Source organism: Myxocyprinus asiaticus, chromosome 13 (assembly GCF_019703515.2).
Source record: "Myxocyprinus asiaticus isolate MX2 ecotype Aquarium Trade chromosome 13, UBuf_Myxa_2, whole genome shotgun sequence".
NCBI lineage: Eukaryota > Metazoa > Chordata > Actinopteri > Cypriniformes > Catostomidae > Myxocyprinus > Myxocyprinus asiaticus.
Window position 1 is genome coordinate 34,094,875 of NC_059356.1, and position 132,039 is coordinate 34,226,913.

The following is a 132,039-nucleotide window of genomic DNA, read 5'->3' on the forward strand; positions in this document are numbered from 1 at the left end:
GATTGGATAGCTATCAGATCATGAGAAGGCTAATTTGAAATGCCCTCCAAGTTGCATTTAATATAGATTGATTGCTATTCGAAATATTAAATCAAAATTTAAGCAGTTTTAACCTTTTTTTTATAATGAGCCACATCAGGTAGTATCATCATCGTGGAAGTGAACACTGTTATATTTGCAAATACTATAGTGTGGGAATAATAGATTGGATTTTTATCCATTTTGCCGAGACACATTTAAGTGACCAAGTATAAATGGAATGTGCATACCCAATCAAATAGCAATCCGGTTGATCAAATGCAAGTGACTAAGTGCAAAAAGGCCTTTAGTCGGCTAGCAAAATCACACAGCCTACGTTGTGCCTTTTCCCATGAGACTCTTAATTTCCCCCTCACATCTGTGCCTTTGAATCGCTGTCCAATCCAGTAATTTACCTCTGTGCCAGTCCGAGTAAACAGTGTGCCTGGGAACACTTGAGTGTGATTTACTTGCATGTTTCATGGTTGACTGTGCTGAGTGTGTCACTGTTTCTATCCCCTGGGTCTGTGCGTTCTTAAGGTCAGAGGTTCAACTTGATGATGCGTCATTCGCCTTGACTCGGCTTGATGTGGCTCAGTGGTGGATCTGATGCATGGAATGACAACTGTGCATGAGTCAGCTGAGGGTAAGCCATCATGGGAGGAATTGGGGATTCATGAACTCATATAGTACTTTATCTGAGGTAGAGATTCCCATGAAAATATCACACATGATGTTAGGCAGACTGTTAGCCTCAGTCACCATTCAAATTTGTATGGAAAAAAGATGCAATGGAAGTGAATGGTGACTGAGCCGAACAAGCTGCCTGGCATCTCCTTTTGTGTTCCACGGAAGACAGAAAGTCATATGGGTTTGGAACAACAGGAGTATGACAGAAATTTTGTTTTTAGGTAAACTATACCTTTAATTCTTTTGTTTTGTGAGATAATTTCTTCTGTCTGGGTTATAAAATACTCGGTACAGCACACCTCTCTTTTGATTCTAAACATGAATATTGAAATAGGCTTGTTTTTCACGTATTGAGCAAAAACTTTTATTGTGGCATTTAATCTATAAAGATTTCCACCTGTATACAGAATGTCAATGGTGGTACTAGTTTTTAACAGTAGATAAACACTAAACCCTTCACTTTTATTTAAAAAAAAAAATCTAAGAATTGGAAAACTTGAAATAAATACAGAATCATGTTTATATTCTAAATTATTTTTGTTACAGAATATACAGTAAATGTCATCCCGGCAGATGAAATATGAGCAGAAATCCCATAGACTTTCATTGGGTCCCCACACATTTCTAGGGTTCAGGATATCATAGAGACTTGGGAATGGTGACTTTTGATTTGGGCCAGTGAGCAACCATCTAGCAACCATTTACTAATGCCCTAGGAACCAGCTTGCAAATTCCTGTCCACCCAAAACACTGAAATTGCATAAAAATACAGTTTAATTTTGCATTTAATTAAGTTCTAAACGTAAGTTCAGGAGGAGATTGTTCATCTCCTTTACGCTGTATTTCATAATGCCTATTCCAATTATTTCAAAAATGTCTTTCTATTTCTTGCTTTAGTCAGATAGTCCAGGGAACTCTCAGAGTTCAAGCCCAGCTCTGTTCTCGAGCCCTTTCGTTATTGACAGCACACCAAATGCGTTTACCTTAATACACTCCAAAACTACATTAACCGATGAACTCATGAAATACAATATATGCATTACATTGCATATAATATAAGTGTCATAAAAATGCAATACTATTTACAATTTTTAATTTGTCAATTTACAATACATATTCATTTATTCATTGTTGTGGAGAATTCTAAGGCATTTTTACCAAATACAATATTAAGATTCGTTTTTCATGTTTTTAACTCTTAAAAAAGGTCAAAAAGTACCTGAATATAACAGGAGGGTTAAGTCGCCTGAGCTATGAAATAACAACCTCTGAGCAAAAACATTTCCTCTGGGTAGAAAAAGAAAAGGGAATAGTTAAAAAGAATGACTGACCCAAAAAAAAAAAAAAAAAAAAAAAAAAAACAGACGAGAAACAATACGTAGTGCTCCCTCTCAGATTTTCGTTATCTAGCCACACTCAATCACACTGCTCGAGTGTCACTGAGCGATTTAATCTTATTCTCTTTGTGCTCACTTTCTGATGATAGCAGCAAAAATAAAATGCAATTATTGATTTTGCATACATAACTATTGATGTCCTTTTCAGTAAAGAGATTCACTGATCCACAGATTTATTTACAGAGGCTCTCTGGTGAAGTGTGACCAATATGAATGCTCTCCACAGACTTAAGAGAGTGAATAGAGAGGAGGGCTGTGAAGGTGGGCGAGCTGTGCACACACTGCAGCACCTCAGAGTCCACACACTCCATGGCACTGTATAAGTGAATGATGCAGATGCTTAAATAACCGCTGGTGAAACTGAAACTGTTGTGCTTTGCAACCCAGCAAAAAAAAAAAAAAAAAAAAAAAAAAAAAGGACTTGTTGTCACCATCACCAGAAGAGAGAAAATGAGGCAGAAACAAAGAGAAGTGGTTTTCCTATGTTGGCTTGAAGCATTTCCCATGAAAACAATAGCCTACACTTTGTTTTCCGTTAGAGGCACAAATTCCACGTTATTTTAAAACCATGTCATTTTTATTACTAGAAAATTACAAAATCTTACAAATCAGGGTTTTAAACTGCAGACATTCTCGAATTTTGTTAACAGGGTTGCAAAAATTGCAGGCCTAATATAAAATGAACATAAAATAAAACAGTTTGTTTCACATATAGCTTGACCTACTGATGTTGATGATCAACATTTTCTGAAGGTTAAAGGAATAGTTCACCCAAAAATGAAAAATGTCTCATCGATTCTCACCCTCAGGCAATCCCAGATGACTTTTTTCTTCTTCTGTTGAACACAAACAAAGATTTTTTTGAAAAATATTTCAGCTCTGTTGGTCCATTTAATGCAAGTGAATGGTGGCCAGAACTTTGAAAGTCCAAAAAGCACATAAAGGCTCTATAAAAGTAATCCATTAGACTCCAGTGGTTAAATCCATGTCTTCAGAAGCGATATGATAGGTGTGGGTGAGTCCTTTTTTTACTATAAAGCTCCACTTTCACATTCTTCCTTTGTATTTGATTTGCATTTATCGTGCACATCGCTACCTACTGGGCAGGGAGGAAATGTTATACTCAAAAAGGACTTAAATATTAATCTGTTTCTCACCCACACCTATCGCTTCTGAATATATAGATTTAACTACCTGGAGTCTTATGGATTACTTTTATGCTGCCTTCATTTGCTTTTTAGAGCTTCAAATTTTGGTATCCATTGACTTGCACTGTATGGACCAACAGAGCTGAAATATTCTTTTAAAAATCTTCATTTGTGTTCAGCAGAAGAAAAAAGTCATACACATCTGGGATGGCCTGAGGGTGAGATAATGATGAGAGAATTTTCATTTTTGGATGAACTATTCCTTTAAGCACCTCCTTTCCCTAACAATTTTTTGAAAAACCTTTCATTTTTTTAAAAAGAGTTTCAGGCTCTATTTTGTACCCTACACGTGCAAGTGCCGTGAACCCTGGAGCAGAGGAGGCTGGAGAGGGAAAGACTGTGAGAAGTTTTCCCAATAAGCGGCATATGCATAGAACATTTGCCCAAGGGCACACGTCCCCTGGCTTCATACTCCCTTCCCCTCCTGTTAGATCTAATGACCCCACACATGCACATAGTGACAGTGAATGTCGACATGCGAATTCCCCTGTAACTGCACATCTCAGCGTATGTTGCTTGAGGGAGTTTCTGCCAGATTCTACAGCCATTCTGTGAGGGGAATGGAGAGTGACTGTGCCCTGTGCTTCTTTTTTTGCTCTCAAATTCATCAAAGCCTTGTGATCTCCATTTCGATGAGAGGGTTGTGAATTATAGAGCAGTAGCATTCCAGTAGCTGATTCAACTTTAATGATATCAAGAATGCATATGAACAAACAACAGTGCTCATGTAGCTCTGATATGTGTAAGCAAAATCACAATCTGACATCTCTTTCTCTTTTTCCTCTGTCTCCTGACTACTGGAGGAAAGAAAAGGACACAGGGGGTATTCCCATGGAAACCGAGTCTACTTGTCACACAAGTCTGTGCCGTGCTATGCAGGATGAGAGATGGTCTCAGTCTTGATTAAAAACACTGTAGGCTATGCTTCACCTCGGCCCATTGTAGAGGGAATCTTGACAGCTCCCTGGGGTTATCTCTCTTTTTCTAAATCTGACAGTTTAACACTATCAATTAGCTGCCATTGATCAGATGAACAATAATAAAGGATGGTTGAAAAATTAGGTAGGCTATTCACCTTCACCCCCGAGGCTATACTCTCTTTATGGCATTCATACTGTTGCACATAGCACATCTAAAATAAACTGTCTTAAAGAATAGTTTACCCTAAAATGAACATTTTGGTCTGTTTCTTAAACAAAGCTATTGTGTGGCTTCAGAAAACTTAGAATATAGACATATGGAGTCATTTTATGGTGACTTTATGGTATTTTTGGAGCTTGACAGAAAAGGTCATTGTTTGACAGAAATGGTTGTTTCTGTGAAGATTAAAATTTTTATTTTATTTTTTAAATCATGGGGGGAAAAAAGAAGAAGAAAACAATAAACCAGCATGCAAGTTTGGAAACCGTGAAGGTGACCAAATTTTCATTTTTGGGTGAACTATTCCGGTTACACTTTACAATAAGTTTCCATTTGTGCACATTAGTTTACAACATTTGTTTACATGAACTAGCAATGAACAATACTTTTACAGCATTTATTCATCTTGGCTAATGTTAATATCAACATATACTAATACATTTTTAAAATCAAGAGTTGTATTTGTTAACATTAGTTAATGCACTATGAACATGAACTAACAATGAACAGTTGCATTTTTATTAACTAACATTAACAAAGATTAATAAATGCTGTAAAATATATTGTACATTGTTTGTTCTTGATACCGAATGCATAACCATGCATAACCAAGTGTTACCACTATTCCTTCAATGGGGAAAAAAATGTGGTCCTACAAACCAAAAGGGGAACTTTGTTGGGGTTTATTTTTTTATTTTTTTTAAACCTGCTGATTTTTCACATGTAAATATACAGTTTTTGTGACTGGTATTTTTGTTCGATTTGAGTCATTTTATGGGGATTTACACTTTTTAAATTCTCAGAAAATACATAAATTATTTATTAATTTATTCTTGAGCAATTGAGGTCTGCACCCTTCCAAAAAAAAAAAAAAAAAAAAAAATTACAATGAAATTAAATAAAAATAATAATAATAATAATAATATGCAGTTCACAGATGTCACCACACGAGGGCGCATGGCTGTATTTTATCAGCTCCCTCTCTCTCCTCCAGCGGAGCCTTTGCCAACCGCCCCCTCTCTCCCTCTCCATGCTCCTCTCGCGTCGCTGAGCCACAAAGCGGACTGTTGGCGCACGGCAGTGGCACATCGCCGCTTCAGGGTGAAGATGTTCGGCAGTCTGTGCGCCCGTAAGTTGGCTCGCCGTTCGCGGTCCGCGTTAATAGCCGCGCTGACAGTGCTGCTGGTCCAAACGCTCATCGTGTGGAACTTCAGCAGTCTGGACACGGGGGAAGAGCGCAAAGACAACGGCAGAGAGAAGAGGAACCGAATCGGCATCAACAAAGCCTACAGCGAGTACCCAAAGAGCGGCTTCCAGAGACATCACCAGCCGCCTCTGGGCAAAGCATCTAGTCGACACAAACAACAACCGGTAAGGCGTAACTTCCCCTCGCCATCTCCCTTTCATAGCGCTCCATTCATTCCGCACGGTACGTCTCTGTATGAGTCCGTCATAAAGGGCCCGTTCTCATTAGGGAAGGATGCCTGATCCCCAAACCCAGTGTTCCGGAGTGTTTATCTTCCCCGGAGGTTGTGCGATTACAAACGGACTGTGTGTTTAATTTGAATGTAGTTCTCTATTGCTCTCAGTACACCTCTCGGGTGAGAGGTAACGATCTCACGGTGCATAAGATGCAGTTGTGTTGGATACTTTGTACATCTCATCAGACTTGACTTGGTCAACCCATGCACTAAAACTCTCCCGGTAAATACGAAACGTTCCCGTAACGTTAGTGTATGTTTTTATTTTTTTATTTTTATTTTTTATTTTTCCAAACAACTCCTAACGTTTTTGGAACGTTCTTTTTAGGTATTAATAATAATAAAATAAAAAAGTAGCCTTCTAGAACGTTACAGGGAGTTTTTTGTGTGACAACCTAATAGGTCCTTATAAAGAACGTTATTTAAAGGTTAATTTTAGGTTTTATTTTGCAACATCTCGTCTGACTGGTCGCTGTGCCCACTAAAACTCTCCCATTAAGTTGTTCCCAACTAAAGCAGAACGTTCCGGTAACGTTACTGCTTGGTTCCCATCAGTTAATGTTTTTGGGAATCTACTCGTAACGTACTAGGAACGTTATTTTTAGGTTTTATTAAAAAACATTTTAAATTACGTATTTGTTTTGTGTGACAACCTAATAAGTTCTTATAAAGAATGTTATTTAAAGGTTAATTTTAGGTTTTATTTTGCAACATCTCGTCTGACTGGTCGCTGTGTCCACTAAAACTCTCCCATTAAGTTGTTCCCAGCTAAAACAGAACGTTCCCGTAACATTAGTATTTGGTTGCCATTGGTTAATGTTTTTGGGACTCTACTCCTAACGTTCTAGGAACGTTTTTTTTTTTTTAAACCATAAACTAACCTTCCCAGAACGTTGCAGGGAGGGATTTGTATGTGATAGCCTATTAAGACTTTATAAAGAACATTATCTAAAAGTAATTTTTAGGTCTTATTTTGGAACATCTCATCCGACTTGTCGCTGTGCCCACTAAAACTCTCTTATTAAGCTTGTTAAGAAACAGAATGTTCCCCTTACGTTAGTAGATGGTTTCCATCAGTTAATGTTTTTGGGAAACAACTCCTAACGTTCTAGGAACATTCCTTTTAGGTTTTAATAATAAAATTTTTTTTTATAAGAATTTAGCCTATTTAGAATGTTGCAAGGAGTTTGTGTGTGTGTGTGTGTGTGTGTGAAAACCTAATAAGACTTTATACAAAATGTTATCTAAAGGTTATCTTTAGGTTGTATTTTGCAACATTTTGTCTGACTGGTCGCTTTGCCCACTAAAACTCTTCCATGAAGGTGTTCCCAGCAAATACACAATGTTCCTTAATGTTAGTATATGGTTCCTGTTGGTTAATGTTTTTGTGAAGCTACTCCTAACGTTCTAGGAACGTTCTTTTAGGTTTTTATATTTTTAAACCATAAAATAACATTCCCAGAATGTTGTAGGGAGGTTTTTGTTTGAAAGCCTGATAAAATCTTATAAAGAACGTTATTTATTTGTAGGTTTTATTTTGCTGAATCATATTATTCCACTATTTTTCATGATCACCTTTATTATTTTCATTTGTTTATGGTCATATTTTTCATAAACGTTGGGAGACGTGTTTAATAGATAACAACAACTGACATTAGTGTACTACAGCATTCTATTAAATGTACTAGAAATTAAGATCACCGTGCCATTGTACTGGTGTGCATGCCATCAGTTTTCATGCATTGCATTTCAGATCGTGTTTATATCATGCTGCTTGTGATATGTGCTGCCAGGAGCGATATTGTCATGACCTTTATGAAGACTGAAAGGATAATGATATATAATAGGGTCCCTGTGATCCATAATTACAGTTTTTGTGAAATACGTATTCCTTTATTATTCTTTTATCGATAAGTTTTATACACTGTACAAAAGAATTGTCAGGTAAATTTACTTCATATGGTAACATCTAAATTAAATGTTTTTTTCAAGTTGAAAATATTAATATGACAGAATCAAACTGGCTACATGAGGTAGCACCAGCAAGATTTATATATAAGGGTCAGATAAGGTAGAAATAGCTCCTTAATGTATTAATGCACAGTTGAACTCTTCCTTCGTATCCAGATCTTCTTGTAAAACCTCCCAAAAGTCACTTCAAACCAGACATACTGTATTATTGTATTTAAGTTTGTCGTTTTACATCCCACTGAGATTGTCTTTACATATCAAGTGTCAAACATGACTATTTGTTTCCATCACTATGGCTAAATGTGGTGAGCCAAATAGACAGTGCTTTCGGGCATTTATGCATTTATGTTCATGTTGAGCTGTCTTGGTAGGCAGCTGGTTAGGTTTTGAGACCCAGCCAAAGTGTATGAAATATTTAACTGTTTCTAATTAATTCACATTGAATACCTTAAATGCGCCACATCAGTGATGTATGTAAAGCATTACACCCCCTTATCAGTTCTCCACGTTTTTACAAATTAATTGATGGTAATTATCATGTCGTATCACATTAACATAATGCTCTCTGGTATAGGTTTCCTAATCCTTCTGTCATCAATAGCTGTGTTTAAAAATCCCCCCCCCCCCCCCCATTTAAGACATGATGTCATCCTGATTGTGTTCATGTTGAGAATGTAAATCCTGATAATGTAAAATATGAGGGCTGGAACATATTTTCACTGCAGGCTAATACTAACATCACCATTTGGGTACCATGTGGTACGGTTTCTTTTAATTGCAGAGGTGTTAATTTAGCTTTCTAATCCAGGTGTAATGTAAACTACAGCGAGCCTGGAGCGATGTTCCATCTCATTTAGTCTCTTGCTAATATCCCCACAGACTTGTTGCTCTATCTGTGTCTAATGTGATAATTCTATTCTTCTGTGGTCAAATTTAAGCCTGAAGTCTAAAGTGCATGGCATAATCCCTCCAGCACTAATCGTCAGTGCCTTTGGTCTCTGAATTCTCAGCAGCACTTGGTTTTCAGACAGTTTTGCCTTCAAGTTGTCGCAGTTTGGCAGGAGTGTTAATGTCCAGTGAATGTGTGCATGTCAGCAGAATGGCTCGGTGCCTTGGTGGGGTGAAGTGTGTCCCTCTTCGGTGTTGTCTGCTCTGAAATACTCCCTGTAGAGCAGTCATCCTGTTTAGATTCAGTCAGGGTTATTATAGCTTTGAATTTAAATTGAGTTTTAATTTATACTGTATTTTCAATGTTGTTTCAATTTAGTTTAATTCTGATTAGTTTTCACTCTGACTCTCAGTTTTAGTTCTTTTCAGAGTTTTCTAGTTACAGTATCATTTTAGTTTTTCAGTATCTTTAGGTTTATTTTAGGCCACGCCCACACTAATACGTTTTCTTTTGAAAATGCATTCATTTTGCTATACGTTAACCCCTCTCATCTATACTAGAACGGTGTTTTCATCCTCCGAAAATGATGCATTTGGAAAGGTTCTTCATTACTGGATACTTTGGAAAACTACGTTAGAAATTTTCAAACAAAAACTGATTAGAGTGGATGTGGCCATAGGTTTAATATTTTAGGCCTGCCAAAGTTAATGCATTAAATTATTTAAATATGTTTAACAGTGTTAATTTCTGAGGGCCGTCTAGTGTTATCACTGTGTAGTGGCATTTTTATGTTTAATGAAGTGGGTTGTAAAGGTTTACAATGATATAATATACTGTGTATTAAAAGCTAATAACTTGTTTTGTGGACATTTGTATTTCATTTTAAGTCATTTTTATTTGTATAGCGCTTTTCACAACACACATCGCTTAAAAGCAGCTTTACAGAAAATCATGCATTAACAAAAAAAAAAAATGAAACTGTAATATCTATAAAGTCTTAGAGTAATCATTGTGTAGTTTGATTAAATATGATTGTAAATTGTGTATAAAAATTAAATAATTAAATAATAATTGTATTTAGAACCCCTGTGAGCAAGTTGAAGGTAACTGTGGCAAGGATCACAAAACTCCATAAGATGTTGGTTAATGGAGAAACATAACCTTGGGAGGCTAAATTAATATAATGCCAATATTAGTTATTTGTGTGCAATGCAAGTCATGGTTTAAAATTGGTAAAAAGATTTTTGTATGAACTGTAAGATTAATGACTAATGTCTTTGAAGTTCATCCTGGATTAACTGCCGAAGTTCACATAGATGCATTGTCCTTTGTTAGGCTGATGAAGGCTTTTGTTGGCAATTAAATAATAGTATATGCATTCCATTTCAGGAGTGTAGTCCATCATTAGACAAAGGTGATTCAGACAGAGATCAGTGAGGTGCATCACATTTAAACCGGCAGGTCATTTCGGTGAGGTCAATCATAAGTCCAAGGTTCAGGCAGTGGCATATGAAGTAATTTTTAATGAAGTATTCCATGTCTTATGTTGGTTGGAGTTGGCATCAGTTCATCTCCTGAAGTTCATTGTAATGGACTGAAGTGATGTCTGGCTAACACCGGCTGCATTTAGTCATCATCACTCAGAGACACGTAGCAGTGGAGTCCGACACCAAGCAGGAACGGAGCTGGATCTGGCCGGATCTGGTAACCTCAGGATATGAATCCCGAGGCTGAGACAGGGAAACAAATAGAATAATATTAGCATAGATGCCATTCAATTTTTTGCAGAGATATAGATTATGATAAATGTTTCTGGTTCCTGCAGACCTAATTAAAGCAGCCTAATTGTGAGGTGATGGATAAATTAGGTGTATGGCTGGCTAAATAAATGAGTCTTTAGTCTAGACTTAAACTTAGGGAGACTATTCCATAGTTTAGGAGTCAAATAGAAAAAGGATCTACCTCCTTTTGTGGATTTTGATATTCTAGGAACTATTAACAAGACAGAATTTTGTGTTGATAATGAACGTGATGGAATATAGCATGGTAGAAGGTCACTTAAGTACTGCGGAGCTAGACCATTCAAAGCTTTGTATGTACACTACTGGTCAAAAGTTTTGAAACACTTGACTGAAATGTTTCTCATGATCTTAAAAATCTTTTGATCTGAAGGCGTATGCTTAAATGTTTCAATCAGTTTTGTAGACAAAAATATAATTGTGCCACCATATTAATTTATTTAATTATAAAACTAAAATTTAATAAAAATAAAAAAAGTTTTTGAAATTGATGACTTGGACCAAATAATAAAGAAAAGCAGCCAATTAGTGCCCAAGATAGACGTGAACTCCTTCAATACTGTTTAAAAAGCATCCCAGGGTGATACCTCAAGACGTTGGTTGAGAAAATGTCAAGAGTACATGTCTGCAAATTCTAGGCAAAGGGTGACTACTTTGAAGATGCTAAAATATAACACAGTTTTGATTTATTTTGGATTTTGTGTAGTCACAACATAATTCCCATATTTCCATTTATGTTATTCCATAGTTTTGATGACTTTACTATTATTCTAAATGTGAAAAAAAAAAAAATAAATAAAGAATGAGTGTTTCAAAACTTTTGACCAGAAGTGTAGTTAACAGAATTTTAATACGAAATTTTAACAGGTAGCCAATGTAATGATGATAAAATGGGGCTAATATGATCATATTTCTTGGTTCTAGTCAGCACTCTGGCAGCTGCATTTTGAACCAATTTTATTTTAGTTAGTTATAATGCTCTATATTTAAGTGTTTATCAAATGAAGCTTTTTATAGCCTATATTTTCACCAGATTAAGGATTTATTATATTTCACCAGATGAGTTTTTTTTATTTTTATTATCATTTACAAGATATGAAGTTGGAAACACAATGTGCTGACGGGGCACGTTTCCATATAGTCACATGTTTCTTTCATGCCCTCATTTCAATTTAGAACCCTTGATTTATTTAATCCAAATAATTTGCATTGAAGTGAAGATAGAAATATGGATGAATATTGTCAGTGAGTGATTGTTTTCATTTCATTTATACTGTAGAACCACGTTTAAAAAAAAAACCACTATCAGCACAGATTAATTGGTAAAACCTATATATACCTAATAGTAGAGATGCACCGATCCTCTCCGATACTGACGTTTTAAACGGATCGGGTATCGGTACGACGAGCCCAATCCAAATCCGATACTGTGCGTTAGTCATGTTCGTTACTGTCAAGCTCCAAAAATGACAAAAAGAACCATTAAAACACCATTAAAGTAGTTCTTATGACTCGTGCATTTTATTCAAAGCCACTTGAAGACGTGCAACAGCTCTGTGAATCACAAAAGGCTGTGTTTTATAAGTAAATATATAAAATAAACGCGCAGCCCCAGCGCGTTATTGAATGGCACTGCTCTGTTTACACACGCGCGCCTATTTTTAGCCTTCACGCAGTGAGCAATATTTGAGCACTACTCACAAACTACTCACGAACAACATCTCAGATGTAGATGCTCAAATGTTCGGTTCACTTATAATATGCATTTAGAATGGCACTGGAGGTGCTTTACCAGAATTTGAATAAGAAGCGAATTAAACTACTGTGACCTTTTCTACAAACAGACACATACAGGACTTCCTGGAGAGTTCAGAATGTCAAAATAAAAGCGTGAGGGTTAAAAAGTTAAAGGTGTCACGGAGGCAGAGATATGAACTCAGTAGCAGGGTTTATTGAACAGATGATTGAAACAGTGATGTAAACATTGTGAGTAAATCCAGTTGAGCAGAGTAGCAAACAGCAGGTGAGTAATATCCAGACAGGGTATAGACACGATGAACAGATATCTCACAACAGTCTTATGATACTTGCAGGCAATAATGAAGACACAGGTATGTTTGACATAGTAGAAATGTCTGGAGTCTCAGAGATACTATCGATGAGAAACAGACAAAGAGTGTGTGTGAAAGCGAGGTATATACGCAGTCCTTGATTAGCCACTAATGATATGCAGGTGCGTGTAATCAGAACTCAGGGGAGAGTGAGCACTGTGACTGCAGTGAGAAAGAAAGAGAGAGAGACCGGTGGATCCATGACAAAAGGTGCGATTGAGATATATTACTATATATTACTATTATAATATATTATTATCATTTGTTTACAAATGATAATAATATTTAAGTTGAATGGGTTCCAAAAAATAACTGTGAATGAAAAGTGAGCTGATTTCTTACAACTAAATTGAACAAAAAAGAGATCTGAATCCTTTAAAGTCCAGATACAAGTTGAAAAACAAATTGCAACAAAACAAAAACGGCTTCTTTTCAACTGATGACATACTGGAATTACTGTTACTTTTGCTGCTATATTATCCAGTATACTAGTTAACAATACATTTTTTCTTAATAAGCTATACATTTTTATTGAAATAATGTGTAGTTAGAGGTTTGTGTTTCTTTACATATTAAAGAGTACACCCAATTAGTTCCACACAATAATGTAAAGACATTCTAAACTGATTATGCAAAAAAACAACACTGGTATCGGATGGGGATCGGTATCGTCCGATACTGAGATTTCCAATATCGGAATCGGATCGGAAGAGAAAAAGTGGTATCGGTGCATCCCTACCTAATAGGAATAGTTCATCCCAAAAAGAAATTCTTTCAGCATTTACTCACCCTAATGCCATCCCAGATATGTATAACTTCTTTCTTCTGCTGAACACTAACAAAGATTTAAAAATATCTCAGCTCTGTTGTTCCTTACAATGCAAGTGAATGATGGCCAGAACTTTGAAGCAACTGGAGTCTTTATATGCATTTTGGAGCTTCAAAGTTCTGGTCACCATTCACTTGAATTGTATGGACCAACAGAGCTGAAATATTCTTCTAAAAATCTTTGTTTGTGTTCAGCAGATGAAAGAAAGTCATACACAGCTGGGATGGCATGAGGGCCAGTAAATGATGGGAGAATTTTCAATTTTGGGTGAACTAATCCTTTAACATGGTACAATGTGATAAATGGAACTGAGAGTACATTCTTATTGGTAGCTCAATGTCTAATCATATTAGTCAATATATTAAATAAATGAACACTTAAGGGGTCAGAGAATGTGTCAAACTTTCTGAGTTATGGGCGTTCTAGTTGAGCAGAAGTATGAGGAGTTGTCAGGGCAAAGATTCCGTGTGGACATCTGAGAGTGTGGTGTGTTTGAATGAGTGTTCACTTTCTGTCCAAGAGCAGTTTGAGCCTTTGTTGTATTGATGTTTCATTGTTATAGTGGTAACTATACTCTACCTGGCCACTGTTGACTCAAAGAGAGCCAAATAGATAGGGGTGGGACTCTTCCCTTTTTGTTCTGCACTTTGTGTAACTGGTGACTGCTCTTTAATATCACAGTCAGCTCTTTCAGAACAAATTGTCTCTACTTCTGCCATTTTCTTTATTAAAGAGATGTGAGACATAGATGGCCTCTCACCTTTTATGGGCCTCTTAGACACCTACCTAAACATAGCTCTAGCCTCAGTGTTTGCATGACATTTGGATATTCAGTGATGGATTTTTTTGTTTGTGCACTTTCTACCTGAAACTAAAACTGGAATTTGCATTGCTTGAGGAAATGGAGATGTTGGTGCAGTGTGTAATTTCTTTGCCATAAATGTAATGACTGTTTTTCCAAACACTCTCCTTTGTCCACCAATGTTTGGACAAACAGGTAGTCCCACTCCCAAAATGTTGCCATTGGTTAATGTTGTGCCATTCATAAATTCAGTTTGTTGCTGCTAGTGGCACAGAAATTACACAGTGCACCTTTAAACAATAATTGATTTGCAAAATGCACAGATTTAAAGAAAGCCAAAGGCTGCAACTGAATGTTATTCTCATCACTGACTGTCGATTGAAACAAATGTCCTTTTTTTAAAATATATATTTTTTATCTAGATGTTGTTGTTTTGTGCATAGTGCAAATTTTTCGTAAGAGAAACTGGTTCAAAGGTTGAACTTAAATTCTGATTTTCAAGTAATCGATTACTCATTTTTATGTGTTAGAGTACTCGACCACAGAATTACTCTAAATGCGCATCCCTAGTCTAAATGTGCTTGCGGTCAAAGGAGCATACTTTGAAAGGCTAAGTGCTCGACAGTGTGTCAGAATGACCATGAGTCAGAACGGCATGCAGAAAAACAAAGAAAGCACACAATCAAAGTGAATGGCGACTGAGGTTCAGACATTTGCTTAATATCTCCTTTTGTGTTTGATGACAGAACAACATCAGGGTGAGTAAATGATGACAGAATTTTCATATTAGGGTGAACCATCTCTTTAAGGCAATTCCACATGTGGTTTACATGTTTTGGAGCTCGCAATAATGCACCAATAAACGTCACTTCCTTCATTGGCTTTAACATGCTCTCATTAGCCAGATGACGCTGCACAGCAGGTGATCGGAACATCACATTTGTCTGGTTACTGCATGTTCTGATTGTCCTCAGGTCAGCCTGTCCCACGTGCTCAAACATTGCTCAGGTCTTGTCGCTGCAGGATGTTCCTGATGCGAGGGGAGTCTGGTTTGATGGTGATCAATCTCATATGTCGTGCTCAGCGTGCGTGTGCGCTGAATGTGAATGTGCTTGTTATCTGCTGACCGGTCGACATCTGAATTAGCGGTGGGCTCCCAGAGGGAGGGGCTCTAGGGGAGTAAGTTTGACATAATTGGTCACATAAACGCAAGCTGCGTTCCAATTCACAGGGTCCCTATGTTGCCTACACACTGAGAAGGGTATATGCTTAGTAAAAAAATTTTTTTAATTGGAATGCCCTGCAACCTTATCAAAAACGAAGTTTATTAGGGGTCCAAGCAGCGAACCCTAATGTGTTTGAACTGATTTTCAAATTCTTCTTCTTATATTTTTCTTCCCTAAAAGTATCTGGGCGTCAAGAACCGTAAGGCTCAAAGGTCTCAAACTTGGTGGGATGGTCCCAAATCCCACCCATTACTCAGGCAAGCAAAATTACACATACCAGACACTATTTGGCGCTATTATAAGCACATTTACGTTTTCACTCAAAACAATGGCAAGAACCTAAACAATGGCAAGAACCTAAGTCCTCCTACACCATTTGTCTGATTTGCAAGAAATTGTCCTTTCTGACCTAAATATATATTTTTTTATATTTTTATATTTTGATTTGATTTGTTTAGCAAATATAAGCTGATTAAAATTGTCGGCTGTGACCCTTAATGACTGATTTCCAATATCTTGTGAGCTTAATGTCCAAACTTCACAAAACTACTCATTGTCACCAGGACAGTCCAAGGACTTATGCCAAATTTAATCAGTTTATTATAATAGGGGGTACTATTTAAATAAAATTAAATCAGGGTTGAGTTTAAGTTTAATGCTAGGACAAATTGGCCTGTATCTTCACAGTGCAATATCCAAACTTCACAAGACTTGGTACTCATAGACACCAGGACAATCTGATAACACATGGCAAATTTCCATCAATTTACAATGCTGGGGGATGCTATAACTTAAGACAATCCTCCAAACTGTTCCAACAAATCTTTTCAAATATATCCAAAATATTTAAAGGATCTGTTCTTTCAAACTTGGCAATTTAGGCCAAATTTAGGCCATTTTTCCAATCCTTGATAATTGCCACTTGTGACTCTACAGTTAAATTATCTTTATTTATATAGCGCTTTTCACAGTACACATTCTTTCAAAGCAGCTTTACATAAAGAAAGTTCTTCACAGAAGGTCAAGATTAATTGGTTTCTAGTATAATTACATTATATACTTGTGTACAGGGTTTGAAATTAACTTTTTGCTTCACCGGGCACTGTGGCTAGTAGTTTCCAAGGTCACTAGCCACTCAACATTTTCAATAGCCAAAATCCCCCGCCTTGCAAAAAGTGATAAAGGTAACTGGAGACCGTAACTGCATGCATTTGTTTGGACATTATTTGAACAAGAATGATATGAGTTTAGCAGGACACAAGCCTAATGATTTAAGTCACCTTTAGAATATCTGAAGGCAAGCATGAACATTTCAATAATTTGTCCATAGTTCATGGAAGTTTTAATTCCTTCATTAAATTTACCATTGTTCTACCACTGTTTAACCATGGCATGTGTAATGATAAGGTCATTAACACAGGTAAGACCATGGGTGGCTCCACAATACTGTGGTTAGGTTTATGTTGATAGTCTTTATATATATATATATATATATAAACTATAGTATTTGTTATTAAAAAACTAATAGCCTAACCACATTTAAAAACCCATAACTACAACTTTCACAGTTATAATAAAAATGAAGTCTAATAGATTTGCTCTAATAGATTTAATATGAATCTATACAAGTTACCAGTTAGTGCTTCTGCAGGAATATAAATAAATAATAATAATTGAAAAAATATATATTTTTGGTAAGGATGATGATGATGTGCATTTTAAAAACTGATCATGTGTATTATTTGTTTCCTCTTTACCTCATCAGTGCAGTTTTTGACTTTGACTTCCTCCATATAGCGCTTTATACTAAAAGGTTCTCTGTAGAATTCAAATGGGCCACATAGGTTTTGTGTTTTCCGCCGACTGCCGCAATATCGAGTGAAGCCCGACTGAATCACGCAAGTATCGTTCTGTGCTGTCCCAGAGCCCTGGCGATCTTATCTCTAGAGCACGCTGATGTGCGCAGTGGCGGTCACGTGAAAGCATGCTTCATTCGCCCCGTACAGATGCAAATTTGCTTTGCCAGCGGCTCCGAGTCGCCTGACATTCATAGAATTTTCTGTGCAGAAAAACCCTGAAAACGTCACCCACCAAAATGACAAGTAAGAGTGATGGAGTTACCGCTACTGCTGATTTTTTTTTTTTTACCTGCATTTGGCGGGTTGGTGGGTGTTAATTTCAAACCTTCTTGTGTAAATACCATATTTCACCATAATTTCATATATATTAATGTAAATAACCTAATACGTCCATGTGCATTTAAATTAAAAATATAGTAGCCTATATTTAAATTAATATAATTTGACAGACTAGAAACCCCCGGATTTCGTTTTTATATGTTTATTTTAAAAATAAATGTGATTTGACTAATTTGTAGTATATATGTATCTTAACTGTTATTTGTCCCATGATCATTATAAATAATGGCATTGTAATGATACATCTCATGCACTTTATACCCACAAACAAAGCAGAATCAAAATTGCAGACCAACTTTTTTATTAATTTTTTGGTCATGAAGTACTTAATGGTGTGTAATGACATGTGGGTATGTTCACCATGTACATGGCTACATTCTGAGATAGTTCACCCTAAAATGCACATTCTGTCATTATTTATTCACTTCGCAGGGCACTATTGGGCAATTTGAACGTACCCACAAACACCAGTGTGGCTCTTGCTCATTAATGGAAGCAGTGTAGAACTGAAACAATGTTCCACAGGAATGGTCTGTATTCTTGAGGTGGATGTACAGTATTGTCTTTCTCTCTGTCTTTTCCTGTCATTGAGTCTCCTCGCGGTGCAGTGCTGACTCACACTTCGTCAGAATGCCTGAGTGTTTACAGACCATCTCTCTGTCTCTACTGCTCTCTCACCCTCTCTCTCACTATGTCTCTTTGTTTCTCCCCACCAGCACTTGATCCAGGCTGGTCTTTGTTTTGCTTGATCATCAGAAGCTGCCCAAGGGCGCTCGTTTGCTCCAGCTTCAGTTGGACAGCTGCCCTGTTAGTATTTCCTCCTCTCCATTAGCTCTTAAACAGGGAGGGAAGTAGATCTCAGGCCTTGTAAAGATTGATGACAGCGAGTCATGAAAGTTGAACTGGATTGTTTTTGCATGGGTTTTGCAAGGCCCTGTGGCCCAAGGCGAAGTCTAGTTTTTATAAGGGAAAATGTTTTTCTGTTCCAGAAGACCAGAGAAGACAGAAGGGAGCACTTTCATCTCTTTCTGACTGTTGCATAATGAACAAACCCAACACCTATTGATTTTGTTTCGCTATGTTAAGCTGATGGTTATCAGAAACAATACCATGATGTACTCTCCTGATGAGTGGGGCTCGGTCCTATTGCCTCGGCAATGACTTCATCTAGTAAACAGAATAAAATGTTTTTCCAAAAATATGTTCTAGTGAGCTGCCTATGTAGGCAGCTTTTTAAAGCATAATATGTGCCACAAAGAGTTTTTAAATACGTTCCAAATAAGTAACTTATGGGGTTCCATCTCTGTTCGGATACTGCCTTAGAAGGCAGTTGCCTATGTAGGCAGAGGGCAACAAGGCAGCTCACTGAGTTTTTGGGCCAGTTTTGTAGTTTATACCATCAGGCACTGTGATAAAGACTTTCTTTTCCTGGCGCAGTCACCATCGTAAAAATGCTTTCAAGCGACTGCAAGTCTATTGTGTTAGGGTAGAATATTTTGCTAGCACTGCTATATGTCCTTTGTAAACATGTCCATAAAAAGTTAGCTAATTGTTATGTAAGCCTGACAACACAATAGTGGCCTGTCACAGATATTGGAAAAACAGCAAACTGGTGCACTGTAATGCTACCATTAGCATAACTGTGGTCGGTTTCTATTCATAAGTGACTAAGTAGGCTGTTACTAGCCCTTAATTCCGTCTCACTCCTGTCATTGTTGGCGCCCATTTGCTATCACTCATTGTGTGGAGATGGGGAGGGGGCAGGGCCAAAGGATGCTTAGAGAGTAGGGGGCAGGTTGATGGGGTGTCATATTGACTGTCTTGTTTGATTCATGTGGGTTTGTGACCTGTATGGGGATAACAGCGGTTGGCATTTTGGCACACCGCCTTTTTAAAAAAAAGCATCAGTGTTACAACATTGCACACACATTTAATTGGCTAAATGGAGACATACCATAGACTTCTTATGTATAATATACAGGCTAATTAAGGCTTTGTATAATTCTAACTCTAACTCTTTTTTGCATTTTTAGTATTAAAAAAAAGGAGTTCTTTAATTACGAATATTTTTTTTCCAAATGAGGACGTCCCAAAATGACTCCAAAGAGAGATTTTGTCAGATTTACCATATTTAATGAGACAGTTTTGTCCCCAAACAGCTATTGAAATGGGGGCATAGACTTCTATTGTTTATAAAGCTAATTACGCTGTAGACTAACCGTAACCAAAACTCTAACCCTAAAAGAACATTTAGACTTTTTTTCTTTTTACTTTTGAGGATGTCCCTGGACAGATTTAGCTCACTCCTGGGTGCAGTTCTGGGGCCAATTTTGTCCCCAAAGTATATAGCTGAGTAAACCCACACACATACAGCTTAAATATTCTGTTACACATTGATAAACAGATGCTTTGTGAATATGAATGTTGTATGTTACAGTTGAACGTGAACTATTTGTGATAAATTGTTGATTGGAAAAAATTACACAAGTAGGTGGTTGAGCAGGAGTCGTGGAGGCGAGGTTGATGCCGCTGATGAAGAGAAGGATTGTGGATTCATGTGAATACACTCAGTGTGAGAGATGGAAAGAGGTGGTCAGGGTGTGTGACCGTGAGTGTTGAGGTGTGTTAGTATGACTGTGCAGCAGTGTGTTGGTCACATGTGGCAGCATGAGACCATGAATGTGGCTTGTGTTACAGCTCAGTCAGTGATGGCCAAAGTAAAATAAACTTTGGCATTCACTGGCTGCTTTTTACAACCACCAACCCGACAGGTAGTGCCCCCTCCACCCCTACCCCTTCCTCTTTCTGTCTTTCTTTCTCTCACAATATCTTTTTCTGTCAGTCTGTCTGTCTCTCTCTTTCTGTCTCACTCAGTACATTTGCATGCACTTTAAAAGTTTGATTTCAGTCGGACTAAAACACTAAAGTATCATGTAAACGCTTTAGTCTGAATTAAATCGTACCAGTCAATTCAGACTAACAGACCAAGACAATGTGATTATAGCTTGGCATCGTCCAGCATGTATACACATTAATCAGACCACAATTGGCCTCTGCATTTCGCACATGCTCTAAAAGACAGAGATAGCACACAAAGTGTATTTAATACTTCCTCAGTTGTTGCCCTCCCTTCAAATATTTAATTACGCAATGTGTCATGTATGCTTCGACAGACGGATGAAGACTGTCATTTGGCTATGCAAAAAACACGCTTTAGCTCGATTATAACTGCACATGTAAACACACTTACTGTCTCTTTCTATCTGTCTGTCTTTCTCTCACTATCTCTTTTTCTTTCTGTATTTTTGTCTGTCTTTCTCTTGCTGTCTGTCTCAGTAGCTGGGATGTGTTTCCACTTGGGATGTGCACGGATAGTCGACATTCCGTTAACCATTCAACACGCCATTATACAAATACCAAAATCACTATTCGGTTATTCTGCAATAGATGTCTTCAACACGACCCATGCTACGTTCTAAAGAAGTTTATGTTGCAAAGATGACTTCATTTGACTTATACTATTAAACATGATTCCAGGTTGTTTTTCACCGAGCAAAGTTTCAGCGCTTGATAAACGGTAAGACAGTGTTTTTCCCTTTTGCTCTGCTGTGTATATTTGCATACAATAATTAGACAAGTTCAGTGGCATTAGATTTTAAACCATTTAAAAATCAAAGCACCCTGAAGAGGTTATATAACCACAGCAGTGTAACTCCACTCACATGATAATACTTACGTTAGCTGCCTCACTGAAATGTGAACCTGCCCGTGCAGAGCGCATATACTGTATATATACAGGCAGTGACAGTTTGATTATATTTGTTTGATTTTAATGTGAGATTTTATCATTTAAATATGTATGTATTGTGCTATGTAGGCTCATAGCTCACTGTGCACTTTATTTGCTGCTATTTTGAGTAGTGTTTGAGAAAATTCTATTGCAATAAATCGCATCCTGACTCCCATCAAAAAAACGATTAATCATTCGTGAAACCTCGCGGTTACCCTAATGTTAAAAACGGTAACCGTGCACATCTCTAGTTTCCACCCATGTATTTTTATGCAAATTTTGGGATATTGCATAAAAAATGCTGTGATAGAAACACCTAGATGTGAATGAAAACTCCAAAATGTGCACAAAAAACGTACACTCACTTGAGATGGATAAACATTTTATTCGAAATGAGAATAAAAAGAAATAATATAAAAAGAAATGCACATAAACTACAATGGAAACACATTTACTAAATATATTCCTATAGAATTTATATAGGAATATACAGTAGATGCACATCAAAAAACAAGCCATGTAAATACATAAATAGCTAATATCATCAATATCATCACATAGTATCTCTAATGCATTTGCAGCTGAAGGCTAGCAAACATGAAGTTTGTCAAAGCTTTTTGTCTGCACGCATCAAACCACAACTAGGAATTAATTACATTTAATAAAAGAGCTTCAGTGGCTTCCATTTTCATTTCTGTTCAACGCCAGTTTGCCCAGAAGTGACGATTTTGTTTTGTTAAATACATGAAATGGATGTGCTTCTTTATTCACAAATTGTTTGTAATTTTTGTATAAATTTAAATGTGTAACTTGCTTGGAAACATGACTACTATCTCTTTTTCTGTCACACTGGCTCTCTTTTTGTCTTTCTTGCTGTCTCTGTCTGTCTGTCTTTCATTGTCTCACATTCTGTGTTCTCTCTCTCTCTCTCTCTCTCTCTCTTTTCCTGTCTCCCTCACACCCTTTAATCACAGTCTTACACATTTAACATATGCACATATGCTGCATTGAAACATATGCTGTAGCCTACACACACACACACACACACACACACACACACTGTTATGTCTGTCCGTGTGTCTGTCTCTCTCTTCCTGTCTCCTCTCTTGAGTGGGTCTCACAGTCTGGTTTCTCCACAGTGTATATTATGTCCTCCGCATTCCTGTGCTGAACATTGGCCAAACCATCTCGTCCATGTATTTCACGGCAACGAGCAGCCACCATAATCCACCCAGCATTAGATAATCATGCTACTCTACAACAGCCTCATTACACACTGCCTAATATCAGCCGCAGATGCAATAACAAATACTTTAAATCCATGATCCCAAGAGTAGACAGAAAGCCCTTTGGTAAGCATCTTAAACTAGTTTTCTGTTTGTTTGTTTTGTCTTATTCAGATAGAAAGACGTCCTGAGAATAAAGTCTGGTGTTTTATGTTTGCATGGGAAATTCCGAGAATTTAAACTACAGTATTCTGTGATTTTCAAGGCCTTGTTTGCAACCGTCTTCTGTTCTCCAATACTTCTCATATCTAATTTTTGCTTTGTATATAGATGCCCCAAATCTAACAATCCTCTTGTCATTTCTGTTACGAAGGAGTATCGAGTGTGGATGTCTGCAAATGTAGACAATGCATTTTATCTGGTAAAAGAGGAGGACAGAATCTAAAGATATTATAATTACACATAGCTTTGTCTACAAGTGAATGAGTGCTCTCATATCACCACCTTTTTCAAGCCACAAATGCCATTTCTCCCATTTCATTATACATTGTGCGTCCCGCGATGGAGACCTAATTAAAGTGTGCTGGAAGGGCATAATTCTAGGCAATGCCTGCTGGGGCTTGTGAATCAAGTCGGCTACATGTGACCAAGACGCAAGCTCTTTCACAGCCCCGGTCACGTGACACTTTTCTTTTTTCTTTTTTTGCAGTGAGTGAGAGAATGTGAGTAAATCACATGCTGGTGTGAATTCCCACCGAGTCTCTGAATGTTCTTTAGTCTGTAGGCTAGGTTATGCTAATAAACTCCCTCTGCCACCCACTGTTATATTCCCCCCTACCCCAGCACGGCAGAGGAGATGGCCCCCTCCCCCACTGTGAATCCCTCCGAACATCAGGTCTGAGCGATATATTGAATATTTACACTATATTCACATTTTCGATTTATAAAATTAAGAAATAACAAAAGCATACACATCCAATTGCAAAAAAGCTCAGTGAGGTGCTCAACCAAAATTGTGAAGAAAAAAATTCAGCACACCACAGCTTCAAGAAATACATAATTTCATATAATCCAACCTTGGTAATTTTTCAAGCTACATGGCTCTTCATGAGACCAGAATAGATGAAGAAAAAAATCAAACTTAAATACCAGGGAATAATCCCTCAATTAGATGAATGGTAAAAGCATCACAATTAAACAAGATGTAAAATTAAGAATCATTGTGAATATTACAAAGATTTTAATGCACATATAACATGTTCAAGTTGGGAAATTAGATTTTCTTTTTCAGTAAATCAGTGTAAAACACATAAAATTAATAACCCTTGTACATATAACATAGATTTTAGTTCGTGAATAACAGATTCAAATTGGTCATTTATATTTTTCTCTGTGAATCAGTTCAAATTAACTGTTTTAGTGAATTCAAAACTCTGATTTAACTATTTGTTTGCATCATCATTCCATAAAGTTAGTGGAAGTCTACACATTGAATTTTTAATTTATTAAAATGTTTTGGTAAATACTGGTTTTTATTACTATTGTGATATTGGTGTATATGAATTAAAATTATTAAGTATAATTCTTCCTTCATCAGTTAAAAAGTAAATTTTAGTGTTTTAGTTCTTATATTATGCATTTTGAATTTGCAATAATGGCTAATTGGCTGAAAGTATGGTTCCTCTGATTAAAAAATAATTATTATAAAACTTCTAAGCCATTTCAGAGCAAATACATAAATATCAAGATATATACGGCATGTTATCAAAAGTTTGAAAAAGTCAAGATAATTTTAGCTATATTGCCAAGCCCTGCTAAACAGCTGGCCCGTGCCTCTCTGATAATCACTCTGGTTGAGCACACAGTGGATGAAAATAAAAAAGGCTGTGATAGATTTCTGCACAGGTATTCGACAAGCTCCGACTGCCCTTGTTGGAAAGAGATCTTGAGACCTCCAAGACTACTGGCTGAAGAGAAAGTTGAAGCTCCCACACAGATGTAGTCAGGGGCCAATCAGAGAAGCATCTGAGCATCTAGGCTGAGACACGGTCTCTTGGAGTGATTAAGTGCAGGCTGTTGTTCAAGGAGAAAGTGTACAATTTACGTGTATTTTCTTCTTTTTTTAAATCCCTTAATCCGACGTCTACTTAAATCCCTGGCGTAATCTTTAGCAATCCCAGAGGGTTAGAGAATACTCTGTGTTGCTAGTGTGTCTTTATTAACTATATGTCTGCCCAGAGCACTAATAGTAGAGCTGTGAAGCTTTGAACACCAATTGAAATTCAGTAACAATATACAAACATTGGGGACATAAAAAGGGGCCTCTTTTTTCATTGTTTGATTGATCATGGCATAATTTTCAGTGGTACCTTGCAGTCCAATTCATCAGAAAGCAGTTTGAGGCAACACTGCACATGGTGACTTTCAGTCCTGGGCAGCACTCAATAGCTGAGAATTATGAATTAGGAGAGAATTAGGGTTTACACAGGACACGTTCTTCCTTTCAAATAGCTAGACAGAGTGCATTTTGTTGCTTTATCTGTTGAGGACTTGAGCAGACAATATGACCAAAATGTCCATCTCTAGTTGGCAGCTTGGTATGCCCACCTCTCGAGAGACAGTCCTTTGATATGAACTGGATTCGGTGGACAGGTTGAATCATCTGCTTATGAATCAGCCCAAAACACGGACTGCGCTTCTTTGTTTTAGGCTGTGGAGAAAGAATTGCAAGTGCCTGGTGTACAGGGACAGATCAGTGCTGGGCGGCAGTCACTGATGCACACCTCTCAGTTCGACTTTTTCACTTTGGGGTGCCCTTTTAGAAACTCCAGAATGGAGGCCAAATTCACAACCTGAAAAGGTTGAAAAGTGAATGAAAAGAATACTAATGAACAGAGGGAATTGGCTTATTCTTACTTTCCTTGTGCCTTCTCTTTCCCTGTAGTTCAGAGCAGATGGATAGTGACTCTGAATTGTACCTTAAACTGGGAGGTGTCAGTGTTTTAGTCAAATGACAAATTAAAACTAAATTTTTATTTTTGTGATAATGTGGGTGGAGCTTGCACGTGCAAAATTTACCACGATGATGCTAAGGTGTTCTGGGTAGTTCCTAGGGTGTTTGGGTGGTTTCTTACTGTCCCAAGTCAAAGAGTCCATCCAACAGGTGAAAATCAAGTCCGATGCCTTATTAAAGTAATAGCATACCTCTCCTCAACAAGCTGCACATTTTGAGGTATCAGTGTTGTCCATAGTACCAATGTTGCAGGATGAGATACGCACCAAATTGTAATACTTACCATGATGCGTCGCATCCAAGGTAGGACAAGGCACAGGTTTCACAAATAGAATGCTTTGGTGTGATGCATAGAGTTGACAGTCCAAAACAGTTAATCAAATCACTTTACAGACAAAAGTTACATCCAGAGGTTTTTGGACTTCATCAAGAATGAATAAAGTGACGTTGATGATGGCAGGGTAATGTATGAAAGGGACTGAAAGATTAAAAGGAGACTTTTATTGGGGCCTGGGTAGCTCAGCGAGTATTGATGCTGACTGCCACCCCTGGAGTCGCAAGTTCGAATCCAGGGCATGCTGAGTGACTCCAGCCAGGTCTCCTAAGCAACCAAATTGGCCCGGTTGCTAGGGAGGGTAGAGTCACATGAGGTAACCTCCTCGTGGCCATGATTAGGGGTTCTCGCTCTCAATGGGTCGCGTGGTAAGTTGTGCGTGGATTGCGGAGGGTAACATGAGCCTCCACATGCTGGGAGTCTCCACGGTGTCATGCACAGCGAGCCACGTGATAAGATGCGCGGATTGACTCTCTCAGAAGCGGAGGCAACTGGGACTTGTCCTCCGCCACCCGGATTGAGGTGAGTAACCGCGCCACCACGAGGATCTACTAAGTAGTGGGAATTAGGCATTCCAAATTGGGAGAAAAAGGGATAAAAAAAGAAAAAAAGAAAAGAAAAAAGAATGTGACATTTGTTATGCAATTTTTTTGTAATCTAGGCTTTATTCAAGCTGTCAAATCATAAACACAATGTATCTTTATTATTGGCTAAAGTCTACAATGTATGTCTGTTGAAAATTATTTGGGTAGAATTTAATGTAATTAAATAGAAAACCATGGTTTCGCATTTTAGGACGCTGTGTGTCATCCACCAGATATGTCAGGTGTGTGACCCCCTTTAAGGTTAGGGGTTTATTCAAATCCCTAACCCTGAATAAGAGCAACAGCATTAGTGATGCTCGCCTTAACAAACAAGCACCACTTCATGACATCATGCACATAAGGATACACATGTACACACACTCACTGATGCTTTTGAGTGACTACAAGGGTCTCCCAGATGATCTCGAGTTCACTGAAAAGATCCAATTGAGACACACCACTGAGTAATGGTGACTGAAATGCTGCCAAAGCAATGGCTCTTAGAGTTGAGCTCTGCTTCTGTAATCCACCCTTGAGCCAATAGGAGGGGGCAAATAAATGACCATAATTATCCTGAGAGCTGTTATTTACATATCTTTGCCTCCTTTCTCTCTGACATTAGTTTTCAGTCGCTTTGCCATTTAAGTTTCTATTTAGGTTGATTTAGTATAAGTGTTAGTTACAGCCTCTATGACATTAAGAGAGTGCTGCTCATAAAAGACACTGCCAAGTGTGTACTGTAAGTCGTGCTGCTAATCTACCTCAGCTTGCTGTTATTGCTCTTCAACACCGAAGCGACGTGGAAGAATTGTGCCTGCCTGTCACTGTGCGTCATAGTCTGCAACACATTTAGGGCAGTTTATGAAGGTATTAAAACACTTCCCCTCCAAACCAGCATAGTTAGTGTAATTAAAGTATATGGCTGCTTCAAAGTTCCCTAATCATTCTTTCCCCCTGGTGTGCTTTTTATCTTTCTTTCACTCCAGTTCTGTGTCTCTCATCCTTTCTCTCTCTTTATTGGGAAGGATTTAGTTGTCTGATGAATAGCACTGCACTGGCTAACTAATCCCATAGGGTTTGAAGTGATGCTGATTCTGGCCAAGAGAAAAGGCCACAGCCCCAGAGATGTGATGATGATGCCGGTCACACACACTCCTCCAACTGCACCACTTCAGGGCTCTACCGCCCATCCCAGACCAGCACTGCCCGAGAGAGGGAGGCTTTTATCATTTTATCATCTTAGGCTTCTATCATTCAAAATGCTTTCACGGTCAGAAATTAAAATAGGGTTGAGGTAAAAATGTCATTGAAAGTGAGACAGAATGTTCAGGGTATTTAAATTATGGATGCAAAAAATATCATCTCTCACATAGGGACTTGCCAATTATTTGCAGTATATTCTCAGTGCATTTATGGTGTTATATCTTTTTTATAACTTGTTATAGCTTTTTTATTTGAAGTTGATTTGATTTTATAGATAACATTTATAATTGTTCAAAATTAGATTTTATTTCAGTTAATTGATTCAGTTGAAGTTTTTGATATAAATGTATGACACTGTATGTATGACGATGTATGATGGATGGATGGATGGATAGAACAGAGTTTATGTTTATCCATTTGGCAGACAGACAGACAGATAGATAGGTAGGTAGGTAGGTATACGTCACATGGTAATATTGTGTTACTTTTTTATACTTTTTTATTAGTGACAGATCCCTCACACTAGCAGGAAAATGCATTGTGGGATTACATCTGTACTCACAGTGAACCTCAGTGTTGTTGTTTTTTTCTTTCACTCACAAGCAAAGTGATGTACAATGGAGCCACATCCTGCACATAGCCCCGACCGCAGCACATACTGTAAAGGAAATCAATACTTCATAACAGCTCATAGGAAGGCAGGGAATCCTGCATCAGTGTGTACAAGGCGTAGAGAGAACCAGAGAGACCAGGGGCCGGTTGCATAAAAAACTGTTTTAGACTAGTCTTGTTAGTTAATCGTCTAAAATGTTGGTCTTAATTTTTTCAGTCAGTTGCATAAACTTAGATCAGTCTAATTTAAGACCAAAATATAAGACAGTAGACCCCTACACTAACTTTTTTTTTCATTCTATATTGCCATGGAAAATAACCGTCAGCGGAGCCAGTGGGGGCTTCAGTTGAGGGATAGAAGGGGCTTGAGTTGAGACTTTGTAGAAGTCTTTGACTTCAACGATGGTAACAAAATGTCATGTGTTTTTTATTATTTGGGTTAAAATCACTACATTTGTTCATTAGAATCAATTTTGAAGCACTGTGTTCCTCTAATAAGTAAATATTTTCAGCGAATGAAAAATATATTGAGCGTTCACTGTTGGCCATTTTTTTAAAGCTGTCTTACATTAAGTGTCTTACTTTTCCCGCAATGCAAATTAGTCTTAAGACAACTGTGAGCTTGTTTTATGCAACAGGCTTTCTGTGGTGTCTTTAGCTAGTCAAACTAACTGTTAGACGCAGTCTTAATTTAATGGACGTTTATGCAACCGGCCCCTGAACTTCAGGTAGCAAGATCAAGGACAGGAACCATAACACACACACTCACACAGATGGCTGTCCTGATATGATGCTGACGTGATGCTGGCTTGTGTTAGGGTGGAAGTGAAATGACAGCATGTGGAAGATCTGTCAGAAGAGCTCAGGAAAATCCTGATATGAGGGCCAAGGGGGTTAGGCTTAGCCCCAATCTGATGATAAATCTTCTGCTCATTCTTCAGTAATTTGTCACCTCTGTATTTACAGCTGTCTCTCTCCCTTGTTTACTGTGAGAAGTACATGCACAGAGGACATTTTAATTGCTCAGCCGTTGCTCTTTCAAAGCTCAGGATACATAATTGAGTTATCTGTCATGTGACTTTTAAGGTGTGTTCACACTTGTAGTTCGGTTCTCTTAGTTCTCTTGGTCCAGACCAAAAAATAAAATGATACATTTAGTCTTGGTTCGCTTAGCGTTCACACTGGCTTTTTTAACACTGAACCTAAAGATACAAAAAACAAAAGGCATAAGGATAAAGTCACAACCTGATTTGGACAGCTTTAATGATGAATATTTTGCGACGGAACTTGCCGAACATCAAAAACAATGCTGGTTGCTGGGCTAAATGTGCTCGTTAGATTTATATATGTATATATGATGGTATTTTTACCAGCTGATAACAAACGAAGAGCTAATAAAATGTGTAAAGGAGTCAAAACAGCACCAGGAATTCCTCCGGTGCACACACAAACGAAGATATGCTGCAAGGACGGCTGACGGCGGTTCCAAAGCCTGTACTGAACTGTAATGGGCAACATAGCTCCTATGATGAGAAGGACCAGGTATGCTTGAGGTCAGTATTAAAGGCAAATGGCTTCCTGTTATTGGTCTGTTTAGATGTCTTTGGTCCATGCTGCGTTCATATATCAGTCGAACCGCTCCAGAGTTCGTTTGGAAGCGGACCGAGTCCCACTATTCAGGGGGTCTCGGTCCGCTTGTTTGGTGCGCACCAAGGTTCGGATGGCAGCATTCACACTTGTTCAAATGAATCGCACCAGAGTTTGTTTTAATCGAACCAAACCTGCCAAGTGTAAACATGCCCTTAGATATCAACTCTGTCTCAGATGTTTCTCCTAAAAATCCTTAAGAGAAATAAAAATAGATGCAAATGAGACTAATGTTGATCTACAGTAAGAGTGTAGAGCTGTAAAAATTAAAGTGGATTGCACTGTTCACACTGATATCTCTGACTTTACTCACATTAGCAAGATACCAAAGTCGGCCATCCACAGTTTGAGATATTTTTGAGATCTCTTCTGAAACTCTAGAGGAGACACACGAAAGTGCTGTGGTCTGAAATCACAAAGAAACTTTAGCAGAAATCTATTAAGATTTGAATGATGAATTCTTGCCTCAATTGGACATATTAAATAATGTTGTGCCAGTTGTGCTAATACTTTCTAATGTTATGGTAGTCAATATCTTTGCTATCATCTCTGTAACTGGGGTTACAGGCATTATACATGGCTATCATGAAAATAGGAAATGGGCTTGACTTTTTGGCTATAGAGTATTGAAACTACTTGTATGAATAGGACAACTCAAGAGTCACAACAGTTATAAAATATAGTTGCCAGTCCCAAACACTGACTGTGTGAACGTAGCCAATGTGGCTTTTTGTCTTGTGGCCTGGCAGTCCCTCCCACTGTGTTATGTGAAGAGTTATAATCTCTTCTTCCAAGTTTTGTGAGGCCCCTCACTGCTTTTATGAGATTCTTTTCCAGTTTTAATAGGCACGTGGGCACATTGAATCTTTGAAGTGGGGTTCTCAACTTCATGTCTCATCATTGTTTCAGATTAAGGGCTTAAAGATAGTGTCGTTCTCTTCTACTCATCTTTTTCGCTCAACTCTTAAAGGGATCTGTGCAAACAGTTGAGTAGGCACACTTAAATTTTAGTTACTGAAGAGTGTAGTGGTGGAACTAGGTGATATGGACTGTGCCTGGTGAAGCCGGTCTCAGGTTGAGAGTGCTATACACCGGGTTAGCTGTACTCGGTGCCCAGAAAGTCAGAAAGTTGGATACCAGTGGTGGACATGTTCATATAGGAAGTACAGATATGAAGAGTAGGGATGTTACAACCTAAGGTACTTTGGTATTAAGTTGATACCAAAACTGAAAAATGTATGAGGGAAACACTGAAAGAGTTATGTGTCCTGTATGCAAGAATGTAACCAAGGTTATTATCATAAATGAAAACGATTACTAAGATGAAAACTAACAATGAAAAGTTAGTTTTTTTAGTTTTATAAACAAAACAAAAAATTGCCATTTAAAAAAAAAAACTAAACTAAACTGAAACTATAAATGTCCACTACAATACGAATGAAAACTAAATGTCACAGAGAGACTTTAGTTTTCATATTTTCAATCAGTGATGGATGATCTGATTTTAATAATCTCTCAAGCTTGATTTGTTTTTTTTTCTTTGTTTTTTTTTTTTCAAAAAGAACTGGCGAGCATCGTTTGATTGACATGCAAAAACAACCAACCACAGTTCACCTGCATATGCGATGTTTAGAGGCACGTAAATATGGTGGCAGGGCTCTAGACGACACCAAAATAAACAAGATGGGTATAGCTGCAGACAGACTTAAACCTAACCTTGTGTGGAGCTGTCGCCCCCTTTTTGGAGTTGGCGCAACCACCTTTTGGAGTAACCCCAACCTCTTCTGGAGTAACCCCACACTCTTTTGGAGATTCCGCCTCCATTTGGAGATCTGTGCTGACAGCAAATAATGGAGCCCTTTGAAACATCGCAAATACAGCACAAAATAAATTGGAAGCTCATTTAGTTGACCTCAATCAAACTTCTGAATATATTCCATTCCATGAACTTTGGAAACTTTGTCAAATAAGCGACAACTTGTTCTCTGGTCTGACACAAGACTCGTGTGATTCTAGTCCATGCTGCTGATAAATGCTTTAGAGATGTTGGAGTAGTTACTGTTAAATATAACCTTTATGCATTGGCAATGTAACTTTAATTGCACATTGCCTTCATGTCAAAAGTGCTGTGTTGTGAATTTGACAAATACAATTTTTTACTTTGATGGAATTATTTTGAGCATTGATTAGCTTCTGATCAAGTGTTGTCACACTTTATAATAAGGTTGTACTTGTTAACATTAGTAAAAGCATCATGAAAAACAAAAAACAATATTTTACAATAAAATGAATTCTTTAACATTGGTTAATGCATTAGGTATCATAAACTATCATATCATATGTTGTGTCGATGTAGTGACACAAGGGGTTGCTCTTGGGAGCCCCAAACACCTCTAATCTTTGAGAAAAGGCCAATGAGATTTGGCGAGTGGAATTTGCATGCCCCCAGACATACGGGAATAAAAGGAGCTGGCTTGAAACCACTCATTCAGGTTTTGTGCTGAGGAGCCGAGACAAGGTCCCGGCCATTTCAGCAGATAGTACAGTGGCAAGAGGGACACAACGTCTCGTTCCCTCCATCAGGGAACGGAGGTTACAACAGTAACCGAGACATTCCCCTTCTGTCACTCACTCGACGTTGTGTCGATGTAGTGACACTAGGGGTCCCTATAGAAAAACGCCACGACAGCTGGACTGTGTTACGTGAACTGCCGATGCAGGTGCAAGCAAGCTGCTTCTTGCGTAATTGCAGGTGCATCAGTCTCCACGTAGCCTCCCCTAATGCCCCAAAAGACGTCATGTAGTTCCCCACACCCCTGAGGGGGGGGAAGCGACGTAACTAGCATGGGAGCACCAGCCGCCGTCTTTTCTCTCTCTCCACAGAGTATTAGATTCGGCTGGGGCCATCTAACACTACTATACACATCGGAGAAGGTGTTCTATCCTTTCCTAGTCTTTCAGGGGGAAAAGACCCCGCAGAGACCACATCCTGCCCGAAGGGGAGGTAACATGTGGCAATACGCCACGTGGGCTCACCAGCCACACATGGAAGAGGTGTGGTGGTTGGTCCTGCCTTGAAGGAGAGGAGCTCTACAACACAGCGACCGGGAGCAGAGAGGGCTCTGCTCAAGGGAGACGTGGGTCTGCCGACAGGGAGACCATACCGCGGAAAATACATCACAGGGGGTTACCAGAGTAACTGGGACCTGTGGAGCACCTACCCCAGTACAGGGCATATTAGCACACGTACTGGTTTCAGCTGCAAATTCCTCCGTCGAATTCATGAGCCACAGGGCTTGGAAGGAAGGACATCCAGGGTTCACAGGTTTGTGAACTCGCATGGGAGAAGAAGCGCACATCTTTGCCTCATGGAGGGGAAAGGCACTATACGCAAGCGATACACACGGCCCGCTGTTCCATATTACCAAACTTACCTGTTAGTACCTGACAAAACACGGGACGAAACCGGCTCAACCCGGAGATTGTAAAATCAAAAGTATTGGGTGTTGCCCAGCCCAATGCTCTGCAGATGTCTGCTAGAGAGGTGCCATTGTCCAGTGCCGACGAGGATGCCAGACTCCTTGTAGAGTGTGCTCGTATTCCCAAAGGGGCGGGTACGGCCTGGGCTTGGTATGCCAGAGCGATGGCATCCATGATCCAGTGGGCAAGCCTCTATTTGGAGACAGCGTTCCCTTTCAGCTGTCCGCCGAAGCAGACAAAGAGCTGCTCAGAGCATCTAAAGCTCTGCATGTGATCCAAATAGATGCGCAAAGCACGCACCGGACACAGCAATGACAGGGCTGGGTCTGCCTCCTCCCGGGGCAGCGCTTGCAGGCTCACTACCTGATCCCTGAAGGGGGCGTGGGAACCTTGGGCATGTAGCCCGGCCAGGGTCTCAGGACCACGTGAGAGTGAACTCCAGGCAGGTATCTCTGACAGAGAACGCCTGCAGGTCCCCAACCCTCTTGATGGAGGTGAGCGCAATCGGGAGGGCCGTCTTCAAAGAGAGGGCTTTCTGCTTGACTGACTCTAGCAGCTCAAACGGGGCTCTCCGAAGGCCCAGGAGGACCATGGAGAGATCCCAAGAGGGAAGGAGGCGTGGCCTAGGAGGATTCAGCCTCCGGGCGCCTCTCAGGAACCTGATGATCAGGTCGTGCTTCCCTAAGGACTTACCATCCACTGCGTCGTGGTGTGCCGCTATGGCGGCCACATACACCTTCAGGGTGGAGGGGGACAGCCGCCCCTCCAGCCTCACCTGCAGGAAGGAAAGCACTGACCCGACTGCGCATCTCTGGGGGTCTTCGCCTCGGGAAGAACACCAACTCGTGAACAAATGCCACTTCAGGGCATAAAGCTGCCTCGTAGAGGGAGCCCTGTCCTGAGTGATCGTGTCTACCACTGCTGGTGGTAGGCCACTTAAATCTTCCGCGGCCCGTCCAGAGACCAGACATGGAGATTCCAGAGGTCTTGGCGTGGGTGCCAGATGGTGCCCTGTCCCTGAGAGAGGAGGTTTTGCCACAGGGGAACTTGCTAGGGAGCCTCCGCAGGGCGAGCAGTACTTGAGGCTGTTGATATGCCAACACAGTCACGGTCCTGTCCAGGAGCCAGCAGCTGCTTGCCCGTTGCACACGGCGCCCCAGCCAGACTTGAAGGCATCTGTCGTAACCACGACGTGCCTGGACGCTTGCTGTAAGGGAACCCCTGCCCGTGAAAATGCAAGGTCTGTCCAAGGGCTGAAGAAGTGGCGGCAGATCGGCGTGATGGCCATGCGATGTGTGACACGGTGCCATGCCCATCTCATGACTCGAGTCTGAAGCCAGTGCTGGTGCGGTCTCATATGCATCAACCCGAGTGGCACGGCCGTCGCCGAGAACGTCATATGCCCCAGGAGCCTCGCTTTCTTGAAATTGTGGCTGCGCTGAGGGGGCCCTCGAAGCACTTACCTTGCTCCATGTACCTGGCATTGGGGGGGTCGTCGACGGGGGAGGAGGGACTTTTTGACCGTCCTCGTAGCTCATCACAACTGCCTGGCTGTGGGTGTGAGTGTGGTGCAGTCGGGCGCGTGAAGGCGGGGGACCGGTTGCCGTGATAACGTCGGTCGTAAACACTGACTGTGTGACCCAAGGAGTGAGGAAACCGCTCTTTTTTTTGAAAATGTGGCGAACACAAAACAAAGGGGGAACATAAGATTTACCTCCCGGCCATCCACCGGGGGACGGAGTGGTCTGGATACCAGCTCCATGTTAGCAGCGGACATCTCCCTCCCTAGGTCGTCTGTCTCAGGGGTGCTTAGGAGCCTTCCGTGTCCTTGCACCCGGTCGTGAGGCGGGGGGCGTCAGCTTCCTGCGGGGGGGCTCTACGCTGGTGCCGAGGACTGGGCTTTCGCCGCTGCAGGGGGACGCCTTCGGCGAGCAGATGGGGTACGGGATCTTGAGCCACGCCGGGGCAAGATGTGCTGTATCGCCTCTGTCTGCTTCTTCACCACCAAGAACTGCTGGGCAAAGTCCTCGACTGTGTCACTGAATAGGCCGATCTGTGAGATGGGAGCATTGAGAAAGCGAGCCTTGTCGGCATCCCTCATCTCGACCAGATTCAGCCACAGGTGGTGCTCCTGGACCACCAAGGTGGACATCGCCTGCCCAAGTGCTCGTGCCGTGACCTTCGTCGCCCGGAGGGCGAGGTCGGTCGCCGAGCGCAGCTCCTGCATCACATCGGGATCAGGACTACCCACGTGCAGCTCTTTCAGTGCCTTGGCCTGGTGTACTTGCAGGAGGGCCATGGCATGCAGGGCGGAGGCGGCCTGTCCAGTGGCACTGTAGGCTTTATTTGCCAGAGACGACGTAGTCCTACAGGCCCTGGAGGGGAGCGCCGGACGATCCCACCAGGTGGCGGCGTTTTGCGGACAAACATGCACCGCAACCGCCTTATCCATCTGAGGGATCTCTGCGTACCCGTGGGCCGCCCCAGCGTTGAGAGTAGTGAGAGCGGACGAGCTGGGAAGTCGAGTTCGGGCAGAAAAAGGTGCCCTCCAGGATCTCGTCAGCTCGTCGTGCACCTCCGGGAAGAAGGGGACTGGGGGGGGGATGGCATGGCTGTTAGCGACACCCTGAGCCCAGGAACCAGTCATCTAGCCGCGAGGGCTCAGTGGAGGGTTCCAGTCCAACCCTACACTCGCGGCGGCCCGGGCAAGCATGGCAATCAGCTCTGCGTCGGCCTCAGACTGGGCGGGCAGACCCGAAGGTGGCAGCCCAGTCGAGTCCTCAGCATCCGACATTGCCAGTGCGCTCTCCGACGCAGTGATCGATGACTCATCCTTCTCACAAGCCCCGAGAGAGATGTTAGGCTGGCCGTGAGGCGAGCTGGCCTCATCTCTGAACTCGATGGGGGCAGACGAGCGTGCTGGGGAACGGGAGGTCCGCGGGGAATTACCCAAATCGCCTCCAGCACCAGCCGGGCTGGCCTCATACCCAAAGGTAGAAGGCACAGCGCAGGGGGTGGCTGGAGTGGCTTTCCCTCGGAGGAAGGAAAGCTGCGACTGCAACGTTGCCATGGTCATGTTCTCGCAATGAGAACACGAACCATCCATGAACGCTGCCTCAGTGTGAGCGTGGTGCAGACACGTGAGGCAGTGCCCGTGGCCATCGGAAGCGGAGAGATAATGACCGCATCCAGGAATCACACAAAGATGGAAAGGCATCTTTAAAAAGATGCGTCTTTAAAAAGATGTTCACGTCAATGTGTTGCTCTGATAGAGGAAAATATACTCTTTGCAGAAATATTTACTTTCTCAGTAGCGCTGTCGAAGCGCCCAGGGGCGTAGTCTGCACTAAGCGTGCAGAAGGAGAGAAAGCTGCTGAAATGCACTGTATATCCAACAGCATACACTTTTTTCTGAGGTGAATGGACCGGCAGTGGAATTCAGCTCACCGACACACAACCGCTCGGCTCCGAAGAAAAAATCTGAATGAGTGGTTGCGAGCCAGCTCCTTTTATACCCGTATGTCCAGGGGAGTGCAAATTCCACTCGCCAATTCTCATTGGCCTTTTCTCAAAGATTAGAGGTGTTTGGGGCTCCCAAGTGTGACCCCTAGTGTCACTACATCGACACAACTTCGAGTGAGTGACAGAAGGGGAACGAACAATAATGTATATTTTTACAGCATTGATTAATCTTAGGTAATGTTAATTTATAAAAATACAATTGTTCTTTGTTCATTCTAGTTCATTTTTGTTCATAATGCATTAACTAATGTTGACATATACCATTTATTAACATATATTGGAATTAACATTAAGATAAATATGTGCTGTAAGTGTTGTTCACTGTTAGTTCATGTAACTAATGTAGTTAACTAATTTTAACAAATGCAACCTTATTTTAAAGTGTTACGGATAATTTGTGGTTGTGTTGTAATGGATGAAAACTAAAACTAAATTAAACGAAAAAGAGCCATTTTCAAAAAATAAAAACAAAATAAAAACTAATTATGCACCATTAAAACTAACTAAAACGAAACTGAAATTGAAACTCAAAGCAAAATAAAAATAAAAACTAATGAAATTTTCAAAACTATAATAACCCTGGATGTAACTACATACGTAGGATTGGGAGGGACCATTTGGGTTACAAACCTGGCTGTCTGTGTGGTTTGGTTTTCACAGAGTGTGTGAATGACTGGGTAAAAATTGGTTGTGTTCGTGATTGGGTTAATGACACCCATTTGCAAAAAATGCACACTTGAATCCAAAAGAATAGGTGCAGGAGACATACAGATAGATGGTCTACTACACATGGCTCACTCCCAACATTTACAATAAAAAATATTTCACCTTTATTTAACCAGGTAGGTCACTTAAGAACATATTCTTACTTACAAGGACGGCCTGCCAAGAGGTTGTTGGCTTCTGAAGGGAATACTGGGAATTAAATTGCTAAGACCTGAAAGAGATGAATTAGGCAAATACCAGGCTGAGCTAGTATTAAATGCAGAACTGGGGCATTAGATGTGCATAATATTATTATTTGGGATCTAACCAGTGATTTTGTTTTGTTTAGCATTTGCATCAGAGCAGAGAGACAAGCAAATGTACTGAATCATAAATGGAAGGGAAGCTTTTTGAGTAGTGTTTGGTACAGAGTGCACTTGCAGTGGTCTGCTGCCTGTTAAGGGGTATCCCAGTGCTGTCACAGCCTTATATTAAACTGAACATGACTGTTGCATCACTATTCACAACAATAATTTATCATATCGGCATCCGCTCTGCGTCACACTTTGTAGAAAAATGATGTAGCGTGCTTGCTGCCAACGCTGGTCTAAACTGGTTCCCACCTCACACATCTAGTCTATAATTGTCATTAAATATTTTTATATAGGCATACAGAGACTTGTAGCAGAGGAGCTGAGAAAAATTATACTAATTTGGGGCTTCATTTTTTTTTTTTTTTATCACTGATTTTACTTGGATGTACCTACTGTTCTTTTCTGCATGACTGTAAAAGCTTTTAAATATAATATAGCTTTCAGTTAGGTTATTTTTTGTTGTTTGTTTGCTTCCTTCCTTTGTGTCAGCCCCCTGTTTTTTATATGAACTATTAACTGGATAATTGGGAAATTGTTTGTTTGTGCGAATTGTATAGAAACATACATTTTATGCAATCAGCTGACTATTGTTGTGTAATTAGATTTTGCAAGGTAGTTTCCCCATGCTGTTTTCTGAAAACAGAACAATAACTTATAAATTAAATTATTCATTTGCTAACTATGTAAATTAATGCAGTTTGAATGTTGTCTTCAGACAAAGTGCCCTTTCATTGTGGGTCCTTGTGCTAATGCATTACCAAACATTTTATTGAGACCTGCTGTGTTGTGCCTTTGGCCAGCACTTTTGAAATCGAGATGGCAAGGTTAGAACAGTATGCCAACTAATGGTCTAGTGCTTTTTGGGTTTTCTATTACAGGCAGTGTATTGATACTGTGTGTTTGTGTATATGTGACTATCCTGGCAGAGAAGCCATCCATCAAGTCTCATGTTTGTATAACCTGACTGAGCCAAGCTCCACATCTGCAGAGTTTAGGGGCATTAGCATGGCACCAGGATGTGCTGTAAAAGCATGACCCCAGGACACTGACCCAAGACGGGCTCTGCCAGTCCACTTGGCTTGACTCAGTCCGCTTCTGAGAGTCCAACTGATGCTCTCATTCTTCCACATGGGCCACAGAAAGCAACCCTGGAAGTTTTAGCTGTTGTTCTGCATTAGTTGATGTCTCTTCAGCTACTCACAAATAACAGGCCTGGAAAACCGCTTGCCTTGACCTTGCTGCTGTCATTATTTCCAAAACTAGCTTGTTCCATGCATATACTTTACCATTATCAATCAGGGAAGAGATTAGCCCAAAATACACCCAATCCCCAGTGCCAGTGTGCCATTGGTGGTGTATGTGGCTTAGAGAACTGAAGGAACCGAGCCAGGGTGGGGTTCCTCATCGCCGTAACTTCAAGTCCTGCTTCGTGGAAAGGTATTTCTAAGCATCCACCAACCATGGTTGGTTTTTGCATGCTTGCATAAGCAGAATGAAAATGCAAGTTTTCCCACACAGACCTGCTTTTTACACATACACCCAGCGGTCCTGTCGCCCACACAAAGCTGTAGTTCTCCTACACTTCCCGACTGAAAGGGGTGGTTATGTAAAGTTGGTGGGGCCCATGTCCCAAGCCACTTTGTCTGCGACGAGACCGGTGAAGCCAAAACATGTCAAACAATCTGTTTCACAAGCAGCACCTTGAGCATTCATTAAGAAACCTTTAGTCGTGTGTGGCCACATCCACTGTGGTTTTGCCGCACAGCCTCATTTGTATGCCTCCTTAATCGTAAGAAATGTAACAATTCTGATTCTGATTCCTCTTAAAGATTCCGGTTCCAGTAACAATTCCAGTAATTCTTTTAGAACCTTTTTTTTTAAATAATTATTTGGAAATGAGAAATGGAATTCTTTTTGTATTTACTACCCTCTGCTGTCTGTTACCAAATGATGAGATCATTTCAGATTTGTACAGAGCAGATATAACAAATCAGAAATTGAATTCTTGTAAAAGGTGTGTATGCAGACTTTTTAGAGACATAAATACAATCCAATAATAGATCCTTACTCTATTTTAAATAAACAAAATCTAAACCAATAAGAAATGTGATGGCATATTTCATTAATTCATTTATTTTTTTATTAAATTCCACTTATTACAACAACTCTCATGTATCTTTAATTATACATTGTCAAATGAACAACCAGTCAGTAACTGCACTGCTTGATTTAAGTCTCACAGCTCAAAACAGTAACAGTTCCAGAGACAGTTTAGTTGTTATGTAGAATGATGTTGTACTTCAGGCTTTTGAGATTTCAACTGTTCTTATTTATATTTGAGTTGGACATTCATAACTTGCACATCAGTATATGATTACTTGTATGCTGGATGTGATGAGGAGGAGGGCGTGGCCGGGCCGTGATGGAGCACGGCCGGCGCTGAATCAGCTGATCAGCGGGAGAGTGAGATAAGGGGCAGCTCTCTCTCGCCGGTTCGAGAGGGAGAGAGAGAGAGATGCATGTGGCCGTGTTGCATGTGTGTCTGTTTATGTTTGTTTAAGTCATTTGATATAATTATGGGACACAGTTGTCCAGCATCTGCGAAGAGCATCAAAAACTACCAAGTTTGATTGCATAAGTTAAATTTAAATGTATAGCCTTTATATATATTTACGTTATATTTAAATTTACAGCACAAATTATGGTTACTTCAGGGATGCTTGTGCATCAGCATTAGACGCTGGAAATGTCCCGCCCATTACTGAAACGGAAAATATGATTGGTTAGCAAATATCCAGTCACATCTGAAATTAATGTTATGATTGGTGGATCAGCTTAGTCGGACTGTCTGTCTTGCCTGTGCCATCAGTTGCACTCCCGCAGCTCTGTGCGCATTTAGAGAGAATCTCTGTACACTTAAAAAAAACACACACACAGTTCACTCAACGGTGCTGCGGCATCGCATTAGTAGATTGAAAAAGTTCCGGGTCAAAAGCCTACTTGTTGTTCTGGTGGCCATATATATCACTTATTTTAGGTGGGCATATGCAAAATCCTAAAAAAGATAGGTGGGCGTATCCCATATGCCTGCTTATGCCCTGGACTACACTACTGGTGCAATGTTAATTAATAGCGCACATTGCACAGTTTTGTGAATGAAGCGCAATCTATAATGAGCCTAATTAGCATAGAAAGAAAGCATGAAAGTTATGAGAATTACTTTATTTAAATACTCAAGACGCAGCGCTATTTCAGCGCTGTTTGCGCCTGCTTAAACTAGCCTTTTTTAGCTGAAATGCCATGTGCAGAAGTAATGAAACTGTTAAGTGAATTCGCCCCACAGAGTTTCTTGCTATGTAGAGCATTCCAAATCAGTCACTTGTGATGTTCCAATTCAATTAGGATACTGCCTTAGAGGGCAGTTGCCAGTGTATGCAGCAAGGCAGCTCAGTGGGTTTTGGAACAGAGCTCCTACCTCTCAGAATTAGAAAAGCATTTGAGAAAGAGTGCCAGAAATCCTTACCCTAATGGATTACTGTTGACCACTTGATACAAAAGCTGAGGCCTTAAACCTTAAAGCAGCAGGCTAAGCCAGGCTTAATGTTTGCTCATTTGCACTGGCAAGAGCTGTGGGCCCAGTGCATCTGAGAGGGAAGAGGATGATGCCAGTCAGACCTCATGCCAACAGGTACTCAGAGAGCTCAGGCCTGCGTTCAATAGGAAAAGCGCCTCTAGCAGAGGCTTATGGGGAATCTCGGCACTCTTCACAAAGAATTCCAAACTGATGAGTTTGGGCTTAGACCACCAGTTGTGAAAATGGCAGCTTAGTGCACAAATCACAAACCAGATAACAGTTGAAATGTAAATCTTTATGCTTGAGGCACTGTTGTTAATGTCCAAACAATTAAAGCTCTTGCCCTTGTATTAGTTGCAATAATCTGTTGATGGAGAAGTTTGTAAGAGTGAATTGCAGCTAAAAGTGCAAAATGCTTTCAAATACAATTTAAGTAAACTGATTTTTTTTTTTTCTGCAGCATAACATAAACTGTACCAACACAGTTTGATTGCTAAACAAAACACAAAAGCTTATTGTCAGTAATAAACAAGCCCAGACTCTTTCCGCAGACTTTTTCAGCATTTTCTGCAGCTGTTTTAGGGGGAAAGTCTGCAGAATTCTTCTTAATGGATTTAAACATGGGAAACTGTGTTAAACGGACCTGAGAGTAATACACTTTCTTATTGGTAGCTGAAAGCATAATCAAAGTAGGCATAACATCAAATAAACCAATACAAAGTGGATTTATAGAACTTTGTGAACATCTGGCTTTCCAGTTGTGCAGAAATCTGCAGAATTTTCATATACTGAGTTCTGCACAGATTATATGTGGGTCTGGTAATAAAACTGTAAAACATCTAAAAATGGGCATTTTAGGTTATACTGCTAAGTTATGTATCATAATAAACCTTAAATATGCAAGCATAATAGGAAGTAGGTCAGGGTGTTTCTCTGGGACATTTTTCTGAATATTGTGAGGTAAATTTGTGTTCATCTTTGTACAAATGATCGATCATTTTGTGGCGGGTAGTGATCAAGGATTGATGATCGCTTCAGTTCTTTTAGGTATTTAAAAAAACACTCAAGTGGGGAAGTTTAAAAAGTGGAAAAGGGGGGATGTTTAAGAAACATTGAAGTTGTCACCCCAAAAAAGTCATTATTTGAAGTTCCAAGATCATATTTTACAGCTAGTTAGATATTTAAGAACATAAACATATCATAATTGAGCAAGAAAATAACACGTTCACTTTGCATTCAAATGGACACACACAAATATGACACAGAAAGTTAAACACGGCAGCATGACCTTTCTTAATTTGAAATGCACCCTTTTTTCTTGTAATCTGAGCTTTTTTTTAACACATTAGGTATTATTATAGTAATGATAATTGATTATTAAATTCTGTAATTAATGCATTAAATACACTTAACTTTGCTTACACACTTTTTTGTACTTTTTTTTCCCCCTCTACTTTTCTCCCCAATTTGGAATGCCTAATTCCCAATACGCTCAAGTCCTCGTGGTGGCGTATTGACTCGCCTCAATCCGGGTGGCGAAGGACGAATCTCAGCTGCCTCCGCGTCTTAGACTGTCAATTCACACATCTTATCACGTGGCTTGTTGAGCGCTTTACCGTGGAGACGTAGCGCGTGTGGAGGCTTCACGCTATTCTCTGCGGCATCCACGCACAACTCAACACACACCCCACCGAGAGCGAGAACCACATTAAAGCGACCACGAGGAGGATACCCCATGTGATTCTACCCTCCCTAGCAACTGGGCCAATTTGGTTGCTTAGGAGACCTGGCTGGATTCACTCAGCACACTCTGGATTAGAATTCGTGACTTCAGGGGTGGTAGTCAGTGTCAATACTCGCTGAGCTACCCAGGCCCCTGCTTTCACACTTTTACATTTTTTGGCACAGCAGTACTTTTTTGCACAACCCTAGTGGAAAGTAATAGACTTTTTTATTAAGTGACCGTTCATGAATGGTAGAAACTCTCATTGGTCCATCACGGAGACAGTTAACTTTGTTTCACCTATTGAAGATGTAGTGCTTTGATTAGCCTTCACACACTGCTATAACCTTTAATTGACCAGGAACCACAAAAGAAACTCTTTCTCAGCTTCGTATTGCACACATGTTCTTTCTCCTGTCTTTTTATTTTTTTCTCTCTGTCTCACTTTTTGCCTCGTCTCCTTTCTCTCTTGGACACTGTCTTCTTTAATGTAATATCCTTGTTCTGGTTTTGCGGCAGCTTCTTTGACTCATGTTGGCCATGTATAAGAAGGTGTCTTAGCTCTGACAGTCTGCCGAGTGTCTCATGCAGACCTGCTCCTCTCCGCCGGGAGGGCAGATCCAGGCTTATGTGTCATCTCCAGTGGAAGCGCTTTTCACTATTTTTCCCAGCAGCCCACTCAGAGCTGTGAGTAGAATGGCTACAGGTCCGGCCCCTTCATTATGCTGAATCACACAGAACAGAACACTGCTTGAAGAGAAACAGGAAAAAAGACAGAGCATATATGTAGTTCCTCTGAGATGACTCTAGGTATGTGGATACAGAACTGCAAGGTTATGTTTTGTATGTGGTTGCATGCATGCTTGTAGGACTGCATGCAGTCTATTGCTATCTACTGTCACCAGCCGCAGGCCGTGCATTTTAAGTCAAGGCCTTCAGTGTGATTCATGCCATTAAGAAAACACAAGTTTCACAATGAATAAGACATTACGTGGCAGTCAACTAGTAATACCAACTGACATTTTAAAAACACGTCCACGCACAAAAGCCAGAACTTGAAACTAAACTTAATGCTCAAGCAAGCCTAATTTAACTGCAGCATGACTGTTTTTTGAAATGAACATCAAAAATCATAATTTTTCATATGAATCTACCAAGGAGTTCTATAATATCTGGAAAAATCTATCTAATAATATTTGCGATTTAAATGTTGCTTGCAATAAATTACGTTTCGTCAGGGTACATGGTTATGCTGCGTTCCATTCAAGTTGGATGTGGGATATTCCTACGTGTTATCTACGACCATAAATGCATTCCAATCCCCGATATTCAGAACTGCAATGCTCCCGTTAGCTTAGCAGTGGTTTGACTCTCAATAGAGATGTCTCCTAGCAACCCAACTGATATACAATGCTGCAGCGCTAGCATTTGTGCTACAGGTGTACGATTATCAAAAGAGATTATAATGTTTTATACACCTGTTTCTGCAGGCATTTGTTAAACAAGCTTTAACATCATGTAATGTGGAAACAAACTCATTTATCAATATTACTTAATAAAGTGAATGTTTATCACTTACTTTGTATATCTCCCTGAGTGTGGACATGTTTGTGTGACATCATGCCCCTGCATCCTTGAAATCGGAGTTGAGAAATTCTGCACAAGCTTACAAGTTGTAATTCTGACTTAAAGATGCATTCCATTGCACTTTTCCTAGTAGGAAGTTGTAAAATTCCAACTTTCCGAATTGAATGGAACACAGCACTTCTTTTCAAAACTTGATCTGACACTGAATGCTCAAGCAACCTAATTTACACTTAGAAAACTCCTGATGTTGCTATAACAATGCAAAAAGCACTTACCAATTTACTTGAAGTGAAAATAAGTCCTCCTTTCATGATTAATAAATTAAGCAATCACACGGTCATGCAGAACATCTCAGGTTTTTAAATCCATAAGGATCTCTTTCTCAATGGCGATAGCGGCAGTGATGACGATCTCGCACTCTTCGCTTTCAAATTACATCACTTAACATGTGATTGCGTCACTCAAGGCCAGCTAGAAGGCCTGGACTGGGACATATCCTAAAGGCCACACCCACCAAGAACAAATAAATCAATCTGATTGGCTGATGAATCTGACAATCTGACTTTGGATGCCTATTCACTTATACTGTTGAGGGATTCTGTGGAAATTCTGAAGGCCTGAGGGGGTGGAGCTCAGACTCATGCGCTGCTTCGGGCTTCGGGCATGCGGTTTGTGAAACAGCTGTCACACTTTGCTTGTAAGCATCAATGAATAAATTCTGACTGGATAAACTTTTTGTTTTTCTCTATTTGTTTGTAGATTAATTAAGAGTGGAAAGCGATTAAAAATACATAGGCAAAAAGTGATTGAGAATGAAAGGATGAAAAATATTTATTTATTTGGCATGTTAGGCCAGCAGAGAAGGCTCTGCTGGCCCTGAGAATTCGCCACTGATTGCAGCTAACTTTAGCTTGTTAGCCAACCTCAGTTCAACAGTTATATCTCAAACAACGTACATTTTCACACAGCATTGGGTGATGGTAAGGCATTCTTATTACATTTGTAAGGTGCTGTCTTCTCTGAGGTTTTGCTAATTTGCCACATTCTCCAATAATTAATAAATTTTTTTTTTTTTTTTTTTGTCAGACCAGCAACGCGGCCTGGTAACTCCACCCCTTCCACTATGTATGGCAAGCTATGAGCGCTTGAAGTCTCATTCCTCAATCCTTTTTGATGGTTGAAGTTTATCATCTTGGTACTAATAGTACACTACAAAATAACGTAGAATAGTACAGAAGTGTGCGGTTTGGGACGCACCTACTTTTTCAAACTGTCTGAACACTTCCCCCTTCCTCCATTTGTCGGGGGGAAAAAATTATAGCCCACACCACAACACCATTGGTTTAGCCAATGTGGATATGTTGGGATGCTCAAACAAACAAAGCAATGTTTTGATAGTGCCATAGAGTCAGAGTGTTTTAGTTTTTCTAGGAAATCAACCTATGAATGCCGTACCTACAGTTGTTTTTGCATAGTATGCTGGTATAGCAGAAAGTATTTTAACATAGAAAAAATTACACACTTCTCCTTTACAAAAAAAGGCCAGGTTATGCAACAAAGGAAAAGACAAGTTCTTACTTTTATTTCTGTCTGTCTGCCTGTCCTTAGTTTCCAGTGTCAAGAACTACTGTTCACTTTGCAAAGGTGATCAAAGCCCAGAGGCAATTTTCACTCAGTCTGCTTAATATCCAAATCAATTTTAATTTTAATTTAAATAGCTTGGCTTCCACCTCAAGCAAGACCGCACAAGGTGACAGTAGCAAGATAAAAACACCCTGAGAGTAAGGTAGAAATCTTGGGAGATTCCATGGCTGAAAGAGACTTTCTTTTAAGACCATAGAGATGTTGGGCCGTGTGCTGATTAACCCTGTTTAACTCTGTTTATACAATCTATGCAGTTGAAAAAAGTCTTGTATTAGACTCTTCCCTATTGATGATTTGATCGCCATATCACAAACCTTGTTCTGTCACACATTGACCAGCATGGCTCGTTATTATATAGCAGTGGTCGGCAACCTTTTTGAAATGGAGTGCCATTTCCATATGTCCACTTGTGAAAATTGTTCTATTTTGAATTTTTTGCTTATTTGATTACTGATCACGAAATTGTGTGGAATCTTAAATATTTCTTATATTATGTCATTGTAATCATGTAATCACTAGCACGCAAGCATCAGCGAGAGAGGAGCAGGCTATTTTATTTATATGAAGTTTTTCGCACCTGCATTCCAATCTACATCTTGATGTAATCCGTCCTCATGATCACGCAGCATGTTTTCATCAGCTGAATGGGAGACTAAACACTATTAAAGTATGACGAGACTCGCGCTGTGCGTGCAAGCCATTCACGCATCACAAGCCGATCAACTATTTAGCCCTTTTCTGTGAAACGCACTTGCAAAATCCTAAAACTTTATTTCCAGGTTTAATTTATATTTTGAATAGACTCCGATTTTTGAACCCCACAATGTGGGTTTATGTTTTCTCTTTTAATCGTTTAATCGTGTGACCATGGTTTAAAGAGGGTGTACCTGGATGCTGGGTTGGAAATCTCAAGGATTAATAGTGGTAGTTTCGTTATTACATGACATGTTCTGAAAACAAAAAGAAACAAATGAAACATGGAATGTAGGCTATCATCCGGTTAGCCTGACCAAAGCAAAGCAGGCACGTTTATTCGTGCGATTAAGTGAAGCGCTGCCATCTTGTGATGCGTGAATGGCTTGCATGCGCTGCACGAGTCTGTTTGGTATACTGCAGTCGCCATTGCTGGCGTGCCAGTGATTACCCCTCCGGGTGCCAATGTTGGCACACGTGCCATAGATTGCCGACCCCTGTTATATAGGCTACCATATTACTCTTACTATTTTGCATTATATAATGTGGATACTTTACAAGGTATACACATTTTCTGTGATTAGCACGAAATACATACTGCATTTGCTTAAATGTGTAGTATTCAGTAGTGCACACTGCGCTTAGTACTGTTTCCCAATGCAGTGCAATGCACTCAACTTGACTCCATTTTCAGTGTGACTAATGGACTGGAGATAGCCTAATATCTTCTTTGGCTCATTATTTTGTCTGACTGGCAAAAGTTAACTCATTATTTAGTCTGACATTTTTACACAAAATTGGATTAAAAATAGCATAATATGCCATCAACCATATACAGTATTCAAAATGATAACGGGCTGTCACTCCCTGAATGAAACGTGCAACATAATGAGGTCATGTGATAACAATAAAGCTTACTACTCTTTGGAACTTTATCATTGCATAGTGTTCCATCTCTCAAAAACATATTTTACATATAAAAAAAAGACATATTTACCCCCAAGTTAAAAAGAAATTATATTTTGCAAAGAAAAGGAATCCTGTTTTTAGGACCCTTAAGATTTTCCCCATTAGTAACATTATTTTCATGACAATTAGGCTAATCACATTTCCCCCCCTTTATTTTTCAAAGCAGTATGCTACTGTTCATTCTGAACAGAACCATTGTGTTTTGACATACTTGGCCACAGTAACATGTTAACTTACTGGTCAGACATGCATACACACACTCTCTGTAAATGAGGATTCGATATGGATCACTGGCATTGGTTCAGTTTGATTGAGTAGCCTGCAGACAGTCACGGTGATTGATGGAGCTGCTCTCAGTGGTGTAGGGAAGGTCAGAGTTGGGTTTCAGTGTCCATGCTGCATACCATAACCAGCTCGTGAGCTCATCTTCAGTGTCTATTCTGCACATGTGACCATCCCTCCTCCACCCCTGTCCTGTTGGAGCTCTGTGTAGTCATCCCACATTGACTCTGCTCAGCCACCCAGGGAGAGAGGTCAGGGAAAGGTCAGCCTCTAGGAAGGTGACCCCTGCAACCCTGGAGCAAAGGGTGATGTAAACTTTGTTGACCTTCTGCTGGGACGAGCGAACTGTAAGGTGTTACATTTGGTTAGAAATAGAATGAACATTCATTGAAAGTGATGTCTGGGTTTGAGGCCTGTTCCAGTGTATGAACACAGGACAACAAGAAATAGACTCGCACCTCATAATTAAAGTTTTATTGCATTATCGAGTTTATTAAAGAATGATCAATTATGAATTTTATTGAAGCAAACTGGGTGGTTGGTTATGGGTGTGCTAAACTTCATTTAGACTTATTTTGTGGGTGGCCTCAACTAGGGCTGGGAGTATAGCTAAAACCATTATATATCAATATTGTTCAGCCTTTGACAGTTATTTAGTATATATCTCTATTTACTTGCTATAAATGGTGTGGTGGTGGCATAGTGGAAGATTTTTGAGTGATGGCCCAAATGAACAAATCCTAAATATTCCTTAATATTTGTTGTTGCAGCTTAGTGGCCATGACACACCAAGTGCTTAAATACAGTATTTATGACTCTCCTAGTTGACTAACAGTATTTCTATGTAGTCCCAGTGCTATTTGTTTCTCTAGCATCTGTTGTGATGTTCAAACTACTTATTCTACTACTACTACATGACAGCTAGAAACAACACATTGAATTTGCTTGATGAATTCAAATGAATCTCTAATTCATAAACTTAAATGGCAAATCCAACGTTGATTTGACTGTGGAACTGTGGCCTATTGTGTGGCGCACATTGTCTGGACATGTTGAGCTTTGGTGCTCATGCGAGAAAGGCTGGTTTGAATTTGGTTCTTGTCCTGTCTCTCGCCCCAATAATTTCCTGTCTCCTCTCTACTGTCTTTATCATATTTACAGTGGGGTTTGAACGTTTGAGTCCATATTGAAAATCTGAGATTTAAAATCTAATTCTAAAAATCTAAATTTAGAAATAAAGTTTTAGGATTTTGAAAAAGTAAAACAAAGAAACTATGATGCAAAATGAATTTAAGATTTTGCACTATTTCTTGGTAACTAATCAAGTGACTAAGCTAATGTGTGACCTTGAGCTCGTTTACATGGACACCAGAAAGCCATTTATTACGAGAAAGCTGTTTAAGACTCGAAATTGGTGTATGCATTTACATGCACTGTGTTATCTGTTTCTCTTTACTCCCATATACATGCTGCTCGGACAGTAAGCAGCTAGCTCCACAGCAACGACGCTTGTGTAAATAACAAATATTTGATCTGAGGAAGACAGGTCTGTTCACGCACATGCGCACTCTTGCAAAAACCTGTATGAATGCCGCTCATGAGCTTACATGGCCACATAAGCAGCATACACCGGGAGAAACCTATATGTGTTTAATCCCCATTTAATCCCTTAAATGGCATAAGGAAGATGTTTCAGAATGATAATTCAAATAATACTGTTTAAAAAAAAATACACCAAAATTGGACTTTTGAACCCCACTGTTCAAGGGCAGGATCACAGATACAGACTGCCAGAATAAAAACATTTCTTAAACATACAGTAACATTTTATTATTACCATGTGGTGCTCACTTAGCCTATTAGCTTCTGGACTATGAAGTCAGTGGACAATCAGGTCACATTAGGGTGTGTTATGTGGTTTAAAGTTTCATGTGTATCCTCCCCACACCAAACCCTTATTCATTCATTTTAACCATTAAGGTGTACAGTTACATATAACTATAGTAGTCAAACAGTCTCTGACATGAGGCTTGGAGAGAACAGGACAAGCTGCATTCCAGTCTCGGACTGTTCCTCACTGCTGTGCCAACGAGTACACTGGCCATTGGACTGAGGACTAGTGAAAGGAAGTGAGCTTGTTCGGGTGAGAATGGGAGAAAGAACATGATATGGGGGAATACACTAAGAATGAATTGCACCCGCTGATAGTACAGTTTTTTTTGTTGCACGTGCCGTCTCCGTTGTTTTAGTGCCCGATTCACTGAAGGAATCATGCAAGTCAAGTAACCCACAAACATGCCCTCAAAACGTGCTGAATGCACATGTTAATTGCACCAAGTTTTGTTAATAAGGCACAATTAGTAAAGAGCCTAATTAACATACAAAGGAGGTGTGTTTGCTCTAAAAAGTATGACAATGACTTAAAGGAATAGTTCACCCAAAAATTTTAATTATGTTATCATTTACTCACCCACATGTTGTTCCAAACCTGTATGACTTTCTTTCTTTGGAAAAATGAAACAAAAAACAAGCACAAAAATACATTTTGAAGAATGTACCATGCAATTATAAAAAATATGCAATGGCACTTTCAAGGTTAAAAAATTACACAAAAGCACCTTAAAAGTATCTTAGAAATATAATGAAGTAGTTATTGTCTATTATATATTTAAATCTTCTGATGCTATACGATAGCCTTGTTTTAGGCATAAACTGTAATTGAAGTCGTCATTCACCAAAAATCCTTTTAAATTTAAATTATCTGTGCACAACGTTATTTCAGTGCATTTATTGCTTGGTTAAACTGGATTGTAGACCATTAATGATTAATACGCAGGTTTTCGCACTGAAATACCGTGCGTAAAAGTAGCGCAACCGTTTAGTGAATTCGCCCCTTTGTGTTTCAGTGTCTGTGTGGCCCTGGAAGTTCCCTCCCATCAGAGAGGTGAAAAAAGAGCAGATAAATGTGTACTTGATAAATGAGTGTAGCTCCCACCCTTCTGTGATGGATGATGCAAGAGAAAGGGGAGTCTTCTCTGGAGAGAGACGAGAGAAGGCCTGCGACTGCCAGGGTGCTCAGCAGTGCAGAGCAGGGTTCCCAGAGTACCTTGGGGAAATGACAGATTTTTGCAAGCGATCGATAGTCTTCTCTCCAGCAGCCTAACTTACCTCCTGTGGTTGCTCAGGCTGTTAATCCCAGGCACTGTCATTTCCTCCTGAAAGCCCCTGAAGGAGGTGGAGCAGACTCGAGTGGAGTCAGCGCTAAACGGGGCCTTTAGAGGGCCAAAGTGCGGATGGCGAGAGAAGGATTTGTCTTCTAACATTTTTTTCACAAATAATACTCTCGCAAGCTCGCAAACAAGCTTTAATCAATGTTCTGTAGATAAATTGAACCATAACCGTGAGGAAATGAGAATTGCACCAAAGCCTCTTGCATCCTGTCCTCATCTCCTTCCCTCTGATTTTCTCTGTTTTGTCTCCATTTCCTTCTGTTAATGTCTCTCCTGCCGTCTAATGTTACGCATTCTTTCCAAGGTTCAACAACTAGGATTTTTTTGCTGGACCACTCAGTTAAAATTTTGCCCTGCCAAAAAAATGGTAAATGTTAATTTTAGCAACATAAGAATTTTTTTATATTTTTTTCATTTAAAAGAATATTCTGCATTCAATAGTTGTAATTTTTATTTGTATAGCGCTTTTCACAACACACATCGTTTCAAAGCAGCTTTACAGAAAATGACGCTGTAACAAAAAACAAACAAAAAAAATCATGCCCATTAAAGTCCTCATTGTGCGATTATAAAGAGTAACGATACTAAAAAAGCATGCAAGTGATAGTCTTTAGGCCCCCAGTGAGCAGGCCAAAGGCAGCTGTGGCAAGGAACACAAAACTCCATAAGATGTAGATCATGGAGAAAAATAACCTTGGGAGAAACCAGGCTCACTGTTGGGGATCTGTAAATTAAATGGCAAAAGAATCGGATATGGCCATACATGTGCACCATGAATTACTGCAAGGATACAGTCTGTAAAAGTTACATACTCTAATATTTTTATACTGTTGCTGAATAAGATTACTGTGCACTAGGGCTGGGTATCGTCGGCAACTACCTCATGATACCATGCACATCACAATACAAAGTCAGGATTCAATTAATTGTGATCCATCACGATATTACTACAGATTACTTTATGTAAAAAAGTAATCACATTACTAATTACTTTTAATTTACTTTCTAAAACCCTGCTTAACCCACATTTTTCACAGAAGTTTTTTTTTCTACTCAGTGAAATAATAATAATCTAAATAATACATTGTCAATTATCTCTTCATCCATTAATGCATGCAAGTCTTTCAGTTCTCACAGAGCTGCACAAAGCTGTAATCTGAATGCAAGCATTGAAAATGTAACCTATTACAATATTTGTTGATTAAAAGTTATTAGATTACAGTAAATAATTACTTTGTAATCACATTACACCCAGTACTGATCAGTACAGCTCAGCTCTGCATCTGCGTACACCTGTGTGAATACAGAAGACTAAAGAATTTTTTATCTTACCGCACATAATACGGCAGACAACAAAATACATTTTACTGTTTACACACTGTGTCATGTATTATCTGAACAGGTTTGGCATTGACGTTGTCATGGTAGCAGCCACTGATGTTTTGTCTTTATTTTCCAGGATGGCTACCACTCGCACCGGCCCAAGGAGAAAGTCCGTGTGGACAGCAACAATGAGAATTCTGTTCCTAAAGACTTTGAGAATATAGACAACAGTAATTTTGGAGCACGATCCCAGACACAGAGACACATGCCTGGCAAGCACAAACAAGGCCTGCTTCAGAAGGCCCACACACAGCAAAGCCTGAGCAAGAACTCCAATGAGGTTATTCAGTATGCTCAGAAAAAAGGTGACTACAATCAAACACGGACAGAGCTTCACCGGGGGGCCAATCCGACACTCCGCCCACAGCAGACCCAGCAGCACAGGCACCCCCTCCAGCAGGCCAAGAGATTGGCCACGCCCACTGCGGACATCAAGTACGACCAGCCACCCAAATGTGAGATCAGCGGTAAAGAGGCCATCTCTGCCCTCTCTCGTGCCAAGACCAAGGAGTGCCGGCAGCAGATAGCTGAAGTTTATTGCCGCCACAAAGAACGGCAGCTCATGCCTGAGAAGGTCACCCGTTACTGCCCATTAGAGGGTGAGTAGACACTCCCTTTACACAACATACTTAGTGTAAACTCAATGTCATTTGATGTTGGAGCAGAGAAGTTTTCATGGTGATAAGGACTGATTATTTTCATCAACCTGCACTGGTATTAGGGCTGGGCGATTATAGCTCAATATTGGTCAATTTTCTTTTTTCTTTTTTCTTTTTGTTTACAATATTTTATGTATATCTTTGAAATTACTTAAAAATGTGGGGGGGTTTTCAGTCAGAGGAACTATCATTTCAACCAAACAGCCATTGTAGCTGAAATAATAGTATCAGTAAAAATGTAATTAAAAATATTCAAAGCATGTTTTTCATACTGTTTTATGCTTAATAGACACAAAAATGAATATTTAATTATTTTGATTTATATGCACCAATATAACAATAAATAGTAAAAAAACAGCAATATTTACCTACATATATTTTCATTAAACACATGAAAAATGCCACTAACGCAAAAAACACAACTCTGATTCACAAATCGTTGATTCAGAGTTATTAATCAATTCATTAAAATGGACAGTTTGTGCTGATTCACAGAAATTAATCAGACTTGCTACTTAGCGCTCGAGTGTTCGCGAGTCACGATATAAGATTGCAAAACTACTCAAATACATCTGCCAAATAAAAAGCACATGAAAAATTATAGCGATATTCACAGTGTTGCTTAATCAATATCGTTAGCAAAATCATCACGAATATATGATGAATATTTGAGATATCGCACAGCCTTAACTGGCATGGAGGGCAACATTAGCTGGGACTTATTGGAATTTAAGATAAATAATGCTCAAAGTAATGATGGTTTTCCTAAATTAATTGCCATCCTGTCTTTGGAGATTTATGGAAGTAGCGCATTAAGAGTCACAGGGCTGGCAACAGACATTCACAGCGCTTGTAATTACAATCAGAGACAGGCTGGAAATGAGATTCTGGATTTCCGCACAAGGTTAGACGCTTGTAATTGCTATACGGTGTTTTTTTCTCTCTCTCCATCTCCCATAGCTGACTACAGAAAACATATTTGTGCAATTATGCAGTGCTCAGTCATCTGCACACAAATCAGGGCTATGCATGCGTTCAAATAGAACAGTGACAGATCTGCTCAAGGCTCTGAGCTGCCGCCCCGAGAAGCTTCCGGAAACCAGAATGGATTTTGACAGATATGACAGGGACATCACCACAAAGATATGAGTCTGGGAATGTGCGGAGGATGTGGGGGGTAGGGTGGGGCAGAACGCTTCTATTTGCAGTAAATACAGTAGACCGACCAAGCCACATGGACTGTGTTTTTATGTATTTATAAACTGTAATTGCATTATGCAGTAACAGACAAAGTCTTTGATAACAAACACGTGAGCGGTTAGCCACAATGATGCCAATTAGCAGAGCAGCAACATACGTTTGAAGTAAACAGCAGGTTTTTAATGAACATTGTTGAATGGGAAAAGGAAATTCTGCCATCATTTACTCACCCTCTAAACCCACTCATTGCAAACCCAAATTCTGTTATTTTTTTAGACATTTCTGAAGAATCTTAATGCAGCTCTTTCCATACAAGGACAGTTCATAGTGACCACAGCTGTCAAGCTCCAAAATGGACCAGAAAACACCATAAAATTTGCCCGAATTACTTGATTATGACTTATTGCCCAAATGACGAATGCCCTATATATTTTAAATCTTCTCAAGCCATACGATAGCTTTGTGTGAAGAACATACTGAAATGTACGTTTTTATTCACTGTTAATCTTCCCATCTGCTGAAGCTCACGTCTAGCCCGTGTTAATGTCCAGATTCATAATTCACAAATCTTGATGTGAACATCGACTTTAGCGGTAATTACATCTTCATCTAGCGCTTCTTCGTGACAGCAGAGGCTCAGTTGTGAGTGCCTTGTGGACCCATTAATTAGTGCAAATCATTCCAGACGCATGTGCATTCTGCGCGTTCAGAGTACACACGGTTAGAAAGATCAGGTCACAGACGTTCAGTGCTCAAGCACTCTGCTGATGATTACATTTGCGTCACACGTCCTGTTAGACCAAAGTATACTTTGGGCTTTAGTCCACCCCATAAACACAGAGAACACTGCGAGGTTAGGATGCTGTAATTGCACTTATTAAAGGACCCTCATGCTATTCCCAGCCCATGCCCAACCAGAATCTTCCAGGTCCTCCCTATGGACCCAAAGTGATGCCTTCTCCTGCACCCGTCCAGTCTCCATCACATGGCCTGGGACAGTAACGACAGGCTCGGTTCTCAGATTATAGTCATTACCCCCTCCGTGGCCCATGTCTTCAGTCAGCATGGCCTTGCGCCAAAACATAGTGCCTTCAGTGTAATTTCATACGAGCTCTTAAAATTAATCTCGTGGCCTGTAATGAGTAATTCAGCTTGCCCTTCTTTAGAAGTGGCAGGCTATACCATGACATAGAGAGAGAAGCACGTATTTATTCAATGGGCATTTTTAGAAAGCCACAAATGACCGAGGCTCAGCCCTTGTGGTCGGCTCCGAGCTATTTGCGAGCACTGAATATATGTCTGAAAGAAGGCTGGAATGGTGTCTTATATCAGCCATTGTGGAGATGGTATCAGTGAAACACTTATAGGCCAATAGGTGATCATGTGGTGGATCGCTGCGGTTCTGGGTGCCGGCAGTGTAGCGGCATTTCAGATGGATCAAGATGCCCTTAGCTCAGTTTAAGTGTTGTGAAGGCTCATCAGTTTCATTTGAGACCACTGAGAATACACTTGGTCTCAATCTGTCCCGATAGTGTTTATTGTTTTGGCCTTAATGCACCCTTCTGAGGTTTGTGGTGGGGGGGGGGGTGGTAGGGTGGTCAGCACAGAGAAGAGTTTAGAGAATCCAACTGACACTGTATCCTAAATAAGTTTTATGTCTAGACATAGCTAATTTAGGCTCAAGTCAGTTTTAACTTGTGCGTCTAGTGTGTGTGTGCACGGGGGTGTAATGTACCTGAGTAATTGTACTTAATTTCTAAAGTATTATTTTTGGAAATTTGTACTTTACTCAAGTGCTATTTAAACTGAATACTTTTACATTCCTATGGAAAAAAATCTAATGTTTTTAACTCCTTACATTTTTATTTTGACCTTCAAATTGCAAAGTATTTTAATTGTCATCATGATATCAGTCTATCTTTTTACAAAAAAATAATTGTTTGGTCTGTCTTACTGAGTTTACAAGTTAAATCACGTTCTTGGGACTTTTATATAACTTTTATTTAAAACGGCCAATGAAAACCATTTCTATGTAAAATGCTATTGGCAACCGCTATGATAATTTGTTGTAAAACATCGTACATTATAATTTCAGGATACCTAATGCGTAAACTATTGTTAGCATAAACAACCTTGTGGTAAGGTGTTACCAGGAGACTTTCGGTATGTGATTGGGGTAAGACGTGTCTGGGAGCTCCTCCGTAAATTTTCCTTTTTTTTTTTTTTTTTTTTTTTTATACTAAAAGGGAACAATTCATCTGTTTAACATTTTCTAATACTACCTAATCCGGCAAGTTTCTTCGGAGTGGTTGTTAGAGTTGCAGCTGTTTTGTCTCGCTATTATGCCTAAATCAAAGCGTAATTCTCCTGCACTCAAAGAGGAGGAGGCTGATAATATAACCATGGTTGTTGCAGGGTTAACTCCAACTCTCCTAAAAGAGATGCACATCACAACAATCCAGAAGAAAATTGCTTCATTCAGGTCTGAGTTTCTCGCCGAATCTACAGCTGCGCTTGAAGCTACTACAGTTGAAGTCAGAAGTTTACATACACTTAGGTTGAAGTCAGTAAAACTAATTTTTAACCACTCTACAGATTTCATATTAGCAAACTATAGTTTTGGCAAGTTGTTTAGGACATCTACTTTGTGCATGACACAAGTAATTTCTCCAACAATTGTTTACAGACAGATTGTTCCACTTTTAATTGACTATATCACAATTCCAGTGGGTCAGAAGTTTACATACACTAAAATAACTGTGCCTTTAAGCAGTTTGGAAAATTCCAGAAAATGATGTCAAGCCTTTAGGCAATTAACCAATTAGCTTCTGATAGGCTAATTGGTTAATTGGAGTCAATTGGGACAAAGATCTTACTTTTTGGAGAAATGTCCACTGATCTGATGAAACAAAAATTGAACTGTTTGGCCATAATAACCATTGTTATGTTTGGAGGAAAAAGGGTGAAGCTTGCAAGCCGAAGAACACCATCCCAACCGTGAAGCATGGGGGTGGCAGCATCATGTTGCGGGGGTGCTTTGCTGCAAGAGGGACTGGTGAAATTCACAAAATAGATGTCATAATGAGGAAGTAAAATTATGTGGATATATTGAAGCAACATCTCAAGACATCAGCCAGGAAGTTAATGCTCAGTCACAAATGGGTCTTCCAAATAAACATTGACCCCAAGCATACCTCCAAAGTTGTGGCAAAATGGTTTAAGGACAACAAAGTTAAGGTATTGGAGTGGCCATCACAAAGCCCTGACCTCAATCCGATAGAAAATTTGTGGGCAGAACTGAAATAGCTACAAACCTCAGTTACACCAGTTCTGTCTGGAGAAATGGGCCAAAATTCCAGCAACTTATTGTGAGAAGCTTGTGGAAGGTTACCCAAAACATCTGACCCAAGTTAAACAATTTAAAGGCAATGCTACCAAATACTAACAAAGTGTATGTAAACTTCTGACCCACTGGGAATGTGATGAAAGAAATAAAAGCTGAAATAAATCATTCTCTCTACTATTATTCTGACATTTCACATTCTTAAAATAAAGTAGTGATCCTAACTGACCTAAGACAGGGAATGTTTTCTACGATTAAATGTCAGGAATTGTGAAAAACTGAGTTTAAATGTATTTGGCTAAGCTGTATGTAAACTCCGGAATTCAACTGTATCTCCAGTCACCGTACTTAAATTCAAAGACATCGAGACCATGGTGAACAGCATTGATGAAAGGACATTCTAGTGCGCAAATGTAAAGTGTTGTCAAAATACTTAAGTACAATTGTAAACTAGTGGAAACTATTTTACTTCCACTCAAAAATATTTTTGGCAACTTTGACTTTTCATTGAGTACAATTTGACACAGTACACACACTTCAACTTGTGTAAGTGTACTGTCTCAATACTTGTGTATGTGTTTGTGCAGGCAAAGTTAATATGAATGTCCAATGGGAGGAGGACTCAATGGAGACTGTGCCTGCAGTACCGGTACGGATTGCCTTCATGTTGGTGGTCCACGGACGGGCCTCTCGCCAGGTGCAGCGGCTCTTCAAGGCCATATACCACACCTCTCATTTCTACTACATCCATGTGGATAAGGTACATCATCAACACACACAAATATAAAAACACATCAAGAAATTCATTATGCTGGGGGCCTGGGTAGCTCAGCGAGTATTGACGCTGACTACCACCCCTGGAGTCGCAAGCTCGAATCCAGGGCGTGTTGATTGACTCCAGCCAGGTCTCCTAAGCAACCAAATTGGCCTGGTTGCTAGGGAGGGTAGAGTCACATGGGGTAACCTCGTGGTCGCTCTAATGTGTGGTTCTCGGTGAGGCGCGTGGTGAGTTGTGCGTGGATGCCGCAGAGAATAGCGTGAAGCCTGCACACAAGCTACATCTCTGTGGTAACGCGCTCAACAAGCCTTGTGATAAGATGCGCAGATTGGCGGTCTCAGACGTGGAGGCAGCTAAGATTCTTCCTCCGCCATCCGGATTGAGGCGAGTCACTACGCCACCAGGAGGACTTAGAGCGCATTGGGAATTGGACGTTTCAAATTGGGGAGAAAAAAAGAAATTCATTATGCTCCCTTAAATATGGGTCAATGATATGACGCTCATTTTACTTTGTCTAGATCTATAAAATTGTATTAAAATATATTTAAAAAAATGCAGCAATTTTTCTAGGGCTTGAATTAAAAAATGTCATGTGGTGTAACGTCCAGAGAAGTAAAAAGAAAATCTTATTAAAAGCAGAAATTATTTTATATATATATATATATATATATATATATATATATATATATATATATATATATATCAGATACTTTGACATTTTTATGAAAAGGTGCATTTAGTTCAGGTCATGTGGTGTAAACCTTAAAAAAAACTTCTTGATATTCTCAAATAAAAAATACCTAGAAAAATGTGTTTGAAAATGTTTTTTAGATATTTATTAAGTTTTGTACAGTCTCATGTATTCAGTTTGCAAGGAAAGTGTCTTACATTTTGCTTGATTGTTACACCACATGACATTTTTAAAGTCATTAAATCATTTTTTCCCATTAATATGCTATAAATGTGTTTAAAAATATATGAAACCAAATTAGACACAAAGATTACATTTCTAAGATTTCTTAAACCTTATATCACCTTGAAAACCTTTTTTTAATGACTCAAATGCCACTGAACATCTTCTGAAAAGAGTGGACAGCAGAAGAGAAATAGTGGTATGGGATAAGAGGAAAAGTGGGGGAATGTGAAGAGAGGAGGCAAGCCAGGAGGATGCTGGGTAATCAGTGGACTCCAAACCCCTCCACTCATTTAGTAAGCTGTTTCAAAAGCCCGATGGAGGATTATTACAGAGCCATACTTCAGTGCCTTTCACACCATTTTCTCGTACAGCCTGGCAAGTGATAGAGTGTGAACATGAAAGGCTGTTTGTTCACACACACATATACACACACACAACATTGCAACCCCCCCTCCCTTAATTACACACATTCAAAAATACACTTAATGAACCACTTGAATATATGTCAGGAATGAGTTGGGTGAGTATGCTGTCTTGTAATTTCAAAAGAATAGGATAAAGAGCTGCTTTTCAATCAGTCCATCATCGTGGAGACAACCTTTATGACTCCATAAAAATGGCAGAAGAAAAGAGAGGAGTTAAAGGTGCGGTAATGTAATGGCGCCTACACTCTAGAGATAGCTCAGACTGCTCAGGAATGTGTAAATGCCATTTTAAGGGTGTGGAAAGAGCTGGATTAGTTTGAAATGAAGCGCGAATACGGCGAATTAGATTTACAAAAGCACAACTGTACCTGCCTCTGTGAAATTCTCACTAGGCAATGGATGCCTAAGCTGAAATGTGTCATTTCTGTGCCACTAGAGTGATCAAACAGAAGAGTGCAACAGTCTGTTTCTGGAAGTAGAAGTTTTTTTGTTTTTTTTCACAGGGGAATTTAGTTTTATTAAACTTATAAATATTTAAATATAGACCTACCGTGAGCACGGAGGTTGTTAATCGATAGTATATACTTCTGTTGAAGTAATTGATCAGCATTATTTAAATTTTTTTTATTTTTATTCTGTTTAATAGCTAAATTTGTGGTGAAGAACGACACTACCCATAATCCTTGGAAAACGATTCACCAGTCAGAGAATTGCAGCAAAAAGCTTTGCAGCGACTGCCCAGTCCCATGACACATTGTGAATGTCTCCCTACACTCTCAAACTACTTGTATATTTTTATATATCTGAATATCTGCAATTAACTTAAATTATATTGTTTCTATAATTAAAATCGATAGTTTTTATTGTTCCATAGTTTTTAATTCTTCATGGGATTGGTTTTGGTTCATTGCTTAGAACTCTTTTATGAAGTATTCTATGAAATGTCTATGGAAAACATTAAATGGAAAAACACTTCTGGAACCAAGACCCTTGTGTGAAGGTGCCCTAAAACAGAAAACGCAGTGGGAATCAAGACACTGGAAAAAATATTTAGGAGAAGCATAGTACTTCACACTTTTCCCTCCCAAGATGCCCTCAGTGGATGGTCAAATATTGTTTATCTCATAATAAAGCTGGTCACATTTTACTGACTGATCCCAGATAAGGTTTTCAGGCTCCAAATTAACCAGGGCCTCTCTTTATTCACCCCACAGCGATCCAACTACCTGCACAGGCAGATGGTGGCTTTGGCCAACCAATACCCCAATGTCCGAGTCACATCGTGGCGCATGTCTACGATATGGGGTGGTGCCAGCCTACTCACCATGTACCTGCAGAGCATGAAGGACCTGTTGGCCATGCGTGATTGGCCCTGGGACTTTTTCATCAACCTTAGTGCCGCTGATTATCCAATCAGGTAAGTGATCATTGGCTCCACTTTTGATTGATTATCCCATTGGTGTAATTTGCATTGATTAGTTTGTCATTGCTTTCTCTCCGGAGTGATTCAAATTTATTGGTTGTCTGCAAGAACAATCAAGTTAACACCTGACAAGCATCTAGCCATGGGGTGCAGGGAGATTAGTTCCAAGCAGTCACAATATAGTCGAGCAGGGGATTATGGGTAATTGAGATCACCATTGGCTGTTTGATCGATGTCAACAAGTTTAACGGTTCATAGAACTGTTGAGGGATTACATTTAAGTGTCTTGTGTAGATTGTAGTGTTGTTTATGCAGAATTAACTCACTTTGATATTGACGAAAAGTCACAACACCAAAGCAAAACACTTAAGATTACATAAAGATATTGAAATCAGAGAGACTGTGAAATCACATGGGAGCTTGTTGACTGTATTGATGTACAACCCCAGTTTCAGAAATGTTGGGACAGTATGCAAAATGCCAATAAAAACAAAAAGGAGTGATTTGTAAATGTACTATGACTTGTATTCAAACAAAAACAAGCATTGCTTTTTGAAGACCCGTTTTTTTTCTTCTTTTTTTTCTGAAATTTAAGCCTGTAACACATTCATAAAAGTTGAGACAGGGGGCAATATAGCACTAATTTTTTTTATTATTTATTTTTTTTTTATCCCATTTTCTCCACAATTTGGAATGCTCAATTCCCACTACTTACAAGGTCCTCGTGGTGGCGCGGTTACTCACCTCAATCCGGGTGGCGGAGGACAAATCTTAGTTGCCTCCGCTTCTGAGACAGTCAATCCACACATCTTATCACATGGCTCATTGTGCATGACACCGCGGAGACTCCGCACGTGGAGGCACATGCTATTCTCCGCAATCCACGCACAACTTACCACATGCCTCATTGAGAGCGAGAACCACTAATCGCGACCACGAGGAGGTTACCCCATGTGACTCTACCCTCTCTAGCAACCGGGCCAATTTGGTTGCTTAGGAGACCTGACTGGAGTCAATCAGCACACTCTGGATTCGAACTCATGAGGGGTGGTAGTCAGCGTCAATACTGTGAAATAGAAGATATTAAACAGTTGAGGTTATCATGTTATAGTATATAAGGAGCCTCCAAAAAAGCCTGGTCCTTCAAGAGCAAAGACAGGTCAACGCTTGCTAATTTGCCAAAAGATGCATCAGCAAATAATTCAGTGCTTTGAAACAATGTTTCCGAAAGACAAATTGAATGTTTTTTGGGGCATTTTACCCTCTACATTACACAGTGTAGTTAAAAGATTTCAGTCATGGAATCCGTTCAAATCTCGGTGCGTAATGGGCAAGGCTGAAAACCACTTCTGAATGCACCTGACCTCCGATCCCTCAGATGTCACTGTCTTAAAAACCGTCCTGCGTCTGTAATGGATATCATGACATGGGCTCAGGAATTCTTTAGTACATTTTTTGTCAGTCAACACCATTCGCCGCTACATCCACAGATGCAAGTAAAGGCTTTACAGTGCAAAGCAGAAGTCCTACATCAACACTGTCCAGAAGCACCGCCAACTTCTCTAGGCTCGGTCTCATCTGAGATGGAAAGTGTAGAACAGTGGAATCGTGCTATGCGGTCCGAGTCCACATTTAAAATAATTTTTGGAAAAAACAGCCATTGTGTTCTCCAAGACAAAGATGAAAAATATCATCCAAGCTGTTATCAGCATTAGGTCCAAAAGCCAGTGTCTGTATGGGCCAGGGGTGTGTCAGGGCCCATGGCAAGGGTAACTCACACATCTGTGAGGGCACCATTAATGCAGAAAGGTATGTACACATTTTGGAGCAACATATACTGCCATCCAGATGCTGTCTTTTCCAGGGACATCCCTGCATTTTCCATCAGGACAATGGCAAGTCACATAATGCCCAGATTACAAGCACATGGCTGCGTAAACAGAGTGTGGGTGCTAGATTGGCCTGACTGCATTCCTGAGCTGTCTCCAATTGAGAATGTGTGGCACATTATGAAGTGCAGAATATGGCATACAATTGTGCAGCTGAAGACCTGCATAATGGGGAAAAATTCTGCTTGCTAAACTTAAAGGAATGTTCCAGGTTCAATATAAGTTAAGCTCAATCAACAGCATTTGTGGTATAATGTTGATAACCACAAAAATTAATTTAGACTCTCCTCTTCTTTAAAAAAAAGCGAAAATCAAGGTTACAGTGAGGCACTTACAATGGAAGTGAATGTGGACAATGTTTGGAGGGTTTAAAGGCAGAAATGTGAAGCTTATAATTTTAAAAAAGTACTTAAATTAATTCTTCTGTTAAAACTCACGTATTATTTGAGCTGTAAATTTGTTTAAATCATCATTTATACAGTCATTTTAGGGTTTTAGGGTTTGTTGACATTACATCCTCATGGCAACACAGTTGTAGGTTATTAAGTTTATTAAGTGATTTTGTCACACTAAAATCATGTTAGCATGCATATTGCTTGTGGCTATACTTTTGAAAAAGTGAGTATTTTAATGTTCAGAAATGATCCTCCATTCACTTCCATTGTAAGTGCCTCACTGTAACCCAGATTTTTTATAAGTCAATAAGTTTTGTGATAATCAACATTACGTCACAAATGCTGTCAATTGAGCTTAACTTGTATTGAATCTGGAATATTCCTTTAAAAACACGTGTCTTCAGTGCCAAAATGCTCAAGAAGTGTTTTAGAAACAATGGTGATGTTACACAGTGGTAAACACTGGACTGTCCCAACTTTTTTGGAGCATGTTCAGTGTGTTCATGTGATTTGAGTGATTGAGTGTGTGTGTGTGTGTGTGTGTGTGTGTGTGTGTGTGTGTGTGTATATATATATATATATATATATATAAACAACTGCATTCACAAGGTATAACATTAAATAATGTGTTGTTGTAGTGCTTTCATTATAGCACAGAGTGAACAGAATTTACAAATCTCTCATTTTTGTTTTTATTGGATTTGCATACTGTCCCAATTTTTTTGGAAGTGGTGTTGTAAATGTAAGATATTCTGAATATGAGAAATGAACTGGTTCATCCAGTATTGTGGCAGAAGATGATGCATAGTTCCCCGAAATAACATAAAAAATAAGTTAAAATTGAATATTCACAGCAGAATCTTCATTTCAGTCACTTTTATCAAAATTTTTGGCAGAAATTTGCCACTTACTTGCCTTATTGTGTCATCAGACCACTGTTTTGCTGAGGAATTAATGCTTAAAAAGTGTTCAAAGAGGTACAAAAGCAATAAATAATTTCCATTTAACATGGATTGGATCTGTTGAACACATAAAAGGCCAGATTTTTAAGAGAGACACGATGAAAGATAAATACAAGATAAAAAGATTATATAACAAAAACAATTATAATATGATGATTGATGTGGGGGTGGGGGAAGGTTATTTTGCACTTTGAAAACTTTTTTGCACATATGTTTTTGCAGTTCTAAATAATAGAACATTTTATTTATTATGCCATTATTACATTACCAATTCATTATGTGTCAACATACTTTTTTCAGATTTTATTTATTTAGGTAGGTATTTCTGTATATTTCATGATGAAAAAATAATTATCAACTTTATACAATGCCATCAATTTACTTAATTATAAATTATCAATTGGTCTGTCATACTGTATCTGCAATTTCATGCTTTTATGCCCAATATGCCAATGGTTTTATTTTGTTCAATAATTGGCTGATAGGGGCCTGGGTAGCTCAGCGAGTATTGACGCTGACTACCACCCCTGGAGTTGTGAGTTCGAATCCAGGGTGTTCTGAGTGACTCCAGCCTGGTCTCCTAAGCAACTAAATTGGCCCGGTTGCTAGGGAAGGTAGAGTCACATGGGGTAACCTCTTCGTGGTTGCGATTAGTGGTTCTCGACATTGTTTTAAATACAGTATCAGCAGAGCTGTGATTCGGCCATAGGTAACTTACATTTTATATACAATATGGCGAGTTATTTTGTCTATTTTTGCTCTGCCAACAAGATCATAGCAGCAAAGCAGGATCAACCGTTGAAACACGGACTACCAGCCTGTTTGGAATGCTGCAAACACAGACAAGCAGAGTGACACAAACAGTAAAGTGCCCCAGTGCTTTTATATTAAATATCAGCACTCTTGGAACAACGCTTGTCCAATCAGATTAGAGGACCAGATCGAACTGTTGTGTAATAAAAATAAGTGATCATTTGCAAGAGTAAATTAAAAAATATTAAAAGTATAAAAAGTAAGGTAGAATTTTTTTGAATCATAAACACAGATTTTAAAGTCTGTTATTTTTGTTTCCTTAGGCCACGCCCACACTAATACATTTCTGTAACATCATCATTTTCCAAAGTATGTAGTACTAGTTTCCGTGAAGGAAAACGGTGTTCCAGTGTGGATGAGAGGTGTAAACGTTTCAAATGAAAATTATTATTGTGGATGTGGCCTTATCCCAGTATTTTTATTTCTCTTAAATTCTTGGAATCTTTGCCAAATAGTCTCTACACTTTTAAAAACTGCTCATAAACAGTAACGATCTGCTCAAGATATCCAGTTTCACATTTTCTCTAATCCAATGTGTTATTTCTGTCTCTAAGCCGAGCTGTGTGTGCAGATTTGAATTATCATCATGATAAATGCCATTAGTGTGCATAACTCTAGAGTCTATAATGAGAGCAGGATGAGAGGTTGAGTAACCCCGCTACTCCCCCGGCTACAATCAGTATTACAGCCATGTCATTTTCTGCAGCCCTCACAAATCAGGGTGTTAGGGATCGATACGGGCATGTGATGATTTCTGGCCTGTCCCGCTTTGCCGTTCAAGGTTAATCCTGCCTCTCTATCACTCCTGTCGTATGCCCCACCTCCAGACCGGAGAGGGAAGTTTGCTGTGAGCCAAAGCCCTTTTAAAGCGGAACATCAAAGAAAAATAAAATCTCCATTGCTGAGTCGGGTTCAGCTATAAGTAGCCTGTCAGTGTGTGTACAGTATGTGTGTGTGGAGGGGGTGCATTGACGTAGCTATCATTTTTATCATACTGTGCAGAAACACCATTTCTCTAAAGCATAAGAACAAATCGGTCTATTAACGAGTGCGATCTGGCTCTTCTAGTTGGTGTGATGGAAAGTTATTTCTCAGTCCACTATCATGGCAGAAACACGTGGCAGTGTGTGGTGATCTCACAGACTGAAACTGTCATGAAAATAAACTCTCAAAAGATATGTTGAAGACAACATTCAAAATGTATTTAGCTTAGGCCATGTCCACGCTAATACGTTTTCGTTTGAAAGCACATTGATTTTCGCTCTGTTTTGCCTTTCATCCACATTAGAATGGCGTTTTCCTCCCCTGAAAATGAAGACATTCGAAAAACACCCTCTATTACTGCATACTGTGCACAACAATGATGTTAGGAAACTGAAAAGTGAGTTTTCAACTTATTAGTGTGGATTTGGCCTTAGGTAATGTGATGTTAAATGGAATATTCAGTGGGAAGTAACAAATTGTAAGTAACGTTTATCCAGAGATTCTCCTATATATGAGGAGATAACAACCTCCAATGCTCTACTATTGGAGAAAGAGCATGACATAGATCACACGAGTCTTCTAAGCCAATCATGTAATGACCCTGACATCAATGAACCGCGTTTCCGAGTTGCTGTGTTTCGACAGCAAGTCACCATTTGCAGATACCATACAAATGAATGGGCAGAACTATAAACTAAAAGCTACCTGTCGCAAAATTATCTGTGACTTTTCTTATAAAACAGCAATTTTTTGCACATATGCACATAGTTTATTCCAAAAGGATTGTTTAGTGTAAAACGTGTTGAAGATTAGCGGACAGGCGATCAATTCATGTTCATTTTCCCTGCTCATTCAGCCTTGGTTATGTAGCAAAAAATGAAAAGTAGTGTCAGAGGTGGGAAAAGCCAGTATATTTGGTGAAGAATATGAAAAAAAAAAACATTTCTTTCGAATAATGTGCATTGATTTATTTTGTGCAGTAAGACCAAGAACATTTATTAAAGCTGAAGTCTGTAATTTTGCACCACTAACATCGCCAAATAGAATTGCCAAAATAATTTGTTTTCAACACTTCCCCCATATATCATTTTTTGGACAAACATATTTCATGTTGCGTATTCCCTTCAATTAAAGGGTATTGGTTTATTACCATATAGAATCACTCTGTGTCTTTCTATCTGTGTAGTTTTATATAAAAGATCTCCTCTGATTGGACAGGAGTGTGGACAGACTTTCAGGTAAAGGGGAGGGGCCAGATTGGAGTCCATATTAGACTTAAATTTGGCCAGAAAGATACAGGGAGATAAAGAGAGATGAAAAACCTGGAATTATCAGGGATTTTATCAGGCAATTTGTGATTTCCAGGCCTAGAAAAGTAATTGAAATGAGTGAAATCTCAGAGTTATGGGAATTTCTAATGAATATAGATTTTCTAGCTATGCTCATCTTGAAATTGCTTTCTATGAGAGCAATGTCTATAATTATTTTTTTTTAACCACCATTTAAAAAGCACAATTCACAAAGTATTGGAAATTCATTGATTTAAAAAATGTGTGGAAACCCTGGAGATCTGATGGGTTATCATTTTGACAGTTTCTGTCGCTCTTACCACAAATGCTGTATGACAGAGAAACAGAGTGTGAGACAGGAAGTGAGAGCGAGAGAGTTGCAGAGTCAAAACCACAGACAATGTTCAACCACAAGGCTGACTTCCAGTGTCGAGTCACAGTCTGTGCGTTGCTGGTTCACTTCAGTGACACTGCAAACTGCACTCAGCTTAATAGCGGTTGCTCCCATTACTGGCTAATTGCATATGACCGTGCAGGTTAGAGGTCCTGTGGGGAAAGGCCTTAGTCTTGGCCCTTTCTCACAACTCTTTGTCTGTATGTCGTGACTGTGTTGGCAAGGGATGTACGGTACCTGTGCCTGGTGGATGCCTGTGACTTAGCCGCTTATTTTCCCCTCTAATTCCCTCTTGATGTCCATCCTTCTGCATGGATGCCTGTGAAAGGGGCCAACAAAAAGCCTGCTCCTCTATAGGGGAGCCTGGACGCCAGGAGCGGAGGCTCTGTTACACACTGGCTTTGTCAGGGAGCGGCAGGCTCTTTTCATCCATTTATCCGCACCATCTTGCTCTTTTTCTCTTTTTTGTAAGTCAGTGCAGCTGTTTTGTGGCCTTTTTCATGAAGGGAGAAAAAGAGGAAAAACAATAAGTCTGTACTCTGTTGTTCTCCTCTTCCCATGTGGTCACAAGGTTTGCTATGGCGACCTCTTCTGTAATGGAGCAGCTCTGCAGAATGATAATCTGAATTGCTGAACAACCTGAATTCGGAATGGCATAGTACAATTCTACTCTTGCTGTTTCTGCAGTATATAGCAGAAATATCAAGAGTACTATGGTATTATGCTATTCTGAACATAGCATCTGACTGTGTTTGGAATGGAATAGCATACTGCTTTTTGCATACTGCTGCAGTATATACTGTATTTAAGCTACTTTTTTAAAAAAAATATGTGAAACAGTATGCAGTATGCAACAATGAGCATTTCATACTGTAGTATGCTTCATTGTTGTCACGTGATTGTTCAGAATAGAATAGTGTTCTGCTTAATGCATACTGCACTGTATAAACTGTAATTAAGCCACTTTTTAAAAAAATAGTATGTGAAATCATATGCTGTATGCAACAATGAACATTTCATATTATAACATGCTACATTGTTGTCATATGACTGTTCCAAATGTAATAGTGTACTGCTTACTGCATACTGCACTTTATATACTGTATTTAAGCTACTTTAAAAAAAAATGTGAAGCACTATGCAGTATGTAACAGTGTGCATTTCAAACTTTAGTATACTACATTGTTGACGCATAACTGTTTGGAATGAAATAGCATACTGCTTACTGCATATTCCACAGTATTATCTGTATTTAAGCTACTTTAAAAAAATATATAGTATGTGAAACAGTATGCAGTATGCAACGAGTATTCAAAACTGTAGTATGCTACACTGTTTTCGCATGACTGTTTGGAATTAAATAGTGTACCGCTAACGGTATACTGCACAGTATATACTGAATTTAATACTACAGTATGTAGTATGCAACAATGAGCATTCCAAACTGTAGTATTCTACATTGTTGTCACATGTCTGTTCGGAATGGAATAGTGTTCTGCTTTCTGCATACTCCACAGTAAATACTGTATTTAAGCTACTTTAAAAAATAGTATGTGAAACTTGATGCGGTATGCTACAATGAGCATTTTTAACTGCAGTATGCTACATTGTTGTCACATGTCTTTTAGGAATGGAATAGTGTTCTGCTTACTGGAAACTGCATTGCATAGATTATATTTAAGCTACTTAAAATAGTATGTGAAACAGTATTCGGTATGCTACAATCAGCATTTTCAACTGTAGTATGCTGCATTGTTGTCACATGACTGTTCGGAATGGAAAAGCGTAATGCTGACGGCGTCCTGTGAAGTATATACTGTATTTAAAGGGATAGTTCAACCAAAAATGGAAATTCTCTCATCATTTACCAGATGTGTATGACTTTCTTTCTTCAGCTGAACACAAATAAAGATTTTTAGAAAAATATCTCAGCTCTGTAGGTCCATACAATGCAAGTGAATGGGTGCCAAATTTTTGACGCTTCAAAAAGCACATAAAGGCATCATAAAAGTCATCCATATCCAGTATCCAGTGTTTTTATCTATATCTTCTGAAGCGATATGATAGGTGTGGGTGAGAAACAGAGAAATATTTAAGTCAGTTTTTACCATAAATTCTTCTCCCTGCACAGTAGGGGGCGATATGCATGAAGAATGTGAATCACCAAAAACACAAGAATAGTGTGGAAATGAAAGTTTACAGTGGAGATTGACTGAAGATCGCTTCTGAAGTCATTGATTTAACCACTGGAGTCTTATGGACTAGTTTTATGATTTTTGGAGCTTCACAATTTTGGCACCCATTCACTTGCTTTGTAGGACCTATAGAGCTGAGATATTCTTCTAAAAATATTAATTTGTGTTCTGCTGAAGAAAGTAAGTCATACACATCTGGGATGGCATGTGGGTAAGTAAATAATGAGAGAATTTTCATTTTGGGTGAACTATTCCTTTAAGCTACTTTTAAAAAAATGTGTATTATATTGTGGCATACATTATTCTTGCAGTTCTGTGTACTGCAGAAATAGTTTGAGTAGTATGGTACCATGTCATTTGGAACACACCCTCTGGCTTTTTTCTTCTGCTGTCTCCCACGCTGACTGATGCTCATTATTATTGCACAGTTTTGACTGCAATGCACTAGTCAGATTTCAAATAAAATCTTGCCGGTTGCTCAGTTACGGAATACACCACAGCTAATAGCCTGAGGTCAGGGTTTCACCAGCACAGAGAGTGACTGGCAGCTCTACATGCACTGAACAGTAGAGCAGGGTTTAGTTTCAAATGCCATGCAGGGTTACCCCTACTGATCTTTGGGAGACTACCAGAAGCTTCAGGAAGGCACTACAGGTCAGAGTACACTGACATTTGTGTGCGTTGATCATTTTCACACAGCAGTCAAACGTTAATGTGGTCTTATAACACACTGCGGGTGATGTCACACAATCTCAGTCACCATTGACTTTCAGTGGATTTGGAACAACATGAGGGTGTATAAATGATGACAGAATTTTCATTTTTGGGTGAACTATCCCTATAAAGCCAATAGTGAATTAAGGTAAGCGTAAGATGAAACGTTTGTAAGGGAGATGGAGTAGGTGTGTGATTGACGTGCACAGCTGTAGGTATGGAGACAACATCATGAAAGTGATGATGGGGCGACGAAGCGGTTACTATGGAGATAAAAATCACATGTAAACAACAACAAATTCAACTCACTAGCATATTACCATTTGGTAGTAAAAAAACATTAGTTTTTTACATTCGGTCTCAGAATTGTCCCAATTTCCTGATGTGTTTCCACCTTTTTTAGCAGCGTAAATCTAGCAAACTAGATTGTAATTTTTTTAAATGTTTAGTGTAAATTTATAACATTATACTTTGTATTACCTGGGAATTCTTTTTTTTAAACGAGTTACCACTGATGCGATGAGGTTTCTAATGCAACTGCTAAGTGACAGTAAATTTGCCATCTTCTCTCTTCTGACTACCATAAGCCATTGCTCTTTTTTGCTTGTAATGCATTGCTCGTAATGGTGCCATTTTTCTTTTGATGCTGGAGCTAATGAACAAAAACTATATTGGCCATGGTTTTCCATTCACCCCCATTCACTGCTATCCTAATTTACCCTGCAATTGTTTACTTCTGCGTTCCAAAACCCAGAAATGTGAAAGGGGACCATTAGCATTGCTAAAGTAATTTTAAATATTTTTTTTATATCCCCTTTTTTCTCCCAATTTGGAATGCCCAATTCCCACTACTTAGTAGGTCCTTGTGGTGGCACGGTTACTCACCTCAATCCGGGTGGTGGAGGACATGTCTCAGTTGCCTCCACTTCTGAGACCGTCAATCCACGCATCTTATCACGTGGCTCGCTGTGCATGACACCGCGGAAACTCCACATGTGGAGGCTCATGCTACTCTCTGCGATCCATGCACAACTTACCACGTCCCCCGTTGAGAGTGAGAACCCCTAACCGCAACCACGAGGAGGTTACCCCATGTGACTCTACCTTCCCTAGCAACCGAGCCAATTTGTTTGCTTAGGAGACCTGGCTGGAGTCACTCAGCACGCCCTGGATTCGAACTCGCGACTCTAGGAGTGGTAGTCGGCGTCAATACTCGCTGAGCTACCCAGGCCCCAAAAATAATTAATATTAAGTGCTGAAACCTTACAGTGACCGATACATGAAAGCACTCTTCTTTATTGGGCTGGTGTGTGGTTAAGCTGAAAAGTTGTGCTGGGGACACTTAAATAACATATAGACTTTAACATCCAAATATGTCTAGCGTATGTTTGCAGACAAACATTTAAAGGTGAAATGCCATTTGTAGGTCTATTGAACGTCCTGACCAGCTTGATATAGTAACATTGGCTCCAATTGCATGAGTTTGGGGCAGGACTACTTATTTTGTCCAACTAATTGGAGACCGGATGAGAGTTCAGGAAATGGTGACGCTAGTTGGTCAGAAATTACTTCACCTTTAAAAAAATAAGGTAGACATGACACAAGAATACATCCTTGGTGAATGGTCCCATACTCTAAGGTGAGTCCGCCTTTTATCATCAGGATGAAGTTCTGTTGAAGCCTGCATTGGAAAAGACAGTGTGAATTGGGGAAATGACTACAGACGTTCAGGAAATGCATTGAGACAGCCGGTGAAACAGGGCAGCTGGCTTTAGGGGCTAAATCTGGCACTCTATATGAGTGTGGACTCTCCCAGAATCCCCTGTGTTCTGCACTCATTCACACAGTGAATTATTAGCCTGATTAGCAGACTCTCTGTTACGCTTTCTCTCTCTTTCACTCATTTTCTGTTTTCCCTTCCAACGCTCTTTAATTCTCTTCTCAGGACCAATGATCAGCTGGTGGCCTTCCTGTCCAAATACAAAGACATGAATTTCATCAAGTCTCATGGGAGAGACAACACTCGGTGAGTGCTGACGTGCGACCTTACTGATAACGTGTGGTGTCCAAGACACTACAACACATGGTGGTCAGACAGAACGGAACTTGAATGGTGCATCTTCTTCCGGTTTAAAAAAAAAAAAATTAATTTTCTTAGGGCTGGGTTATATTGTTATATTTTTTCAGCCTCTTGATGATATTCAATATACTGTATGTATTCATATGTATGTATTTGCTTTGAAATGACTTGAAAGAAGGTGGGGTTTTTCTTTTTTCAATCAGAGAACTCATCATTTCAACCAAACAGCCATTGTTGCTTAAAAAATGTTTTAAGAAAGAAGTAAAATAAAGTAAAAATCAAGACATGTATTTCATTTTTTTTTTTCACTAAATTAACTCAATGAAGTATGATAGTGAATCATTATAATTTACAGTTGAAGTCAGAAGTTTACATACACTTAGGTTGAAGTCATTAAAACTCATTTTTTAACCACTCCACAGATTTAATATTAGCAAACTATAGTTTTGGAAAGTCATTTAGGACATCTGCTTTGTGCATGACACAAGTAATTTTTCCAAAAATTGTTTACAGACAGATTGTTTAACTTTTAATTGACTATATCACAATTCAGGTGGGTCAGAAATTTATATACACTAAGTTAACTGTGCCTATTAGCAGCTTGGAAAATGATGTCAAGCCATTAGGCAATTAGTCAATTAGCTTCTAATAGGAGGTGTACTGAATTGGAGGTGTACCTGTGGATGTATTTTAAAGCTTACCTTCAAACTCAGTGACTCTTTGCTTGAAATCATGGGAAATACAAAAGAAATCAATCAATACCTCAGAAAAAAAATTGTGGAACTCCATAGGTCTGGTTCATCCTTGGGAGCAATTTCCAAATGCCTTAAGGTACCACGTTCATCTGTAAAAACAATAGTACACAAGTATAAACACCATGGGACCACGCAGCCATCATACAGCTCAGGAAGGAGACACATTCTGTCTCCTAGAGATGAACGTAGTTTGGTGCGGAAGATGCTAATCAATCCCAGAACAACAGCAAAGGACCTTGTGAAGATGCTGGAGGAAACAAGTAGACAAGTATATATATCCACAGTAAAATGAGTCCTATATCAACATAACCTGAGAGGCTGCTCAGCAAGGAAGAAGCCACTGCTCCAAAACCGCCATAAAAAAGCCACGCTACAGTTTGCAAGTGCACATGGGGACAAAGATCTTACTTTTTGGAGAAATTTCCTGTTTGGCCATAATGACCTTTGTACTGTTTGGAGGAAAAAGGGTGAGGCTTGCAAGCTGAAGAACACCATCCCAACCGTGAAGCATGGGGGTGGCCGCATCATGTTGTGGGGGTGCTTTGCTGCAGGAGGGACTGGTGCACTTCACAAAATAGATGGCATCATGAGGAATGGAAATTGTGTGGCTATATTGAAGCAACATCTCAAGACATCAGCCAGGAAGTTAAAGCTCGGTCGCAAATGGGTCTTCCAAATGGACAATACCTACAAAGTTGTGGCAAAATGGCTTAAGAACAACAAAGTCAAGATATTGGAGAGGACATCACAAAGCCCTGACCTCAATCAGTTTCACAATTTGTGGGCAGAACTGAAAAAGTGTGTGCGAGCAAGGAGGCCGACAAACCTGACTCAGTTACACCAGTTCTGTCTGGAGGAATGGGCCAAAATTCCAGCAACTTATTGTGAGAAGCTTGTGGAAGGCTACCCAAAACATTTGACCCAAGTTAAACAATTTAAAGACAATGCTACCAAATACTAATAAAGTGTATGTAAACTTCTGACCCACTGGGAATGTGATGAAAGAAAGAAAAGCTGAAATAAATCATTCTCCCTAGTATTATTTTGACATTTCACATTCTTAAAATAAAGTAGTGATCGTAATTGACCTAAGACAGGGAATGTTTTCTATGATTAAATGTCAGGAATGGTGAATGTGTATGTAAACTTCTGACTTCAAATGTATATGCACCAATATAACAATACATAACAAGGTGCAACAGTATTCACCTACATATTTTTGGTAACACTTTACAATAAGGTTGTATTTGTTAACATTAGTTAATGCATCAGATAACATGAACAAACAATGAACTACACTTCTACATCATTAAATAATCTTTTTTAATATTAATTTCAACATGCATCTTTTATCATTAAAATGTATTAGTGTATGCAACCATTAGTTAATGCATTATGAACTAACATGAACAATGAACACAAGTATTGTAGGAATGATTTATTAACATTAACCAAGAAAGAAAATATGTAAAGCATTGTTCATTGTTAGTTCATATATCTAATGCATTAATGTTAACAAATAAAACCTTATTGTAAAGTGTTGCCATATTTTTTTAACTAAAATATGCAAAGAAAAATGCCGTGCTGAGACATCTATGAACATGTTTGAGCAATTATACAAACGAATGGTTTTTGATTGATACATTGAAACAGACAATCAAAAACAGATTAATCAAACACACCAACTCTAATGCTGTTTTTGCTACCTAAGTTTAAATCAGAGGTGTGATTTGAAACATTTCAGTCTTAACTCTCTTATACTTGCAAATTACAAGACTATGACAAATTGCAAAACTAATCTTATGACACGCTCTTTAGGAAACTTAAGGGCAAAATAAAAAGCACAGTAAAATCTTTATGATTTTTACAACATTGCTTAATTTAAAGGTGCACTCAGTCATTTTTGCCTCATTAAAAAAGTTTTACTCCTAAGGAAATCAATTATAATTTGGAAACATTTGAATACAAACATTATGACTTGTGCAAAAACCTTATAAAAACTGTTTAAATTTGCATGGAGAGGGTCCCCTCATGGGGGCTACCATGTGTGGATCACATGACCAGCGGAATACTTCTCGCTTAATCTCAGCAACCACCCTGTTATTGCACTTTTTATTAATGGATTAAATTAGTCATGACTGACTGTGAATACTGAATTTCTACAATGCATCGGTAACTGAAAACTATTGCGTTTAAATGATGCTGCATCCAGGCCGCTAGGTGTTGGTGTAAGTCCAAACGACATGAACAAATACTTAGTGCACCTTTAATATCGCCAGCAATATAACTGTGAATATAATATTAATGTTCTACATATCGCCCAAACTTAAATTTACATTGTTAAATATCACCAACAGCTTCATCAGAAAACAGGGTTTGGACCGGCTTTTCTTTGAGTGTGACACCCATATGTGGCGACTCGGAGACAGAAAAATTCCAGAAGGCATTTCCGTGGATGGAGGCTCTGACTGGTTTCTGCTCAATCGAATGTTCGTGGAGTACGTCATCAACTCTCAAGACGATCTGGTGACCAGCATGAAGCGTTTCTACGCATACACCCTCTTACCTGCGGAGGTGAGACACCAAAACACAATATCAAGAAGATTATGCTACATTAATCACTCAATAGTCATTTCATTAATATTTCTTTCTTATTTACCAAGTTTAAAGATGCGATGATAAATTGAGTACATTTTCAGAAAGCTAGATGAATTTGCATAGTTTTATTTGCTCATTTGCATTGTGTATTTGCTCATTTAAAACGACTGTGTCAGTGTGTTAGCTGTAATGAAGGTTTTGGTTTTTTTTTTTTTTTTGCTACGGTGTGGCAAAATTGGTTTCTTCGTCCTGTCTAGGTCCTATTTATTCACAGCTGATAAATTCGATGTTGTGGCTTGAGAAGGCAATTGGCCCTTTTTTTACTGATGTAGACATTTAACACTGTAAACCTCCTGGCAGGGCCATTCTGTTAGACATCCATCTTCATTTTATCAGATGTCATTATTCTGTGTCAACCTCTTAGTCATCTATTTTCTTCTTTTTCTCTTCACCTCTGCTCATCCCTCCCTATTTACCATCCTCCTCCCTGATTCTGACTCTTTTTGTTTCCAGTCGTTCTTCCACACAGTGTTGGAGAACAGTCCACACTGTGAAAGCATGGTGGACAACAACCTCCGTATCACTAACTGGAATCGAAAACTGGGCTGTAAGTGTCAGTACAAGCACATCGTAGACTGGTGCGGCTGCTCGCCCAATGACTTCAAGCCCTCCGACCTGCCTCGTTTCCAGGTGAGCATCTCCCAAAGCCCTCTCCCCATTCCATAGTGCTCTTGACCCTCTTAGTGTTCAGTTCACCCTTTACATCTCGAATTAGTGTGTGTTTGGTCATCAGAAAGCAACTGACAACATTCAAATCCTGGTGTAAATGCACCCAGGATGGTTTGTGATCGGATTATGATTGGATCACTGAAATCACATTCGGAGTTGGTTCAGTTCTAACCTCCATCAAAGAAGCTGTAAATGCTAATGTGTTTTTGTTATCTACATCCAAGTAGGCAAGAAATATGTAGGCCCAGACGGAATCTGTGCACAAATCTCTACACATTCCCCACCTATTGCATGCTTGTTTATTAAATAGTTTGGCTAATTTGATTATACTTTCAGTTACCAATAAGATTGTAGTGCTCTCATCTCTGTTTAACAAATGTCACCATATTTAAATCCATTCCGCGGACTTCCGCCGATTTTCAGTGCTGAAAGTTTGAAAAATCAGCAGTTCCATTTTGAGCAGGAAGTGTAGTCTCTATCGAATCACACCAGAGACACAATTGAATGCAAGGCGTAAACTCAATCCATCTAAAGAACATCCAGATACTATCCCGATACAGATGAAGCGAGCCTGACTGTATCGGTGCAGTAAAAAGTAAGCGGAACAGTTCAATGAACCCAATCATTAGTTAAACTCTTTTAAAGCTTTTTCAGTGACAGCGCTGACCTCAAGTCTGAAGAAGACCTATGGCATGTCCTGTTTAGTCTGTATAAGCACAACAGGCCTTTAATTTACCTTAAACAAACAGCTAATAGTGTGATACAAGCTCTCCAGTCAGTAGCGATTCCGATCGTGATTAGAAATCCAATGAGACTTAACTAAAGGAAAGATTTGCTAACTCTTGCCTACACAAGGGATCTGTAATTACCTCTGCCCAGCAGAAAAGGACGATGAAGGATCAATTGCAAGGCAGTCTCATCAAAAGGATTCTAGTTGTGTGGAGTTCATACTGGAATAAGGCCAATTCCCCTCTCCTCTCCTTGGTCTGCTCAGGAAGTCTCTCATTAGCCTCCAGTAGTCAATCCTAATGTTGTCATGCCTGACCTCAGTGACTCACTTTCTACTGTAAATGGAGCTAAAGCCCAGGTGAAATGAGTTTAAAACTTGTCATTCCTAGCCCCGTGATTTTCTTTGAATCCAGCACAGGGTTTTCCTAGTTTTGAAAATGTATGTTTTTCTTTCTCTTTTAATTCTCAATTTGTCCTCCCAATTTAGTTTCTATTTCATAAGTTTTCACTTTATGTTAGATACTTTTATTTAGTTGTTTTTTATTTTTAGTTTAGTTTTTGTATTTTAGCACCAACAAAGTTATGTTAACTGAGGTAATTTAAATATGTTTAACAGCATTAAATTTCTCAGGGCTGTCTAGTGTTATAATCACTATCTAGTGGCATTTTCATGTTTAATAAAAATAGGTTATAAAGGTTTCAAATTAAATAATATTCTAATTATTAAAAACTAATTAATTAGTGGTCACTTCATTTAATTTAGTTAGTTTGGAGTCATGAAAATGTATTTTAAGCCATGTCCACACCAATATGTTTTCGGTTGAAAGCGCATTGGTTTTGCTACATTTACGCCTCTCATGAACACTGGAACTGCATTTTCCTCCACCAAGACTTTCGAAAACAGTCTCTAGTACTGCATACTTTTGGTAAATTACGTTTCCGTTTAGTGTTCATTTTTGTTAAAACTGCTTCAGCCCTTTCTCACTTACTGTTGTACCATTCTCGTGTTGTGTGATTCAACTTCTTCGACCTCGTTACTTGTAAACCTCCGTGTCATCACAAACAGGGAAAAGAGGACAGGTAAGAACTGTCATGTCACATACATTGTACAACACCTAGGATTTGTGTTTTTCTATTGATTCACTGGGTTTAGGGGCGAGTGCAACCCTCTGTAATGTTTTATTTCCAGGATAGTTAGAGTAGCTTATACTGTAATATAAGGCGTCATTGACACTGAGGATTACTTTTCTTTCTTTCTTTTCTTTAGACAGTTTAGAGGTTTCAACTCGGAAGACAGTTTGTTCTGTTTTGATTCATTATTTTCTTTGGCACAGTCCATGTCCCTTTCCCCCTCCCCACCTAGTGTGTCTTCAGTAACATCGTTTATGTATGTTTTTGTATATATTGTAAATATTTCTCCTATTACTTTATGGCATTACGTCTTAAGTCCTAGTATAATAAATTAATCCACTTTTGGTACATCTTGGCTCTGTTCCATGCTTCCCAGCACTCAAATAGTTCACCATCTTTATTTTAATCAATCTAATACCCCTGCTAACCCTAGACTCATAAGGGGTCATAACACTGTGTCTTACTTTTTCCATTCTGCTGCAAAAGAACTGCAACGTAGCATTTTCCGTCTTTCTGGTTTTCTCTCCCTCTCTTTTCCCCTCGTCCTGTTGCTTGTGGTATGGTTTCACAGAAATAATGCACATCTTCTGTAGGCCGTATCCTCATAAACTCCCTACTGTGCACACGTGTGCCAAACTATGACATCATCACTGTGTGCCACAACAGACAGCTCTTGTCACTTTCACACTTTCCAGAGCCGCCCAGCTAATGAGTCCACAGTTTGATAGTATGATGTAACAATGAGAAGTCCTAAATGACTGGGTATCAGGTTTTGAGTTTTTACACTGTACATCTGAAAACACTGGGTTAAAGGGATAGTTCACCCTAGAAATTAAACTCTATCTTCAGTGGAACACAACAGGGGATGTTAGGCAAAATGTCAGCCTCAGTCACTGTTATTATATGGAAAAAGGTGGAATGAAAGTAAATGGTGACTGAGGCTGACACTCTGCCTAACATCTCCTGTTGTGTTCCACTGAAAATAGAAAGCGAAACGAGGGTATGTAAATGAGTGAATAGTTAATTTTTGGGTGAACAATCCCTTTAATGTTTTTATTTGCATATTTATGAGGTTAATAACATTGGTTGGAGAAGTACAGCATGCAAAAGAGCATGCAGCCTGTTCTAATAACTGCTTGTCCATCTGTGGAAATGTCGCCACATAAATCCACTTTGGTGGTCATAAATCTTCTACGAAAAAGACGGTCTCTTCATCACTCCAGTTAATGCTTTGCTGTCACTGTTTTCTTCAGACATTGTTAACTGTTTCTTTAGATGCTGAAACTAAACACAGCATTTGAAAGTTTATGTGACTGTACAAAGCAGGGACCAAAAATTTAATGTTTTTCATTTCGATTCATTCTGAACAGAAACAATATTTTTTGGTTCCAACGTTCCACATTCTCCTTTCCAAATGGTAACTAAGGGTGCCATGGGTTGGTAATATACCAGTTGCAGTGTTTCCAGATCTCAAGAGAAACAAGGCATCTGATTTGGAAAAACAAGCTCAAAATTAGGGACTTGCCTCACCCAAAATAACAAAAATGAGCGATTTCTTTTTTTAGTGGGGGTATTTTCAGGACATTTTTGTTCTGCAGAGACACAAGTCTCTTATAGGCCTAGGGCATCTGCTGTTTGCAGAAACAAATCCATGCACCTTTGTACAATTGGCCATTTTTTAGGGCAACAGGTAGTGGTATAATTCAGAAAATTTACTGTTTTTACTGTGACACTAAACCCTTTGGTCTTTAGCTTCATGAAAATATTATCGGAACAAAATTAACCGGTTACCATCATTTAAAAATAGTGTTTTCACAGTTCCCTTTTTTGGTTACATTCTGCAAAAATATTGTTTTCATTCCTTGAACCGTTTTTAGTCCCTGGTACAAAGCACATGAATGGTTCATGATGCAAGCATTGGGGCAGTTTATGATTGGTTGTCTTTTGATAAATAAGTCACCATAACATGTTAAAGGAAAGCACAGCAAAAGCAGTGGAGCAGGATTTTATAACCTAGGGTTAAAATCGATGCTAACCCCTTTTCAAAACTGTGTGAAATGCAGCTTCAACCATGCTTAAAAGTTGCTAGAGTTAACAAAGATGAAAAAATATTTTACCATGGTGAAGCATAGCGTGAAAATGTTATGACCAATTTAAGGGGATTTCTCGGCTCTAGCGTCCCATTTTATTAATTCTAAAGTACTTCCTGTTCTGAATGAGCCCAAGCACAGGGCGGAAAACCCAGTACCTTGAAATCATTGCCACTTTTAGAGCATCGCTAAATGTTTACAGCCACATCTCCTCTAATAAAGGAGTCCTTTCACAGAATGTATGGTTAACTATTTCAGGCCTGCGCTGGGGGAAGGGCCTGTGAGTGTTTAGCAGGTCATTATCACTGAAGGTATACCCATAGATGTGAGTTTTGAGTAATTATCCTCCGACAATACCTTCTTTCTCACAGACAGCTCTGAAGAAAGAGGACAATGGGAGGGGAAGGGAGGCTTGAAATGTGTCGTGGCAGTTCAATTTCCATCCAGGCTTTTCTCACCCTTCACCCGATAGAGCCTCCTGGACATGCCTCTCCAAATCGCTTTATGTTTCCGTCGCTTTTCTTAGACTTTTTTGCCTTCAGTAACTGTTTTCAAAAATCCTGTCTGAATTTTGTTTAAAGGAATAGTTCAGCCAAAAATGAAAATTCATCTCACTCTTATGCCGTTCCAAATGACTTATGTGGCCTGTCCAATATTTTTAATACAATGAAAGAAAATGAGAACTGATGCTGTAAAGCTCCAATATGACGAAAAAGCAGTATCATAAAAGTACTCCATACAATTTGTGTGCTATACTCCAAGTCTTCTGAATCCATTCAATAGCGCCGTCATTCTATATTTATATTTATGCATTTGGCAGACGCTTTTATCCAAAGCAACTTACAGTGCCCTTATTACAGGGACAATCCCCCTGGAGCAACCTGGAGTTAAGTGCCTTGCTCAAGGACACAATGGTGATGGCTGTGGGGATTGAACCAGCAACCTTCTGCTTACAGTTCAGTGCTTTAGTCCACTACGCCACCACCTCTCCATATAAAGTCATTCATCTTGACATTTCTGCTTGACAAGTTCATGAATGAGAATCTAATTCACAAAACCGAACTGAATGATTCATTCATGAATTTAACTGATCTGGTTCTCAAGTCACTTACCCACTGACTCAAATGATTGCAGCTGTTGGTTAGACACAAAGCTATCATGTGACTTCAGAATACTTTGAAATTTAGTTTGACTGCCTCAGTCCTCATTCACTTTTATTATATGACCAAGATATTTACCTTTTGTGTTGTATGGACGAAAGATTCGGAACGGCATGAGAGTGAACAAATGATGACAGAATTACACATTTTGGTGTAGTGTTCCTTTAAACTTTACATTATTTTGATATTTTCCATCTCCTAGGACAGTCTCCTGAAAGGCATCTTTTTGGAGTCTGTTGTCACCTTAAAACAATTTCAAGCATGAAGATTATTGATATTTTTGCTTATATTCAGATGGTGTCCCTCTTCTTATCTGTTTCGTGTTACCTGTGGGTGTCTCTGTCTCTCTTTGTCACCATTAGCAAACAACCAGGCCCACATTCTTTGCGAGGAAGTTTGAAGCCAGTGTAAATCAAGAGATAGTGAACCAGCTGGATGTCTTCCTGTTCGGGAGTATGCCGCAGGGTATGCCGGGTCTCAAGGCCTTCTGGGAGAATGTTTTTGATGAAGCCGATGGGATTCAAAGCCTGACCGATGCGCACCTCACCCATTACCATGCCTTCGCTCGATTGGGCTTGGCACGAGCTGCCAACTCCCTACAGGGTGACCATAGTGACAGCAGATGCAGGTCAGTATATTGTGCCTTGAGCTGTCATCAATTACTAACCATTATGTTATTTGAAACCAGAATGATTTATTTATTTATTTATTTATTGGTTTTCCTCATTCTTAAGTCGATTTAAATAAAAGCCTCTGCTAAATGAATAAATGAGTGCTGACAATTCGTAAAAATATTTATTCGCGATTAATCACATGATTTTCATAGTTATTCGCAATTAATCACAGTTTTCAAAAGTGAGATTTTTGGAACTTTCTGAAAGGAAAATGGAACTGGAAAAAGGATGAAAAGAACTTTCTGCACTAAAGCAATCTATCAGACATCTGCCAATTGTTTAAAACAGCCAATGATCAGCGCCGATTATTTCCTGTCAATAGGGGGTGGGCAAATGTGTCATTCAGTTAATGTGAGTTAAGAACATTCAAAAGATTTATAAATCTTACCAATTTCATGTAAGCCTGACAAGAGGCTATTCAGAATCAGTTAATGTGAGTTAAGAATGTTTATGCGAGTTAATAGTGTGCTTTTTGTTCCATTGTTTTGCTTATAACTGAGACCTTGTTTACATTTCTTTAAAATTTGTGTAATTAGTTATCAGTGATTTGAAACAACTTGGCATAAAAATTCAGAGCCACCAAATTATCGGTATCGACAGATGTTGTTCTAAATAATCAGATGTCGTATTGGCAGACAAATGTTGTATCTGTGCATCCCTAGTATGATCTAAACATATTGTTTAGACCAGGGGTTTTCAGAGTCAAAGACAGTGGGCCTCCATTGTGACACAACGTACTCGGTACTTTTTTTAGGTTACAAACTGGTAATTACAAGGGTATTATGCTATAAATGTTGGTTATGAGGACAGTTCTAGTGTCCCCATAATTCAAATCACTTAAAGACATACTAAACGATGTTTTTTTGAAAATGTAAAAATGCAGAAAGTTTTTTGTGAGGGTTAGGTTTAGGGTTAGTGGATAGAATCTATAGATAAAAATCCATAGACATAAGGATAGCCACACCAAAATGTGTGTTTGTGTGTGTGGGTGTGTGTGGGCGGGCAAAGGTATACTGAATAGAAACTCTTCTTGAATGTCCATGTTTTCACGTACCTCACATTCACTATATTGCCAAAAGTATTCGCTCACCCATCCAAATAATTGAATTCAGGTGTTCCAATCACTTCCATGGCCACAGGTGTATAAAATGAAGCACCTAGGCATGCAGACTGCTTCTACAAACATTTGTGAAAGAATGGGCTGCTCTCAGGAGCTCAGTGAATTCCAGCGTGGTACTGTGATAGGATGCCACCTGTGCAACAAGTCCAGTCGTGAAATTTCCTCGCTACTAAATATTCCACAGTCAACTGTCAGTGGTATTATAACAAAGTGGAAGCGATTGGGAATGACAGCAACTCAGCCACGAAGTGATAGGCCAGCGGATGCTGAGGCGCATAGTGCGCAGAGGTCGCCAACTTTCCGCAGAGTCAATCGCTACAGACCTCCAAAGTTCATGTGGCCTTCAGATTAGCTCAAAAACAGTGCGTAGAGAGCTTCATGGAATGGGTTTCCATGGCCGAGCAGCTGCATCCAAGCCATACATCACCAAGTGCAATGCAAAGCGTCGGATGCAGTGGTGTAAAGCACGCCGCCACTGGACTCTAGAGCAGTGGAGACGCGTTCTCTGGAGTGACGAATCACGCTTCTCCACCTGGCAATCTGATGGACGAGTCTGGGTTTGGCGGTTGCCAGGAGAACGGTACTTGTCTGACTGCATTGTGCCAACTGTGAAGTTTGGTGGAGGGGGGATTATGGTGTGGGGTTGTTTTTCAGGAGCTGGGCTTGGCCCCTTAGTTCCAGTGAAAGGAACTCTGAATGCTTCAGCATACCAAGAGATTTTGGACAATTCCATGCTCCCAACTTTGTGGGAACAGTTTGGGGATGGCCCCTTCCTGTTCCAACATGACTGCGCACCAGTGCACAAAGCAAGGTCCATAAAGACATGGATGAGCGAGTTTGGTGTGGAAGAACTTGACTGGCCTGCACAGAGTCCTGACCTCAACCCGATAGAGCACCTTTGGGATGAATTAGAGCGAAGACTGCGAGCCAGGCCTTCTCGTCCAACATCAGTGTCTGACCTCACAAATGTGCTTCTGGAAGAATGGTCAAAAATTCCCATAAACACACTCCTAAACCTTGTGGAAAGCCTTCCCAGAAGAGTTGAAGCTGTTATAGCTGCAAAGGGTGGGCCGACGTCATATTAAACCCTATGGATTAAGAATGGGATGTCACTTAAGTTCATATGCGTCTAAAAGCAGATGAGCGAATACTTTTGGCAATATAGTGTATGTTAACAGCTGGCTACACCAGTGGATTCGTCGATCTGGAGTGCAAAAAATGGGCTGTGCCTGATGCTGTCTAACACTTGCTCCGAGATGCGCGACCCACTGTGTTGTCAGAGAGTGGAATAGAATCAAGCTTAGAAGCCGCTGCCTCTCCTACCATCAAGGAACACGTATCTTTGTCTGCCGGAAGAATCAATGTCTCTCCAATGTTATGTGCTTTGTCCGCCTTGGCAATATGCAGCACAACGTGATATGAAGCTTCAGTGGCCTTTACATTTAATTTGACAAATTCTCCGACAACTTTTTTCTGACCTTGAAAGGCTTGAAGTTTTCTTTGGAAAAACTCAGGAGGTTTTATCTCGCTACCTTAGCATGCTTGGTGTCAAGGTGTCTGCGGAGTTTAGCTAATGCTAAACTACTAATGCTGTCATTAGCAAAAATCTCCTGACAAACGACACATAAAGGTTGTGGTGCATCAACTGAACCTGTCCATGTAAATCCTAAACTTAAATACTGCTCATCGTATCGTCATTTTTTAGGTTTGACTACTAAAACTGAAGGATTCAAATTTGGTGGTCTCAGAAACCGCTCCATTGTAATTACGCACTAATACGTCACATCTGCTTTATTGACAGGCTTGACAAATATCAGAGAATCTTCACAAAGATTCTTGATAAATATATATATATATATATATATATATATATATATATATATATATATATATATATTGGCTATTATTTTCAGAACTGTTTAAATAATGTTTTAAATATGATATAATAGTTAAAGTCGATATATATATATATATATATATATATATATATATATATATATATACACACACACACATATGAATTATCTAATAAAACATTTTACCACTCTCCGTGCCTCCCCTGACATGCTCAAGCGCCCCCCTGGCGAGGCGCATCCCACACTTTGAAAACCCCTGGTTTAGACAACATGAAATATAACACATAGAGGTAGTATGGACTTTTTTATTGTACTGTTTGAAGCTTGATAATAGGGGTCACCATTCTCTTTCATTGTTAGGAAAAGAGCAGCTTGGACATTCTGCTAAATCACTTGTTTTGTGTTCCACGAAAGAATAAAATGAAACAGGTTTTGCATTTTTGATTATGTTTGATAATTATGTTTTGTTTGTAAGTGTGTTGGCATTCTGGATTTTCCGAAAGTTTGTGTAGTGTACACGCTCATTTGAGATGAACAAATCTGAATGACAAGCCAATAAAGAGACTGCCAAGGGAAGCTCTGCTCTGTTTGATCTCACTCGCTCAACAGATCTGAAGCTCCTCAGTAGCCCAAACATCTGTCCTTACTGAGATAAGGGGGAGAGAGAGAGAGAGAGAAGGGCCAAGAGAGGATGAGAAACCAAGAGTTTGCCAACGTGGCTACTGTGTTTATGTGTCTATCAATACAGTAATGCCTGCCATCACTGCTGTCTCAGTATAAGGAGAGCGCTGGTGTATTCAGACAAGTGAACCACAGTACTAGGACCCTGCGGGGTGATTCGTTAGACACAAGGAGACGGTTGTTGCTTGTTGGCGGTGGTGGGGTTGGGACAGTCGGGGTCCTCGAGTGAGAGAGCGCTCTGTTTTTCGCAGGCCTCTGTGACATCAGCATTGGGAGGCAGAGATGGGGTGCTTGAATAGCTGCTCTGTTAGTCCCCACATGTTGCCCACCTCCCGCGGTGACAGAGGACAGGGGAGAGGGGGGCGGCCGCACCATAGTAAATATTTGCTGTTCTGCTTGTCAGGCAAGCAGTGTTGGAATGGAGCACCTCCAGCCTGTGCTGGAATACTGATGAGCTCATGAGGATGGAGGTCGCAGAGAGAGCAGCCATCCGCTCCGCATGGTCGCCTGCATCTCCATCGGCTCCTGCTGCTCGTCTTTCTGTCTGTCTATGTCAGTGTCTCACAGCACAGCGCTTCAATCACCTCTCCACAACCCCACATCTAGAGAAAATACACTTCATTTAGAAGGCCATAGGATTGGGTTGTTGTTATTGTTGTTCAGAGGTAGTTTCAAAATTTTCATGAGTTTTTTGTTTGATTGTTTGTTTTTGCTGCAGTAGTAGAGCTAAAAAAAGTGAAGGTGTTAAAGCACAAAGAATTTTTGAGAAATCATGGATAAATATCCCAGAATTCACTGAAATGTAACAATTGTGAGTTGTTAAAGACAAGGTTCCCATGGTCATGGAAAATGGAATTTTAAAATTGTGTTTTCCAGGCCTGGGAAAGTCATGGAAATGAATAAAATCTTGAATGTCAGGGGAAGTTATTACATTTCTTTAATGAAAATAGATTTCTCTAGTTATGCTCTGCTCTAAAATATTTCATGGGTGAAATATTGCTCTTGGTTAGAGTAAAATTTGCTTGCAAGCCATAGTGATGTCTGATTTGTGGGAATCCTTCTTTTCAGTGAATAAATCTAACTCAGTCTGAATGATTCATCAGCGAATCAGTCTGAATTTAAGTGATTTTTAAAAATCCTTGTCCAGTAATCACAAACAACCTGAAAGGTTACCAAAAAAGTCCTTCTGTTGTCATTTACTCACCCTCATGCAATTCCAAACCTGTATGACTTTCTGTCTTCAGTGGAACTCAGAATTAGAAATATTGAAGAATATGATGGTCTCTTCTTCCACACATTTACGAATAAGGACTATGGCTTTCAAAAAGTATGCAAAAGCACCATAAAAATAATTTTAAAAAAAGTCTTCCAAGTCTTCTGAAGACATACGATAGCTTTGTGTGAGGAACAGACTAAAATTTAAGGCAGAGATTAATTCCATTGAAGAAATAAATCATACATGTTTGGAACAACATGGTAGTGTGTAAATAATGACAGAATTTTCACTTTTTGGAGAACTTTCCTTTAAGTGAAGGCTGAATGCATTGTTGACTTGTTTCTGCCTTTAGGTATTTTGCTATGGGGCATCCTGTGTCGGCCCACATCTACTTCCTGTCTGATGAGTTCCAGGGTTACCTTGTCAGGCATCACGCCACCAACCTGGCAACCAGCAAACTGGAAACCCTGGAGACCTGGGTCATGCCCAAGCAGTTCTTCAAGTTCACCAGTCCACCCAATACTTTCAACCGACTACAGTTTGCAGAGGTAAGAAAACTCATGGTAGTCTCTCAGTATTGATATATATATATATACAGTACTGTGCAAAAGTTTTAGGCACTTGTGAAAAATGTTGCATAGTGAGGATGTCTTCAAAAATAATGACCACTTAATGTCATACAAAGTCCAGTAAACATAAAAAAGCTAAATCAATATACGGTGTGACCACCTTTGCCTTTAAAACAGCACCAGTTCTCCTAGGTACACCTGGATACAGTTTTCTTGGTTGTTGGCAGATAGGATGTTCCAAGCTTCTTGGAGAATTCGCCACAGTTCTTCTATCTATTTAGTCTCAATTGTTTCTGTCTCTTTATGTAATCTTAGACTGACTCGATGTTCAGTGGGGGTTTTTGTGGGGGCCATGACATCTGTTGCAGAGTTCCCTGTTCTTCTATTCTGATCATTTCTATTTGCAGAAGTAATGTTTGGGAGTCTGACATTTATATTTCCTATTGACACACTAAAGCTGAAGATATAAATAACCATCTTAAGACAAATGCTTTTGTGAAACATCTTTTGCACAGTACTGTGTGTATGTGTGTGTGTGTATATATATATATATATATATATATATATATATATATATATATATATATATATATATATATATACACTACCGGTCAAAAGTTTTGAAACACTTACTCATTCTTTATTATAATTTTTTTTTTTTCTTCTTCTTTTTTTTACATTTTAGAATAATAGTAAAGTCATCAAAACTATGGAATAACATAAATGTAACTATGGGAATTATGTTGTGACTAAACAAAATCCAAAATAAATCAGAACTGTGTTATATTTTAGCATCTTCAAACTAGTCTGCCTTTGCCTAGAATTTGCAGACATGTACTCTTGACATTTTCTCAACCAACTTTTGAGGTATCACCCTGGGATGCTTTTTAAACAGTATTGAAGGAGTTCCCATCTATATGCTGGGCACTTATTGGCTGTTTTTCTTTATTATTTGGTCCAAGTCATCAATTAAAAAAAAAAAAAAAAAATTGATATTACATTTTAGTTTTATAATGAAATAAATTAATATGTTGGCACAATTATATTTTTGTCTACAAAACTGATTTCAAACATTAGTAGTTAGTAGCTGATGTGTTGCACATTAATGTGTCTTCTGTTGGTCATTTTATTAGCAGAAACTGTCAACCCACAGATTTTTATAACTGAAAGTTTTAGGACAGTGCTTATTTTGTTCTGGCCCACTGCAGTAAAACGTCTTGGCAGTATATAGTGCAAAATTTCCCCCACAGTGCCTTCAGAATGTATGCATTGCTTAGAAAATTGACCTCAGAATATTACTGGCAATCTTACACTGCTGCACATTGTGCTTGACATACTCAGTTAAGTAACCAATAATTCAGATGTTCTTCATTGATTTAGCTGTCAGGCAGCACCATACCTGTCATCTTGCCCTTTGGCGTAATCAGTGATTTGTCTGCCACAAGTATGGGGGATAAAATAATGACTTCACGCTGAACTGCCCTCAGTTTATCTGAGCCAAGGGTACATGTTCGCTTTCAGACACTAGTTTGATGTGGGTAAATGACTTTGATCAGGATATGAAGATCTCTTGATGGATAATAAGAAATAAAATTGGCTTTAGCAAGTTAAACAAAATTACTCTCCAGTTGACTGGTCATTTTATTAGGAAATGCAATATGACATGGTTGAAGTTGAATTGTATGAATGATATTCTGCTGATGTAAGTGATGTGCATAATTCCTACTAGAAAATGTTGTGCCGGTAATGTGTCTGGTAATGATGCATTTTGCTGGACAAACGGGAAAAAATATATTTTGTGCTGTGGTGGACTTTGCGCAGTTGCATTTAACATAGCATTTCTAGTAATTGGGGGCCTGTGTAGCTCAATGAGTATTGACAATGACTACCACCCCTGGAGTCGCGAGTTCGAATCCAGGGTGTGCTGAGTGACTCCAGCCAGGTCTCCTAAGCAACCAAATTGGCCCGGTTGCTAAGGAGGGTAGAGTCACATGGGGTAACCTCCTTGTGGTCGTGATTAGTGGTTCTCGTTCTCAATGGGGCACATGGTAAGTTGTGTGTGGATCACAGAGAGTAGCATGAGCCTCCACATGCTGTGAGTCCCGCGGTGTCATGCACATGATAAATGCACGGATTGACTGTCTCAGAAGCAGAGGCAACTGAGATTTGTCCTCCACCACCCGGATTGAGGTGAGTAACTGCGCCACCACGAGGACCTAGTAAGCAGTGGGAATTGGGTATTCCAAATTGGGGAGAAAAAGGGGATTAAAAAAAACAAAACAAAAAAAAAAAACACATTTCCAGTAATTTACCGAATTTTTATAATGTGGATGGATCATTCCAAATAGTGTCCATTGTTTTCACAGATTAAAACAAGAAAATATTTAAACATATGGCACCAGTTTTCATTTTAACCATCTTTACATGGCATTCATTGTTTGACATTGAAGCGCAGGTCTTCTTTTTTTATTTTTATTTTTTGTATTTTATTATGATTTATTTGCATACAAAAATGAAACACAAGCAGATTTAAAGATAATACAAAATAAAAAAAAGGCCAAAAGGGCTTACACAAAGTACTTTCCCACAAATCAAAGTTTGAAATCAATGAAGTTCTTATTTTATAAAGAAAGTAAGGAACAATAAAAAGAAAAAAGATAAATAATAGAAAAAAAAACAAGAAAATATAAAGGTAAGGAAAGAAGTCAAAAAGAAATCATACCAATCAAACAAAGAAATTAGTTTTGATATTGATGAAGAGTTATTGTGAAAAAAACATTTTGAGCATTTTTTTATTTATTTATTTATTGTTTTTTAAACAAATGGTGAATTGAAATTCAAAAAAGTACAGAGGCAAACAGTTCCAAAGAGACGGCCCTCTATATGAAATTGCAAATTGACCAAGAGATGTGACAATAAACAGAATAAAGGTTTCATAAACATTAAGAATTTCTCCAATTCTTAACATTAAGAATGTATGTCTCCTACATCTGTAGAAAAGTCTAAAATATCTAGAATGCTTGACCTAGAATGTCTTACATTTTCTTCCTCCAAAACTCTGTGGCGACACATGTTTGGACTATTTCTCGCATTATACCACCAAAACGAAAATATGAGGAATGAAATTACGATTTGTTGTCATGTTTTGGTGATGGGTGCTGTTTCAGCGAGAGACAAAGATTGGCTCATTTCGTCTATGATGCTGCAGTTGATATGCTAAGAAAAAAATTGTTAGATAATCCCATTGTCATAGGGTCAAAATTATTTGTAATAAAAGATTGCAAAATAAAGTTCCATGGCCGGTAAGAAACATGTATGGTTGGTAAATTATCTCAATTCACCTGCCATTTGTAGGTGCCACAAAAAGTTCATTTTTAACCCTGCCTGTGCATAATTTTCCAAAAGCATTATAGGACCCAGTACCCATCCTTGGGGGACACCCATAGACAAGAGAGCAGGGCTGTAAAGTGCTTTAACCAACTACAGCTGGGTGTCAGGTTTCTTCCAACAAAACGATCAAATTGATTTGCTGTGTTTTACTGAGGTGCGGGCTCGGCCAGGGAGGGATATGGGACAGGTCAGCCGTAAAGAGAGCACTGCTGTCGGACACATGGCATCGATAGGAAATGTTGTATTCTCTGGGAGTGACCACAGGGTGTTAGCGTTTGACCACCCCTCCATCCCACAAGTCAAATTACTGTACTTCACTGTGGGAGCCTGAAACATTACACTGATAATTTGATGCAATTACACTCAGCTCAGCTGGTACTGGCAGTCCCAACACGTGCCATGTTTTTATTTTCCATGTGATCTTGCACTGTTCATTCAGCAGTATTTGCCTCTTTGTGCTTCTCTTAGGGAGATCTCAGTATGTACAGAGATGAGGCATCCTGAAACTGTGGTTTCTTAAGGGATTGAATTTCAAGGATACAGAAAGTTTGTTCAGCTTCTACAGCAGTGAGAGTCAGTGCAGTCAGTGTCTCAAGGGTGTGAACTGACACATCTCTGCATCAAGAATGACTCAGAGCCTCCAGGACTATGTTCTCTTTCACTCCCCATGTCCAAATATGCATACTTCCCTACTAAATAGTAGAATGCCAAAGCAGTATGTCAATTGAGTAGTTTTTCCGGATCCTCATTATTCATAAAACTGTAGGTGAGAAATAGCCGGATGACTTGGATCCAATGAGATTCTGATGTGTGCATCCACTGGACACTTAACTATCCCTACTACCCCACTTTACGATTCACTTTACTATAAATGCTGAATAAAAATAAATGACAGAGAACTGCTAGTCAGATGGCTATTTTGAACTGTAAGTGCTACATAAACCAATACAGTTTATCCTCCTTGGAGTTAAATTGTGCTTATTTAACAAAACCAGAATAAAATATTTTCAAGGTTGTTGTTACTGTATCATATATTCGGGTCACGGGACAGTGCCCACAATAGTGGATGTAGTATGTCCAGGATTGTATCCATACTACTTACCTGCATACCTGAAGAATGAACTTTTTAAATGGCCGAGAACTATGTTTTTCAAGTGCAGTGCATACTGTCAGTTTGCAACGGACGGACGAAGCTACTTTCCTTCTCATACTAATTCTATTTTTTTCTTTTCTTACTAGCTACTTTTACATGCAGCCTAATAATTTGTTAAAAATCTGGGGCCGGATTCAATGTTCATAAGAAAAAAAACTAGGAATGTTCTTAAGAATGTTCCTAAGTGCAATACTCGAAAAAATTAAATTCTCAAATATTTTCTAAAGAAGGTCTTCATTTTTTTTTCAAGAATAAAATTACAGACTTTGACATAGTTTGCTTATACTAGCCTGCTAATGAGGTTGCCTTCAACACTGGTAAATCGTAACGATAAATGTATATATCTATTCAACTTTTTTCTTTTTTTTCTTTTTTTTTTTTTTTTGTTGGTAAAATGTTGTTGTAGAACTGTATATGTTGCTAGGAAATATAATGTTGTAATGCTTAGAATATGTGACCCTCTCCATTATTTTGAGTTGCTTTGACCCAAAAACACATTTTGAGTTTATGCACTAAAGTAAAAAGGACAGTCTCAGCTTTCTAATGATTGCATTTTTTTTTGTTATGGACTCTTAAGATCGCAGACAGAGAGTGCGCTATGCAGTGCATCTGTTTGAATTGACTAGCATGATTCTCACCAAATTAAGATGCTTCAAAACAACAGTTCTTTTTTTAATTCTGTGAGAACACTGACATGGTTTGAAAGCTGAAAATAAAAATAACATGAAACACAAAACAGTCAAAAACGTGTTTTGGTCAAAAATCACATTTCTACATAAACAGCCCATTGCGACTTCCGACTCTACATGATAAAAAACGTTTTTTCAGGAATACACTTTTTTTTTTTTTTCTTAAGTTAGAAATTAGGAAGAAAGTTAGTTTAAGTTAGTTAGAAGTTTAAGTTAGAAAGTTAAAATGTTCTTACGAAAGCTTCATGAATCCGGCCCCAAACTGATGGTTCAGTTGAAATAAAAAGCAAAATAAACATCTCAATTGGAAAGAGACAATCTGATTGAGCTTGATCAAAATGAAATTTCCATGCGATTGACAAAGATCTTAAATAATCTGTCAAACAGAGGAATAATTTCCATGTAACGGCATGTACTATAAAAAGCTGAATCAGACATGGCGCACATGCATTGTACACACAGAATAACATTCTAGAGTAAACAAACAGGCGATGCCTATATCAAAAAGTTTATTAGCTCTTTTTACTGTACACAGAACTGCAGCCACCAAAGTGAGCATTTAAATTTCTCCTTCCATTTGCATACAAGTGGACAATCTTGTCCCCTTGTAATGTCTCTGGTTACATATAGACAGTACATTCAAAATCTGCAGTTGGATTAAATTAATTCGGATTGATGAAAATCTGTACACAAAGTGAGTGTTTCAGTGTTTCTGTCTCAAACTCTCTATCTTTGCTTTAGACTTTCTCAATTGTCAATTTAAAGGAGCAGACTCACTCACTCACTCACTTACCTTGCATTCACTTTCAGACAATTAAAGACCCCTATATCCCTCATCTTCATTTCTGTCTCCATAATGTCAGATTGGAACACACTGGGACGCCAAGGAAAGGATATTCCGGAACTTTGGGAATCTAATGGGACCCATGGATGAGCCTGTGGGAATGCAGAAGTGGGGGAAAGGATCAAATGTCACTGTGACTGTGGTGTGGATTGACCCCACCAACGTCATTGCTGCCACTTATGACATCCTGATCGACGCCAGTGCTGAATTCACACACTACAGGCCTCCTCTGAATCTGCCGCTGCGGCCGGGCATGTGGACCGTACGTGTGCTGCACCACTGGAGTCCCGTGGCAGAGACACGCTTTCTGATCACTCCCCTTACCCACCACAAGCACCTGCCAATACGCCAAGGTGAGAGTTTTACTGTGCACTGGTCTTGTACAATTTGCAGACTAATCATTCTTTGAACCGGTTCTTTTTAATGATTCATTTTAAACGCATTTGTTAGTTTACTTGTTAGTCACTTGCCTGTTAGTTACTTTGTTTGGGAGTGAAACTTTGAGGTGGGCAACATTCTGGAATCATAATGCAACATTTGATACAATCTAAGAAACTTGGTGATAAAAAGTAGCATTTAACAAAATGTTAATTTCCTTTTTTTTAAAAGAACGCATAAAATGACATACAGGGACTTTGGGGAATATGTCTGCGTAAAGACTCATATGAATCAATATATCCTTTTTTGAACTTTTGGGGGAAACTGGAAAGTGTTTGGGAAACCTGTTCGGAAACAGTCATTGCCGTTTCAGTTTGGTGCTGCTAGTTGCGTAGAAATTAAGCACTGTACCTTTAAAGTTCAGCACAAATATAAACAACAAACAGTGCTGTCTTTTCCTGATGCCTCTCATAGCTTAAGAAATTCAGAAATATATTTGGTCCAAACTGCCATCCTAGTTTAGTATATCACTTGAGAAAATACAGTTCAAAGCGTTCTGCGTTTCAAGCTTTGATTTAGGTGTTCTCGCCAGCTCGTGTATTTAAAGCAGATTGAGGAATGCTCCTTCCTCTAGATATAATGACTAATCCTTTTACATTTTGGGAACTGTTTTTGCACATCATAGCCTGGCACTACGGTACACTTTGTATTAAACTGCCTCAACCTTTTAAGTCATCCCACCCCCCACCCCCTGCTTTCAAAGGCACTTTCTGCCATCACGTCGAGCTTTGTGCCAGGGTCGCTTCATTGCCTATATATAGCCCCAGCTCACAGTCACGAATGAGTAATACACCAGCCTAGGTCACCTTTTATTCGAATAAACTCACAAAAGATTACTGTGCAGGACAGAAGGGGCTTTTGATAGGGATCTCTGGCCTATTTGAGGACATTTAGAGAGTAAGTGTGGTGGGCAGTCAAAAATGCGGCCATGCCAAGGCAAAATGCAGTAGCTACACATTTTGTCAAAATTGAGTCATGACCGAAAAATGTGTCTCTGAGAATTTGATATGTCCTGTGATAGATGGGTTTGGTTCAACTATGCTTAAATTCAAAGAAAATTTTGCGTGAAATTTGCTGTAACCACATTACAAAAAAAGGAAGAAAAAAAGACATTAAGTCTTTTAAGGAATTTTTACCCCATTACTAAAGAGTTTTGTCTTGTTTTAAGTATAAACCTCACAAAATGTTGAGATCTTTCTGAAATCAGGACTAAATACAGTATCTTGTCATTTTGCTTTTGACATTTTGACATTTGCATTTTTTCTTATTTTAAGGATGCTCAGAGAATTTTACTAGAAAATAAGACAAAGTATAGAATTTAGTATAGAATCTACACTAATAAAAAAAAAAAAAAGCTGGTATAGTTCAGCTGGTAGATTATGGCAACTGCAAGGTCATGATTTGATTACCACGGAGCTCACAAACTGTAAAATGTATTCCTTGAATGCAGTGTAAGTCGCTTTGGATAAAAGCATCTGCAAAATGTCTAAAAGTTAAAGGAATAGTTCACCCAAAAACGAAAGTTCTCCCTCATGCCATCCCAGATGTGTATTACTTTCTTTTTTTGTCTGCTGAACACAAATGAAGATTTTTAGAAAAATATCTCAGCTCTGTAGGTCCGTAGAATGCTAAATGAAAGGTTACCAAAATTTTGATGCTCAAAAAGCATATAAAGGCAACATAAAAGTGATCCATAAGACTCCAGTGGTTAAATCCATGTCTTCAGAAGTGATATGATAGGTGTGGGTGAAAAAGAGATAAATATTTAAGTCCTTTTTTACTATCAAACTCCACTTTGACGTCCACATTCTTCTTCCTTTGTTGTTGGCAATTCACATTCTTTGTGTATATCGCCACCTACTGGGCAGGAAGGCAAATTTATAGTATTTAAGGACTTAAATATTGATATATTTCTTACCCACACCTATTATATCGCTTCTGAAGATATGGATTTTACCACTGGAGTCGTATGGATTATTTTTATGATGCCTTTATGTCCTTTTGGGAGCTTCAAAGTTCTGGCCGCCATTCACTTGCATTGACTGGACCTACAGAGCAGAAATATTCTTCTAAAAATCTTCATTTGTGTTCTGCAGAAGAAAGTCATACACATCTAGGATGGCCTGAGGGAGAGGGAGTAAATGATGGAGAGAATTTTAATTTACTATCCCTTTAACTTTGAAGCCATTTTTTTCTAAAGTGTTTGCATAGTTACTGCATTTTGCCTTTGTAGGGCAGAATGGCTCTCTTATCTGTCCAAAACACTCTTAATGAGGGAGAGGTTGTGATTCCGTCTCAGTGTGTGTTGTGCAAATGGGCAGCTGATAAAAACATGCAGTTTACGGGACTGTCGTAAGATTAATGCCGACAGCAGGCTCAGAGTCCTCTAGCTCGCTGTGCCTCTGCACCCCAAGCTAATAAAAGTTTATGGAGTGTGTTTATGCAGCCCGGGTCAGGTGGCTCGCTGTAAGCATGGTGCTCGCCTGTCCACACACATGACACACACTTCCTGGCAGGCTGCATGCAGCGTGAAATGGAATTTTCTGGAAGGGAGGAGAGGGACTGGACAGGGCGAGGCGAGCAGACCTGGCGAGAGGGATCATGAAGAGACACAAGTGCCAGTATGAGAAGGGCAACTGGAAAAAGTGTGAGGAGCATCAGGAATTCACAGCTTTACCTCCAGGGTCGACACATACTCATCTCAGCTAAACGTGCTGTTTTAGCTGTCTGCTGTAGCTGCCATATTTATGGAAAAAGTGAAGCAGTCCAGACTGGTGTGAGAGTTTGTTTGTGAAGATATATTTAATCTTAAAATATTTGAACAGTTATAGATATTTTATGCCATTTGATAAAAAAGGCTTTGTGAAATCCCAGTTGTACTATTTAATATTATCACCCAAATTGATTACCACAAAATTTTATTTAAAGGAACAGTTCTCCCAAAAATGAAAATTTACTGATAATTTACTCACCCTCAGGCCATCCAAGATGTATCTAGTTTCTTTCTTCATCAAAACAGAATTTAAGACTTTTAGGATTTAATTTCAGGCCTCTCCTTTAAACAATGCAAGTGAATGTCCTCCATTTTTTGACGGTCCAAAATGCATATTTGGGGTGCATCAAAATAATCCACACGACTCCAGTCGACAAATAAAGTTTTTCTGAATGCAAACGATTGATTATTTTGAGAAACAAAACAATACTTATATACTTTTTAACTACAAATGTTCGCTTCCGTACATCTCTGTGATGTGCGCTCATGAGAGGGATGACGTAAGCTCGTTGGTAAGGTCACGCGTCACGTGGAGGAGGAGTCAGGAAGCGCGTCATTGTTTACAAGAGAAACTTGTGCCATTTACAAACCAAAACAGCCCAAAACAATTTCAAAACAATATAAAGTCGTGTGGATTATTTTGATGCACCCTAAATATGCATTTTGGACTGTCAAAAAACATTCACATGCATTGTTTAAAGGAGGAGGCCTGAAATGAAATCCTAAAAGTCTTAAATTCTGTTTTGATGAAGAAAGAAACTCAGATACATCTTGGATGGCCTGAGGGTGAGTAAATTATCAGCAAATTTTCATTTTTGGGTGAACTATTCCTTTAACCCCCTGAGACCCCCGTGTGACTGCTGTGTGCATTTTCCATTTCCCTTTTTGATTTGTAACCAGTAGCAGCTAAAAAACAAGCAAAAAAAGCAAATAGCAAATAGTTTTCCTAAAAATTTATGTCCACATATGTGGACAGCGGGACAAAGTTGTGAAATTTTAAGTAATACCAAGCTATGGAAATTCTATAGATTTTTTTCATCAAATATTTTATTATGTGTCCAAGAGTGTTGGTTATTCATGTTTTTGAGATGTTATAGACATTACAGCTGATTTTCTATAAAGCTGAATAAATAATTCTGATTAAAAGTAGTGGCCAGCATCATCAAATCACAGCCAACCATGTTAAAATTATGTTCTATGAATCTATGTACTGATTATCATTGTCCCATGTCTGCCAAACATGTTGAGTGGTCCAAAAATCATCTGCAGTTTGAAACTAAACTTTTGGTCTGATATTAGGAGTGAATGCACTTAGCTGCATAGATAGCTCTAGGATGCACCCTTGCTCCTGATTTAGTGAATGACTTAACCTCCAGTGTGCTGTCTGTCTTCACTGGTCTCAGAACAGTTCAAAATGCACCTTATTTTCATCCTAACTCCATATAAAGCCTCTGAAAGCAACTTTTTTTCAGCTTTTGCATGAATACATTTATTCTCAATGTGAAAATGCATTGTAAATATAAAGGAATGTATTTACTAATGTTAATGAATAGAACCGAATTGTACAGTGATAACAAAATGTATATTAAAATGAAGCTAAATGACCCACAGATGTGTTATAGTTTTAAAAATAACTAACATGAGGGGGCCTGGGTAGCTCAGTGAGTAAAGATGCTGACTACCACACCTGGAGTCACGAGGTTGAATCCAGGGCGTGCTGAGTGACTCCAGCCAGGTCTCCTAAGCACCCAATTGGCCTGGTTGCTAGGGAGGGTAGAGTCACATGGTATAACCTCCTCGTGGTCGCCATAATGTGGTTTGCTCTTGATGGGGCGCGTGGTGAGTTGTGCGTGGATGCTGCTGAGAATAGCGTGAAGCCTCCACACGTGCTTTGTCTCCGCGGTAACGCACTCAACAATTGACAGTCTCAGACGTGGAGGCAACTGAGATTCGTCCTCCGCCACCCGGATTGAGGTGTAGAGTCACTACGCCACCACGAGGACTTAGAGCGCATTGGGAATTGGGCAATGCAAATTGGGGAGAAAAAGGGGAGAAAAATAAAAATAAATAAATAACATGTTTTTTTTTTCAACTTTTGAGAGAAAATGGTCCCATATGTGGACTTCATGTTTGTCAGTGCGAAAAAATTAATGGATTTTTTTTAAAGAAGCCTATCAAACGAAACACGAGATGCTACTCTTTACAACCAAACAGGTTTCAATCAAAAAACTTAAAGAGGTTTCTTACCAGAGGCACTTTTGTTGGCGCTGCAACAGTAGGAGCACTTCCTGGAAATCAAAGTCATGCTGCTGTGACACATTACATGGTGCGTCAGAAGTTTAACCCTTAAATGACAGTGTAGAGTCTTGTGAACAGTATTCAGCTGGTTTTAATTAATTTAAATTATGCGTTGCATATAGCGAAGCCAAAATACAACATCCACACATGTGGACGCAGGGTCGCACAATTTGCCCCTTTTGTTTATTTAACAAAAAGCAAAATAGCAGTTACAGTAAGGCACTCACAACGGAAGTGAATGAGGCATGAACATCAACATGAAAATACAGTGTTTTAAAAGTAAAGCCACAAGATGGAAACATTATACCCGCTTACGTTGTTTTATTTTGATGAGATCGCTTACTAACCGCAACTGTGTAAAGCTAAATCCAGTATTACAACTTCGTTGTTATGAGAATGGAATGGCAGTAAACCCTGTAGTCTGGTAAACACTGTAACACTGGTAAATCACTGATTTTATTACTCAAAAATCATGTTAATGCATATAATGTTTACATCTTGAGGCTATGCTTTTGAAACCATGTGTAATTTAAACATTTATGGACTGGCCCCATTCACTTCCATTTTAAGTGCCTTAATGTAACCCTGATTTTTGCTTTATTTTTTGTTTTTTATTATTTTAAAAAAAAGGGATGAGTTAAAAAGATTTGTGGCAATCAACATTATGCCACACATGCTGTTCATTGAGCTTAACTTGTATTGACCCTGGAACATTTCTTTAAAAAAGCTTTTGCATCCTAATGAATAAAACAACCTTCTTTTTCTTCTTTCTAACAGAGGATGCTTTGAGAATGCACAACGGTCCGGCCAAGAACAGATACATGGAGCAGAGTTTCCATGGCCTGAACCCCATACTTAATATCCCGGTCCATCTGGGCCAGGTGGAGGCTGCAGAGCACAACGCAGGGCTCACAGGGGCCGAACTGGAGCACTGGGTGGACAGTCTAGTGGGCGAGGTGTGGTCAGCTGTGGACGTGTGCTCCACAGGCCCCAGTGGCTGTCCAGTTATGCAGACTTGCAGGGAAACAGCATGGAGCTCCCTAAGCCCTGACCCAAAGTCCCAGCTAGGCCCACCCAGAGCCAACGGACGAATCAGGTAGCAGCATTCGCTGCTCTGAAGACTTGCCTTCTTTTACAGCATTTTTTAGGTCATTTTTTATTTATTTTCCAGCATCGCTCGTGAATATGAGCAAAATGCCCCATTGTCCAACACAAGGCCAAGTGTGTGCTGGGAAGTTTTTGCAAATTATAAATGTGCACCTTCTGGCTATTTTAAACTCTGTGTGCTCTAGTGATGCGAATGCTGTCACGCTTCTCTATTTTATTTATTTTGGTTACTGTGATTGAATCTTTGTTAAGTGAACGCAGCAGATGATGCTGCTGATGAATGCTGGAATTGGGATATTAAGCACAGAACGGACTTTAACGCTGGTTGAAAGACCAAAAGGTATGTTTGTGTAGTATGCCTCTGTATTTGAAAACACAATCACTTATATCTACCTTAAATATAGAATCAGTGTTTTTCAACCTATACCTTATTACAGTGTTTCTTAACTGGTTTTGCTTAAAACCCAGATTTTACATTGGAAATCAAGCAGTGATGTGTATTTAATGTAGTCTGGATCATGTAATCTTTTACCTCACAGTTTGTTTTTTGTTTTTAGGTTTTGGAGAATGTTGCAATACCTGTCCATGTTGGCATATGCCTAATTTGGCTAGCTTAAACAAAGTGACATATGAATTTGCACCAAAATTCTGTAAATTGTGATTGGAAGCACAGCCTTTGATGTCAACAACAAAAGACATGCAAAGAATTTTCACCTTTAGTTACATTATTTGCATTAAGCACTGGTTTTGTTTTTTATCCTGACCTTATCAGTACAGATCAACCCTGCTAAAAAGACCGGCTTATCCAGCGTGCAGTTCCCATGCTGGTCTAGGTTGGTTAATGTTGGCTAGTGCAATTCTGATAAAGCTGGTTAAGCTAGTTGAAAACCAAAACACAACATAAGCTGGTGACCAGCAATGCTGGTCTTTACAGCAGGAAAATGTGTCACAATCGCCTATTGAGAACTACTGCCTTATTACAACCATTATTTTAGATCATATATAATTGTCTTGAGCCCAACATTGCAGGTTTCAGAAGTTTTGGAAAAAATACTTAGCTTTGTCAGCCTTTCACTGGATTGAATGCAGTCAAGTAGGCAATTAAAGTCTGTAAACCCCCTTAAAAAGTCTCCTTGTTTAAAATGAAAAACTTGCAGGAACTTTGTAATAAGTTATGGTTGAAAAACATCTGCTTTGAATTAATTTTGAGCTTTTGACAAGTAGAGGAGGTCCGGGCCACATTGCCACAATTCTTTAAGCAAGAGAGTCTGGAGTAGCATGTGCTCTCAAGTCAGAGACTCTCTGAAGTGGCAAATTATTGACGTTTTCCCAAATGAGCGTGCTGGCAATCTGAGTTCTGTCTGTATGCTGTTCCCCTGCAGGCTGCCAAAACTTGAAATGGTAGGTGCCAGCTGTGCTGGCACACTGAGGAAAATATGGAATTTCTCCGCTTTTTTATTGTTTTGTAGTTTTTTCCTTTTCCCCTAAACAGAGGAACGGTTGAGGGTCGTAAGCTGGCTATTTATTCATGTGTTTATATTAATGAAATATTTTTTTTAGTCAATGACTAATGTCTATATGCTGTTTTTTGCAGCTCATTCAATACCTTTTGTAAACAAGCTGCCTTTATTTACAAAGGCGATCATCCCAACCATTTTATTATAAACACAAGATGCGCTACTAATATGGGCGTTAGTAAAGACCCTTTCCGCCCCTCCACCTGAAGTCCAGCTGTTCACTTCATAAATGTTGAGCTCATCGAGAAACTAGCTGGATGAATGATCTTAAATGACCTCAAAAACTGAGATTCCAGTCATGCTGCTTGCCATTTCTGTAGTCTTTTTCTACAAGCCAATGTTTGGTACTTTTATCATGTTTCCTTTAAATATTTTTTTGTGTGAACAAAGTAGGACATGAGCTGGACTGGTTGGTAGCATCCACACCATGTCGACACTGGTTCCAAAAGTTCCTGAGCTCAGTACCTTGGAGGAGGCCTCAACTGAGTTACGTTTTCCAGAATGGGCTGTCCGGATTACTCGCACCCATAATAATTATAGGGTAGACTCTCGGATCTGACTGTTGTGATGTATTTTTAATGGGGAAGTTCACTTTTTTTAGTGATTGCAAGCTTGCTGGACTATGACGTTTGCGTTTGACCAACATGTTCTCCATTTTTACAAACCTTTTATGTTTTACATTGAAAATGTATGACTCCATATTTAAACTGGGCTGGTGTGGTTTGTTGCACTCTCTCGTTTGAGGAGCACATCTCCTCTGGGACTGTGTAACCCTGGCCTGGTCATTATTTTCAGATTGTTATCTGGTCCTCAGAGATTTGGTGTCCAGCCCAGGGTGCACCAACAGTGAAATGTCATTGTCGTCATGTGATCCAAAGGAGGCTGTGACCTGAAATTTTTAAATAAAGCGCTCTCATCATTCATCTGTTCCCAGCGGTGTGCAAAATGGGAATGCATTGTTATTTAAATTTTTTAATAGAGTGTCTAATGCTTGTCTAAGTGGTGTTACATCAGTACTGTACATGTGTGAAAGTGCAAATTATTTGATATTCTTAAAAAGAGAGAGAAATTATATAAATGTATCTATTCACTTATGTCTCATTGACTTCTGACTTAAGATCTTGGCTTGTTGATAAGCAAGGATTCAGCCACTGTATAGTTGAATTTTTACTCAAATTTTAAGAAACATCTTATGCTTAAAGGTGAAGTGTGTAATTTTTCAATGTTAAAATACTTCCTTCAATCCCAGTTTAGTGTACAGAGAGATGATAAGCCATTCATAGGTTTGCCTCCCAATGGGCCATGTTTAAAGTAATGTTCCGGGTTCAATACAAGTTTAGCTCAATCGACAGCATTTGTAGCATAATATTGATTACCGAAAAAAAGCTAACATCTGGCTTAATGGAAGTGAATGGGGGCCATTTTTTATGTTAAAATACTCACTGTTTCAAAAGTATAGCCATAAGACATAAAGGATATGAGTATTTTAGTATGATAACACCTCACTTTCATTGTCCCCATTCACTTCCATTGTAAGTGCCTCACTGTAACCTCGATTTTTTTAAAAGGAGGGACGAGTCAGAATATATTTTTGTGGTAATCAGCATTATGCCACAAATTCTGTTGATTGAGCTTAACTTGTATTGAACCTGGAACATTCCTTTAATAAAACGCGTTGAACGAATCTGTGAAGTTCTTCATATAACCATTCTTACGTAACTTGTTGCATTCAATTAAATATTTACATTAGAATGGATTTATGAACAACTTACACAGAAATGTATAAGTCTTTGGGGCGGGGCTCATTTCTATGCGTGGATACCTGTTTGAAAACGGTAATTATTTTATCATTTTCGCTTTTTAATGGTGCCGAAATGACACACTTCACATTTAAGGTGATCAGTGCAGTAGGCGGATCAAACCTCTGTCACAAGTACATGAACATACCTCTTTATTTCACATTGCTTACAATTTCATATGTCACATTAAAAAGATATTTATTACATCTTGACAAACATCTTATTACATTACATCACTCAGACATCTCTTATGTGCTATAGCTATTTTGTTAGGAATGACAATGTAAAGTATTTTGTAATGAACAGATGTTCTCAAAGTATTGTAAATAACCTTAAGTAAAAAAAAAAAAAAAAAAAAAATCAAAGTGGATCAAGTCTTGGTGTGGTGTTGAGTGGCACTGTAAATTCTCAAGTGAAAATATGGAGAGTTTGTGAAGGGCTGTACTAGTCTGAGTGTGTGGTTTGGTTTCAGCTCTAAATGAAATTTTTTTGCCTTTCAGAGAATCTCATGCCAGATTGTCATTATCTGTGCTGGAATGTTTTGTTGAGCAACTGTTGCACAATTTATTTAAAGCACCCTTGATCTCTCCAGTGGGAGAGGACCTCTGTGCCTTAGCTGTTGTCCTGGATCTCCCAACCTTCTGTCTGTAAACATCAAACATGTCATCTCTGTATCTTTTCATTTCTCCACAAAACCAAAAAACTGCTGTTGTAAATGTCTTCTGTATAAATGTTCCTTTGGTTTTGTTCTTCTTTTCTTCATATGGAATCGTTGAATAAAATCTCCTTTGTCATCTCATTTCTGCTCATCAGATAAGGTGGTTGAATATCACATCACAAACACGATACTGCCCTACAAAGCTAAAAAAACAGTAACTACAATGGAAGGGAAATCGAAAGAAATGTAACCATTCTGGTTCCTTTACAGTTCCATTAATGATTATTTTAGTACTTTTGAGAAACAAATATTTGGAAATAAGAAATGTAATACATTTGTATTTACTGCACTCAGCAGTCTGTTACAAAATTATGAGATCATTTTAGATTTTAATAGAATATATTCTTGCAAAAAGTGTTAACACAGACTTTGTAGCTAAGGTATTTTATTCATTTGTATAAAATACCTCAAAACTTGTAATGTGCATTTTTAAAGCTGTAACCTCCCACCCGCTTTACTTAAGGTTATTTAAAGCTGTTTAAAGTAAGTCATTCATAGGTTAAATTTCTTGAAAATTATTAAGCTCTGTCTTTGTGGCACTGAAAATACCTGTTTGTTTAGAGTGACCCATCTCAAGAGAGACAAAAACATTATTAATTTCAAGTCAGATATAACAACATTAATGATTTGCAGTTCAGTACGGATTTGATTTACTAAAAAGAACAGGCTGATAAAAGTCATTCATTCGGTAGGAAGCGCGGTATGTTTCACACTGTAGATTTAAAAGAACCGACTCAAGAATAATTTGTTCAGGAATCGGACTACACTGGTCGTGCTGTATGTTTTGCGCTGTAGATTCAAAAGAAATGGCTCATAACAGCCATTAGTTCTGGAATCAGACTACACTGGTCACGCTGTGTGTTTCACACTGCTGATTCACTAGCAGTGTTGCCAAGCTGCTGAGTGGAAGCAAGAAACACTGTCAAGGTACTTTTTAATGGTGTCCCGTCCGAATTGGTGGAAGAATGCACATTCAAGAACCATTAACTGAACCGAAGGTCATGAAAATCATTTGGTTCTTGAATTCCGATTCTTATAAGTTGGTTCCTTACTCTAATAAACACATTTTGTCAAAACTGAGTTATAACCGAAATCGGGTCTCTTAGACTATGATCTGTCCTGTGACAGATCCGCCATTTAACTGTTGTGTAGTTACTGCGTTTTGGATTTGTAAAGCAGTATAGGCAGGAAAGCCATCATTTGTGAGGTATCTACCTCTGACACAGTCACATTAGCAGTATACAAAGCAGCTCACATGTGACGCGCTGCGCCTTAATGCTTATACAAACCTCCCGACACACCAGTTAAGATGAGAATCTGAGGGAATGTTGGTGCTGCGGGTGGGATCTGTTCTCTCTCTCCCTAAAGCTGTGTGTGGTCCCCTGAGGCTGATTCCAGGACTCCCGCATCCCTCTATCCAGGATCAAAGAGCCACTTTTAGCCCGTCGATCTTGTGCTGCTTCAACCGACTTACTGAATAGGAAAAAGATGGTCTAATTAAGCGCTAGAGCGGCATGCACCTGTCTCACCTGCAGCATGGAAACAGCTGCTCTCTTCTTAGTCACATCTGTCTGTCACTGCTCTGACGATGTATACTGACAAAATTCTGCAGGGCTAAATTGTTACTGATACGGGCACTTAATTGTTGCCATGCCACCTCACATTTACAGCCTTGCTATCATACCTTAGGACAAGTTCATGCTTTTTTAACCAATCCTTACCATTTTTAATGCAGACAGCAAGATAATTCAGTGACGAATCACTATATCTCTAGAAAACAATGCCATGCAAGCAAACTGCTTTAAACTTTAAGAACTGAAGGACCATCTTCTAATCTAGACAAATAGTTTTCAAACATATTTAGATGGTAGACCACTTCAACAGTAGAACAAAAATTGCAGACCACCTAAAAGACCAAATCTGGGGGAGACCACCAACTACCTCAAAACATTAACCTTTAGTTTTGAGTAATGTACAAATTATCCATTGTCCACATCCACACTGATCCATTTTGGTTTTTGCATTTTGTTTCCTAACGTCATCACTTTCCAAGGTATGCGGTAATGGAGAACGTTTTGGAAGTACTCCTTTTTCGCTGGAGGCAAATGACGTTCTAGTGTGAATGAAAGGCATTGTTGTAGCAATGCATTTTCTAGTATGAAAATATTAGTGTAGACATGGCCTTAGTTTATACCCTATCCACCTTATTTTGCAACGTGGAAGTAAGAAAGCTGTTGTGTTTCCAGCAAGTGTGACAGAGTTCCGCTGTCACTGACTGCAATGTAAATAACTAGAAAGATAATAAGACCAGAATTTAGTGATATGGGCTTATGAACTATCAGAAAACCACAAGATGTACAGCAGAATAATATCCTAATGTCGGATACTTTTCTAACGTCAGCATTTATAGTAAAAGAGTAAGAAGATCATTAACATGTTGCTGTGTGTTGTTGTATTGAAGAGATAATAAAAATCTGCTTCTTTCTTTACCGAGAGTGTGACGATACAGTTTTTTAATGTCTTCATGTAAACCTCCATTCATATTTATCTGCAAAATTCAGATGATGGCTATTTATTTATTTATTTAAAAAGGCGATCAGCGTCTGATCTCTCATTCATTCTGCCTGTGCAACAGTGTGTGATGAAAAAATGGCAAAATGCGATAAACGGTAAAACTATTTGCACTACAAACCAGTTTGTTTATGATAATAAAGATTAATGGTAATAATATGATGACATATATTGCAAGCCTGCAATATAAAGCAACATAATGTAGTATTTTTGTATTGCTAAAATAGCTGGAGGTGGCTAATACTGGAAGAGGTCCACATTCAAGGTGGATAATGGCGGCGCCCTTGCTAAAAAATAAGGTGGATATCTTCCGAATTAGTGAATAGTGAATATTCCGTATTCAATACAAGTCAAGCTCAATCAGCATTTCTGACATAATGTTGAAAACCACGAAAAATTATTTTGAGACATCCCTCCTTTTCTTTAAAGAAAAGCAAGAATCAAGGTTACAGTGAGGTACTTACAGTGGAAGTTGATGGGGATGAGAGTATTAAGGCAGAAATGTGAAGCTTCTGCTTAAACTTGTGTATTATTTGAGCTGTAAAGTTGTTTAAATAATCAATTATACAATTTTACAGTCATTTTAGGGACCAATTGGACATAACTTTACACAGAAACGGTTAGTAAGTGGTTTTATCACATTAAAATCATGTGAACATGCATATTGTTTACATCTTGTGATGATACTTCTGAATCAGTGAAGTTTTTTACGTTTACGGATTTGCTCCATTCACTTCCATTTTAAGTGCTTTGTCACCTGAGGAAGTGTTAAATACATGCCAAGGTCAATTGTGGTCCAATTAACATGTATATATGCTGAACGAATCCCAGGAACAATAGTTCTGTCTATGTCTGTTAATCCTACAGTACTTTGAAAAATTCTGATTTGAGTCAGACTAAAGTGGTAACATGACATTTTACACACAAAAAAACTACGTACTGTTTTAGTCCGATGGATGTAAAAGTACTGACTGATGCATAACTCTATGTTATTGCAGAGAGAATTAATGTTAACAAAATAAGTAATTTTATTGTTATGACTGGATCAATCAGTCGATTAATTCAACATTGGTGTGCTTTTTCAGTTGTAATTATTTATTTATGTCTAGTTTTTTAATCAGCAAATCAACTCAGAGACCATTTGGGATTATATAATGGACCACTTTTTGCGAGCCACTGATCAAGACCATGTAACACATCATAATCTTTTTGGCAGTTACTTATCTTTAATTCTAGTGTTCAAAAGGTTGAGAACCATTTGACTTAAGCTGGGTTTAAGTGATCTCACTAAATTGATTTTTCTCAGAAATCAAGCATTGAAGCACCTGTACTGCTTCCTCTTGGCTTACCATGTCCATGAGGACGTTATACTCTGTCCTGCACACAGTGGAAGCAGATGACACAGGCACTTAGCACGACATTTCTTCAGTGTGTCCCGAACAAGCTTTTCCTCTCATCTCTCTCACAGCACTGTTGTGTGTTAAGCTGGACGTGTCTCTGGATGTGCCATAGTGTATGCCGCAGCAGTCCCAGGCCTCCATTAGGTCTTGGCCATTTGAGTGCAATTCCAACACAGCACACTAATGCACCAGCTCTCAGGAGTGCAAACCAGCTGAGAGCCCGCTGCTTTCAGCCTGCCATGTAAAAACTAGAAACTAGTAACTACACACTTTACACTGTACACCTCCCTCTGCGCAAGGACCACTTGCTAAATTTACTTGACCTGATACACAAAGCATATGGCTGTTTTGAGGTGCATCTGGAACAGCTCTAGCTGTAAAGTCTAGAAGGGTCTAAATGAACTGCTGTATAATGGCATCTTCTCTAACATGTTTATCATTTGTCAGCAGTTTGTCAGCAGTGTGAGAGCCAATGCAATCTATCATAATTTGTATAATTTGTGTTTGTATGCACAATCCTACTCTGAATATTCTTAAATAACAGCTTTATGCTTTAATAATGAATTAACTCTGCATGTACACAGCTTTACCAGTTTTCTGGCCTAAAGCAAAATATGATCATTTCAGATATAATATAAGCAATGTTTTCTTGCATTGTCAGGTTTTTTAGACTGTGTTGCACTCAAAAAAACAACTGGTTCAAATTAGAATTATAAACATTTTCTTAACTTTGGAAAGTATAAAATGAGTGCAATTAATGGCAAAGCAAATACAGTTACTTTGCCATTTATTATTAATTTCTATTGTTTTAACCCTTTTGCGAACTTCGGGACATTTTTGTCTTTTTAATTTTTGTTTTTTCGATCATTTTGGCTGTTAATGCCAACGGCATAACTTTTGCCAAAGGTGTGCATTTTTTGGGGTAATTTTGATATTTCAACCTCAGTTCCTATAATACATCTATAATACACTGTGTACACAAAATAGTTGCACTCAGGATCTTAAGGACAAAAATGTCCCCATTGAAACCCATTAAAACTGCAATATTTGATCCCAGTGCCATTAAAGCATAACCTCTCACTGGGACTGCATCTTGTACACATACAGACACACACACATTCCTGTACAAAACAGACATGACAGATTTAACAAACATAACAAATAAGCTAAATCAAAGGAACTACTGTCAAAAGGTGGTGTGGCAAGAACAAAAGTTCATAAGTGTAAATAGGGCTTGAAAGAGGAAATTGTCCGCATTTTACTCTACAGCCATATGATGCTGAACCAGCTTGCAGCATACTCACATATTAACATTCGATAGTAATATGCAAGTAAACAGAATATAATTTGTTTAAAGACATAGTAAAGACATATTAATGTTGTATACTTGAGTTGTACAGTTGTTTTGATGTTTAGTTGAAAAAGAAAATGTTGGTTTCTGACATTTTTACCACCAAGTTGTATTGAGCAGTTACTTACTGAATGAGTATTAGGAAATTCATTCAAATGACTAGTAATTCTCACATTAGATGTTTATATACATTTTATATTATGATATATTCAAATTAAATGTAACATAAATGTTGATAAAAAAAATAATGTCTTCACATAGTATATCACATTGGTTTTTGCTGTAGTTTACGGATATTTTGAAATGTCAAAGAAAAAGAAAATGCATATTCATTAATAACTTTCATTTGTCAGTATATATAGCCAGTATATACAGGTTTAGACTGCAGGTTTGAACTTGGAAATAACAAAGACAGCTTTTATACATGTAAGAACCAAACATGAGGAACTGGAGCCTTTCTTTTCAGTATTTGGAGGTAAAGGCTTTTCAAAGAATTTCAATGGATTATTCTAGTTTTTATATTTTTGTGTGTGAAATAAAAGCTTGTCTTGTTCACTCATTTTCTGCCTTACAACTTCAAAACCTGCCAAATAGTAGTAACACAGAAAGGCAATTTTGGACATTGTCACTATAATCTATATTTCAAATTTGGAAAAATACGTTTCAATCAAGACATTGTTATTAGATAGACATTCTGTTGCTTTGAAGTACTGACATCTCTGATCACTGTGTAGTTTGCTGACTTTGAAGTGAAGTTCAGAGGCTCTACCACAGTGAAATCCACAATCAAGATGCAAGGGCTGCTTCTAAATGAGAGACTGTTAAGGAGAACAGGCTTTTGTTAAATCTCTTTTAAAACATGTCTGAGCGTGTTTGGCTTCAGTTACTCCAATGCAGGTCTAGAGTGCACAGACACTGAAGGAGCTGGAAGAGGAATCGGGATCACTTTATTCCGTGGCACAAAGGAAGTCAGAGCAACCTTATAATCCCCTTAACTGAGTCAACACTTAAGGGAAGGACAATGAGGCTTCTTCCACCTCAATCAAGAGAAGATACAGAGTTTATCCACCCCAGTGGAAACAGAGTACTCCATGATCAGTGTCTCCATGGCTTGGTCCCATTTCAGGCTCTTGGATGAAAGTTGAAAGTCTCAGCTCTAGGATGTGATTCCATAATCCCTAACAATATTGTCATAGAGCCAGCAGACAGTGGATCTCAGCTTTGGCTGTGTGCTCTGTGGAAGTGTGTGAATAGAGAGATAAAAGACAGTGAGGAGATAGAGGCCGAGCAAACTCCCAGCAGAGCATTGGAACAACAGTGTCTTCGTCACAAACAATGCAAATAAGGTTGACCAGCCATGCACAAACTCAAATCCCCCAGCAGAATGCCTGTCAGAGAGGAGCGTTCAGTTGGCACACAAACAAAGCATGAAATGAGAGGGGTGGGGGCATGGGACAGCCCTGTTTATTTAACAATTAATCAACATAGCAAATGTGGCATCACACGGCAGCATCAATTAGAGTGATATCAAGGCACACACTGGCGCTTTGACATATTAAACAAGGTATTAACCACAATGCCTCGCTACACCGCTCCTGAGATGTAAACATGAGAACTGCTCCCTATTTAGCTCCATGTGCACACTGTGAACCTAAAGACAAGAGCTGGGTTTTGATTCACAGGGTCCCTATTTAGTGTTACCTGCTCCGTGCACACTGAACAAGAGATATCTGTAGAAGTTCACTTTACTTAACAAAATCTGTTCATTTGGAATACCATCATCAAACAAAGCCAATTGAGTTGCACAGATTACAGGTTTTGGCTTTGATGATATACTGTATTTCAGTAAATAAATATAAATGCAATACAAACTTTCATATTTTAGGTGTTTCTTCAAATTTGGACATCTGCATATCTTAGGGGATGCGATTTATTTTTCTTTTCTTATATTTTTCTTATAAAAAATATATTTTTGCCGAATTCCCAGTGAAGTCCACTTCGCAGGTCACCATCAGCTGAAACATACCCAAGTATTACACCAGCAAACAGTGCAGATATATTCCAGAAACAGCAATAAGAAAAGCAGCTTGTTCTGTGAGGGAACTTGCAGCTAAGTCTCACCATTTGGTCAGACACTGGCACCAGTTTCAGAATGATGTGTTGGTATTTTTGGGTGCCTCTTTAAGAAGAATTGTGACTTACAAACTGAAAGAGGGAAAATGCTCATTACTGTAGGAAAATAGGAAAAGCTCTGCTGTTTTTCACCCAAGTCCTTACAGCTTCTCCCTATGGAGTTACAACGCCTGCAGCCAAACGTCTCTTAGCACAGTAAAATGTGCTTTCCACATATACATTTCCTTGTGTATATACTTGTAAAATTAAAAGTGCCCTACTTTATGATACAAAATGTAAACTTCTCATGTAAGATGGAAATGATACATGCTGTGATTAGAGATTGACCTATTAGTTATTTCACAACCAATACATATACTGCTTATTTTATATTCAATAAAATATGATTGTTTAAAAAATAAAAAAATAAAAAAAAAAAACAATACAGAACTGGTTTTAAATTATTGTTTTATTTCTGATTTTTGATACAATAATCAATCATTATTAGACTACAACAAAAAATATTTTAATAATTAATAGTTATATTATTTATGACATATTTAATTTGTTTTGCAATTTAAATGGTTACAAATTTCCTTTCATCTTTGTTTTTGACTATGTCTGACTGTTAGGCTTAAAATCCAGCGTGTTTCTTACTTGAGAAGGAATATGTATTACATAGAAAGTTGAGTATTTTATGCAAACTATTTATTAAATACAGCTCTGGAAAAAAATTAAGAGACCACCGCAAAAGTATCAGTTTCTCTGGATTTACTATTTATAGGTATGTGTTTGAGTAAAATGAACATTTGTTATTCTATAAACTACTGACAACATTTCTCCCAAATTCCCCCAAAAATATTTTCATTTAGAGCATTTATTTGCAGAAAATGACAACCGGTCAAAATAACAAAAAAGATGCAGTGTCTTCAGATCTCAAATAATGAAAAGAAAAGTTCATATTAATTTTTAAACAACACAATACTAATGTTTTAACATAGGAAGTGTTCAGAAATCAATATTTGGTGGAATAACCCTGATTTTCAATCACAGCTTTCATGCGTCTTGGCATGCTCTCTATCAGTCTTTCACATTGCTGTTGAGTGAATTTATGCCACTCCTGGTCCAAAAATTCAAGCAGCTCAGCTTGTTTGATGGCTTGTGGTCATCCATCTTCCTCTTGATCACATTCCAGAGGATTTCAATGGGGTTCAGGTCTGGAGATTGGGCTGACCAGGACAGGGTCTTGATCCTCCATCCACACCTTGACTGACCTGGCTCTGTGGCATGGAGCATTGTCCTGCTGGAAAAAACAGTCCTCAGTGTTGGGGAACATTATCAGAGCAGAAGGAAGCAAGTTTTCTTCCAGGATAACCTTGTATGTGGCAAAAATTTTTGTGTCGGTTTTTATTTCAAATCCAGGGCCGATTTCTCTTCTCAGTCCACCCCTGCTGGGAGCCCATAAATTACGATCCAAATGTGAGCAGCACCTACAGTCTCTAGCAACCCGGACTTTAATGACACTAGATTTTTACTGAATGGCAGCAACGCTCATCTGGTAAGCACAGATCCATCAGTTGGGTCAATGAAAAGCATTCATAACTTATGGCCATCAGTTCAGCCACTGAAGGATTTACTAGACAACACCTGATTTATTGATTCAAGCTGATGCAAGTTCTGGTCCATGGTATATATGTGTTTCAAGCTGCAGCTGATTGACAGAAAATGCCCTTGAAGTTTTTCGTGCCGTCACATTTATTTCCGACAAGTATTTGAACTCATAAAGCAGCTATATAGTCTTTCACTCTCACAGTAAGAAGCAGCAGCATTGAGCTGAGTCTCTTTAAATGGCAGGAGATGAATGAGGAGTGGGATTGGTCCCCTGCTCCTACAATTATGTTGCAGGATTTATTAGCCTTTATCTATGTGCTTGTAATTAACCCTCCTTGTAGCAGTTTGCAGCTCCAGTCCTACATAACTAGTCCTAGCAAATGTTCTAATTCCTCTCAGTCAACCCTGTGTGCCCGCAGTCATTATTCAGAGGGACTCACAGAATTAGTGTGGTGCCCCAAGGGATCGTACAGAACCTGGATCAACTCCATCATCAGCCTCAGAGAGAGAAGGGTATCAACATCTTTACGTATAGACATCTGCCGCTCCACAGCTATTCCAAACGGCAGGGAGATGCAAGCAAGGACAACCATTGGCACAATTAGGGTGGTGTTAAAATCAGTAATGGTACAAGAGACCATTTCGTCCTGTGTGTACTGAATAAGAGTGCCTGAATCCTGATTAGTAGTACGGTCAACACCACCTAGCCTGGAAGCACAGGTCTAAATTGTCTCATTCAAGTGCAACTGTGCTGGCCCAAACCAACCAGCTCCAAGATGAAACATAATATTACTTTGATTTGAAGTAAAAAGCATCTTTAATGAGGAAATGAACTACAATCCCATTAAACATATCAAATGATGTAGAAATAAAAACAATGTAAACATATAAAACTGTTAAAGTTGATAATTATAAGTATTGAAATAATTCAATATAATTATTGAATATATATTAATATAATTCAAGTATATTGCAAATTATTCAGATATAAATATATATGTAGTTTGAAAGTGTAGGGAGACTGACTCGACTGCGTCATTTGTAGTTCCTCATGGGTGGTTGCTGCAGAGCTCTTTTGGTGCAATTTTTTGTTTGCTGTTATTTTTTTTATTGGTGGATTATCTTTCCACTAATTGGTGGATCTTTCCACAAATTGCACTTTTATATTGAAATAATATGGACTGATGGCTTCAGCAGAATTGTATACCATCGATTAACAACCTCAGTGCTCATGGTAGGTCTGTTTTTAAAATTTTATAAGTTATCGTTAATAATGTATTTAATTTCCATTTGGAAACGAATAAAAGGGATAGTTCACCCAAAAATGAAAATTCTCTCATCTCACCCTCATGCTATCTTTAGAAGAATATTTAAGCTCTGTAGGTCCATACAATGTAAGTGAATGGTGGCCAGAACTTTGAAGCACCAAAAAGCACATAAAGTCAGCTTTAAAAAGTAATCCAGACGACTCCAGTGGTTAAATCCATATCTTCAAAAGCGATATATTAGGTGTGGGTGAGAAACAGACAAATATTTAGGCTAAGTAATTTTTTACTATAAATCTCTACCTTTGACCAGTAATAGTAGGTGGCGATTTGCACAAAGAATCACCAAAAACAAAAGAAGAAGAATGTGAAAGTGGAACTTAAAAAAAAAAGGACTTATATATTGAGCTGTTTCTCATCCACACCTATCATATTGTTACAGAAGACATGGATAAAACCAGAGACTGTTTAGCAGAGACGGGCCACTTCTATTCAAATGAATGGGAGAAATTGAAATGCCCAACCAGGGAGCTCTGAGCACACAACGGTCAACGGCTGTAGAAAGGAAGTCTCGCCTTACAGTTAAAAGAGCCAATCACCTTTTAGATACGGACATCGCCTGTCAATCAACTCGAGAAAGCGCATGTGCTTTAGCTATACAAGCCAGAAAATTTTTGTTTTTATTGTAATATGAGGTAAAGAAGCACAATTTATGATTCTATTATTGTCAGATTTTATTGCTGATTTGAAATATGTTCTTTGATTGTAATTTTGACCAACCGTTTTGGAGATTTCGGTCTTTCCCCATTCAAGTAGATAGATGATGCACTGTCATGACTGGAAATAGCCTCCCGGGAGCATTCCAAAGATGGCCGACAGTGGACTGACTTGCTAGTAAGACTTTGATTAAACCTTTTGGATTACTTTTATGCTGACTTTATTTGATTTTGTAGCTTCAAAGTTCTGGCCACCATTCACTTGCGTTGTATGGACCTACAGAGCTGAAATATTCTTCTAAAAAACTTTGTGTTCTGCAGAAGAAAGAAACTCATACACATCTGGAAAGGCATGAGGGTGAGTAAATAATGAGGGATTTTAATTTTTGGGTGAACTATCCCTATAATGGGATTTTTACTTCTGGTACCAGACTGTTGCTCTCTAGAAAGGTACAATTTAAGACGAAAACCAAAATATCTTAGGTCGTCATTTAGCAGACAACTATAACCAACATTGCTTGGGGCACAATGGTGTTAGCTCTTCAAATTTTCAGTTACCAGGCCAGATCATTAACCATCACACCACACCAACTAATCCAAAACTTAAGACCAACTGTTACATAATGCAATCATTATGAATATGCGAAATGTAAAGTATTAGCACAGCACTGTAAACAATAATAATAATAATAATAAAACTTTAACTTATGTGTATATGGAGTCTCAAATTACATTATTGCCCAGGCTTTGTGTTGGTTTAAACAATGTGCTGATTGTAGTACTTTAAAATAGCATCTTAAGTGCAAACAAATTTAATTATAAATCTGGCAAGTCCTAACAGTGTCAGTACAAACACAGAATGCATTTCCTTGATTTTTTTTTTATTTTTTTTTTATTGATTCATAAATTACTACACACAAAAAAAAAAAAAAACTCATAAATAATGAATCAATCACTTTAAACATTAAACCCCCACCACATCCCCTCCCCCTACCAAACTCCCACCCCACCCTGACCCCCCCCATGAACACCCCTGTGGTCAATAGAATATAGACACACACACACACACACACACACACCACACACACACACAAAAAAAAAATTATCAAGTATAATAATAAAAAAAAAAATAAAATAAAATAAAAAAACTCTTAATTACTCCCTCCACTGGCCCTCCTCGAGATTCCCCCAAAAATGCTAGGTAATTGCCCCATTTCTTATTATAAAAATCCCTAACTCCCATCCTTCTGCTCGACCCCTCCTCAAAGGCAGCCACCCTCCCCATCTCCACGCACCACTCCGGGAATGAGGGTGCTCCATCCAACTTCCAACTCCTCAAAATAACCTGCCTACCAATCATCGCACTGGTCAAAACCCAGTCCTTCATGTACTTATCCTCCAAATCCATGACCTTCCCATCTCCCAAAATACAGATTCTGGGGTAGAAAGAGACCTGAGTGCCCAACACATCACACACAAAACTTTACACCTTCAGCCAAAATTCTTGAATCTTACGACACCCCCAAAAAACATGGGTTGTGTCTCCATCTTCTGATTGACATCGCCAGCAGGTGGGTGTGTCTTTAAAACCAAGCCTATACAATCTAGAGGGGGTCCAATAGACTCTATGTAAAATCTTGAATTGCATAAGGTGAACCCTTGCATCTCTAGATGCAGATTTGACATTTTTTGGAATCCTAGCCCACACTCCCTCCTCCAATACCAAGCCAAGATCCTTCTCCCACAATCTCTTAAGAGAAGCTGAAGCTCCGTCCCCCAGACTCTGAATTAACAGGGAGTAATACACAGATGTCTCATGACCTTTTCCGAAAGCAGTAATCACCACTCCCAGAGAATCTGCCGCTTTAGGGGGGTGTAAACCACTCCCAAAAATAGTACAAATCAGGTGGCGCAACTGTAAATACTTATAGAACTGAGATCTGGGAATCCAAAAAAGTTGAACCAAATTTTGAAAGGATCTCAGCACTCCACTGTCATATAGGTCACCGAGTGTAGTAACCCCACTCCCAATCCATTCTGACCAGCAAAAAGGGTACTTGTTGATGCATAATTTGGGGTTTAGCCATATGCATGAGGCAACATTTAAATAAATGTCTGAATTAAACACTGGACACCTTTGTCCATACCGAGTTCAAATGCGAGATAACGGGATGTAACATAACTTCTCTGATTAATTTGATAGAAAGGCTCTCCAGTGGTGAAATAGGGGAAAGAACTTCCTGTTCTATACAGAACCAGGGAGGGGCTCTCTCAGGTGGAAGCGACCAATGAGCCAGATGTCTGAGACCAAATGCATAATAATAAAATAAAATCTTGGGTAGGCCTAGCCCACCTTTGTCAATCAGCCTATGTAACTTATTGAATGTAATTTGGGACGTTTACCATTCCAAATGAAGGACTTCGCTATGTTGTCAAATTGCTTGAAATAAGGGAGGGGGACATCTATAGGGAGAGACTGTAGCAGGTAGTTGAATTTTGGAATACAATTCATTTGAATAACATTAACTTTCCCGATCATAGATAAATGCAATGAAGCCCACCTGCCCACATCGCTCAAAAACCATTTTATTAAGGGGTCAAAATTAACTAACTAAATCACACAGTTTTGCTGGGAATAAAATGCCCAAATACTTAATGCCCTGTTTGGGCCACTGGAAAGCACCCGGCTGGAAAGCCGTCGCTGGGCAGTATGCTGTCAAAGCCAAAGCTTTGGATTTAGACCAACTGACTTTGTATCCTGTAAACTTAGAAAAGGAATTAATAATTCTGTGGAGGCAAGGCATAGATCTAGTAGGGTCAGAGACGAATAATAAAATATCATCTATGTAAAGCAAAAGCTTATGTGCCACACCCCCTGCCACCACCCCTGGAAAGTCCTCCTCCTTTCTTATCACAGCTGCTAATGTTTCCAGGGCAAGACAGAACAATAATGGGGAAAGAGGGCAACCCTGACGAGTGCCCCTATTCAAAGTAAAATAATCTGAAATTAATCAATTTGTTTGTACCGCCGCTACAGGGTATCTATAAAGTAAATGAATCCAGCCAATAAATGTTCTCCCGATCCTGTATATTTCCAAAATCTTAAAAAGATAATCCCATTCTACCATGTCAAACGCCTTTTCGGCATCAAGTGAGATGCAGCAACCGGAGTCTGATCATTCGCCACTGACCGCATGATATTGATGAAACGCCAAATGTTGTCAGAAGAGCTGCGGCCCTTAATAAACCCCACCTGATCTATATGTATAAGTGATGTCATAACTTTACTTAATCGGTTAGTCAAAATTTTGGACAGTATTTTTACATCTAGCTGGATCAGGGAAATTGGACGGTAACTCTTACACTCGCTTGGATCTTTGTCCTTTTTAAGAATCAGAATGATCCGTGCTTGTGTCATGGTTGGGGGAAGCTTTCCGTTCTTTAATGATTCTGTATAAACTTCTAGCAAAAGTGGAGCCAGTTCTGCAGCATAAGATCTAAAAAATTCAGCGGCAAAACCATCTGGCCCCGGAGCCTTGCCTGAAGGCAAGGCCTTAATTACTTCGTCAAGCTCCTCCAAGGTTATCTCAGAATCAAGATAATTTTTTTGCTCAGTCATCAATTGAGGGAGTTCTAATGGTTCCACAAATTTTCTAATACATTCATCAGTAGACGAAGATGTGGAACTATTGAGCATTATTAATATCAATGGCTGAGGTAAAATTTTTACCACCAGCAGATTTCACTGAGGGAATGGTAGAAAAAGACTCTCTCTGCTTTATATATCTAGCCAAAAGCTTCCCTGCTTTGTCACCTGACTCAAAGTATGACTGTTTTGCCCTGAACAACCAAAACTCCACTTTCTGCGACAAAATAGTATTATATCTATATTTCAGTCGGGTCAATTCTCTGAGGCCATCAGACGACATTCGGCGCTTCAGCTCTGCCTCAGCACTTTTAATATTCTCTTCCGACTCCACAAGATCTCGTGCTTTGGATTTTTTGATGAGCATTTCCTTGATTTTTATAATTGAGACATTACAAAATTGTTTAATTCACATCAAATCAACAAACATGTTAAGACATTACAGAGCAGAATGATGTGTAGTCTGTGGTATAAGAAACATTTTGAGTAGAGTCATGGACAATAAAGAATTATTGGTTACTATTATTATAACATTTTGTGCCAAGTAAAATTCTTCTTTTTTTGTGTGTGTCTTATCTTTTTTTTAATGGGCTCAATTGGTACATAGTGTTCAGTGCATTATTTAAAACTCAGCTATATTAAATTAGAGACTATTTAGCAGAGACGGGCCACTTCTATTTAAATGAATGTGAGAAATTGGAACACCCAACCAAGAAGCTCTAGCGCCCAACAATCAATGGATGTAGAAAGGAAGTCCCACGTTACAGACATCGCCTGTCAATAAACTCGCTAACGTGCATGTGCATTAGCTATACAAGCCAGGAGAATTTCGTTTTTTAGCGTAGTCTGAGCACAATTAGTGATACCAGTGTTGTCAGATTTTACTGCTGATTTGAAATATGTTCTTTGATCGTAATCTTGACCAACCGTTTTTGAAATTTCGGTGTTCCCCCATTCAAGTAGATAGGAGCTGCACTGGCATGACTGGAAATAGTCTCCGAGAGTGTTCCAAAGATGGCCGACAGTGGACTGTGTTGCTAGAGAGACTTTGATTAAATGTACCAAAACACAAGTGCACATTAATATGGTCTTAAGACCAGGTCTTGGTCAGTAGTAGTACAACACTAATTCTGATATTTGACAGAAATGGAGTGTAGATTTTCTGTGGCACCCCACCAAAAAGCCTTGATAGCCTTTTAAATTAATCAAGAATTTCATTAAAAGTAAGGGCTCAACAACACATAAAGCCCCAGGGAAAGATCCCAAGCATATGTTTTTAAATCAATGAGTCTGCCTTTATTAAATAAGGGAGTATATGCATTTGGAGTATCTTGGCAGTCCATCAAAAAATTGTATAGGCTCCTCAGAGCAAAGACCTGTCACCTTGACAGTTGCTATTATTCAAATGTAAACAATAATGAGAAAAAAAAAAATAGCTTTGGACACCCTCCCCCCACTCTTATACATGTCCTTGATGGTTAATAATGTTACAATTTAGGCACCTGAATTTACAGTTCTTTTTCAATTGCTTTGTATTGATCCTCAGAATGGTCAGTTTTCCAACCACACTGTCTGCACTACACGGATATGTGACACTCAACTTCTCCAAACCAGATTTCAGGATCAGGCAGTTCAGTCTAACCACAGATCTCATTAGCTCAGCAGTCTAACACACACACAAAAACACAATGACTCCTTTATTAAAGGGATACAGTAATTCACTCAAAAAATGAAAATTCTGTCATAATTTAACCACATTCACGTTGTGCCGAACCTGTGTGACTTTCTTTCTTCGTTGGAACACAAAAGTGCCATGCAGAATGCAAGGGACTGACACCCTCAGTCACTGTTCACTTTCATCACATATTTTTTCCATACAATGAAAGTGAATGGTGACTGAGGCTGTCATTCTGCCAACAAAAGAGTTTAGAACAATATATGAGTGAGTGAATGACAACAGAACTGTCATTTTTGGGTGAAGTATCTCTTTAAGAACAAGTGCCTTCTATCTTACAAAGAACACTCTGTGAGTTTGGACGGGAGCATGTTGGGACATGGCTGGTGTGGTTAGAGAGGGATGTCAGTGGGCACAGATTCAGCAGAAAAACACCATACTGTGGCTGGCTGTGCCCTGGACCTCCATCAGCACCTGGCAGATGGAGAACCATTACAGCCATGATCAATACGCAACACAGGCCACAGAAGCTGAGCCCATGCCTGGAATCTATCATGGGCTTTGCTTGCCTGTATTCCTATACTGCCAGACAGCAGGAGCCCTGAGACTTTTGGGATCAGCTTCCATCTGTCTTAGCTTGTAGACTGTGTGTGTAAGAAGGCGAAACTGTTCCAAGAATAGCACTTCATATCAAGGTAGTCATTGCAAATATGCTTTAAGGGGATCATAACATGCCTTTTTTATTATTTTAATATGTTCCTTGAGGACAACTTATAATATTAGTAATGTTTTTTGCATGAAAAACAGTTATGTATTTGTAAAACATGATTGTTTTCCACCCTCATTCTGACCCTCTGTCAGAAATGCTCGGTTTTGGTGCCGCTCCTTTAAGACTTGACAGTAAACGTCCACTGTTATGATTGGCTCTCTGCTCTTGACTGACTGCCACTACTGGGCAGGGCTACGGAAGTGATTAAAGGTAAAGTAGTCATTGATGTGTTGTTGTGGAGGCAGTCAGATGCAAACGTCTACCACAGTGTGACATCACAATGTGGAGGAAAGTAGAGTGAGTCGTTTTGACAGCTTGGTTTCAACAAATAATCTTTTTGCAATGAGGAGGAAGTTTTGAGTTCTGAAACTTAGTACAATGAACTGTTATATGTTAAAAGATCAAGTTAAATTTATGACCCCTTTAAAGGGATGTATAGTAATTAGATGTTTATGTTTCAGTGGCTCTAATTTGTTTTCCCTTAACAACTGATATAACAGCATTAGTCTCTCTCCTGCCCCCTCCAGCTCTGGAGCACACATTGGTTTTATTAGAGGTTTCCGGAGTTGACCAGGGCAAGTTGTCACATGGGGAAGGGCTGTTTCCGGTAAGTACAATTGCTTGTTTTCTCAAGCAGTGGTTTTGCATGTTGGTTTCAAACACCTAGTTTAAAATTACATTACAGTTAAATGACAGTTAAACTCCACCTTCAGTATAGAGCTGATCCTTGCCACTGTGGTTTTAAATGTGTTCATGTGTTTATAGAAGTGCTAAAGCCAAAATATATTCATATTGGAAAATTAGTTTGGATTATAAAATTCACAAAACTATTGTAATTTAAGTCTAAGACTAACTTACATTCAGGCAAGGCTGAGCTCTATACTGAAGGTGGAGTTTAACTGTAACGTTGAAATGTGTTCCCAAGACAAGGGTATTTTTCATAAATGTCATGTTGGGGCAAGTTGTCACATGTGTTTTATATGTCATAATATTTTATACAATATTGTCATTCTAATTTCTTCTAGCCAAAAAAATAAATAAAAATGCTTTGATATTTCTGTTATCTATTTTTACATTTGCGCTGTTTCATGAATTGTTTAATGGTTTAAATTGTGCTAATAAGACTATAATTAGATTAAAGGCAGTTTCCCATTGTGACATCTTACCCCATATACCCCAAAAAGTCAACATGTGTTCAACGAACTCTTACTGAACATTTGTCTTGTGTAAAAACAGTGGAAATATTTAACATACTTTTTTGCAGCCAAGATAAAGGCCACATCCACACTAATCTGTTTTCGTTTGAAAACTCCATTTTCAGATTCCTAACTTCAAAGTTTTCCAAAGAATGCAGTGATGGAAAGCTTTTCCAAAGCACTCAATTTTCTGAAAAAACAAACAAACAAATTAATATTATGGATGAGAGGAGTAAATGTAGCGAAATTTATGCATTTTAAAATGAAAACGTATTACTGTCACCTGGCCTAAGGTATGTGCCTATACAGAAATTCACTTTCAAAAAGAAACCTTCACCATGAAAAACATGCACTGGAGTAAAAGTTGTGACAATTAGCCTCAGTCTCCCCTATAAATGGAGCTGTGCTACAAGAAGGCATCATATTGTTGTCCAGTTATTTTGTAGTTCTGTCTATAAGGAAAACGCTTAGCATAGCCAGTTTCCACTGTAACACCTGCCCTGCACCACACTGAAAAATCAGATTTGCACATGCATGCATTCACACACACAGCACATCGCCATGGCAATCTGCTACAAGTCACCTGTTATGGCAGCGTAATTACTTGCTGCTGTGCCAGGGCTTCATATATGAGGTTCCCCTCAGTGTCGTTATGAGACAGCTGGCTGAGATAACCATTACTCCACTGTCACTCTGACTGACTCAATCACAGAGCTACATTAAATGCGGGAACAGCAGTCCAGGAAAGACACTGCATCAGCATTACACAACAGGAATTGAAGCTCTCCTGATTAGGATCTTGATTTTGGGGTCAACAGAATTCTATTTTAAAAAACGACATGCCATCTCTCTCTATGATTAAGGGCAAACCATTCAAATATTGACCATGAGGGCGGCAGCATATTTTCATGCTTAATGGCTAACTTATTGCTGACCCCAGGATGACCTGTTCGGTGATAAATAGCATGCTTGTATGAGTTCTTTCTGCTTGTCAGAATACCTTAAAGGGATAGTTCACCCAAAAATGTAACCCTCATTCCATACCCATAAGATTTTAATTCTTTCATAGACCACAAAACTAAAAAATATTCCCCTCTGCCATCATTCTCAAATCTCATTAGTGCAATTTGGATATGCGCACGTTACATTTTCCACATCACGATGGGTGTCGAATAGAGCTGGGTGATACAACGAAAATACACTATATAAATCACAATGAATTTGCTGTTGATATAAAATCAAGCAAAATTGTGAATATTGCAATGATTTTGCAATGATTCATACTGATCAAATCATCAGACCAATTTAATGATCCTTTCTTGTAGAGCTGCACAATTAATTAAAATAAATTTAAAAAAATACATAGTCTATATGTGCTACAGAATGTGCTCATGATAGAGTTTCCAGTGGACTCAGAGAGCTTCGTTAGCATTCGGGAAGCAAACGCTCAAGGTTCGCGCACTTGCAAGTATTTGTAACCGCTACTAGTTATTATACAAATCTAATAAAGTGACACAGTATCACAGAAAAGGAGGCAATGACAGCGTTTCACCAGAGTTGTAGAGAGAAATAAACTTGTCAAATACACATTGTATCTCAAAGGTCTTCTCTAAGTTCTCTGTCAAAATAAAGGCTCCCGTGAAGGTAAATACGACAAAAATATAATAATATCGTGTATAAAAAAATCTAATTGTAAAAATAAAAATAATAATTCAATATTCACTATAATAATTTTCAACTTGACTGGGTTCTAAACAATAAGTGAGCCATATTGCCCAGCCCTGGTGTGGCGTTCCTCTACGCACGATAATAAAAATATACACAAATGTGAATTAGATTTGAGAGCTGCGGCAGAGGTGAAGATAATCAGTTAATACCGACTTAAATTTTTATCTTTTCTTCACACAAAGCTATCACATGGCTTCAGAAGACTTTAAGAGCAAGAATTGTAAAGATTACTTTTAAGGCACCTTTGGTCATTTTTGGAGCTCGACAGCTGTTGTCACTTCTCCTTTGTGTTCCACAAATAATGGTGAGTAAATTATGATATAATTTTCCTTTTTGGGTTAATTGTACCTTTAATTTGATTTCAAAGCTTTCAAAAGTTAGCATGAAAATTAAAGCTGATTTTCAAATATCCTAACTGAATGGTGCAGAAACCCTCCAGCTACAATGTGAATACGTAAGTTCCACTTGGAGGCTGTAGTGTCCGCAACCCAACTATTTAAATAGTGTGCCCCATTGTTTGCTTATGCATTGTTTTTTCATAGGGTTAAATTAAATTCAATATGGAAGTCAAATATGAGAGGATGCTTAGTCAAGCACAAAAGCACTTCCACATGTTTGTTGAGGAAGGCCTATATTTCCCCCAAATACACACATACAGACACTTTAAAAACATTGGTTACAAAACTCAGTCCGTGGAATAGATACATATGGGCTGGAGGCGAGCACGGATGGCATTGGAGTGCGCTGGGCACTGCGCGTCTGGCAGTGCCTTCAGCAGCTGCTCTCTACCTCCTCATGTGAAAAAGTTCCACGACAATGGCCTCGCTTTCCCAACTCAAGATAATGATAAACATGCTGGCATCTGGGAGGTTTGATAGCAATTCCCAGCAGTGTCATCTGCAGAGATGTAGAGATGCCAGGGGCGGCACTGAGGGAGAGATAACAGAACCAGCTGCTGAAACATAGTCCGTTGGGCTCATCTCTTCCAGAAAAGCCAGATCTGTGTAGCCAGCAGGCTTATGGACTCAGTGTGTTGCACAGAGATGCAGAGAACCACACACACGGTCAATACAGCACGCGGTGAGGGCACTGGGATATCTGCAGTTAAAGCAATGTGTCTTGGTAAGAGCACTAATGGTACCACTGCAGAATTTTAAAAAGCCGGTATAAAAGTTAGGACACATACAGACGCGGTTAACAAAAATGTATTGATGATAAGTGTACAGATTTACCACAGATGTGCATGTAACCTTACAAACTAGCAGTTTCAGGGAAAAGGTTAGACTAATTCCTAATTAGTGGTGCTTCAAAAGGCAATCGTTGCTATTACTGTTACGCATACATAGGGTTAAATGAATGGTGACCGCAATACCGCCAAGTAGCACATGTTCCTGGTTCAACATATCTGAATGAACCAATTAGGGCTGGGTTTTGATACAGATTTCCTGATTCGATTCTGATTCACAAACTCTCAATTCTATTCGATTCGATTTGATATTGACTCACATGGATACATTTCAGGTATAATGTCCCTTATGCATACATACATATGAAAGAAATTCTCTCCCAGCTAATGCTGTTAATTATACAGAGGAACTTGGTACATTACAAAAATATAAATTTTTCTAATTATATTTTATTATATAAATATCATTTTGGTCACATTTTAGCTTTTTTAAAATGATCAGGTACACTTATTCAATCAATAAATATGATATTATATTACACATATTATTTTTTGTTGCATGTTTATTGAACACATGCTAAAACCAGTACTGTCTCTTTAAGAAAACGGGTATTTCTGTAAAAAGGGTCTGTAAATGAGCGTATGTTAACGAGAGAGACTCAAACGGCTTAATCTAAACTGTGCTATGTATGTTTTTTTTTTTATTCTTTTTTTTTATCAACAACCGACTGTAAGGAATAGAAAGGTTATTAAAAGAGACATTATTCTATGACAAATAGGTTGCATGGATCTCGTCTTTGGACACACATTACAGGGAAATACTTTAACTCTTAACATGCAATGAAAGGATCTCACTGCTGAATACTCCAAACATATAATACACAATCACTGGTGAGTGAAATATTAATATTTACTAGCCAGTTGCCAAATACTGTATACATTTTAGCCGCATAGTGCAAAATTTGGGTGCAAATTTCCTTGCATTGTAGTAGAGGGTTGCGCATAAAGATTAATTTTTAAATTTCAGAATCAATATCGAGATCATTCAAATGAAGATTGCAATGCACTGGAAAATCTAGATTTTTACTCACCCCTAGAACAAATCAGATTTTAAGGTAAGATTTAGGGTTAATATGGGTTAGGCATTTAGATTTAGAGGCTAGTACACCATTCTTATCAACCTGTCATTTCCTTCTAATTTTAAAATTAGGCTGCAGTTAGGGTTATGGGTTAGGACAATAGGTGCATCCCAAATCGCACACTTTTTCAACCAGTGTGGAATGTTGGACACATAATGCACTCACGGGGTCGCAGCTTGCCCAACAGAGGGGAAGGAGTGGAGTTGCCTAGATGTGATACAGGCCTGACAAAACAATTGCAATAGAGCTGATCAACCATGACGTCAATTTGTAGGCAAAACCGGAAGTCTAATTCGCCCTGGGGTCCCTCTGGATTTTCCTATGCGTTTCCAAAAAAAGGTTTTTCAACTTATAAGTAAAATAAGGTCTGTGGTAAAAACTACTTGACGATATGTGGACATTTTGTTCTACAGCATAAATTACATACAGTCATACCTCAAATGTGAATCTTGAAACTGCGTGAGTGTTTTTACATTGACTTGTTGAACACATGCTAAAACCAGCACTGTCTCTTCAAGAAAACCAGTAAAGAGCATCTGTAAATGACCGCATGTTAACGAGAGAGACTCCAACGTCTTTATCTCATCTGTGCTATGCATGATTCCCATGGCGAATATTCTTCCGGGTTTTTGGACTACAACCTGAACAGTTCAATTAATGGTGAATGTGACAACTAGCAAAACTTCTCTGAAGACAGCACCTTACAAATGTGAGTTGAATGCTTTATCATCACCCCATGTTGTGTGAATATGTACATTATTTGTGATATACTGTAAGATATAAGTTTTGTCCTGAAATTGGCTAGCACGCAAAAGCTAGCGGCAACACATCACATCATTGTAATACTGTGCCATTTGCTAAACAGCTAATGTTTCTTTGATAGAAATGTTGTTCTAGGACCAACAAAACATGTTGATCCAGGAACATGTACTACTTTGTACTACTATGTACTTACAAAATCACGGTGACCTAAAAAAATAGTTCACACAAAAATAACAATTATGTCATCATTTAAAACCTGTACAACTTCTCTGGATGACAAACTGACAAATTCTAAAGATTGCACAGGTTGCTCTTTTCAATGCAATTACTATGAATGAGGACTGAAGCTTTCAAGCTTCAGAAAAGGATACAAAACATAAAAAAGTTAAACTTTTATTTGACTTGTTTGCTATATTCCTATATATGCAGTCTAGTCTATATGCAATAGTGCTATATAGTCTTCTGAAGTTATTCGATAGCTTTGTGTAAGAAAAAGATCTAAATTTAAGCTGAAAATCTTGGCATGAATGTGAGTAAATGATGGCTGTTTTTTCATTTTTGTGTGAAATTTTCCTTTAACAATTTGAACAAACCCCCAATTCAAACTTCAGCATAACCATTTGTGCTGCAGACATGAAAAGTACCTCTAATTGTGTGGCTTGCTAAGGAGAGGTGTGGTCTTACTTTTGACTAATTAATCAGATTTGTGATTTTTAAATGTCAGATAATAAAACCACCAAAATATCCCACTGAAGCAGGGTCAGAATCTAGGCTCGTTTGACCACCTAGCAACCATCCAGAACACCCTATCATCCACATAGCAACACACTAAAAACCACTAAGAACTCCTTAGAAAATGCATAGCAGCACCCTTGCAGCAACTTTCCATGGGAAAGCGCCACCCACATTTTCTTAATAAAAGGTCAAAATTTGTTGCTTTTCAATTCATCATATGAATCTTCCCTTCCTGATCATTCAGGCTAATCTTTCATTGTGACCTTGGATTGTGACCTTGGCTGATCCCGTCAGAGGGATCCATCTCTCTCCTGTTTGCCTGCTGCCAAGGAGACGTGTGAATGAATAGGGGAAAATTACACTCTCTGAGCTAATGAAGTCATCTCCCTCAACCCAGCCATCCAGTCAGCTTTTTAATTAGTAACTAATCAAGTCAATATGGTACCCACCAATGGGAAACCCGCTGGTCTACACACGCAGGCTTGTCTTGTCTTAGTCCCGATGTCCTTCTGTCCCAGTGATAATATTTACAGACCGCTCTCCTCTGGCAGCATGGGTTTAGATTACGTTAATTACTTGGGTCTTAGAAGGCATTAGTGAAATGTGATCTCCAGTGTATCGGCAGTATAGAACTGTTGGCTTGTAGGTGGAAAACCATAGGATGCTAAAAGTGCTTAGAGTCGGTCAACTGTCTAGAAGGCAGGGGGGACAGATAGGGAAAGTGAATTCAGAGCAGCTGCCTGAGAGAGTAAACATGAAAACACAAACAGCCCCCAGGAGACACATCTGAGACTGAACACATGATATTCACTTCAATTATCCAGCTTTAATGACATCACTCACACTAAAATGGGACTGGAAAATAATATAAAATGTACAGTTTCAAAGAGTCTTTCAAACTTCAAATCACTACATTCTGCGGTCAAATATGTATCAATATGTATATTTGTATAATGGCCGCTAATTGACAGTTGTCCCAGGCAACCGATTTCAAACATTTCTATAAGTATTGCAAAATAAACCTTTTCAGGACGAAACAAGACCATTCCCAATCAGCCTGTCAGTATGTAGGCCTATTTTGTGATAGTGTCCAATATTTCATTACATGTGTATCTCCTCAAAATTATGTCAAGTCAATTTTATTTGTATAGAGCTTTTCACTATACACATAGTTTCAAAGCAGCTTTACAGAAAATTATGCTGTAATGCCTTAAATGTCTTAGAGTCCTCATTGAGCAGTTTAACTGAACATCATGCCATAAAATAATGTCTTTAGGCCCCCAGAGAGCAAGCCAAAAGGGACTTTGGATAGGAACCAAAAACTCCATAAGATGTTAGTTAATGGAGGAAAAAAAAACCTTGGGAGAAATTAGTCTCAGCTGGGGGAGCCAGTTCCCCTCTGGCTATACATATATATAATGCCAATAGCAGTTAGCTGTAATACAAGTCATGCATTAATTAAGTAAACTGAGTAGATCTTTGGTGGGCAATGTTTGAAACTAAAGGATATTGATTGAACTGTAAGATTAATAATTAAGTGTCTTTGAAGTCCATCCCGAACTGACTGCAGAAGTGCACATAGATGCAGTGTCCTTAGATATTAAGCTGATAAAGGCTTTAGTTGGCAGTAGTTTATTGTCAATGAATTTCATTTTAAGAAAAGCAATGCAAGCTGTGGTCAGAGAATTATGTCATAATTTTTCTCAGCGAAAAAAATCTGAAAGTTATACACTTAATTATTTGAGCCATTCCACCATAAGCTACATATTTTAATGGACCAGGACATGATCTCCTAGCAACACAGCATTTAAAACAGATCACTAGGGTGACCTGGTATATATCAACCAATATTGATTTATTTATCCAGATCTGAGAGCAGCAGATGATTTGATAACAGAAGCATTTGATCAGCACTTTTGAGTTAAAGACTCACTTTCTGACATGCATGCTAATTCTATTATCAGCCAGACCAATCTTAATTGGGGTTTAAGCCTTTCAAACATGACTAGAGAGCACTGATATATAAGCTGGACATGTGTCACTCTGGTGATACTATTGGGAAAGACACTACTGCCCCCGAGCCCTCGGTTGAGGAAATGCATCCTTTTGATATACATGAAATACATGGAAATGATTGTGGACTTTAGGAGGAACGCCCCACCTCCCCCCCACCCCACCCCCCAGTACTGTACCCCCTCACCATTCTGAGGACCTGAAGTGGGAGACCCACATTGACTCCATTGCGGAAAAAGGCCCAGCAGAGTTTGTACTTCCTTCGCCAGTTGAGGAAGTTCAACCTGCCACAGGCGCTGCTGTTACAGTTCTACTCAGCAGTCACTGAGTCTTTCCT

General features: G+C 38.9%; 1 protein-coding gene across 1 annotated transcript; it reads left to right on the forward strand.

Annotated features, from left to right (window-relative positions):
• The first annotated feature begins 5,472 nt into the window (after positions 1-5,472).
• Positions 5,473-106,073, forward strand: xylt1 (xylosyltransferase I). The gene is made up of 11 exons (XM_051713840.1): positions 5,473-5,824; positions 53,411-53,933; positions 59,124-59,296; positions 61,870-62,072; positions 73,659-73,739; positions 76,906-77,122; positions 77,660-77,836; positions 83,348-83,613; positions 88,885-89,080; positions 95,197-95,530; positions 101,464-106,073. The coding sequence occupies exons 1-11, from the start codon at positions 5,561-5,563 to the stop codon at positions 101,784-101,786; spliced, it is 2,757 nt and encodes a 918-aa protein (XP_051569800.1). The 5' UTR covers positions 5,473-5,560; the 3' UTR covers positions 101,787-106,073.
• The last annotated feature ends 25,966 nt before the right edge of the window (positions 106,074-132,039 follow it).

Coding starts and splice junctions, on each gene's coding strand:
- xylt1 (XM_051713840.1), top strand. CDS start 5,561: ATGTTCGGCAGTCTGTGCGCCCGTAAGTTGGCTCGCCGTTCGCGGTCC. Junction 53,934..59,123: donor CCGTTACTGCCCATTAGAGG/GTGAGTAGACAC, acceptor GTGTTTGTGCAG/GCAAAGTTAATATGAATGTC. Junction 77,123..77,659: donor ACACCCTCTTACCTGCGGAG/GTGAGACACCAA, acceptor TTTTGTTTCCAG/TCGTTCTTCCACACAGTGTT.